General features: G+C 44.7%; 1 protein-coding gene and 2 long non-coding RNA genes across 4 annotated transcripts; 2 read left to right on the top strand and 1 right to left on the bottom strand.

Annotated features, from left to right (window-relative positions):
• Window positions 1–23,430: 23,430 nt before the first annotated feature.
• Window positions 23,431–77,045, bottom strand: Vtcn1 (V-set domain containing T cell activation inhibitor 1). The gene is made up of 6 exons (XM_059265960.1): window positions 76,862–77,045; window positions 40,817–40,881; window positions 35,939–36,286; window positions 30,826–31,104; window positions 27,284–27,453; window positions 23,431–25,057 (listed from the first exon to the last, which is right to left on the bottom strand). The coding sequence occupies exons 1-5, from the start codon at window positions 76,906–76,908 to the stop codon at window positions 27,329–27,331; spliced, it is 864 nt and encodes a 287-aa protein (XP_059121943.1). The 5' UTR covers window positions 76,909–77,045; the 3' UTR covers window positions 23,431–25,057; window positions 27,284–27,328.
• LOC131913362 (uncharacterized) lies at window positions 67,404–73,082 on the top strand. Its single transcript, XR_009379878.1, has 3 exons — window positions 67,404–67,597; window positions 71,568–71,673; window positions 72,837–73,082. It is a non-coding gene; the product is annotated as an uncharacterized LOC131913362 (long non-coding RNA).
• On the top strand, window positions 77,032–77,951 carry LOC131913361 (uncharacterized). 2 transcript variants are annotated; one of them, XR_009379876.1, is made up of 2 exons: window positions 77,032–77,179; window positions 77,870–77,951. It is a non-coding gene; the product is annotated as an uncharacterized LOC131913361 (long non-coding RNA). The 2 variants fall into 2 exon arrangements; XR_009379877.1 differs by having other exon boundaries at window positions 77,032–77,294.
• The last annotated feature ends 66,228 nt before the right edge of the window (window positions 77,952–144,179 follow it).

The raw sequence follows: 144,179 nt of genomic DNA, 5'->3' as shown, positions 1-144,179 counted from the left end.
CTTGATTTGCCCAGATGTGAGCAAGCAGACACATATCCCTACCAGTGCTTAAGAGCCACTAGGCTGCCATATTACCCCACCACGATGAACTGTATCTCAATCTGAGCCAAAGCAAATGCTTCCTTCCTGTGTGCTTGCCACCATGAGAAAAGTCACATAAAAATAGTCTACGCTTGCTTCTCAAATTCTTTTCCTTCATTTTACCCCCAATGCCCTGCAGTCCGGCATTTGCAAAAGGCCCCGGCAGCATGCCAATGTGTGCTACTTTTCAGTTCTTATTTAACTGACTTTGTTGTCGATTAAAACACAACTATCTGAGACTTTCCCTCCCCTTCCCTTGCTCCCTAGCCATCCTCTCTTAACCCACGGTGCAGTTTCTTCTGCTTATCTCTTAAATGTTACTTGAGTTCTTAGCCCTCATCTGCCCCCCCCCCAAACCTCCTCATTCTCCCTTGATTGTTATGGGGGTGGTACTTCAGGTGGTGTGTAGAAAAAGCATCAGTCTACTTGTTTCATGTGGGCTGGGGGTTCTTTTATTGGTACCCCTAACCCCTTCACGAGACTTCTGAATTCAGAGACTTGGTGGTGAAGGAGTGATGTGGACTCGTGGCTGGAAGGAGAATAATCAGACCAGGAGGCGTCTGCTTACCGAGAGGCTCATAGCTGGTGTGTTCAAGCACAGCAGAAGGCCAGGGTACTAGGGGAGGCACGAACAGCTCGTGGGTGGACAGAGTAGGGGTTTTCTTTTTTGAGGACCTTACCTTGGCAGCCAGCCTCAGCTCTGCACTGCCCCTGAGCTACACGATTGGACCAGTCTACTTGCTCTGGTTAATGTAGCTTGCCTGTGCCTCTGTTTAGACATCTACTTCTCCAGGAGTCTTCCATTCATGGAGTCTTTGCTGTGTATCTCTATGTGTGCTACCCATATGTGCTGGAGAGATTTTTGTCAACTTGACACAAGCTGGGACATTTGGGAAGAGAGAACCTCGGTTGAGAAATTGCCTCCATCAGACTGGTCTGTAGGTGAGTGTTGTGGAATATTAGTTGAAGATGTGTTACACTCATTTATGCTGTGGAATATTTGTTTAATGATGCAAAGATGTGTTGCGTTCTTTTATGTTGCATTTGTTTAACTCTGTAAAGCTGTGTTACTGTGCCTGTCTAAAACACTTGATTGGGCTAATAAAGAGCTGAACGGCCAATAGTTAGGCAGGAAAAAGAATAGGCAGGGCTGGCGGGCAGAGAGAATAAATAGGAGAAATCTAGAGAAGAGGGAGGAGTGAGAAAAGGAGAAGGAGAGGAGGATGCCAGGGGCCAGCCATAGAGTAAGAAGGAAAGAAAGACATAGAATAAAGAAAGGCAAAAAGCCCAGAGGCAAAACATAGTTAAAGAGAACCAGGATCATTTAAGTTAGAAAAGCTGGCTAGAAACAAGCCAAGCTAAGGCTGGACATTCATAAATTTGTATTTATTTGGGAGCTGGGTGGCGGGCCCCCAAAGAGAAAAACAAAACAAAACTACAGATGAGTCTGTGAAGCATTGATTAGTGATTGCTTTGGGAGGTCCCAGACCTCTGTAGGTGGTGCTACCCCTGGGCAGGTGGTCCTGGGAGGTATAAGAAAGGTGTATGAATGTGAGCCTGGAGAGAAAGCCAGTAAGGTCATTCTTCCGTGGCTCCTGCCTCTGCTCCTGCGCCCGTTCCTGCCCTGACCTCCCTCAGTGATGCACTGTATTCAGGACATGTAAGCCAAGTAAACGCCTTTCTGCCCCAGTTGTGTGTGTGTGTGTGTGTGTGTGTGTGTGTTATCACAGCAACAGAAAACCACACTAGAACACTACACACCTCAATTTTCTTTCTTTTTCTTTTCCTATCTATCCCTGGCTGGCCTGGAATTTGGTATGTAGGCCAGGCTGGCCTTGAACTCTCAGGAACCGCTTGCCTCGCTGCTGGGATTAGAGGTGTGCGCTTCCGCGACCCGCTGCATCACATTTCCTGTGCACTCACCTGATGCTGCCTTCTGCCGTCACTGTGCCTCTCGGCTTCTTTTTTTTCTTTAAGATTTTATTCTTGTTGTTTTAAAATGATGTGTGTATGTGGGTATGTGCACATGAGGCATCAGATCCCCTGGAGCTGGAGTTAGAGGTGATTGTAACTCAGATCCTCTAGACTGCTGAGCAAACTTCTAATGACATGGGCTCCTGCTGTCTGCTGCATTTCAAACACGGGCTACAGCGCCTGAAACACAACGTGTTCAATAAGTGGATACGTGGCCGAGACTCGTGGTTCATATCTAGAAGCTCATATCCAGACAAACCATCGGGGAGATGCATTGCTTATTTCAGGGAGATCATTTTTTAGCTTTCTGAAGTTCGAATGGCCTGATTCCTAACATACGACTCTTTAATGCCATCTAGTGGAAGTAGCTTCTGTCAAAATAAAAGTTCCAATAAGTTTGGATAGTGCTCACTTGGTTCTTTATTTTTTTTAAAAAAAATATTCTTTAACTGGGAGAAGGAAGGGATTGAATAGGCTCCAGGACACAGTGAGTTCCGGATGTTTTGGGTTTTACTTAAAAAGTCACTATGCTGAGTCAGGTATGGCATTTGACAATAGCCCCAGCACTTGGGAGGCGGAGGCAGGAATACCAGGAGTTCAAGGCCATTAAAGAAAGGAAGGAAAGAGGAAAGAAGTGAAGGAAGGAATAGAACATGAGGTGATGTAATTATGAGACACAGCAAGTGTGACAGCCCTGTTACGACACTGGTGACAAATGGGCCGCTGTTCCTCTTTAAGATGGTGAAGATGAGATACTTAGAATGATGTCAGTTTTCAAGCTCTCCACAGAGGAGAGGATTGGACTGAACTGCACAAGATATCAGCCCCACGTTACTTATTGGTAAGGCAGCCATTTTAACAATATTGATTCTGCCAACCTACAAGCATGGGAGGTCTCTCCATTAGTGCTTGCCCATATTGACCTGCCATCCTGGCAAGGAGCAAGCCATACAACTAGCCAGGGCATGGGCTTACAGAACAAGTCTCTACTGTCTTATTTATAATACTTCATCCTTTGTACCAGACTCCTGTTGACTGACAAGTGTATGTCATGGCCCCCAATAGCCTGTAGTCGACTAGTCAGAAAGTGTCAATCTTAAGCGATCCTTAAACTGTGTACACTTTATTGTACACATGTCTGTGTCTTTCTCTGAAACCCACTTTATCTGTTTATCACACACTGGAGCTCATTGTCCACCTTTTTTGGAAATAAGTGTTTTCAAAAGGTATCTGGTACATTATATATTTACTTTTAACAACATAAGTAAATGCTTTTTTATTATAGTAGTTGCACATACATTTATCTCCCATGAAAAATATATATAATTGCCTAAAATGGGTAATATAAAGGAAACAATGCATTAAGAAGTCAAATTTCATGCCGCATGTGGTGATAATGCTTGTCATTAAAATTGGAGGAGCAGTTGTAGGGTTCTCATGCTGTTATGCTAGAGAATTGGTCACAAAAGCGTGCTTTGTACTCCTAGTAAACACTGCATTCTAATTTAACACACTGTGTTCCCTGTCAGGAGTCCTCCAGCTCTTGACCTTAGTAAACGATGTGCCAACTTTCAAGGTTAGTTTTGAAAATGCTGGTTTAAACTGGACCTTTGGTGTGGTGTACATTTGCCCTGGTTAGTTTTTATTTTTATTTTTTAAGATTTATTTACTTATTTTATGTGTATGAGTGCTCTATCTGCATGTATGACTTTATGCCAAAGGAGGGTATCTCTTTTCATTATAGATAGTTGTGTGCCACCATGTGGGTGTTAGGAATTGAACTCAGGACCTCTGGAAGAGCAGCCAGTGTTCTTAAACACTGAGCCATCTTTCCAGCCATGTCCTGGCTAGTTTTATGACTTGCTCCTTGCCGGGATGGCAAGTCAGTATGGGCAAGGACTAATGGAGAGACCTCCCATGCTCATAGGTTGGCAGAGTCAATATTGTTAAAATGGCTGCCTTACCAAAAGTAATATAGTCAATGCATTTCTCTTGAAAATTCCAATGACATTCTTCACATAAAGAGAACATTTAATCCTAAAACTTAGGTGGAAGCACAAGAGATCTCAAACAGCTAAGGCAACCCTGGTGAAAATGCTGGAGGGGACCCAAGACCTGACATCAAGCTCAGCTATAGCCAACGTAACAAAAGCAGGGTGCTACTGCTGTAGACCCATGAGACCTAGATGGATGCCCACGCGCGTGCAACCATCTGATTCTCGACAAAGGTACCAAACCATGCACTGGAAAAAAGGCCACCTCCTGCAAAAGTGTTAGTAATAAAGTTTAGGTATCCAAACTAGAGCCTTATCTCTCATCCTGTACAAAAATAAACTCAAATAGACCAAGGGTAAGACCCGAAACTTTGGAAATTGTTCCAGATCTAGAAGCAAGCAATAGCTTTCTGAATAGGACTCCAGTAGTTCAAGAAATAAGAGCAAGAACTGACAAAGATATGTCAAATTAAAATGCTTCTCTACAGCAAAAGAACAATCAATGGAGAGAAGAGACAGCCCATAAAATAAAAGTCTTTGCCATTTATCTAATGGGAGTAATGGCCATAATATATAAAGAACTAAAAAGGGGACAACAGACCAATTAGCTCAATCAATGAATGAGCAATGGAAATGAATAGACACTTTTTAAATGAAGATACGCACATGTGCCCATGTTATATGCAAATACACGAACAATATTTAACACCCCTAGCTAAAATGCACACCAACTACTTTGAGATTCTATCTCACCCCAGTCAGAGTGGCTAATCATTAAGAAAATAAGGGGGCTGGAGAGATGGCTCAGCAGTTAAGAGCACTGGCTGCTCTTCCAGAGGACCTGGGTTCAATTCCCAGCTACCATATGTGTTGTGGGATATTTGTACACTGTATGAAGATATATTGCTGTGATTGGTGTGATAAAGAGCTGAATGGTTAATAGCTAGGCAGGAGAGTAGGTGGGATTTCTGGGGAGAGAGAGTAAGAGGAGGGATCTAGGTGCACAGATTTCTCCAGCAGAATCAGAGCAAGTCGGATGTGCCATACTGGGGAAAGGTCAAAGCCACATGGCAGAACATAGATTAATAGAAGCAGGTTAATTTGAGTTAGAAGAGCTGGTTAAGAAAAAGCCTAAGCTTTTGCATAATTTTTATAATTAATAAGAAATCTCCGTGTCATTACTTGGGGCTGGCGATTCAAAGAAAGTCCAACAAGAAAGCTTGCTATACACACGGAAGCTAAAAATCATCTATAATGCCTTCTTCTGTCATGCAGGCATACATGCAAGTAGAACAGTCATATACATAAAATACATAAATAAATCTTTGGCCAGGTGATGGTGTGCACCCCTTTAATCCCAGCACTTAGGAGGCAGAGGCAGGCCGGGCGGTGGTGGCGCACGCCTTTAATCCCAGCACTCGGGAGGCAGAGCCAGGCGGATCTCTGTGAGTTCGAGGCCAGCCTGGGCTACCAAGTGAGTTCCAGGAGAGGCGCAAAGCTACACAGAGAAACCCTGTCTCGAAAAACAAAACAAAACAAAACAAAACAAAAAAAAAAAAAAAAGGAGGCAGAGGCAGGTGAATCTTTGTGAGTTTATGGCCAGCCTGGTCTACAGAGTGAGTTCCAGGACAGTCAGGACTGTTAAACACAGAGAAACCCTGTCTCGAAAAAATCAAAAAAAAAAAAAAAAAAAAAAAAAGAAAAGAAAAAAAGCAAGCAAACAAACAAACAAAAGGCAATCTGTTCACTGCTAGTGGAAATGTAAATTAGTTCAGCCACTGTGGAAATCAGTATGGAGGCTCCTTGAAAAATTTAATATAAAAGTTTCATATAATCCAGCTGTACCACTTCTGGGAATATATCTCAAACAAAACAAAAAACCCAAGACCCAAATATTGTGTGCTTTCCCCTCATATGTGGGAGATAGAACAAAACAGGCATGAAAGTGCTGGAGATGTGGAGACAGAATGAGGGGAGGAGAAGGCAGGAGAAAGGGTTCATAGAAGAGGTGACTATTACCAAATGATAGCTATATATGGAGTTGTCATAATGAAAACCTTATACTCCACAATCGGTACAATAATCACTTGGGCTGGAGAGATGGTCCAGTGGTTAGGAGCCCTTGCTCTCTTCCAGAGAACCTGGATTTGGTTCCCTGCACCCACAAGGCAGCCCACAACCATCCGTAAACCCAGTTCCAAGGGATCTGACATCTTCTTCTGGCTTCCAAGGGCACCAGGCACACACATAGTGAGAATACATATATGTGTAGGCAAAAAACCCTGCAGAATGTTCCTTAAAGGTCCCACACGTGGTAATAAAGATGCAACCCTGCTCCCCAGCCCCTTCTCTGCCCCCATGTTATCCTCACAAGGCCTCTAGCAACTCAGGCCAAGCTCAAGTGACTAAACCACTGTCTGCCCTGGGGGCTTGCTGTGGGAGGGCTCTGGTCTGGACTAGAATTGTGAGGAGGTAGAGAGGGACACCCAACTTCAGTAAAAGAAAACAAGGAAAGGCCATAAGCAAAGACAGACTTGTAGTTTATTTTGTATTTTAAAAAACTGATAAAAATAAATTAAATCTAAAATAATTCAATCTGTACTAAACATATATAGCTGTTTCTTATCTTCTAAAAAATACAATATAACAACCACTTAGCATTTACATTGTTTGTGTAATGTTATAAATAGAGAAGCTGAAAACTACACAGGAGAATGCATACATGTGACATGCAAACACTATACCACTCCCTAGAAGAGACTTGAGCATCTGCAGTTCTTGGGATCCACAGGATGTCCTAGAAGCAATTTCCCACAATACCAAAGGTTAAGTGTGTGTGTATGTGTCTGTGTGTGCACATGTGTGTATGTATGACTGTGTATGTATGTATGTGTGCGTGCCTGTGTATGTGTGTAGTATATATTTTTATCGAGAAAATATGTATGTTTGCTAAACAAGCCAACAATTTAGAAGAATATATATGAGTAACATCTCTTATGCCAAGTCTGAAATCTGAGAAACTAGTTAATTTTTTTTGTTGTTAAAAATATCCTTATATTATGCAGGCAGTGATCTCGAAAGCTTTTAATCCCAGCACTCTGGAGGCAGAGGTAGGCTCATCTCTTGAGTTTGAGGCCAGCCTGGTCTACAGAATGAGTTCCAGAACAGCCAGGACTACACAGAGAAACTCTATCTTGAAAAAAACAAAACAAAACAAAATCCATATATTATAAAACTTATCATGAATGATTTCTAAACTTTCATAAAGAAAAGCATAGCGAACTCAGAAATAAAGCTCTCAGCGCTTGGCTTTGCTGGCTAACAAAATTCTGTCCCTCTTGCCTAGTATACATCCCAACTTTCACTTCTCTTCTTTGCTAAAAATCTTAAAGCAAATCCAAGACAAGTCATTTTTGTTATATCAATATTATATTTGTAAAGGCTAGATGGAAAATATTTTTGAAATTTCCATGAAGACTTCTTCACTTAAACATACTGTAACTTAACATTTTGTTTAATTTTTAAAATGTCCTTCATTTGAAAGAGGGCTCAGGTGAGAGTTAGGAAAAAAATAATGAATTTGTGACTGTAAGTAAAATGTGTATGCATGCCTACACACACACACACACACACACACACACACACACACACACACACACACGTAGATGTAACCAACCTTCTTATTAAATAAGAAACACAGAACCAATGCAAAGAAGAAAGCCAAGAGGTCAGAGCTAAGAGCTAAAACCTTACCCTTCCTCCTGCGGTGGTCCTACCTTTCCAAACCAGAGCTACCCCTGTGTTAAAGTCTTTATATAGAGTTCCTGTTCTGCCTTCTCATTGGTTGTAAACCCAACCACATGACCGCCTCATCAGGGCCTGTCTGTATAGGCCTCCAGGTTTTCTATGATTGGTATTGAAATTAAAGGCATGTGTATCCAATACTGGCTGTATCCCTGAACACACAGAGACTTACCTAGCTCTGCCTACCAAGTGCTGGGATTACAAGCGTACGCCACCACTGCCCTGCTTTCCTATAGCCATAGCTCCGACCCCCGGGCAACTTTATTCATTAACATACAAATAACATTTTAATACAAATAAAATATCACCACACACACACACACACACACACACACACACACACACACACACACACCACACCGCGCCATTCACACCACACTGCTTTCTCTGCAGGATTTGTGGGGCCGTGCTGCTTCTGATTTTACACTTGAACCCCCTTCAGATTTTCCCCCTTCTTTGGAAGAGTTATTAAAATGGTTAACAATTGCGTGCCTTTCCCCCTCATTTCTCTGAGTGATGAAACCCGGAATGACTAGAAAAGGGCAGGCTGTGATTGAATGCAGTGTCTCTTCTCATTCAAATGACAGCTAACTTTTCTGAGCACAAGTCGCCTACAGCTTAGTAACAGCATTTACAGCATGAGTAGATTATAATACATCATGGTATAGAGAGACGTTTATACATTAGTTCCAGAGATGTTGGTAGGAAATATAAATAATGTTCCCAGCTGCAAGAAAATATAAATCCCCTTCACCTACTGAGGCAGAGCCTAGTTATGTATTCTAGATTGACGGCAGCTATTTTTTCTTAAGTACCTATTTCCTAGGAAGCATTTAAATCAGCACTGCATTTTAATAAAATGTTCATTTATTTGCACAGTATGTAGACCTGGAAGGACTTTCTATCTTTTGTACGAAGGCAACGTCTCTCATTTTCTTCTCTTATTTAATGAGCAATACATGCCATTTCCCAGAAATTCGGATGTGACAAAGACCTTCTCTCCTTCAACATTAAGTGTTGCTCTGTTAAAATCTCCCAAGAAAATGTTTTGTGTAGACTGTAGTAGTGCTGAACTGGGATGAGGATAAAGGGCCCTACTGCTAGATATTTGTATTTGAGGGGCTGAGAGGCAGGAGTCTCGGGGGAAAGGCTTACAGGCTGATTTGGAAGCTGCCTTTGTTTCGTGCATGGCCTGGAGCAGTGCTGCTGGAGTGGGAGAGCTGGGATGAACAGAGAGCGGTCCTTGCAGCATCCCTGCACAGCCACACCCCAGCCCTATGCCTGCGGATGTGGGAACATGTGGGAAGAAGCAGTTGCCTCATGCAGCTGTTAATCACTTGAAATATGGTTAGTCCAAATTCAGACACGCTGTATAAAGTAAGTGCTGACTTTCAAAGATTTATACAGAAAAAGGATGTAAAGTATATATATATATATATATATATATATATATATATATATATATATATATATATCATTGATTGCATGTTGAAATGATACATGTTTATGTTTATTTTCATAATTTGTAAGTAGAAACTTGTCTGCGTGTGCGTGATTGCGTGTGTGTGTGCAAGCATTAGGGTGTGCCCATGCTGTTTTCACTCTCTTTCCATCTTATGTACAGAGGCAACATCTCTCACTTGAACCCAGAGCTCACCCACTCAGCTGGTCGAGCTAGCCAAGCAGGCTGCCATATCCACCCATCTGGGCTGGGGATCCAGACTCTGGGCTGGGGATCCAGAACCTGGGCTGGGGATCCAGACTCTGGGCGGGGGATCCAGACTCTGGGCTGGGGATCCAGACCCTGGGCTGGGGATCCAGACCCTGGGCTGGGGATCTACCCATCTGGGCTGGGGATCTACCCATCTGGGCTGGGGATCCAGACTCTGGGCCTCACCTTTACACCACAATCACCTTACCCACTGAGTCATAGTATAAGTAATCATTTTAAAAGAACAGTTTTAGATCCATAGCAAACCTGAGCAGATTATATTTTTCTCCCACATGATAACTCCCCCATCAACACCCTGCACCACGGTGGTGCTCTAGTTACTGTCTGTGAACTGAAGTCACTGTGTTGTTGCTTACACGTCACAGTCTGCATCAGGGTTCACATTAGTGATGTATGTTCTATAGGTTTTGACAGATGCTAGCGTGTATCAGCCATCACAGAGTGTCTGTCTCCGAAGTCCCCGGTGCTACATCTCTTCTTTAGTCCTCTCTTCAGACTCCTGGCAACCCTCTACGGACTCGCCTTTTTTTCAGTGTTATCCAGTTGGAATCAAACAGACAGCCTTTCACGTTGATTGCCTCATCCCCACTGTCCTTCGTATTCAAATTTCCTTCATGTCGTTTCACAGCTTGCTAAACTCATGACTTGATGGCCACCTCTGCTTTCTTTTCTTCCTTCTCCCTTCCTCTGCCCAACACCCCGTTTCTCTCTCCTTCCCTTTCTTTCTTCCCCATCTCTTCTTTCTTTCTTTTTATTTTTTTGAGACAGGATTTTACTTTGTAGACCATGCTGGCCTGGATGAGATCCACCTGCCTCTGACCCCCAAGTGCTGGGATTAAAGAGGCGCACCACCACACCTGGCCCTTTCTTTTTGTCTTATTCCAAAGAATACTTCTTTGTATGAGGGCATTGGCTTATTCATCCCAAAGTGGTAAGATTTGAATACAATTCTACTAAATAAAATCAATATTTAAATCGTTTCCACTTGTTCTGCTACACTTTTAAGATGGCTACTAAAACAGAACCACAATAAATTCCGTTGAATTCCTCTTTGGGCAGTTCTGCCTTGGGCCTTGGCAAAACCACATAATCAGTAGAGTTAGCCTCAGAACAGCCTTCCATTTTAACAGCCACCTGGATTCTGTTGTCTCCTACAAAGGAAGTTGTCCTAGGCTTGTGGCATGCTTGGTTTCCTCGACTGCCCCTATCTGATGGGTGTGTTTCCCCATCCCCCAGTTCCCACCTCCCAGTGACACTACAACAGGTAAGCTGTGGCCTTGGGAGTAGGTGGTCGTTGGCTGATCCCATCTCTTACCTTTGCACTGGGTCTTTGGGGACACATAGACATGTGCCCATGTGGCTTGTGTCCAACAGAACACTGTTAGAGGAAGAGATGAAACAGAATAGTAATAGACAGACATGTGTTAAAGCTCTTAGAATATATCTTATGTAGTTCATATTAATATTGTTTCTAAAAATTACCTGGAATAGTTCATTCTCTTACAATCTGATTCATTTTTCTTCTTACCATCAATCTGTTTCTCTCCTCTGCTCTCAGTGGGAGCAACGTTGTCTCCAAATGAGCAAAAGTTGTTTTTTTGCAGGTGGTGGGAAAAAAGTCTATCCTCTCAATGTATAAAGCACATATATATTTCTGTACATTTCTACACACACACAGTACAAATGCAGATACAGCATATCTTGGATAACATTTCCTGTGGTGAGGTAAGTGTTCCTCGGGGGCTGATCACGACATGCCGACAGGCACAGCTTCCTGTGCTCGACAGAGACACTCCAAGCGTGTGCACAGAACAGCTGCACTCTGTAATTTAAACCAGTTACCACCCCACATTTCCCAAGGAGAGGAAAGAGTATGAAATAGAGAAACTATATTGAAATATCTACGTTGGTATTGCACCCTGTCTTTTTGAATTCTGTACTGCAGTTCTGCTCTGGGTCCCTGTTGGAGCCACCATGGGAAGACAGCAACTGATGGGTGTTCAAACTCTCACCAAAGTTATCACTGCCAAGTCATTTATATTTTCTCTGTCTCTCTTTTCTCTCTCTCTCTCTCTCTCTCTCTCTCTCTCTCTCTCTCTCTCTCTCTCTCTCTCTCTCTCCTCCCTCCTATAGTAGCTTGGTAAAGAGTATGTAGGTTTTTATTGTACCCTTTTCCCAAATGTTTTCTTGTTTTATTTGTTTACTTTGAAACAGGGTTTCACTGTATAATACAGGCTGGCTTCAAACTTGCCATTCTCCGGCCTCAGCCTCCTGAGTTCTGGGTGTGCACCACCGTACCCATCTTCAGGTGGCTTCTAAAATAAAGTTGAGGTAAAATGCTATCATATACATACCTCTGCCCACCTCTGCACTGACCTAGTCTAGGGCCCTGTGGAACACAGCTTCTTTCATGTCTCACATGCATTTACTACCCTCCTATGTATATGAACCGCTCATCTGGCCTTCTTCTGGAGACTTCTCACACCCTTTGCCTGGATATTTCCCAAAAATCTTATTGTTCCCTTTCTTCCAGGAAGTCTTCCATAACCACCTATCACCACTCATGTCTAGATTAAGCTCCCAAATATATTTAAATTATTGTAATAATCCTCAAACATCATCACACTTACACATTATCTACCTTTACTTCACCATGAATGCTTTGAAGGCAAAGGTTATGGTTTATTCATCTCTGACCTTAGCAGCTCACCACAGGGTTTCAGAACAATATTTATTTTATTTAAAAAAACCCAATAATTTCTCCATAAAATGCATAGTTGTTTTATAGAATTCCATTCCAAAGGACAAAATAAGAAAAAACTGTTTTATTTGCTTTGTACAGCTTTACCGCTGATAACAGTATTTCACATTAGACTTTTATAAAATATTAAAAATAGCTCCCAGATCCCCATTATTATCCTTGTAAAAGTCTCTGTGAAATATCCCTGACAATGCCTTGAAGGCCGGGCTGCTTCAGCTCCAGCAAAGCCCTGCTTAGGTCTCTGGAGTCAGCACTCTGCAGAACCGCCAAGGGAAGTAGGGTGGAGGCTGCCGAGACAGAACGTTAGGGAATTCTTTTCAGGACTTGGGAGGTCAGTGAAAGAAACACATGAAACCAATAAGGATAGATAATGATCAAGACATGCATACATATTCACAGTTACTGTAAGGTAGGTGCTATTAGCCCCACACGTTAGATTTCCACCATTGTGACATAAGGTCTGAAATAGTCAAGGAGGAATGCCTCTTGATTCCTTGAGTGGCTTCTCTGTTCAGAGGTTTCAGTCTGTCATCCCTGGCCTCGGTGTCTTTGGCCTGTGGTGGCGCAGTGCATCATGTCAGGAGTGTGTGGCAGAGGAGGTCTTTTTTACCTGGTGGCAGCTGGGAAGCAGGATGAGGAAGAGGGAGGAGTTAAAGAGCCAGTATCCACCGAGCCTGCAGCTGCCTGAATTTCTTCACTATGCCTCAGCCTGCAGAGGGCTCATCGCCTTCCAGTATAGCACACAATGGGCAACCAGACCTGTGTGGGCATTTACAATCCAAACCACGATAGCCCACTATCAGAACAATGGAAAGAAAAACCTGAATGCAATGGTAAAGTAAGAGTTGCTCTTTTTTAGTTTTCTAGATTTTTAGACAGATCCACCCTATCTAGGGCCCACAAAACTTGACTCTACAATTTCCCAGATTCCATACCCTGTATAAAGAGATATAGGTAGGACTCGGGCTGTAGTTTCGATTCTCACCAGCAGAATTCCAGACTCACCATTCCTCAGATGAATGAGCGAGAGGAGGTGAAGTCAGTTGCTTTTCTAATATCCTTCAGGTCCATAATTCTATATACGTACTCAAGAAAGAGGCGCTAAGGACACTGTATAAACCATGAGTGTGAATGGATGAAGAATAGAGCACACAAGGTACTCATGGCTAGGGAGGTAAACTGAAGAACAATATTTTTCTCTGTGATATAAATTGCCAAAATATACACTCAAGTTTCTTTGCATACCAATTAAGAAAAGTTGAGGTTCATTTGTCTTGAGCCTTAATAGATTTCTTTGCTACCTATTAGAGTAGCAGTATTTCCTGTTTCCTGGTTGCAGTCAGGAACATCTTCTAGTTTGTTTTTCTGTTGCTGTGATAAAATATTCTGACCAAAGACAACTTAGGGGCAGAAGGGTTCATAAAGGTTTATACTTCCCAGTCACAATTCATCATGGAGGGAAGTCGGGGCAGGAATTCAGCAAAAACTGGGGAGGAAGGATGCATATTGGCTTGTGTTCAACTAGCTTTCTTATATAGCCCAGGCCTACTATATAGCCTAGGGATGGTGCCTCCCACAGTGGACTGGGCCCTATTAATAATCAGTGAAGGCAATCTCTCACAGACATGGCCATAGGCTGTTCTGATGGGGGCAATTCTTCCATTGAGGTTCCCTCTTCCCAGGTGACTCTAGGTTGTATCAAGTTGGCAATAAAAACTAAACAGGACAATCTGCTTCCTGTTTCCTCTCAGGATCATGCAGAGGACCTGATAGAATTACTGGATCAGACTAAGCACTGTGCCATGCTGAGAATTCCTCATTCATATATTTTGAGCTAAGTCTAGTGAATTAGTGAGCTAAGTCTCTTCTTGAAGCAAGTTACTTATGTTCCCACTATACCTCAAGTACATGGTCTTGGATCCCAAATCACACACATGCACAACTGTATGCACATGTGAACACACACACAAACTTGTGCAGCCACAAACCAAAAAAACATTTGTTAATAAAAAGTCAAGTAATATTGAAAACCGAAAGGTTTTAATGTGTTCGCATTGGGTGTAATAAAGAAGTCCAGTGATCCTTGCAAGTCCATCTTGGGGGTTCCGGTATAGGTCTTAGGTTTAAACAGAGGGCAGAAAGCAAGCATAGAAACAGTCTTGGTCAAGTCCCATCCACAGTGTCTCTACTCCAGTTTCTCTGACAAGTTGCCACAGCGGTGTGACCTTCCTGGGAGACCAGCTTCCCCTCTGGCTTCAGCCTTCCCCTTCCCCCAGCATAAGATTCCTGAAGGAAGTTCCACTTTCTTGGGGTTCACTGTTTCTATAGTCTGGTGGCCGAAGGGAAGGCGAGAGCATCTCTTTAGATCTTCCTTCCTGCCAGGGCGGTTACACAACACACCTAGCGCAGTTACCCTTTGCCAATGCACAGCACAAGTGCCCAGGGTTGCCCTGTACCTTCAAATCCATTTGGAAGTTTTTCTCCTGGTAACTTCTCCTTTATTTAAAACACACTGTGTGTGTGTGTGTGTGTGTGTGTGTGTGCAGGTGCCACAGCCTGTGTGTAGAGGTCAGAGGACAACTTTCAGGAGTAGGCTCTCACTTTCCACATTGCTCGTCTTGCTGTTTGACAGACTGAGGCTACCCTCAGATTTCCTGTCTTCCATATCGCCCTCTGTCTGCGGAGATTCCAGATGCACGCTACTGCATCTGGCTTTTTACATGGGTTCTGGGGATTGCACTCAGGACACTAGGCTTGTGTGGAAAGTGCCTTTGCCCCCGGGCCATCTTCTTTACCCCAGCTCTTCTGTGACTTCACTTTGTCTCACACTGTTGTTGCTGGGGAGACATTGTTTAGGTATTTATTGCTTGTATATATTGTATATAGTTATTATACTTATTGTACATAGTTTTTCTTATATTGGTTATAACTTTTTTTTCTTTTTTCTTTTTATTAGAACAATAGGGGAAATGTGGTATTATTTTAATGTGCTGAAATGTGATTTTATTTGTATGTTAATAAATAAAGTTTGCCTGGGGGTCAGAGGTCATTAGCAAGCCAGGAATAGAAGTCAGATGGTGGTAGCCCATGCTCTTAATCCAATCACATGGCAAGCAGAGTCTCTGTGTGGCCAAGGACACAGCCAAGCGTGGTGACCCTTGAGTTTTTAATCCCAGTACCAACCATAGAGACCAGGAGGTCTGTATAGACAGGCAGGGACGAGGAAGTCATATGGCTGGGCTTAGAGCCAATGAGAAGGCAGAACAGGAAAGCAATAAAATGCAAGACACAGGAAGAAGGTCTCTCTCTCAGGGGAAGGACGGCAGCGTGTGGTAAGCTAAAGGGAGTCGTGGCTCTTGCTTTGATCTCTTAGACTTTAACTCTGTGTTTGGCTCTGTGTTTCTTATTTAATAAGACCGTTTAGAATTTCATCTACACACTATGGTAAGTGTGTTTGTGCCTCATTTGTATGACTTTGCCCTTGTATGTTCCTCATCTTGAAGGACTTAGTGAGAAAAGAAAGGTTGAAAAGATGAAACAACAACAACAACAACATCTAACAGTTCCCCTTCGGAGAGGCCGAGGAAGAAACATTGTGACCCACAGATAGCCCTAGTACTGCAGTTTGGTTTGCTCACATGGAACGCAGCTGCTCCCCGGACACAGCTCTTTTTCTTTGAAATTGGAGGCACACGGGTTGTATTTTCATCTTTTCATGACAGTGGTCTTTTGTAGCATTGAACATAGTAACTGGTGGTTTGGGGGCCATTAATGGACTTAGTTCCCTCAGCAGCATCTGCCTGCCGAGTCACTTCTCTCTCTTCCTCGGATGTCCTCTCACCTGCTTTCAGTTGGTGCCTGATGGACCAGGCTCTCTGTTGTTTCCCGACTGTTCAAACACTAACCGTCTATTCTGGTCAAACAGAGGAAATATAGCAAGGTTGTTCACATGCTTGCTGGTATAATTCCTAATACTCATTTATCCTGCTTAGTATGTACAATTTATAATGGCTGAAGTTTATTAGTACACACACACACACACACACACACACACACACACACACACACACAAGCACACATGATTGTTACTGACTAAATTGTTTCCCCAAATGTATATGTTGAATTCTCAGCTCCTAGTATGCCTCAGTATACTAGTGATGTATTAAAGTCCTTAAACAGTTAATTGAGTTAGATGTGACATATGTGTAGTCCCTAGTCCAGGCTGTCTGACATAAGAAGAGTGAGAGCCAGGTGGGAAGCACATGCCTGTAATTCCCACACTGGGGAGGCTGAAGCAGAAGGGTCTTAAGTTCAAGACCAGCCTAGGCTGCATTACAAGACACAGTCTTTTTAAAAAAAGGTAGGAAGAGGGCTCAGGGGTACACCCACACAGAGAAAAGACCATATGAGGACACCGTGAGAAGGCAGATGACAAGAAGACAAAGAGAGACCTTCCCATACCCTGATTTTGAACATCTAGACTCTGAAACTGTAGAAAAACAAATTTCTGCTGTGAAGCCACCTAGTTTATCATACTCTGCTTGGCAGACTGAGCAAAACGATTCAACAAGGCTGTGGGATCTTTATGCAGAATATACCTAGCTGTGTATATCCTTACCCGTTACAGTGAGGTAATGTTGTAGAGGCCTCAGGGCAGTGGTTCTCAACCCGTGGGTCATTCCCCCTTTGGAGGGCAGATGACCTTTTCACAGGGGTGGCCTAAGGCCATCAGAAAACACAAATACTTACATTACAATTGATAACAGTAGCAAACTTACAGTTACCAAGTAGCAACGAAGTAACTGTATGGCTGGGGGTCACCACATGAACTGTATTAAAGGGTCACAGAATCCGGAAGACTGAGAACCACTGCCTTAGAGGGAGTCAGAAGAGTCTTGCAGGTCCACTGAGAACCCTTTGTGAAGCAGGAGAGCACTGAGCATGATTTGGGAACCAAGGTAGCCTCCTTCAGGGAGAGAAGGCCTCTTTTGTTTCTCTCAATTAAAAAAAAAATAACACACACAGTTTTAGATTTCATTATGGTATTTTCCAAATAGAATCTGGAGATGGCTCTGTAGTTAAGAGCACAGACACTCTTGCAGAGGACCAGGATGTGGTTTCTAGTACCCACATTAGGCTCACATCTGCCTGTAACTCCAGTTCCAGGGACTCCAATAGGATTCCTTCTGGTCTCCACAGGCATTCACATGTACTCAGGCATACACACATACATATAACATTTAAATAAAAACCAATAACTCAGAATCTGTTTTTGTTGGTTCTTCCCCCTTCCTCTTCTCCACATCCTGCACCTCCATACCCTTAGACCCACCCCACCCCCACAATGGCCTCTTTTCTACTTTAATGTTGCATGTGTCCTTTTACCCTTTCCACCCTTCCCAATAGTTCTTTCTCCTTCTCATGGCCTCTAATCCAGTCTCATAGTCTATATTCACTCTCACACCCCTTGTCTACGTATATACAATCATTAAAGTTTAGGATCTACATGTGAACAAGAACACACTATGTTTGTCTTTCTGAGTCTGGGTCACCTCACTTAATATATTTTCTAGATCTATTAATTTTCCAGCGCAGTGTTTTTCTTCACTGCTGAATAGCATTCCATTGTGCATACATGTTACTTTTTCATCATCCATTCATTGGCTGACGAACATCTAGGCCAGTTCTATTTCCTTACATCGCATTGTGAAAAATGCAGCTCTCACATGATGTTATAGTTATGGTATCCCTGTGGTAGGATGCAGAGTTCTTTTGACAAGACCTTCACAGACAGCTACAGATAAAGTTATTCTCTTTATCTTGGGAATAAAACAGAACTTCCAATGACTCCCCACACTTTACAACAAATAACAAGTGGAAGCCAGTATTTATATAACATTTTAAACTTCACCGAACCCTCTGTACGTAGTAGGACAGGCCCATAGGGTCGAGGAAATTGGCTCAGACCAGTTGCCAAGGCATGCACATAACATACTCCTTATGGGCCAACCTGGAGTCTGCCTGAGGGCCTAACATCAGGTACTGTCAGAGTTCCTGATCATGCCCAGCCAATGAGGGATGACCACACAATGCCACCAGATTGCAACACAGACTAGGTGCTGGGAGGAGGGTATATAAGGCCTTCCCTATTATTAAATTAATGAATTCATTATTTGCCTTCAACTGACTCCCAATGTCTGTGCCGTTGACACCAAGTCTTCTCACTCCCTCTCCTGGGGGAGCCGTTAGGATCCAGCAACATGTATGTTCTTAAACTCATTCAGAAATAGGTTGTGATGATAGGTAGGGGTTTGAATTCTGGCTAGCCTACTATGGAATCATGGTGTTACTTAAATTCTCGGGGACTTTTTTTTATTCCAGTAAAATGGTGATGGTGATGGTACTAGGACCAAATGATAAAGATGGAACAGGAGAGATATCTAGTATGATGCTGATGTGCAGCAGGTAGTCACTTTCCTTTCTTCCTATAAAGATGGTTATTGGTGTCTGGTTTCCATAACAACTCCATGTTTATGCAGGAGACACAGTCTCTTTGAGTGTACCTCATGTTACACAGTGATTCTTAACTCCACGATGCACAGAAGCACGGTTGAAAGCATCCCACATCTCTCAGCTCCTTGCTGAGAATCCCAGTACTATAGCTGTGACGCCCTCAAGCATCTCTGATTAGCTGAAAGCTTTGTGATGTCCTATCATTCGTTCTCATCAGTCGATTTCAGCGAAGAGAAACGATGTCTGAGGGAGTGCGGTACACTAAGCTATAATAAAAGGGTTCAAATGCTTTCTCATGTGTAGCTGGGACTCGGGAGTATCTTTTGGGGTCCTGGGTAAGGGGATAATGGAAAGAACAGTGGAAAGACAGAGTAGGCAGGACCTAGAGGACAGTTGATTGGGAAAGTGTTTTAAGAGGGAAGGTGGGAGAAGCTGGACACAGTTGTCATGTCTCATAGAGCCTTATTTAGCAGGATGTGACTGGATCCCCTGGGAACACATGCGTCTCTCACTAGAAACTGCTGTCCTGTCCTTTTGCTCCAACCCTGACACATGTTCAGTTTCACCTACCCAAGGGTCCTGGCTCCTCCCACTGGAGTCATATATGGCTACCTGAACTATCTCATTGGTCATATTAAATACTATAAAGTTCTAGAAAATTCTCTGCCAAAAATGAAATAATTCTCCCTACACTGTAGATGTGGATAGTTACAAAGGAAGCTGGATAATTCCCCATATAAAAGACCAGAGAGAAAAGACATGGTCTTGGTGTAACTTGGGTAGCTACAGACTAGATTCATTGAGTAGCACTTTTCTCTTGTTCAGAGGAAATTGTAGAGGACCAAAATGTCCATGAAATGATCATGTTTAGAGTTGTGAGTAAAGGACATTGTAATTGAAAAAACTAAGAATGTTTAGACTAGGCAATCAGATTTAAACTGAAATGATCAAGCTGATGGTCAAAGTCAAGATTTATACTTTTTATTATATCATATTAATTAATTTGTGTGTGTGTATGCCAATGTGAACATGCCTGTGAAGGCTCAAAGAGGATGTCAGATGCTCTGGAGCTGGAGTTACAGGCATCTGGAACCAAACTCTGGTGTTCTGTAAGAGCAACGAGTTCTCTGAACCTCAGGGTTATCTCTCCAGGCCCCCAGAATTATGATTTTGAAACAGTCAGACAGAGGGCTGGTGAGATGGCCCAGTGGGTAAAGGTACAAGCCTCCGAGCCTCGTGACTTAAGTGTGATCCCTGGAACCCACATGGTGGAGAAAATTCATGCCCATGAATTGTCCTCTGACCTCTGTGCATTAGTAGCATATATGCTTTTCCCAACCCCAGAAAATAGATAAGTATAAAAGAAAAAAAATTTTTTTAAAGGAACAACCAGGCATTCACATCATCTGGAGCAGTGATGGCTTCCAGTAGACAGGACTCCTAGAGTAACAGCTACAGACCCCGCCCCCTTTCCCAGGCTGTGACCTAACTGCTGTGTTCCAGTGTCTAAACATTAGCAAGTCTTCCCAGGGAATGTTGGCCTGACCCTGTCTATGCCACAACCTCTCCAAAGGCTGTCTGGGTCCCTGTGCTTATTTTATCAGCATGGTCAAGGGAACTCAAGTGCACAGGATGAAAAGAAGAGATCCTATTTTTATGCTAAATTATACAGACCAACTAAAGAAGAGGGTAAGATGACCATGTGTTGCACTGCTCTGAATCATGAAGAAAGAGTTTTTGCTGGTCCTTGAGCGTAGGTGAAATTTAAAGATGGAAGAAGAACAGTCTGTTTATCTCTAGTGATGACTTCCACATTGAAACTTACGGGAATGATTCAGCAAAAGCAGTTCAGGCACAAAATAAGACAGCCTGAATTAGCTCATCTCATGCTCTTGTGTGTGGTTAGGGGACTGTGGGAATTACAAGTATCATCGGTAGAACCCCAGCCAAGGCCTTATTATGCAAAGGCCTTATTACAGTCCGCACATATTTCTGGCCCCCATTAATGCACAGATTTCAGTCATTACACACTTAAAGTAAGTCTTCTTGCAACCTCAGAGTGGTTGCTAGTTCACATTATTGATCATCCCTTTGCCACTGTAACAAAATCATTTTTGACATAAACATTTTGAGAAGAAGAAAGATTTATTTTGACTCATCATTTCAGACAGTTCAGTCCATGGTCACTTAGTCTTGTTGTCTTAAAAGTTAATTAGTCAATTTGTTTGTATGTGTGTGGGAGTACCTGGGCATGTTCCAAGGTATGTGTATGGAGGTCAAAAGACAGCTTGCTACTTGTCCTTCTACCATGTGGGTCCCAGGGATTGAACTCAGATTCCTGGGTTTGCCAGAAGTCTCTTTACCACTGAGCCATCTGGGTGGCCCAAGATCAGTGATTTGTTTTTAAGTATTATTTTTTGTGGACATTTTGCCTGCATGTATGTCTATGCGCTGAATGTGGGCCCAGTGCACACAGAGACCAGAAGAAGTCATCAGACCCCCTGGGACTGAGTTACCACCCTGTGGGTGCTGGGAATTAAATCCAGGTTCTCTGGAAGAGCAGCCAGTGCTCATAACTGCTGAGCCATCTCTCTGGCTCCAGGCCCTATTGAGCCTGTGACTGGTCAAACATCACAGCTGACCTCACAGCAGAATGCAGAGATGGCAAGACAGGAAGGAACGAGGGGTAGAATATACCCTATAAGGGCAGGCACCCCAGGATCTACTTCCTCCAACTAGGCCCTAGCTCCTAATATTCCATTCTTTACTAGCACATCAATAGATGAGCTCATGATAGAGTTAGCCTCCTCAGGGTCTGATCACCACTCAGTAGTGCTACCCGCTGGGGACCACACCTTCTACATATGAGCCTTCGAGGCCATTTGATTTCCAAACTTAACCCTCATGATTCACTTTGAAGGTAGAATTGTTTACTCATTTAAATGTGTTTGGCTTTACAACACTTGGGTCTGAACAGTTATAGCTGTTTGTGGTCTGTACCATATTCTGGTTTGTGGTATACATATCTGTTGTCTACTGCATCTGCATGTGCATGTGGACAAGAGCAAAGGGGTGTTTATACTTCCAAAATTCGGTTCACCTTTGGCCTCTGTTTCTGAAATATAAGCAAAGGTCCATGTGCTTTGGAGCCAGTAGAGGCAGTGAAGCCTTAGGAGGGAGGACCAGGAGAGGAATTCAGGCCCTTGGAAGTGTGACCTTGAAGAGTCACTTGCCTGTGCCTTTCTCTGCTTCACAGTCATCATGAGATGAGTTGCTTTGCTTCACTGTGTGCTCCCTGCAACCAACTCATATCCCCACAGGCCCAGAGCAATGGTGCCAACTAGCCATGTACCAAGACCCCTCAAACTGAACACGATGTATTCTTCCTCCTCTGACTCCCCCTCTTTAGTCACAGTGACAGAAAGCCCTTTCCTACATAAGGTATGCTGGGACTCAGCTGGGAATTCAAAACAGGAGCAGGTCTAAGAGTCCCTTGGAAATTTGCCCTCCATAGATGACCCGTCCAGCAGGTCAGGTTATTCGAGGGTCTCGAGGAGGGAACCACCTGAAAGCCAATGGGGGCGAGAGAAGAAGGAGACCAGGCGCATAAAGAAAGACAGAGTCAGTCTGAGTCGCATCAAGGTCTCGTTTATTGGCAGGATGTTGCAGCTTATAAGCAGGATTTCAGGCAGGGAGGGGGAGCAGGGAGAGTGGAAAAATTTTCTTGAGAAGAAGTCAGGGTGGTCAGGGTAGGGTGTTTCTTTGGTCCCAGGCTTCTGCAGCTGGCCGATTACAGTTTATGCCAAGTGGTTTATCTAAACGTAAATTTGGTGGTTAGGCCAAGGACGCCCTGTTTTTGCAAGACTCCACGAAGCAGAAAACTCAAGACACAACAGTCCTGGGTCAAACAGTCCTGGGTCAGTCTCCAACACATAGATACTATTTTTCCACCAGTGACCAGTAGAAAGTATGTAACCTGAGGCTGGCTGGTGACCTGAACTTTACTATAGGCCCCTGGATCTTTATATGAATAATGAAGAGGCTAGAAAAGATGATTTTGAGGTTCTTCTAGACCTAAAACTTGGCAATTCCTCAATAGTAAGAGTTGTCTTGCTTGGAATAGTGGTGCACGCCTTTAATTCCAGCACTTAAGAGGCAGAGGCAAGCAGATCTCTGAATTTGAGGCCAGCCTGGTCTATACAGTAAGTTCCAGGAAAGCCGGAGCTATAGAGAGAGACCCCCATCTCAAGAAAAAGGAGTTGTCTTTTGTGACGCTAGTGCAGTTGGTGTGTGTGCGCGCGCGCCCCTGAATTTATCTCAAATCAAGAATCATGACTGTTTTCCCTGATAGAAACAGGTTAGGCTGGTACAAGCCTGTAGGAATTTCCTTAAGTAACTAACCCAGACACTCAGCCCGTACAGATTCCCATCCTTTCCACTGAGGATTTAACCAACTAACATTTGTGGATGGCCTGTTATCTGTGGGAGGTGTTAATCTTTAGAACATGTCCTATGGCTTTTTCATCCATCCCTCTGTTTTCACTTTCTGTGACAGACCAGGCAGACAGCAGTGTAGGGGATGTGCATTTAATAATTCTTCTGAATGGTCTCAAGATTTCCGTAACAAAATACAGACATCGTGATTCAAAGTCCAGGGAGACAGTGGTCAACACATGAGCGTGGGGAGGGGGTTGGCAGAACGTGTTCTGTCCATCCAAGCTTCATTCCTCGAGTCTTCATTTCAAAGGGCATTACCCCATTTTCTTTTAGAAGTATCTGTGTGGGCTGGGGTGTAGCTCAGTGGTTTGATCTCTAGCACCCTAAAAACAAACAGCACTCCCAAAGCCCTGAAGTCTCTGTGCATTTCAAGGAAGATCCACTTTTGTTGCCTTAACTTGTGTTTTGTCCGGACACGATCATGAGATCTAAAAAGCCAGAGCTAGGCAACTTGAAATGGAAATCAGGCAGCATTTAAACCAAACTTACTGTGTAGCACAGAATGAAGGGAGTGGACCGCAGCAGTACAATGAGCTGAAGATAATCCCGTGGAGAATTTCCCACATAGCTTGCCAACTGTTCACTGAAGGATGTCACACAATGCAGAGATCTGGCTCTCTGAACAGTAGCCAGAGACAGAAGTCGATGCCCACTGTCAGAAGCAAATGGGCTTGCTTGCACTCACCTTTTTCTGGATCTTTTCTATTCCAATTCAGAATTTCCTAACCTTGATGTGGTTGGCATTTGGAGCTGGATAAAGTCTTTCTCAGCGGGACATGTCCTGTCTATTGCAGGATGTTGAACATAATCTCTGAGCTCTTTCCTCTAGACACCAGTAACCCTGCTCTCTCTCTCTTCCTTTAGTTGTGGCAATTAGTCTCTCTACTTTGCCAAATGTCACATGAAATATAAGAAGAGGGAAAATCACCCCACTTCACTCCCGGTGCTCAGAGGATGGAAGCTGAGGTCACAGCTATCCATGCAGGATAGAAAGTAGAAACTTCAAACCTTATGATGACATAAGGCCACACAGCAGGATGAGGAGAGTGCCTATCCTGGGCCATTCACAAATCATCTGAGAAATAAGTTGCATTTGTTTGCTCGAGAGAGAAGTTATTCAGATTATTTGGAAAATCAGCCTCACTCAACTATTTTGTTTGCCCTGAAATTATGATCACCCTCCCTACATCTTTGGCATTTGTCAGGTAGGAGGAGAGGCCAAAGCACTTTTGAAAGCATCCTAATGAGAAGTGAATCACTGGGCCTGTCACTCAGATGCTGCCACCTCTGAGTTGTGAAGTGGTGGTTGATTAGCTGCTTCTCACAGTGTACACTATATTTAATGTGCTGAATATAAAACGAGTATATGGCGATCAAAACCATCCAGGAACTTTCAGAGCAACATTATAACCCATCCTCTCACTCCCCGGGAGCTGGTGGGTAAGGGGAGGTCCCTGAGACATGGGAAAACACCCACCCTACACATTGTAATAGCACTTTTACCACACTCTAGTTCAGTTGAATTATTGTCTAGGTCCATCTTGTTCCTATCGGAGGCATCTGTGGGTTGCTTTTGTTTTCTTTTTTTTCATCTTATTCCTGTCTGTTCACTCCAGACTTCTAGACATGAATTCATTTTCTCCCAGAAATACAAAACTAGGTCATATGTTGTGGAAAATATTTCTGTAGATTCCTGGGATTCTGAAAAGAACAGCAGTAAGACATCATGAGAGGCACTCAGCTAATGCTTCCTGAGAACCCAGAGCTCCCCTCCCCTTGCCTCTGTGTGAGTGTACTTCCTGTTTTGAAACAGGCTTATTCTTCTGGAGTCTATGGGCTGCTGCAGGAAGGTGATGGCTTAAATTTTATACTAAAGGAGGACCATCCAGCTATAGTCTCAGGAGAGAAGCAGGTCCTGAGAACGAATAGAAACCAAGAGATGAAGGATGGACAGGTTCCTGGGGTGAGGTTGGAAGACACTGTACTGTATGCCTCTACTCCTAGCCAGAGAGTGTGTGACCTAAAACACCATGGCCAATAATAGTGTGTGTCTCAAATAATGATCTGTCCCTGTACTTTAGAAATCTACTGTACTTTAGAAACCAACAAAACCAAAAACCAAAATCTCCTCAAGAAAAAAAATCTGTTTGGTTTAAAGTTATTCTTCCATAAGGAAAGTTACTTTCTGTAGAGAACCAAGTGGTAACTGAGTATGTATGTAACTCGATGTGTGCTATATGTGAACATCATCTTTTACATGTATGACATGACTTTTTTAAAAAAAAGCTGAAAATTATTGCTCTAAGGGAATATGAGGAAGGATGGATAAACTATATTCTATAGGTCATTTTATCCAGTTGCTGCTTATTGAAAGACTCATTTACAGTGGAAACAGGGATCAAGGGAGAAGATAGAGTTACCCTTTCCACATGTGAAGTCCCTAAGGGACAGTCCCTTGGGGGAGTCTCCTTCTGCAGAAAACCATGGGATCAGAAGTGACGGGAGCTGGCAGGTTTCCTTACAAAGAATCCACTTTTCACACTGCACAGTCTTAAGAGCTTAGAGAACAACAGAGGGAAGAGAAGAAAAACTGACCAGATCTCTGCCTGCCTCCAGATCGTAACTATCTAGGCAAGGCATACACGTGCCTTACCTAGATAGTAGATAGAGTAGATAGAATCCCACAGCAGGTGGATGTGGGATTCAAGGGCCCCCAGGAAAGGATAAAGGAAGTCATGGATATGAATTGCTGCCGAATAAAATTCCCAGAAGGGGCAGGGAGGAGAGAGCAAAACCAGAAGGGGTGTGTGTGTGTGTGTGTGTGTGTGTGTGTGTGTGTGTGTGTGTAAAAGTTAGAGGACTCTGATTGCTCAGCCAAAGACGATAGCTCTGATGCAGACTCATTATTCTGTGTGAGGAAAGAGACACCAAGGTGAAATAGTGTTGGAATAGTTTCATTCTGGTACCTAGTTTCCTATCACCTGGAACAGGGAGAGAATTAGTCTAGGGCTGGAGAGATGGCACAGTGGTTAAGAGCTCTGGCTGCTCTTCCAGAGGATCAAGGTTTGATTCCCAGCACCCACATGGCAGCTTACAACTGGACACCAAGAACACACAGGGTACATAGACATGGCCCAAACACCCATGTACAGAAGATAAAATAAATTAGAATTAACTTGGGTATAAGCTGGTTAAAAACTGGAATGGGATCAGTCTGAGAGACGACCTGGAGGAAATGCTGTAGGTAGGGTCCATGGCAACTCACTGACGGGAAGGACAGAGGACAGTTGGAAACCACCCCCCACCCCCCACACACCCCAGATGGAGAGTCAGGCCATGTGGGAAGACCTTAGAGTTCACGTGGGAGTGCCGACTGGAACTTCACAGCTCAGTTTTTTACTTGTAGTAGAATACTTAGATGGAAATGCTCTATTAGTAATTGGAGCCAGAGAACACATCTCAGCAGGAGGCCAGCTGGTGAGTCACCTGGACCCAAGGTGGACAGGCTAGGGTGGGGTGGGAAAAAGATCCCGTACCCAGCGATTACATGCCTTTCATTATGCTTTGTAAATATCAGTGAAATCTGGGGTAATTAGTTAGGGCTAAGAGCTCTTGCTTTGAAAAGGTATTTTTGCGTCCATTAGTGACTCAGCAGATGGATGTGCACACATAGTTGAACTGTGTGGAGTTGGTTTTCGTCCCTGTTACTCAGGATTCTGCTCTTGGTCAGTACTAGACACTATCAAACCTTTGCCTTTCGTGGCGCTGGGAGAAAGGCCCTCCCTAACCGGTGCATGTTTCTTCCTGTGGCTGATGATGAGCGGTTTGACCCCGTTTTCTACCAATTAGTCCACGGCTGGAGAAACGGCCCAGCAGTTAAGGGCACAGGCTACAACCATCCGCCACGCCCTCTGTGCTTTATCTCACCTGCTGTACCAGTAACTTGGCATGCTTTTGTGTGGCTAAGGCCCCTCATCTTAGCATCAGGTAAGTGGAGAGAGCTAGGAGTGGCCAGATGACCAAAAAGACGGAAGAAACACGTGGGGAAGGCCCCGAGTTCAGCAGCTGCAGCTGACTCCGCCTTTTGACCTCCGAATCTGTGAAAAGAGAGAAACAAAGTTCAGAGCCGCAGAGAAGATGCTGGGTGTCCCCTTCTCGTGACGAGGAAAGAACAGCTGAAAAATGGAGCAATCTGTTTCCAACAAGGGCAGTTTGGTTTTCCTCTCCCCTTTCTATGGAGCAAGGACATTCTGTGGTCCATTCGGTGAGGACACAGCCAAATGAGAAACTTCACCAGTGAAGGCTACTGTGTGAAAAAGCAGCGAACCAAAGGACCCAAGCCAGTGCCTCAATGCTCGACATGCTTTTCCCAACTTCATCTTCTACTGTTTTCTTCCCAGACAATCCAATCTCCTGTAGCTATTCCAGCTCTGTCACTCATTAGGCGTGTAACTTCACTAAGTAACTCAATGCACATTTGCTCCAATTTCTTCCTCTACAAAGGAAGCTAAAATAAGAATGGCCCACTTCCCAGGATTATTGTACGGATTTCTGCGTGACTTAAAACGGTGCCTGGCGCATGGTCACTCAAGTGTTAGCTGCAAATATAGTGGGACCACTCAGTCTAATGGCCTTTTCTTCCACGACCCTCACTTACACATGTAGTTCTTTAGCTTAATTCTGTCTAAGTTTCACATCTGGATTTATTGTTGTTACCAAATATGTCAGTTAAAACATAATTATTCAGTAAATTTTTGTTTTTGGTCTTTGTTTTTTTGAGACAGGGGTTTCTTTGTATAACAGCCCTGACTGTCCTGGAACTCACTCTGTAGACCAGACTGGCCTTCTGCTCACAGAGATCTGCCTGCCTCTGCCTCCCAAGTGCTGGGATTTAAAGTCATGTGCCACCACCACCACCTGTCAGTAAACATTTTTTAGTACCTATTACTGGGTGTTATCTTTTAGAGATTTATTTTATTTTTATGTGTATATATCTGCTGTGGGTATCTGCAGGTGTGAGTGCAGCTCCTGAAGGATCTAGAATTAGGTGTTGGATTCCCCCAGAGCTAGAGTTGCAGGTAGTTGTGAGCTACCCCATGTGGGTGCTGGGGCTGAATTTGGGTGCCCTGTGAGAGCAGTACGTGTTCCTAACCACTGAGCAATCTCTCCAGCCCCATATTGTCGGATTTCAGAGGAGTCCAATAAATAACATCCTCTCCTCAGTTTAGGGCTGAGCCAAGGAAAAGGAAGACAGAAGCAAGGCAAGCAGAAGGACCCGAATAACACCTTTACTGCTTAAAAACCTAGTGATAAAGGGTGACACTTTGTAGGAAGCAGGTAGGCTGCAGCCTGGACTCTTGCCCTGGGGCAGGCAGAACCAGAGTGTGGCAGGCTTCTGTCTTCTGGGACAGATCCTGCCCCTAAAACACTGTTGGCTTAGAGAACAGAGCAGAATGTGCACTTCAGGGTAGTGACAGAGGAGAAAGGGAAAGGAGCCAGACTGTGTATGTCCAGCCTCTGAGGTACTTCTCTAGGGGAGAGGAAGAGGAAGGAAGCTGGTTATACACACAGGGATCCTGCCCCATAGGATGAAATACATGGAACAGGAATGTAGCTTCCCCAGCCTACATGTGATGGGTAATATCTTCTTAATATCTCAAAGCCATTTACTTTCTGTGGTGATATTTTGAACAATTAAAATTTGCCTGAAGATCAGAGAACAGAACAAGCCACTAGATTAAACATAGAGGCCAGACAGTGGTGGCACACACCTTTAATCCTAGCACTCAGGAGGCAGAGGCAGAGATCCATCTGGATTTCTGTGAGTTCAAAGCCACACTGGGCTACATGAGATGAATCCAGTCTAAAAGAGAAACAGAGCCAGGCAGTGGTGGCACACGCCTTTAATTCCAGCACTTGGGATCTCATGCCTTTAATCCCAGCACTAGGAAGGTTGAGACAGGAAGTGATATGGCTAGACAGAGAAAGGAATATAAGGCGAGAGGAGACAGGAAACTCTGGCTCTTTCAGGCTGAGGAGTTGGTGAGGTAAGAGGTGGTGGCTGTGGCTTGCTCTGCTTCTCTGATCTTTCAGCTTTCACCGTGATGTCTGGCTCCAGGTTTTTATTAAGACCAATTAGGATTTGTGCAACAACTTTCTCCTTCTTTATAATCTGTCTTGAACTCTGCTTCCCTACTGCTCTGATCTGGATCTAAGAAACAACTCTTTCTTAGAGGTCCCATATTAATACCGGGATTAACTTGTTAATGATACTTGTACCATTTATCTAAGTATCTCATGGGGTTTAAAAGTGCTATAAACATACTTGGCACAAAATATATACTTGCTGAACAACTGTCCAGACTGATTAGTATTTCATTGTGTGCATTTAATGTATTGTATCCATTTTATACATTTCCTATCTATGTCATCAATGGACATTTCAGGCTTCAATTTTCTTGACTATTATGAATAGTATTACTATTGCTATGAGCATATAAATATTTATTTAAGACTTTTCTTTTATTTATTTATTTATTTATTTATTTATTTATTTATTTATTTATTTATTATGTATACAGCATGTATGACTGCAGGCCAGAAGAGGGCACCAGATCTCATTACAGATGGTTGTGAGCCACCATGTGGTTGTTGGGAATTGAACTCAGGACCTCTGGAAGAGCAGCCAGTGCTCTTAACCTCTGAGCCATCTCTCCAGCCCCTAAGACTCCCTCCCCCCCCCTCCCGGCTATACCTAAAAGTATGATTGTCAGATCACACGGCTAGGCTATTTTTAGAGCTTGCCATTTTCTGTTGATTGTACCAGCGTCAGCCCTACAAACAGTGCATGAGTAGTCCAGTTCCTCTACCTCCTCGCCAACTCCTGTTAATTCTGTGCATTGGTTTTTTGTTTTGTTTTGTTTTTTGGTGGTGTGCCGATGACCATCTCAATGGGCCTGGGGGCTGAGGAGATTAGCTTCCTGCTGTTTCACTTAGCTTCCTTCTCATGACTGATGCCCTGAAGCACATTTTGATGTGCTTTTCGGTCATTTGAATAACATAATTGGAAAAAATGCCCCTTTCAAATTTTCAAATTCAAAGCTCAGGGGGCTGGAGAAATGGATCAGTGGTTAAAGGTGCTTGCTATGAGAGCATGAGGAGTGGACTTGAGATCACCAGAAGCCTACATAAAGGTGGGTGCGCATTGCTGCACACCTGTAATTCCAGTCTCAAAGGGGTCACGACTCACAGGTTAACCACTGCTCTAGAGGATCTGGAAGACTAGAGATTTTTCGTGTCCTGGTACACATTAGGTAAATTCAGTTTTAATTGACATATTATTTTCTCTCTAGTAATACATGTGAAAAACATGGGGAGGCATGCTTTAGGAATAGAGTGCTTGACTAGTACCCCAGATCCTGGGTTTCATCTCCAGCAGCATGGGAGGCAAGAAGCCTCAGGAAACGCACCTGTCACTTTGATGTCCCCTGTGGCTTTGGCAATGCTGTTCTCGATCATACAGGAGTATGTGTTGTTGATTGTGACATTGTAGAGCACAGATACAACCTTCATGGTCACATTCTCAGAGTTCAACTCAAAGCTGGTGTTGGAGACTTCTGAGAAGTTGGCTCCTTGGTCAATTTGAGATGCCCAGGCCACTGTGGGCTGGGGGAACCACCGAGGGGCCTCACAGCGCAGACTCTCTGAACTGGCATTATAGTCCACATTTATCTCTGGCACACTGAAGGCTGCAGGGTCAAAAGTCAAAAAGGACAAATGTCAAGGAAAGACAAACAGCCTTATAGTGCTAGGACTTAAAAACAGTCAGCCGGGTGGTGGTGGCACATGCTTTTAATCCCAGCACTTGTGAGGCAGAGGCAGGCAGAGCTCTGTGAGTTTGAGGCCAGCCTGGTCTACCAAAGTGAGTTCTAGGACAGCCAGAGCTGTTACACAGAGAAACCCTGTCTTGAAAAACCAAAAAACCCAGCAAAACCAAAACCAAAACCAAAAACCAACCACAATCATTACTATCACTTAAGTGACTGAGGGATTCCCCATGGTGATGTTTGTGTATGGTTCCTTCGGACAGTACTACAAACTCCAGGGGCCCAAGTGTCATGTACATCAGTGTTATAATAGATAATGTTCTCCATGTACAAGGGTCATCAAAAAAAAAAGAGAGAGAGAGAGAGATAAGAAAGAAAAAGTCTTAGGATAATAGGGCCAAACCTCAGAAGGCTTCTGAATTTCATGTTTTAAGACAAAGAAGGAAGAGGAAGAAGAAAGAAAGAAACAACATAACAGATTCACCTGTCACCACAGAAGTCTACGCACAGGCCTTGTTGCCATGGGGATCTGGACTTTGCTTGGGTAGAAACTATAGCTCTGATATCTGTAACAGATATCTATATCCATGATAGAGTGGCAGCTGTTGGTTTTATTCTAAGAAGTGCTACTCATTAAAGTAACATCTGGAAATGAAGACATTCCTTCTCCTCCAACAAAACAGAGTGACACAATATGTTATGGTTGTGTTCCTTGGTGCTCTTGAGGGACTCCCCATAGTGGGAGCAGGGCTGTCTCTGACTCTGTTGCCTGCTTTTGGGACCTTTTCCTCCTGCTAGGTCATCTTGTCCAGCTATGATGTGAGGGGGGCTGTGCCTAGTCTATAGTAACTTGTTATGTTTGGTTGATAATCCTGAGAGGCCTTCTCTTTTCTGAAAGGAAATGGAGGAAGAGTTGATCTGGGGGAGAGAGGATGAGGTGGGGAGGGTCTGGGAGGAGAGGAGGGAGAGGAATAGATGTAATACATGAGAGAAGAACAAACAAACAAACAAACAAACAAATATATAAATAAATATGTTAAGGATCTGGGCTTATTATTATGACAAAATGGCAGTTCACAATACTTTTAAAAATTGTTGTAATAATGGTGATGATTTTGATTGTAAGGGTACATGGGCCACAGCACACCTGTGGAGCTTGGAGGATGGTTCTGTAGAGCTGGTTCTCCTCTCCAGTCTTTATATGATGTGGTCATTTGAATGAGGAGGGCCGCCATAAGCTCATAGTCCAGGTTGGTGGAACTGTTTTAGAAGGACTAGAAGGTGTGGCCTTGTCAGAGGAGGTGTGCCACTGGGGGTGGGCTTTGAGGTTTCACATGCTCACACCATTCCAACTTAGAGCTCTCTCTGCCTCGTGCTTGTGAATCAGATGTAAGCTCCCAGCTATGGGTCCAGTGCCATGTCTGCTGACCTGCTGCCATGCTTGCCACTGTGATGATCATGGACTCGTAAGTCCCAAATAAACTCTTTCTCCCGTAGTTGCCTTGGTCATGGTGTCTATTCAGAGAAATTGAACAGTAACCAAGACACAGGATCAAACACAGGCTTGAATATCAAGCACCTTTTCCTGCCGAGCCATCTGGCCCCCAGGTAGTCAGTCATTTATTAAGCCATTCAGCTGCTTCTTTGCTCAGGGCTAGGCTGGTGCTGAATGTGAAGGAAAGGAAACCTATCCCTCGCTGTTGTGTGTTTGTTTGTTTGTTTGTTTGTTTCTGAGACAGTCTCATGTAGCCCACTCTGGCCTTGAACTCACCATAGAGCTGCCATAGCAAGGGGGATATGATGTACATGCTTGGAGCATGTTGGGGACACATTCATAGGAGGCAGTATGGGAAACTAAGTCGTGAGAGTATACTTTGTGCTAGAAGTATATCCCAGGCATTACTTTATTTGATCATCAAAATAATCCTATGGTTATCTGTTATTATACCTATGCTAAAACTTTTAAATTTTGGAATTATTTTACTAATTTCTTTCCCTCTTTCTTTTTTTGTTTTTTGTTTTTCAAGACAGAGTTTCTCTGTGTAGCTCTGGCTGTCCTGGAGCTCCCTCTGTAGACCAGGCTAGCCTGAAACTCAAGATATTCACCCGCCTCTGCCTCCTGAGTGCTTGGATTAAAGGTGTGTGCCACCATTGCCTGTTTATAATTTCTTAAAAAGATGTATTTATTTTTATTTTATTGTATTTGAGTATTTGTCTGCTTGTGTGTATATGCAACATGTGCATACAGTGCCTGTAGAGGCCAGAAGAGGGCATCAGATCCCCTGAAGCTGGAATTACAGGTGGTTGTGAGCTGCCATGTGCATGTTGGGAACCAAGTCCAAATCCTCTGAAAGAGTAGCCAGTGCTCTTAACCACTGAGCCATCTTTCCAGGCTGTCCTAATTTACTAATTTTTTAAAGTTAGCTTTTAAATAGATTTCATTATGTGAACAATTTTAGATTTACATGAAAGTTTCAAAGACAGTATGTGGTAAGAGAGAATTCCTGTAAATTTCTCACTCAATTTCCTCTAATGTAGCCTCGTAAATAGTCATTGTCCTGTCAAAATGGATAAACCAGCATTACTGTTAAACTCCAGGCTTTATTTGTATTTTACCCATTTCCATGAACACTGTTTTTGCTGTTGTTGTTCTAGATTCTCATCTTGTACACCAGCGTGTTTTTAATCATTGCGTCACCTCAAGTTCTTATGGACTGTGGCATTTTCTCAGTCTTCCCATACTTTTTATGGCTCTAACAGTTCTAAGTGCTGGTCAGGTATTGTGTAGGGTGCCTTTCTGTTGGGATATATGGGATGTTCTTCTCATGATTTGAGTTAGGTTGTGGGTTTTGGAGAGGAAGACCATTCTCCCATCAACATGGCATGCTAGAAGGCAGGAGCTCACCACACCCAAGTTCGGATGATGTGAGGGAACATGTGTTAGGTGCCTTTGGAAGTTGACTTCACTTCTCCAGTGTACACTGCCTGAGCTGAGTGGGAAGACTGTCAAATGACACCTCCACCTCCTAGAAGGGGAGAGGGAAGCAAGTTATTTGGAATTTCTGTCTGCACGGAATTTGTTTCATCTCCTCATTGTAAGTGTCTAAGTGTGTGCTTTAAACCCCGACTCATAATTCAGTACTGTGCTTTCTTGTCTCACTGTTTTAGGGGTTTCACTGAAGTTCGTGCAGTTGGTCTTACTGTTGGTAGTGCCCACTAATCTCCCTCTTAAGATGAAGAAGCCGAGGCTCAGAGAGCTCGTGTTGTTAGGGTCTCTGTCCTCATCCAGGTCTGACTCGAGGGCTATGCTTTGTAGTGTTACATATACATAGCAGGTGTTCAAGAAAGGCCTACAGGAGCTGGAGAGATGGCTCAGTGGTTAAGAGCACTGGCTGTTCTTCCAGAGGACCTGGGTTCAATTCCCAGCACCCACATGGCAGCTCACAGCTGTCTGTAATTCCAGTTCCAGGGACCTGATACCCATAGCAAAACACCAATGTACATAAAATAAAAATAAATAAATTAATTAAAGAAAACCCCTGCAGTATTGGCTTTGCTCCCTCTTTAAAAAGAAAGAAAAGAAAGAAAGAAAGAAAAGAAAGAAAGAAAGAAAAGAAAGAAAAGAAAGAAAGAAAAGAAAGAAAGAAAAGAAAGAAAGAAAAGAAAGAAAGAAAGAAAAGAAAGAAAGGAAGGAAAGAAAGAAAGAAAGAAAGAAAGAAAGAAAGAAAGAAAGAAAGAAAGAAAGAAAGACAGGCCCACAAAGACTGGTTTAGACCAGGGAGCACAGGCCACTTTACGCCCCTCCTGCAAGGCCCCTTCCAGCTTCTCCCTGGGGGCTCCTTATCCCTTCCCTCATGTGCATCTGGGTGTGCTCTCTCCCTTCCTGTGGACCCCTCAGTCACTCTCTTTCTACTTCTCTTAAGATGTTGTTTGTTATTCTTTATTGTTACCCCTGGGCAGACCTTCACTTCTGTAAGGTCTGTACTGGAAGCACCGTGAAAGGAGGGGCAATCGCTTTTGTTTATTAACCATCTTCCTGTTCCTCATTGCATTTATCTGACTCCCTTGTATATAGCTTCGGAAAACATTCATTAGACAGTGTTGGCAAGGCAGTGTGAGTTTCACTGGGGTGGTGGTACTGAGTCTGTATGACAGCGTTGTTTTGGTTTGCTCCTTTTGGCCCTCTCCTAAAGTGGCTCACTGTCAGGAGTCTCTGGAGGGACTCATTTCAGGTGTGGGCTTGGCCTAGTTAGTACAGAAATATTCCAGGACAGGTGGTAGCTTCTCTTAGTAGCAACGTCAGGGCCTGCCTTAAAGAGTCTCCATTTATTAGCTAGGCGTGGTGTTCCATGTCCTTCATCCCAGCACTTGGGAGGCACAGGCAGGCAGATCTCTGTGAGTTCAAGGCTAACCTGGTCTACATAGTGAGTTGCAGGATCCCTAGGGATAAAGATGAGACCCTGGGGAGACAGAGAGAGTGGGGGCGGGATATATTTGGGAATACACTTAGAAATTCAAAGATGGTGCGAGACTAGAACACAATATTTTAAGTCCCAATATTATTATAGTAGGTCACTTTTGGAAGTTGATATGGTCTTGGGCATAACAACAAGATGACTGCTAACAGAACTGAGAGAGTTTTGGTCTGATATTGGTCGTTTATGAACACACCATGATATTTCATCAGAAACTCATGCCCTTTATTCTCGGCTGTCTTTGGGTCCTCCCTTTCCCCGACCCTGCAGAAGCAACTCACCTCCAGTCTTATACTCGAGGTCTGCATTCCCCTTGCCTTTTGAGGTGCGGATGTAACACGTGTAGGTGCCAGCGTCTGTGAGTTGCACGTTTTTGAGTCTCAGGGAAGCATTGCCAACCACCACTTGGTCAGCGAACACTGCTGTCCGGCCTCTGAACATTGCGTGCTGCTGTGAGAAATCGTCTTTGCCTTCTTTGAACTCATGGACCAAACCCACAGTCCCTTCTTTCAGCCACTGGATGACGATGCCGTTGAGCTTGATGTCAGGTTCGAAAGTGCAGCTCAGGATCCCATCCTCTCCAATGTTTCCAGCCGAGGTGAACGTCCTGACAGTGATGAAGTGTTTGCCTGCGGTTCAGGAAGGACCAATGCCAGTGAAGCTCTGGTACTTTGACAGCTAAGCTCTTCATTAATGCAAGCTGGACAGAGATGTCCAGATCAATTAGAAGTAGAGAAGGACACAAAAAGCATTTTAAAAAAGATAGCTAGAAAGAGCAGGAAGCCACGTTGCCATCTACAGCAGATCTGCCGCGCATCATAGCTTTTGTAAGAACAATCTACCCAAACCCAGAAAGGCAGCAAGAGGAAAACACATCGGAGTTGAGGGTTGGAACACGAGTATTGAAGTCCTGGCTTTGTTCTTTAACTGCCAGGTAACCTTAAATAAGTCATGTGACTCCTCTGACTCCCAGGAAAACAGAGGTAACAGCCTCTGAGGGGTTACTGAGAGGAACAAATCAAATGGTGTAAACTTGATTTGCAAACGGCAATGCCACAAGTAAGGTATTATTCTTAGCTAGCCATAAGTGACGCAAAGCTAAACTTCCTGTTAATTAATACTAGTAATTCTGAAGAAAGTTAAATTCTAATGCACTAGGCCTTTATCTTCCTTGGAATGATGGAGAAACTCAGGCATGGGGAAGGGCAGTGATGGGGCAGAGTGTTATCTACATCGTAATGAAGAATGGTACTTAGTGATGCTTTGGTCCAAGATAGAAGCTCCCTCCTCACCTCTTCCATCCGACCTCCTGGAGGATCATTGCCTATGGCAGCTTCTCTGTTCTATGGCCTCTCCTCCAGTTGTTATCCTACAGCCCACCCAGGCTGGGGGTTCTTTGTGTTTGAGGGCGCCCTAGGATGACTATTTTTAGAGGTTCCCGTGAAGGATGTGAAGCTAAGGTGATGGCCGTGGAGCCCAAGAGAATCACGGAGCAGATACAAGGAACTGTGGGGAAGAGACTGTGGAGAGTCTCATCCTAAGAGCTGAGTTGGCTGCTGAGGACAGTCAAGGCTGCAGGAGGTGCTACCCAACCTCTGCATATTCTTCACACAAAAGCCTGGTTTAAGTGTTTAAGATGGTCCTCACAAGCCTTTCGGAAACACTCACAGACGTCACCATGATGGGTCTTGGACACTTCTCACCAGTACTTTTCAACTTCCTTATTTGTTTTCCCACCATGCCTGTCTGCCTCCATCCCACACATTTTCAATGCATTGATCTTGCAATAGCTTTTGTAAAGTACAATTCGAATACACCTGCCACCTAGCCACTAATTTCCCATGGTTACTATGGGCTCTGGAATGAGCTGCAGATTTCCCAGCCCAGCCTTCGGTGCCAAGCACTGCCTGGCACACAGTGAATGCCTCTTGTTCCTGCCTGGCAGTTTCCTCTCCCACTGTCTCCCTTCATGGTCTGTTTTGTCTGTGTCCAATGGTTTGTTGATTTTCTTTCTTCAATTTAAAGATTCATGAACAAATAGTACATGTTCCTTTTCAAATACAGAGGCAAACATTCTAGCCATAAGGGTGTCCTTGGCACTTGGAGCTCATTAAGGCTTGGGATTGTCTAATTGACTCCAAGACCTTTGTAAAAGAGATGAGGGTAATGAATGGGAAATAGAGCCAAAGACACTAAGCTAGATGGATTTGCATAAAAAAGAACAGAGGGCTATGGATAGAAGAATAAGTATAGCTAGAAAAGAGAGGCCGAGGAAACAGGCATGCACACATAGGCTGGGCTGGAAGATGTTTTTGAGGCTTGACAGCATGGAAGAAAAGGGATTTGGTGAGCAGCTGCCCTGTGTGGCCTTTTGTGTGAGAGATTTGGAAAACTAGGAAAGATGGCCAAAGGAGCTTTGACTGTGTGATAACAAGCATCCCTGTTTCCCACCTTGTATTTTCTTGAACACTGCTTTAAAGGTTCAGGCTTATTTTCAATTATTTTTGTTTATTGAAGGTCCAGGTTTGCACGGGCTGCATAATCACACTCTGTGCCTTCCCAACCCTGCTCATCTTTCTCCTGTCCAGAGTCTCAGCTCCCCTGTACCCCGCTTACCTACATTCCCCTCATATTCAAGTCCGTGAGGATGGTAGTCCTTCTGGGAAACCCTTTTCAGCCTGTCAAAGTAGAACTGGTAGATACACCCCCGCCCATAACTCTTCATTCCCCTTTACCATGGTAACTGCCTTCTTCTTCCTTGACTCACATCTGGACTTTACACTCATCTGCAAGCTTTGTCCAAGGGGCGGGGGAATAGTTTCAGTCATAACTACAGGTCTCATAGTGTTTACTGCTGTGTCCTACGGAGAAATAATGTTCTACGAGTTCCTAAGTAAATGGGAATAAACACAAATCAAAGCACTGCTTATACAATCTACCTATTGCAAGAGTAAAGAGCCAAAGTCACCACATCTAAATTTGGGAGGAATGTTAGCCTTAAAAAGATGGCAATAAAAATACATAGATTCTCAATGAAACTGGGACTCAGTCAGAGCCAGAGTAAAGGTGACTGTACTTTATAAAGTGTCATTGAAGTTAATCTGGAAAATTACTTTTCAGAAAAAAAAAAACCACATAATTAGTACAATTATGGAGGAAATGAAATGATAATGACATATCTCAGTTTGGTAATTGTGTTGTGGAATTCATTTTAATGTGTTGGCCTTGAGCCCGCAGGTAGAGAATCCACTGACACATCTTCTAGAGAATTTGGTGATTAAAAATAGGCAGCTTTAGCATGCCTGGGGACCTGCTGCAGCTTCAGGTCATTTGAGTTCCTATTCATGATGTGGCCAATGGATGAACGTAACACTGATTGAATTCTCATCCATAGGAAATAAAGGCCAGTGAGAACTTTAAAAATCACAAAGAGGTAGGCTTACTTTGCATCCAGCCAGTAGTCAATAAATACTTGTTTGTTATATGCATAAGTGAAGATTCAAGGTGATTAAATGGAACTTAATTTGCAAAAAACAGCATCTGTATTCAAATGTGCAGACACATCCTGGCTCAAAGAACATTACGTCCTGATCCTGGCCTGATGCAACTCTGCAGGCATTCTGACCACCAGTGGCTCCCAACCGACTGGCGTGCAATGGACGAGAGTTCTATGGAGGTGGGTTAGAAGCCGCTGTCTATGTATAGACAATTCTTGTGGCTGACACAGATTTAAATCATCTCATCGGCCTCTAAGGTTGCCCCAAACTCCTCAGAAATTTGGAGGCGGGTATTTACTGAAAATAAATGATTAGCTCATGAGGATATCCTAATTTGGTGTCTGTTGTTATAATAAAACATGTCCAGAAGCAACTTGGAGGAGGGAGAGGCCATTGAGCTTTCCTTCCACATCATATTCCATGGTTGAGGGAGGTCAGAGCAAGAGCCCAAGGCAGGAACTGAACCTGGAGGCAAGAACAGAAGCAGAGACCATAGAGTAACACTCCTTCCTGGATCACTTGTTCTGCTTGCTCAGCTGCTTTTTTTTTTTATTTGATTAGATCAAGTTCCACATATGAAGGAAAAGATGGATGAATTTGTCTATGTTAAAATGAAGACCATCTGTTCATTGAAGTATATGAAGGAAGTGAAAAGGCAAGCCATAGATTAGGAGAGACCTGGTAACACACTTAGCCAGTTTGCAACCAGAATCTATAAAGAACTATAAGTCAAAAAGCAAAACAAGGGACTGGAGAGATGGCTCAGAGGCTAAGAGTGCATGCTGCTCTTTCAGAGAACCTGCGTTTGGCTCCCCAACTATGCTGGGCAGGTCACAACCGCCTGTAACCCAGCTCTATGTGGTCTAATTCCCTCTGCTGGCCTCCTTGGGCACTGCACTCATGTGCATAAACCTGCTCTCAGACACATATCCACATAACTAAAAGTAAAACTAAAATCTTACAAAAAACAAAACAGAGAAACTCAATTTTAGAATAAGTAGAATATATATTCAATGATAAGGAAAGTGGACAAGGGTGTTGATGCCCTGTGTAAACAAATACACATATAGCAAGTCTTTTTTAGTTCAGGCTTTGTGGCTGCTATTTAATAAGCAAAACCATACACTAGGGGAGAGTGGTGGAGGAAAGAGGCTGCTGCAGATATAAAGACTAAATCACCAAGTGACAGCTTGGCCACAGACCAGGTTAAAACAAGTATGTTGGCCCTAGCCAGGTGCTTTATGGGAAACAGCCAACAACCCACCTCAGAGAAGACAGCTGCTGTCTTCTTCATCCATCTTTCATCACAATTAATAGCATCCATAGTAGATGCTCTAGAGAAGTGTCCTATCAAAAGAGGGACCAGAGGGCTCCCTGTGACTGACATGAGCTAACTGCCTTTGAAGAGAGGCTAGTGTGGCATCTGCTTCCTACATGGTACAATAGTCGTGGCCAGTTATACCTTTCCCTAAGGGCTCTGTTTAGAAAGGGCTAGATCCTAAGGAGAGAAATGTCTCAGGCAAAGAGGACAAGGCACATAGAGCAAGTGCTCTATTTTGAAGTTTTCATAGGAGAAGTCCTGTTCTTCCCGCATGTCACAATGAGTGAGAAGATGTTTGACAGAGATGGGCACAGCACAGACTATGATTGGAGAGCACATACCTGAAATACCAAAGCCAATGATGAGTACAATTGCTCCAGCCAGGATAATGATGATGTTAATAACACTATGGACAGAGATGGAGAAACAGGAAGTTACTTCTTTGTTCCATCTGACACACTGCCTTACAACCATCCTGTGTAAGACATGCCATGTAAGGCATCTCAAGTTGTTCTCCCACATAAGCCCTTCCTAGAAATAGATATCTTAGAAGTCTCAGTGATCCCACCCCCATCCCACTAGAGTCCAGGGACAGGTGAAGAAACTTCCCTTTTATCTGATGGTGTCATCTCACGTTCCTCTTTCCAGATCAGAGAAGACCATAAACACTGTTGAAGTAAGAACAATGGTAATATCTCTCTGTATTGCCCAATGGCACTTGAGGAGAACTTGCGTCCTACTCAGCCTTACCCTTAGCAACACTGTCTACCTCCTTGTATAATTTGTTTTCCTTTCTTGATTCTTTCTGTAGACCCTCGCCTCCACCTGGTCATGCCTTCTCCACTTTGTATGCACTCATACCTGGTCTACCATGCCCTGTAGGTTCTCAGCGACTGTCTTCTGTCCCTTATTTTAAACAAATTGGTTGAGGATGTAGCAATAAAGCACATTTAGGTGCAAACCCAGGGTCCCTATAGCCCTTTAATTCCTGTTCCTACAGACTTATTCTTTATCCTACTGCAGCCTGGCTGCAGGATCCCCATTTTCCATCTACCTCTTGGTACAGACCCTGGGTCCCCTTAGCTCTTTCTTATTAACCCAGTCATTCTTCCCTTCTAGCCCACCTCCATTCCTTTGCATCCGCTGCGGACCTGCAGAAACACTTTCTACCAGAGAAACCACAAAGGTGGGGACTCCTATCCTTTCTGCCCCCCATTCCAACCTCTCTAGACTTGCTCTTAGCCTGCCGGAAGGAGCCCCTCTCCTCACCCCACCTCTACTCCCTAGGGACTCTGCCTCTTGGTGTGGACCCTCTGTCTCCCTAGCCATTTCCTTCTGCCCTCTTTTGTGTTTCCTCTTAGACCATCTCCATTTCTTTGTGTTATCTGCCAACTGAAGGAAGCAATCTCTACCCGAGACTTCTCATCTACCATACTTTCCTAGGATCTAGAGTGGGTGAGAGGAACCAAGGAACAGAACTACTCACCCCAAAAAAGATCAGATATCTATACCCAAAACCACCCCAGATATTATAACTACAGATGCCTAGATCCCAGTGCAAAAACACAAACATGAATAGCCAACACAATATGCCTCCTCTGAAAGCTAGTGAGACTATTTCAATAGGCCCTGAGAAATGCAGTTTAACTGAAGCACAAGACAAGGATTTCAAAATAGCAATTATGAATATGTTCAAAGAACTTCAAGAGGATATGAACTAATACCCTAATGAAGACTGTGAAAACACAAACAGTTAAATACTGAAAACATTTTAAGATTTCAAGACATGAAAGTAGAAACAGAATCACTAAATAAAACCCAAGCTAAAACAAAATGGGAATGAAAATGAAAAGCTTAGGAGGTCAAACAAAAACCACAGAGGTAAGACTCCCTAGCAGATTACAAGACATGGGAGAGAGAGTTTCAGGTCTTGACAACAAGGTAGAAGAAATGGACTACTCAGTCAAAGAAAATGTTAAATCTAAAAATGTCTAGGCACAAAACATCGAGGAAATTATGAAAACAGCAAACTGATGAATAGTAGGAACAGAAGAAGGAAAGAAGGAAAAGAAGCCCATATTAAAGGCACAGAAAATATTTTTTTAACAAAACCATACAAGAAAATTTCCCCAATTTAAAGAAGGAGATGCCTTTCAAGGTACAAGAAGCATACAGAATACCAAATAGACAAGACCAGAAAAGAAATTTCCCGTGAAACATAATAATCAAAACACTGAATGTACAGAACAAAGAAAGGATATTAAAAGCTGCCATATGAAAACAGACTGTTACATATAAAGGGAGGCCCATTATATTAACACTGGACTTCTCAATGAAGACTCTGAAAGTCAGAAAGGCCTGGCCAAATGTTCTACAAACTGAGAGACCACAGATGCCAGCCTAGATTACTATACCCAGCGAAACCATCAATTATAATAAGTGTTGAAAGAAAGACATTCCATGATAAAACCAAATTTAAGCAATATGTAACTATAAATCCAGCTCCATAGAAGACACTGGAAGGAAAACTTCAATCTGTAGAGGCTAAGTACATCCAAGAAAACACAAGGAATAAATACTCATAGAACAGTTCATCAAAAGAGGGGGGAGCCGGGCGGTGGTGGTGCACGCCTTTAATCCCAGCACTAGGGAGGCAGAGGCAGGCGGATCTCTGTGATTTGAGGCCAGCCTGGTCTACAAAGCAAGTTCCAGGAAAGGTACAAAGCTACACAGAGAAACCCTGTCTCAAAAAAACAACAACAAAAAAAGAGGGGGAGGACCCACACCACAACAACAAAGTAACAGAAATCAATAAACACTGCTCATTGGTAACTCTCAATATAAGTGGTCTCAATTCCCTAATAAACATATTGGATTAGAAAATAGGATCCACCTTTCTGCTGCATTCAAGAAATACACCTTGCCATCAAGGATAGACATCATCCCAGGGTAAAAGGATGGAAAAGGTATTCCAAGTAAATGGACCCAAGAAACAAGCAGACAAGGTTATTTAATAGTTGGTAAAATAGACTTCAAAACCGAAACAATCAGAAGAGACAGGAAGGACACTGCATAAAAATTAAAGAAAAAAATCAGGAGGATATTGCAATTCTAAACATTTATGCACCAAACACAAGGGCACTGTGGTGGTTTGAATGAGAATGGCACCCATGGGCTCATCTATTTGAATGCTTAGTCATCAGGAAGTAGCACTTGAATTTAAATTTCTTCTCAGCAGGACCTGGAATTTTCTCCAAAATTGGCCACATGCTAGGACACAAAGTGAGTATCAACATATATAAGAAAATTGAAATAACACACTGCATCCTATCTGATCACCATGGATAAAGCTAGCTATCAACAACAGAAACAACAGAAAATATATAAACTCATGAAAACTGAACAACTCACTAATAAATGAAAAATAGGTCAATGCAGAAATGAAGAAAATTAAAACCTTTTTAGGACTGAATGAAGAGGGAAAACACAACCTACCCAAACCTATGGGACACAATGAAAGTATCTCTAAAAGGCCAGTTCATGGCACAAAGTGCCTGCATCAGAAAACTGGAGCAATCTCATAGTAACAACACAGTGACAGACACAAAAGAAAGCTCTAGAACAACGGGAAGAACTGACGCCCAGAAAGAGTAGAGGGCAAGAAATGATCAAACTCCAAATTAATAAAAAATTAGAGATGAAAGGGGGGATTACAACCACCACAGAGACTGTTGCCTCACACACAAGGTGGGCACAGGTTCAAGGCAGGTGGGGTCCCAGCCCTGAGAGTGGGAAGTGGACATGGGCCCCCACCCTGACCCAGAAGCTATCTACGATTGGCATCTGATGGCAAAGGGAACATCAGTTTTGCCAGCGGAGTCTCACTGGGCATGTAAACCACACTTAAGGGCAGGCCCCAGACCCAGCAGTAGATGGCCAACACAAAACAAACTCTGGTGTCTTTGTGGACTTTTTGTTTCATTTTGCTTTATCTTGGCAGGTTTTGTTCTTCTTAGTCTTTTGCTTGTTCTGATTCTGGCGGGGGGTGGGGGGGGCGTTGGAAGAGGAGGCTGTGGGGTTTGTGTGTGTGTGTTTCTTGTTTTTGGTTTGTTTTTTAAGAGAGAACATAAAGTTGGGTGAGTGGAGAGGATCCGGGAGGAATTGGGGGAGGAGAAACGTGATCAAAATATATTGTATGAAAAAATGTTTTTCAATGAAAAAAAAATGTTTAGCCTGCTCAGGGCCCTAGGTTCTACCCCCAACACTAAAAATTTTTAAAGTGATATATATTTACTAAACAATTAAGTTTAGAAACAAATAATCAATCAAAAATAGGACAATAAAATCACCCACAATCCCATCATCCAGACTCGAACACTGTTTGATTTTGACATGTATCCTGACAGCTGCTAATTAACAGATTAACAAATGACACTTGAGAAAGAAAATAGCTAAACAGGAGAGTGTTGTTTACACTTACTGGTGCTTGAATTGTGTGATAGACATGTTGTCCCCCACACACTTATAGCTCACATCATCTACCCATTCAATAACCTGATGAGGCAAACAAGTGCATCACCTCCACTTTATGAGTGACATGGAGATTAAGCAGCTTCCCTAAAGTCACTTAGCAAGTGGCAGAGCCAAGGTTAGAGTGTCTCTCAGATCTATACTCAGTCACTCTGTCCTGTATTCCTCAGAGTGGAGGCTGGTGGGCTGGTGTGCGCAGTGGGTGGGGGTGATGGGGGGTGTCCTTTCCTTCTACTTAGGGGGATCCTGTGTTCCAGGAGGGCACTGGGTTTCCCTGGCAAGAGTGACCAGGCAAAGAAGAAGACACAGGTTCGAGGGTGCTTCGGCAAAGCCCTCTCCGAGAAGCTCCCCTTCTGTGGCCTGCCCTGCCACGTACATCATCAGGAGTGGGCTCCGCCACACTCAGCCGCTGGCGGCTCACACGCTCCCGACACCCACACTGTGGTTACTCAACAGGCAGGACAAAGGAGGGACACAGAGAAGCAAAGAGTGACGTTATGGAGAGAGAAAGGAGGCGCACAGCATTTTACGTTCCGTCCTGAATGAGCTCCTTGTACCCACCTCCCTTCAGAGAGAGCTAACTTGCAAGGAAAACCTGGAGCCGACAGTTGCCTTGGAGCAAGCCCTGCTGAGGTTCAGCCACGGGGCAACAAGTGGTGCTCTTAATAAGTGGGCATCTGCTAACCTACTTCCACAAGACCTCGGTGAGCACTCCCCTTCTCCCTACCCCTCAGTGTAGCCGCAGCTCTTACTGCCCTGGCCTGAGACTAGCTCAGCAAATTGAGAGCAAGAGGCACCTTGCAGCTTGCGCTGACTGCAGCCACTTGCGTTTGTGACAGGATTTCACTCCCTACGAATACACGACAACCTTCTGAGGTTCATTTCTTCATAAAATGGGACATGAACAATTCCCGCTTTGCTTACAAGACACATGTCACAGTGTGCATATACTCCCCTACCCCCAAATCTGTGGTTAGTACCACAGATGTGCCTTTACTTACACATGGGGGGCCATTGCAGATAGAGTGAGTTCAGATGAGTGGGTATCCTTACAAAAAGGAGAAGTTAAGCTGGCAGCGTTGTGTGCATCTATCATCCCAGCTTGTACAGAGGCGGAAACAGGAGGATCCCTTTTGCCCAGGGACTCAAGACCAGCGTAGGCAACATAATGAGACAATGTCAAAAAGTAACTAAGTTAAAAATTAAAAAGTTGCAAAAACATATACACAGACATACACACAGGGAGAGCACCGGGTGAAGATGAGAGCAGAGAGGTGTGAGCTGAGGAAATCAGGTTGGCCATCCTCAGGGTCCAGGGCACAGGGCTGGCATGCATTCTCTCTCCTAGCTCTCAGACGGAACTAACCTTGCAGTCTCGACTGTGAGACATTGTGTGTCACTTTGCTATGACTTCCCCCAACAAACTAACAAAAACATTATTTTGGATCCAAACAGTTGATAGTTCATGATCCCCAAAGGGCTATCCATACATTACTTTTTGCTATAAATAATTTTTACTTGTAGCTATTTGCTGTAAGTCCATTCTTTTAAATGTTATTTTATTATTTATCATTATTAAATTGTGTGTGTGCACATGTACATTTGTGTATGATTATGTAAGTACAGTCAGTACTCGAGGAGGTGAGGAGAGGGTGTTGAATCCCCTGGAACTGGAGTTACGGGCAGTTGTGAGCCACCTGATGTAGGTGCTTGGAACTCAAATTAGACCCTCTCATTGTAGAATATTGTTTTAAGATATGCTGCTTTTGTTTATGTTGTATTTGTTTAACTCTGTGAAGGTGTATTACTATGCCTGTCTAGAACACCTGATGTTCTAATAAAGAACTGAATGGCCAATAGCAAGGCAGGAGAAAGGATAGACGGGCTGGCAGGCAGAGAGAATATATAGAAGGAGAAATCTGGGAGGGAAGAAAGAAGTAGCCAGAGAAGGAGGAGGACTCTAGGGACCAGCCACCCAGCTTCACAGCCAGCCACAGAGTAGGAGTAACAGAACAAGCCTCTGTGTGTGATTTATTTGGGAGCTGAGTGGTGGGCTCCCCAAAAGAGTAAAAAACAAACACCACCACCCTCTATAAGAGCAGTACGCACATTATCTTCTGAGCCATCTCTCCAGTCCTGTAAGTTCATTCTTAAAATTTTATTTTGTTCATTCTTAAAAATTTAGAAGTGGCAGGACAGCAGTCAATGAATAGAGTCTGCATATTCACTGTCCTAGTTAGCTTTAACAGTTAGCTTCACACAGCCTGGAGTCATCTGAAAAGGGAGTCTCAGTTGAGGAATTTCCCAAATCAGACAGACCTGTAGACATGTCTGTGAGGGATTATATTGATTAATTGACTTAGGAGGGCCTAGCCCACTGTGGGCAGTACCATTCTCTGGGCTATATAAGTAAGCTGGCTAAGCATGAACCCGAGTGAGACTGTTAGCAAGCAGCACTCTACCGTGGTTCCTAATTCAAATTCCTGCTTGAGTTCCTACCCTGCCATCCCTCAATGATGGACTGTAACCAGTCAGGTGGAAGAAACACTTTTCTCCCCTGAGTTGGTGTTTACCAGAGGGCTTTACCACAGCAGCAGAATGAAACTAGCACATTCACCAAGAGCAGGAGGTCGGTGGAGGCTGTGTATTTCAGTTAAAGGAGTTGAGCCCATTCCCACCACCAGGCTACATGTGTGCCTGGACATCACCACAGGACATTGCCATCTGTCTGCAAGCAAGTGTTCTGTCTAAGGCGCCAGCTGGAGGTTTTTTCTAAACTTGTATTCTCTTGGGAAATCATTCAGCCTCCAGAGTCTTGGAAAGGGATGCAGGAACTGTCAGAGCAGCCAAGTTAAATAATTCCTGTCTGTGGCTTGTTAATTAAAAAAAAAAAATACATTTCTCCTTAGGCCACCCATTTTGTAATGAATGAAGTCCACTGTCTTATGGTCCATTAATCTATCAGTCACTCCCCAGGTAATTCTGTGTGTCCTACAGTACATACTGATGCACATAAGATTTATAAAAGAGCTGCACACATACTCAGCTTAACTAAACCTCTGGTGGAAGTAGAAGCCTTCAGTGTCCAGTCACACAGTGTGTTACTGGTGGAGGGAAGTGTTAGGTCCAAAGGGAGAGAGCCCCAGGCCCCTCAAAGAGCAGTGATGTCCCCACATGACAGTCTGGGCTCAGGTCGGGCTAGACACGGAAGGACTACTGGCGGATAGATAGAAGCTGACATGTGGCATTCCTCAGAAACCTGTGACACGGGCTTCTGTCTGACAAAAGGCCACTTCCCTCATCTCCTCTTGCCCCTGGTGAATGGGGCATCTAGTTCTCTATTGGTGTATGCCTGTGGCGCATATCATCAAAGCCCATGTTAGCCTCCAGTCTGCACTGTTTTTTCTAGTTCAATAGGATTTTATTCGTGGTTTTACCTAAACTGTCCTGGGGACCCTTTCTGGGGGCAGGGTGTTCTTAGGATGTGAAGTAAGACGCCAGTGGGCCTAAGAAAACAGGTATGAGCAAAAGGTTTATGAGAGATGCTCTTACCTTGTTCTCTGGTTTTTTACTTTCTCAGAATAGTTTTCAGAAGCAACACTACTGAAAAATGCAAATGTAAGAACGGAAGCAGATACAGAGATCCATAGCCAAGCACTGGGCCGAGCTCCAGGAGTCCTCCTGAAGAAAGGGAGGAGGGATTGTACGAGCTGGGGGATTCAAGGTCATGATGGAGGAATCCACAGAGACAGCTGACCTGAGCTCTTGGGAGCACATGGACTCTGGACCAACAGTTAGGGAGCCTGCATAGGACCAACCTAGGCCCTTTACATGTGTGTGACAGTTGTGTAGCTTGGTCTGTTTGTAAGGCTCCTAGCGGGTAAGATCAGGACCTGTCGCTGGTGCTTAGCTGGCCTTTGAGAACCTGTTCTCCATGCTGGATTGCCTTGCCTAGCCTTTATGCAGGGGGAGGAGCCTGGTTCTATCTCAACTTGATGTACCATGCTTTGTTCAAGCCCATGGGAGGCCTGCCCCTTTCTGAATGGAGACAGAGGAGGAGTGGATGGGGAGGGGATAGATGTGGGGAGGGAATGAGAGAAGAGGAGGGAGGGGAAACTGTGGTCAGTATATAAAATAAATGAAAAAAAGCTAATTAAAAATGCTAATGTAAAACTGTGTCCTTGGGACTGGAGAGATGGCTCGGTGGATAAGAGTACTGATTTTGCTTGCAGAGGATGCTTGTTCTGTTCCCAGCACACACATGCTTGCTCACAACCATTCATAAGTTCAGTTCTGGAGAATCCAACGCCCTCTTCTGGCTTCTGAGGGCAATGCATGCACATGGTGCACAGACATACATGCAGGCAAAACACCCGTACACATAAAATCTCTTAAAACAAACAAAACTGTCTTCTAACCTCTGCTCTAGAATTCACTGTGCACTTTTGTTAGATACTCTTTGAAAATGGGTCCAAATGAGAACCAATGTTTTGAGGAGACTTGCTAATTTATTAAATATTTATTATGTACATCTTTCATGTGAAAGCTATGATGTTAGGAAATACAGTTACAACATGGAGCTGGGGTAAATGAAGTCGCTGTCTTCAAGGGGCACTCAAGGTTAAACCAAATGTAAAGACAAAAGGCCAAAAGGAAGAACTAAAGCTCTGCTTTAACAACCAGGTCATTATCATTTCAAGCCTGACCATATTGGCTTTTGGTGTCTTATACAGACACCCAGAACCTGACTCCTAATGACCCATGCAGCCTGGGGTGGCCGGTCTCATGAAAACAATGCACACTATAAAACTCACCACTTAACAAGATAGTGAGAAGCCAGCCTGGCTAGCAACCCAGCAGGAATGCCACATAAGATTAAGACCAAATAGCTTCACCCCATTTCTGCAGCAATCTCCTCTCCCTGGGAGCTCGCCAGCTGCCTCTTTGCAGTGTATTTCAATATATTCTCCCTCTGTCTTTTCATGTGCTAGGTAAAATCTTTTACCTCCTTCCTGTGCCTTTTTGCATGACACTGATTTCGATCACACACACACACACACACACACACACACACACACACACACACACACGCATGCACGCGTGCACGTGCATGATTTAATAGCATGCAGAACGTGATCAAGGCTTTGATAAAGAACAATCAATTTCCACAGGAAATCTAGGGAGGTACGAACTGTTTAAGCCAGGGGGAAATAAGGACAATCAAAAGGCATTTACCAGTACATTTCCAGAAAGTGAAAAGAAAGACTTTACTCAGAAATATATTTACCTAAGCCATGTTACTACACAGAGTCTGTCTGAGCCGGAAACACAAAGAAAAGGTGCTATTTTGGCCACACGGGGTGGGGGCAGGATCCTGGCATCTAATTTCAGTCCCTGGCTGAGAAGCGTTTTTTGAGGTGCAGAACTGAAACCTGCCAGCTGCAGTGCCAGCTTTGCTGCTGAAACACATCCCTCCTACCCCAGGATGCCATGTTTAGCTGCTTCACGTGTCTTTGATTCTACTGTTGCTGCCTTCCACAGGACTTGAAAGAAATTGGGCATTTGTTAAAATATCTTGCATGAGTTCCTGAAAAATCTCACAGTCTGCAATAAAGGTAATGAGGCTTAGGGAGAGAAAAGTAGGGCAAAGGACAGAGCACTCAAAACCCATGCAACTTTGTAATTGGCCCATCATCAGAAACAGTAACCCATACCCGGGTCAGTAAGTTGGAAGCCAAGATAGGCAGCCCATTAGGACCAGACAGTGCTCCAGAAAATATTAAATATGCACAGAATAATAAAATGGGTACCCTGGCTTTTGGCACCGCGAGCCAGTGGACCTGCTGAGAAGAAAAATACACAGAAGAAGTCAGGCCCCAACAGGTGAGGCTGGGGTGCATTTCTCCAGGGAAGTGGTTTCAATTGCAGATATTCATTCAAAATTGAAGAGAAAATGAAATGGAAAAGCCATGCAGAGCCTTTCCCACGGAGGTGGTTGTTTTTTTTTTTTTCCTATTTCAGCTTTTCTGGCATTGGGAATAAATCTGTGCGAAGCTACACAGCTTCCACATAATACCATCACCAATCCCCTGCTTTCTAATTACAAAAGAGCTTACTCATGTTCTAGAAACACATTTTATGTCAGACGATATTGCTGCAAATATTAAGATGTAAACTAGGAGAGAGACCCCTATCTCGGAAAGATAAAATTTCATTACATCACAGCTCTCGTTCTTAAAATTGGTTTCTAAATTAGCTCACAAACAAATGGGTTTCATTACGGCATTGCCAAACTATCATAGTTCATCTCAACTGTCAACTTGATGAGCTCTAGAATCACCTAGGAGGTGGCCTCTGGGCATGCTGGTGGAGGATGATCTTGATTAGGATAATTGGAGTGGGAAGGCCCGCCCACGGTGGGTGGCACCATTCCCTGGGCTGGAATCCTGGACTGAATAAAAAGGAGAAAGTGAGCTGACTAGCAGTGTGCATTCATCACCCTCTGCTTCCCGATGGGGAAAGTGACATGCTCAGCTGTGTCCATCCCCAGCTGCCGCTTTTGCTTCCCACTGTGGTGCGTAGTCCTGAACTGTGAGCCAAAACAAACCTTTCTCTCTCAACTTGTTTTTTGCCAGGGTACTTGATCACAGCAACAGGAGAAGAGGCTGAGACACATACACTGTCATTTCTCACACCTCCCTTCCTACCCCCCACTTGCCCCCTTTTGGCTAGTGTTCTTTTTTCTTGCACACCCTTTCTGCTTTCCTTTCACACGTATTCTATTACCCTCCCCCACACCTTTACACCTCTTTACCGCCCCTCCCCATAGGCTTCTTTTTAGTTTCATGACCTAGACCTATATCCGTACCCATATATACACACATATTATGTGCATGCATATGAAATTTAAAGTCTAGGGAAACATGCAGAATCGTCTCTGATTCCAGATGCTGTGTTTAACACAATCATTTCCATCTGTTTTCCTTCAAATGTCATGGTTCCACTTTCCTTTATGGCTGAACAAACTCTCGTTGTGTATCTAAAGCACATTTGCCCCATACATTTGTTGATGTCTAAGCTGGTCTCAGGACTTAGCTAACATGAACAGTGTGAATACACAGGGATGTGCATGCATCTCTATGGTAGAACTTAGTGTCGTTTGGTGTATCCCAAACAGTGGTACAGCTGGGTCATAGGGCAATTAGTTCTATTTTGAGAAGCCTCCATGATGGTTTCCATAGTGACTGCACTAATTTACATCCCCACCAGCAGTGACTAGGGGCTCCCCTTTGCCCACATCCCTGCATTTGTTATCGAAAGGCCCTAGCTCTTTGGCATGTTCTGTGTTACAATGCTCTGTGCACAGATGTTGTTCTATCCTAACAGTAACCCTGTATAGGAAGCAACACCCCATGACCTCTTTTCACGTGAGGAAACTGAGTCTTAGGTAGCAGACCAGATGTTCACAGCTGTGACTGTGTTAGGTTTCAGGCCTATGGAGTCCGGCTTACAAGCCCGTGCCCTTGGATACTTGCTATCTAGCAAATGATCCATATGGAAGGTGGCCACAGGTTGGAAGGTCCCTGGTCACCACCCTTGCAAACCTCCGTTAGCTCCTTTTGTGGAAACAAGGGCCTTTTGAAGCTGCTGTATCCTGTGTAGAGTCCTTGGTCTAGAAAACATAAATGTCCATTGTTTTATTCCAGTATGAATGGGTCCTGTTTCCTTCCCAAGCACATGTAGACACTACTACATTCCTGACAGGCCATCAGCTTAGCTCTACTTGCATAATTGAGAGTGTCTAAAACTCTGAAAGCTAGGTTAGGTTAGCAAATGAAATCAATCTGAACAACTCTACTTTAAAACAATATGTGAAGGAGACTGAGTAAATAAAGTTGAGGACATTACTTTGATTTTTCCCATTAGCAGGGAGAAGGAATAGCAGTCATCCTTCCTTATGCATGAGTTCAGAAGCCCTGCATGGCACTCCCTAAGCATCTACAGACCGAGGAACGTGGGTCTGTACTGAAACAGAGTGTAGCAACTGCTTACACGGCAGTCACATTGTTTAGGCAGCACACATAATCTAGAGATGTGTTTAAAGTATCTGAAAGGATGCATACGCAGTACACAAGCCCTGTGCTGCTTTCTGTGAGGGATCTGACCTCAGCAGATTTCTGTGTCTGTGCAGGGAGCAGGTGGTCTAGGACCAGTCCTTCCTGGATTCCAGAGGACAATGTCTTTAAAACACCGTGCAGAACACAGCATTGAGCTTCAAGGGAAAAAAAAAAACATTCTAGGTATTGACACGTACCAGTTTCAAGCTTCTGAGCCCCAACCATGGTCTACCCAACTTTCCTTCCCGCAGGCCAAAGAATCCAGGGTTATAGTGTTTGCTGATCTCTGCTGCTCCCCATTATGACTCTTCCTAATGGTGAAGACAAGATGAAGCTTTGATTCAGGAAACTGAAAGCAGGAGGGTGGAGGGCAGTGAATGAACGCCATGCACTTGGGAGAGGAGGCACGTTCAGTGGGACCTGAGTGTGCACTTGGGAGAGGAGGCACTGTTCAGTGGGACCTGAGTGTGCACTTGGGAGAGGAGGCACGTTCAGTGGGACCTGAGTGTGCACTTGGGGGAGGAGGCACGTTCAGTGGGACCTGAGTGTGCACTTGGGGGAGGAGGCACGTTCAGTGGGACCTGAGTGTGCACTTGGGGGAGGAGGCACGTTCAGTGGGACCTGAGTGTGCACTTGGGGGAGGAGGCACGTTCAGTGGGACCTGAGTGTGCACTTGGGAGAGGAGGCACGTTCAGTGGGACCTGAGTGTGCACTTGGGAGAGGAGGCACGTTCAGTGGGACCTGAGTGTGCACTTGGGAGAGGAGGCACGTTCAGTGGGACCTGAGTGTGCACTTGGGAGAGGAGGCACGTTCAGTGGGACCTGAGTGTGCACTTGGGGGAGGAGGCACTGTTCAGTGGGACCTGAGTGTGCACTTGGGAGATGAGGCACGTTCAGTAGGACCTGAGTGTGCACTTGGGAGAGGAGGCACTGTTCAGTGGGACCTGAGTGTGCACTTGGGAGAGGAGGCACTGTTCAGTGGGACCTGAGTGTACACTTGGGGGAGGAGGCACTGTTCAGTAGGACCTGAGTGTCCACGGAAGGTGAGAGACGTCCTGCTCTGTCCACATGGCTTTAATAGTGGTGGCTGGCCAGGTTTTGTGTTTAGCAAGGTGATGTTAGTATGCATGACATTTGACTGATATTTATTTATGTGTTCTCTGTTCTCTCTAGCTCCCCCCAAGAATCACAGCACAGTATCGTGGGGCATTCCGGTGCACAGGCCCCACGATTGCATTGTGACTTGCCTTCCAACATCACAGATCTAGGGAGGGAGACATGACCAGGAAACAGATTTCCAACAACTATCTGAATGATGGATAGTGGTGGCCCAGAATATTGTGCTGAAAAGATTTCAAGGTAGCCTCAGGGCTCCCAGGGAAGGGTTCCAGCCATGATAAATGTGAGCATGTAGGCTCACGTGACACCTTATGGATGTCAGCTGTGGGTTAGCAAAAAGATAAACAGTGCCTTAACTGGCTTTAACTAAAAACTGCTAGAATCTTAGGCTAATTTAAAACAAAAGTAGCACTGGTGTGATGGCAATGCCCACCAACACTCTTTGTGAACATTTTGGGCACACACTGAGATTTCTGATTGGCACACATAGTTAGAATGGGGTTTCCCAACCTTGACACCAATATGGATTACTTGGGCTGGATGAGTTTCTGTTGCTGGGGGCAACAATTCTGTGCATGGTGGAGTATTTGTAGCCAGCTTCCCTGGCTTCTCTCTTTTAGTCCTTAACCTTTGTTGTGGGATATTTGTACACTGTGTGAAGATATATTGCTGTTATTGGTGTAATAAAGAGCTGAATGGCCAATAGCAGGGCAGGAGGTGTAGATGGGACTTCCGGGCAAAGAGAGGAAGTAGGAGATGAATCTTGGTGCATGAAAGACTCCATGGAGAGACAGAATGAGTCGGACACACAGAATGGGAGAAAGGTGAAAGCCACATGGTAGAACATAGGTTAGTAAAAATATGGTTTAATTTAAGTTATAAGAGCTAGTTAGGAACAAGCCTGAGCTATAGGCTGAGCTTTCATAATAAAAAGTCTCCATGTCATTATTTGGGAGCCGGCTGGCGGGACAGAAAAAAACTTGTAACAAATCTTTGCCCTCTTGGTAGCCAGAGGCCTGTCACATACATGGCCCCATTAGAACACACGTCTTCTGAAGAACCACTGAAGGACTCAAACTGATTAAATTTAAAGGAAAGTAAATACAAGCTGTGATCGTTTTAATACTTGAAAGATGCCATATGGGCTTGTTCTCCATGACCCTGGCAGAAACGCAGCCCCGGAGTGCAAGTTCTGGGGAGTTGGATTTAGACTCATTATTCAGAGCTCTCTGGCATTGGCCTGAGATGGCAGCTCCCTCAGCACTAGACGAACATGCAGAGGTCGGGGGAGGGTAAGCCCTGGGGCAGACATGGATGACAAACCGTTTGTAACATCAGATAAAAGACAGAAAATTTGGAATCCTTTTAGATTGTTATGTGGTTCTGTGATTTGATAGTCCTGGAACAATTTGTTCTGACCTTGTCTTTGCCAGTCATATATTCTTTACGTACCTCCCCTTCCTGTTATGACAGTGACAACTGATACTTCATTCAGCCCCCCCCCCCCCAACTGTGTGAGACAGGAAGCTAGCTGAGGCCGAATGTGGAGTAACCCCCTGAGGATTCTTGCTTGGGAAATCAGAGCAAGGTTAGACTCTGGTCGAAGACACCACCACCATTAGTCTTAATTATTGTATTGTGTTTGATGTAAATCTAGTCTTCTGCACACACTTGCCAGCCTCGTGCTCTGCGCAATTGTAACCGACGGAGGGATGCCCGGGTGTACACAGATTGAAAACAATGTTCATCCCCCTTGGCAGGTTATCTTTTGTCTGGGACTGTGAAAGAAAAGCCGAAAAGGGAATATCAAACGGAAAATTCCAGAATATTAATAAACCGATACCTTTTTCTAGACAATATTTGAATTGGCAGTGGAGCTGTTCTTCTTGGTAGCCCAGGTCCGTTTTCAACTGTCCCCTGATTGCTGTGAAGCACACATTAGCACACATGCCATTGTCCTGGTAGTTTCTACCACGGGACCAGAGCCAGACAAAAGGCAATGCAAGGCTGATTACTAGTCCTTCCTGTATTTCCTGTTCTCAACGCAGAGAAGAAAAAAAAAAAAAATTCCAGAAGATTCCTTCAGCAATACAACTGATTCCATTGTGTTTAAAAACAAACATTCCAAATATTTTATGACTCTCCCTTGAAGAAGGACCTGTACTGTTAGGAAGGCCAGGTAGCCCATCAGCAATCTATGCCGTGTAAACCCAAACAGCCTCCTAATTGTAAGTTCTTCAGACTGGGGGTTAGGAGAGAGGTGCTCACACCACACCCCCAGACAGTTTAGGGTTGCCTGTGAACAAGCACCCCCTTCTCCTGGCTGACTGGAGTCCTGGAGGGCCTTCTGTTTACTCATAGTCCCTGGCATGTTGCCTTGCTCTCTTCATCTCATCCCTCTGGCTCAGCCATGGATGGAGGTAGGAATGTGGCTCGACCATGGATGGAGGTAGGAACGTTGCTTGACCATGGATGGAGGTAGGAACGTTGCTTGACCATGGATGGAGGTAGGAGCGTGGCTCAGCCATGGATGGAGGTAGGAGCGTGGCTCAGCCATGGATGGAGGTAGGAGTCAGGGATATCATGGCTGGAACTGAAGAAACAGGGAGAGGGTGCTGCTGTCCTTCTCCTACATCAACTCTTCAAGAGAAGCTAGTTTTCTTCCTAACCAAGGCTCCCCAAGAGCAGGGGGCTTAGAGTTGAGCCACAACGATGTCATCCTATACCCACATCCACACGAAGCACTCCTTCTACAGGGTTGTTATGAGCGGCCAAATAAACAGCTTAAGCTTTCTAAAGTTTAAATGTTAGCTGTTATCACTAAGCTGTAAAATTAATATTTATTTTTGTCCCTTCTCGCTATCTCTGAGTTCAAACTGAGGTTAGAGTTTAAGACCATCTCAAAGTGCCCCAAGCTAGTTTTCTCGCCTTTCTCTCCCTGGAACCCTGTGTTCTCACCAAACTGGTTTGCTCATTGTCTGCCTTTGTTCTCTGCTTAGAGTAGCCATCAATCCAAAAGCCACCTAAAACCCCTGGAAGTCTCTCCCAGCCTCAGGCACCGGCCCTAGCTGCCCTCCCTTCTCATTCCTTCATGAATTTAGGTTGTGAAGGAGAAGGAGAGGTGGACCTCAGAAGCCTAGACCTGTGAGAGGTGGACGACGGGACAGGTACCAGGGTACCACTAGTGCACAGGGGTGGAGCTAGGAGAGAAGGGAAGGACAGGGCAGTCCGTCACTCATCAAGGCTGTAAGTCCCTGTGATCTGGGTCTCAGACCGACATACGGCCCCATAGAGGTTACCTTTGCCAACCCCCTAAAGCCACAGTGGATCTTTTGACTTCTCATTCCTCTTCTTGCCTCCTGGGAACCCAGGCCTGTCGCTGAAAAAGACACAGAAGCACTCGGACAGGTCACCTCTCAGAGAACCTCGCCCTGGGGTCAGATTGATGTTGGCTCATTAATAAAGCTCACAACAAAGCCCAGCTGTCTCCCTTGGAGCTTTTCTCTGCCAGGTTACACCCCTGTCTTAGGGGTCCGGCTCCTCCATGCTCTGAAATAGGGCATGATTTCAGGTTCTGTATGTTCTGAGGCTCCTGTCATTCATTCTGTCAGGCATACCAGACTGTCCTCCCTGAAAACAGACGCTTATATGCTGGGAGTCAACAGGGCATTTATTACTCAGTCTTCTCAAAGGAAGTCTTCCTAGTGCTCACCCTTACCTGCTGGGACCTACATTCTCATATTTGAGAACTGGGCACAGTCCTGCAGATACGGCCTTGTAAAGCTTATGAGAATCCGGGTGTAAAATCAGCTGCCAGACCCATCCCATGAAGGCCTGGCCTACTGGAGCTACCGTCACCACAGGCAGACCTGTGTCCTTGAGTATAGAGGAAGCCCTCTATACTCTGGGACTTCTGTAGCTAGAGTTTTCCTGCCTGGCCCACAGTCAGGACAAATCTCTGTCACCCACCAGTCCCACAGCCACTCAGACCCAACCAAGTAAACACAGAGAATTATATTGGTTACAAACTGTATGGCCGTGGCAGGCTTCTTGCTAACTGTTCTTACAGCTTAAATTAATCCATTTCTATTAATCTATACCTTGCCACATGGCTCGTGGCTTACTGGCATCTTCACATGCTGTTTCTCATCGTGGCGGCTGGCAGTGTCTCTCTGCCTCAGCCTTCTACTTCCCAGCTTTATTCTCCTCCTTGTCCCGCCTATACTTCCTGCCTAGCCACTGGCCAATCAGTGATTTATTTACTGACCAATCAGCAACACACTTGACAAACAGACCATCCCAAAGCAGACTTCCCTTGTTATTTTTGCTTGATCACTTCAAGAACTGTCCTGAGACCCAAGACAGGGAGACACTTCCTGCCCTAGGAGCAGCAGTCATCTTAAGTTGACCCGTTCCATGGGCCTGGGCATCTGTAACAAATACATAGAAGTTTCTCTGAGCCTCCAGGATGGGACCTTGTCTCTCCCTCTTCCCTGGGGCCAGGTTAACCCATAGCCTCCCTCATGATTTCAGGTTTTGCCACTGTCCTTTTCCTCTTATCCAGGCTAACTTCTGGGACTTAGCTTTCTCCTACAAAGTCCTCCTTGTAGGAACTCCATGTCTGACATCATATGCCAGAAGTCTCTGTATCTACTTATGATCCTCCCATATCTACCTCCAAATTCCACTTCTGATTTTTGGGGCCGCCCTGATCTACTGCAGCCAGAATCCTGGCATAGACCCAGGCATGGGTTACTGAGCTATCATGAAATTAAAATTTCTCTTTTTTCCTGTTTAAAATGTCTGTACTTTCAAATATTTTGCTTTTATCTTAAAAAAGAATATGATGTGAATATAAAAATATTTATTTGACTATAGAAAGAGGAGACTGTATATCGGCCCTAAATGTTTACAAAGTTCACCTATATATATAAATTCAAGAGTTTCCATAGATCGTGGATTCTTTATTCCATTTCCCTCCATTTTGGGCTCCCTACCTCTATTCCCCAAGCATTCCAAATTACTTTGGACCATTTAATATGCCTGGCTGTTTCTTGCCCCGTGCCCTTGTTCATGCTGATATACAGGTTCATGGAGCATGGCATTTAATAATTTACATGTGATTTTATAATGCTTGTTAAGTAAAGGTTCTGCCTTGCAGACAGTTTCCTTCAGAGTGTCTAACACACGGTTTCTTAAGCACACTGGATTAATAAATATTCATACTGTGCTACTATGGGAAGCAAAACCATTCTGAACTTTTGGAGCCATTTATGGTAGAAATTATCACTTGTCTTTCTCTATAAAGGAAAACTGTGGTTCTTAAGATGGTGATGTGAAATCTTGCTGGTGTTATGAACTATAACAAAATGTTCTGGAACTTTGGAATAAGAGATCCCAGGTTGGCTAAGATCAAGAATGGATCCTGGAGAAGGAGCTAATCATAGTGGTGGGTGATGACTTGTTAAACCTGAGTCCTCTTGGACATTTTCCTCTGGAAATGAGGCCCCAAATAAAGTTTTCCCTGTAAGAGAAAAGGAACATTGTAGGAGATGCAAGCCAAGTTTTCAGTAGTAAGGAGAACTAAATAGCCCTTAAAAAAAAAAAAATCAACCGTCACTAAAATGCACTCAGAATGCTGAATTGAAAAACCAACCTAGAATGCTGAATTGAAAAACCAACCTAAACCACACGTGCATAAATTTGAGTTCTTGGTTTTGCTGGAAAGAGGAGACAAAGGATAAAGCAAAAGCATGAGTTCAGACAAGTGAGAGGTGGTGGCCATCCATGGATTCCAGCATGTTTGAAACGTACAGAACGCCAGAGACAAAGTTCAGGGCCCTGACTGGAGACTTACATGATCGAGAATCCCTTCCCCAAATGCAACGACCCCGTTTGAGACAGGCCTTTCTGATGCCTCCAGTCCCAAAGAATCGTAAAGCAACAATTAGCTGTAAGGGCCTGGTTGGCAACACTCCAATGCTCAACAGGAGCAAAAGTAAATGTTCTCTGAAGAAATGCACTGTGTAGCCCAGACCTCGAAGAATTTCAGCTGACAAAATTCTCACAAGTAGAAGTTCATAATATTTTTTTAAGTCAGAAAATATACAAGGAAAACATTACTATTAGTAGTGTTGATAGAAACAATCAAATTTTAAATCAAAAGGCTTTGGATATAGAAATCATTAGTTAAAGAATATGAAATAACATGCCTATGCAGCATGTTAAAATAAGCAAACAAACAAACAAACACCAACTGCCAAATAGATTTAGGGGAAAATATTAACAGATATATAATAATAATAATAATAATAATAATAATAATAATAATAATAAACCAAGTAATTAGCTGGATCTCTGTGAGTTAGAGGCCAGCCTGGTCTACAAGTGGGTTCCAGGACAGCTAGGGCTACACAGAGAAACCCTGTCTTGAAAAACCAAAAATATCAACAAACCAACAATAGTAACACTAGCATGGGCTAGTTTCATGTCTACTTGAGACAGGCTAGAGTCATCTGAAAGGAGGGAACCTCAACTGAGAAAATGCCTCCATAAGATCTGGCAATTAATGATTGATGGGTAAGGACCATTGTGTGGGGGGCCACCCCTGGGCAGGTTGTCCTAGGTTCTATAAGAAAGCAGGCTGAGCAAGTTAGTAAGCAGCACCCTTCCATAGCCTCTGCATCAGCTCCTGCTTCAAGGTTCCTGCCCTGTTTGAGTTCCTGTCCTGACTTCCTTCAGTGATGAACAGTGATGTGGAAGTGTAAGCTGAGTTAAACTCTTTCCTCCCCAAGTTGCTTTGGCCATGGTGTTTCATCAGAGCAATGGTAACTCTGATTAAGACGTTTTACTTCTGACGCGAGGCTAAGGCCACAGCAAGAGCTAGGACAGTTGTGGATCTGAAATATGCGCACTTCAAGGCCTGAGTGGTGGAGGGGGGGATTAGAGGAGGAAACTCTTCCAGAGACACTTAGAGGCAGGTTCCACTAGGGTCTGAGAACTAGGCCTGGAAACACAGCCTCTCCAAATTTCCCTTAGTCTAGAAGCCAATTGGCTTTGCTTCTCACAACCCAGAGAGAGAATAGAAATGAGTTTGAGCTGGTAGTTTTGCATTTGTGACGCTTCTCAGTTTCTTTCCCTCTTTAGACAGGCATCTTACTTGAAACAAGGACAGAAAAAAGACACTTTCATCTTTCGGTCCAATACAACAGTTCGGGCAGACATTGATCGGAAACACTCAGGAAAGCTCCATGTCTGGAGCAGACAGACCGGGGCTTCAGAAGAGAGGTTGGAATGACATTGACCGGAGACACTCGGGAAAGCTCCATGTCTGGAGCAGACAGACCGGGGCTTCAGAAGAGAGGTTGGAATGACAGGGGCTGGTGGTCCTTTTCTATGTAGGCAACCCTCCAACTAGCTCATGAAAGTCAATCCCAGCCTTCTGGCAGAAGTTTCCACAGACTGCTATCAAAATCAAAGTCTAGTGGGGTTGGGAATACCCACACCAGGGCCAAAAGCGGCATCGCTGCTTGCATGGAATTGGGCTTCACTGCTCTGGACAGTGGTCCCCAGTTAAAGGCACCGCTTATGCCCCAAACTGAAAAGAGCAGGGCTTGTAGGTGTGAGTCATCAAGAGAGATATAGTCTAGACTCATTTCTGGGTCATGTCATTGAAGGGACACAAAGATGGGGTAGCTGACGTGAGAATAAGCTTGTTAAATGTGAGGCGCGTAGTCCCCCTGTCTGAGGGCTCAGTGTGTACTGTAGATTGTGCCTGTCTGGACGGATGACTGAGACAGCTCCAGGACTCAGCAGCAACTTCGACCAATGCCTTAACTGTAGGCCACTCTTTCCTTCTTCCCTGGCTCACTGTTATTTGGAGAACAAGCATGTTCTCAGGCCTTTTCACTGTTTCCTTTTCTGTTTCATAACGCTACATTTTATGTTGGAATTGGAGACTAAGAATATGAAATGGACTATTTATTATAAAGCACGTGTAGGGAGTGGAGACTGGGTCGAAAACGTCTGGGAAATGAAGATAGAGATAATGTGGCCAGGGCCTCTCCTCATCACAGATGCCCTTCACCAATGCTTAAGAAGTCGAGAACCGTGTAGTGGGGCATGTCTGAACCATGGAGACCCAGACCGGCCCTGTTTTAGGATCCCTTAGGGCAGACCAGACAGGTTTACTATTTTCACATTTGCCTGCTAGGATTTTTTGAGCCACTTCTCAGACTCTTTCAAAGGAGCTTTAGGAGGTGGAGAGATGGCTCAGTGGTTAAAGTATGTGGTACTGTTACACAGGACCCAAGTCTGGTACCCATCATCCATGCTGGGCAGCTCACAGCCTCCTGTAATCCCAGCTCCAGGGCATCTGATGCCCTCTTCTGGATTTCACATGGACCAGCAGTCACAAGTGCACATAACCTCATACAGACATACACATAAACTAATAATTAAACTAAAATAAGCCCTTTTTTTTCAGTTTTTTTTCCTAGTCACTTTAACCAGTTAAGGGGGATAGCTGCCACTCTGTAATTTGATTGTTTTTTTTCCCCCAGGTATTTAGTAATCGTCGTTCCCAGTAGCACCCCACAGCTAAGACCCAGCCTCCTTTCTCCTGTGCATGTTTCCTCCCTCTAGGCAGTTTGTGAGGGAAGCCAGTGGGAACGTGTCTGTGTCCTCACAGAAACACCCAGTATACTTCTCTAGATGGACATTTTCATGCTGTGTTAAAGTGATTTGTTCTTGCATTTGAGTCTCCTCTAATCTCAGGGGTTTTTCAGGAGCAAGAACTGTATCTTTTTACTTTTGTGCAATAAGGTGTTAAATTTAAATCTTGAACCAGAGTTCCAATATACAATAGATGCTGCATGCCAAAGAGGCACTGGTTCATTACACAGAGCTTAAAAGGGAATCTTTGACTCACTTCCATAATTCTCAGCCACATCCCTCAGACAAAGGATATAAAAAGGGCTCAGAGCAGGGAGAGATTAGTGAACATATTTCTTTGGAGAATCTTTTTGTTTTGTTTTTTCCTTCACTGTGAGAACATCCTTCTCTTTCCCAAACATACAGATATGTGCTTTAATGAGTGCGTAAATCAAATCATACTTTATAAAACGAATGTGACCTAGAACGAATGAGAGAGGAGAGACAGAGAGACAGAGAGCAAAGACAGACAGAGGGAACAGAGATCTCCACCTGCGAAGTCAATGCTGTCTTACGAAGCAAGGCACATGGGTTTTCCTGGCAGGATGCACAGCCCAGAACTGTGCGGCCTGCTCACCAACAAGGCACCTGGGAATGGGGGGCTAAAGAACTGAGTCATGCTGAGGTGGACGTTCAAGAAATTAGGGGCTGAGGTGACAGCGGGCAACTAAAGAAGTCAAATTTTTATAAGTAGTCTGACTCACGCAGACATCTGGAAATGTGGAACTGAGCTAGCCTTCCACTACAGGATCAAATTACGTCCATGAGATAGCTAAACTCAATGACACTCCATCCTTTTACTTCTGGTAACAACATCTCCTCAAAAAAAGGAAGAAAGGAAGAAAGGAAAAGAGAAAAAACCCACCTTGGAAAGGATTGATTTAAACAGTTAACTAAATATATGCTGGCATTTAAAGTCAGCTTTTGTGCCAGAACTATTGCTCAATGGTAGACGCTAGCCTAGCATATGTGTAGGCCATGAGCTTGCTCTCTAGTCCCGCCCCCTCATAAAGAGATGTTTTTCTAGATCCACATAACTTGTCTTATTGTAGCCACGTAAACTCCAGATGTCTTGTGACCCAGTTGTTGACATTCAGTCAATCAAATGAGCATTAATCACTGAGTGTGACAGCCTGTGCTTGTGACCCCAGCACTTGAAAAGCCAAGGTAGAGTTACAAGTTCAAGGCCAGCCGGGGAGACATAAAGAGTTTCAGGCCAAGCACTTACTTAACAAGACCCCATCTCAAAAACAAAGCAAAAAGAATAAATCTCAACATAGCAGAAAACTGTACGTGAAACCAGGGAACAGCTAGGAAAATACTCAAAGGAATTATATGGGCAATGCATAGCAAACCTCCCTTTAAAACATTCCTCTTTCTCAACTTCTATCTCTATAACATTTTTCCTCCCTGAAACTCCTCTCCTCACAACTCTCTGAAGACTCTTTCTGCTCTTTTCCCTCTTAGTATCCCCTGCTGTCTATTTTCTGTCCTGTCTCTCACAGTCTATTTAGACTTCTCTGTGTGGCTTTCTCTGAAGGGTTCGTCACTGTGAGTCGGAGCATGGGGAGTTGGTAGACAGAAGGGCTGGGAGTATCTTTTCTACTGTTACCCCAGACCTGGCTAAGGGCAGCATCAGATGTTAGGGAAGATATCAATGATCCCAGAGCCCTGCAAGTCTTTTGCCACTTTGTAGTAACTTTTATTCTTTGGTTGATAATAAAGAAATGAGAAAAAATAGCTGTCTTTGGTTTTGTTCCCAGTTGAAGTATTGACTATGATGTTTTATCTCATTAGCCATTGATACCCAGGTGAATGAGGAATACCTTGCTAAGAGCATGGTAGAGTGGTAAACTAGAGAAAGGAGACTGAGTAATTGATATCAGCAAAGTGGTAGAATGGGAAGGTCCTCATATTCTCCAACAGCAACACTAACTTGATAGTCATTGTGGACAACGATGCCTATTGTGGAATATTTACTTAACTATGCAAAGATGTGTTTATATTTGTTTAACTTGATAAAGATGTGTTGCATTTATTTATGTTGTGAAGTATTTGTTTAACTATGTAAAGATGTGTTGCATTTGTTTAATTATGTAAAGATGTGATGCTGTTTTACCTTGCCTGCCTAAGGCACCTGATTGGTCTAATAAAAGGCTGAACTAGTAGCAAGGGAGGAGGTATAAGCAGAACTTCTAGACAGGGAGAGTAATCAGGAGGAGTTTAGAAGAAAGAAAAGGAGATGCCAGGGAGACAGCAGGGACCAGCCAGCCAGACACAGAGGAAACAGGAACATAGGGCATACAGAATGAAAGAAAGGTAAAAAGCTCCGAGGCAAATGTAGATGAATAGAAACAGGTTAAATTAAAGAGCTAGTGGGACAAGCCTAAACTAAGGCCGAGCATTCATAATTAATAATATATCTCTGTGTCTTTATTTGGGAGCTGGTTGGTGGCCTAAAGAAAATTCCAACTACGGATGCCTCTATAGGAGTTTTGACCTAAGTAGGAGAACAAAAGGCTGTAACTATCAGGAAGAGGGCTGGTCCCACCACAACCCAGAAACACCTACCTCATACATGCAAAATGTATGTAATGTAAAACTTAATGTAAAACCCGAAAGCCTAAAATGACAGAAAACAATACAGAGAAAAAAATCCCAGATGTTTTAGTGATGATTATTAAACATATGATGCAAAAAGCAAAACTAAGCAAATGGGACTACCTCAAACTAAAGAAAATTTCTGTATCATGAAGGAAGCAACAAAATAAAGAGAAAACCCACAGGAAGGAAGAAGTATTTGCTAATTATATACCTGATAAGGGTTAATGTCCAAAACACATAAAGAACTTACACAAGTCAGTAGCAACCCCCCCCAATAACCTACTTCTGATAGGCAAAGAAGCCGAATGATCAACAGGTGTATGAAAGGTGTCCAGTCATAATCCTCATGGAAGTACCCTACCTCATCCCCTGCCTTTTGAGACAAGATCTGTCTTGTAGCATATGCTGGCCTTGATGTCAGTATCTCTTGCCTCAGCCTCCTGAATACTGGACTTATAGGTGTGAGCCTCCATGCCTGGCTGAAATACAAATCTAGACCTCAGTGAGCTAGTTCCTCCACTTCTTAGGAAAGCCTTTATCAGACAGACAAAGAGTCAAAAGCACTAACAAGGGTATGGAGAAAGTGGGACCCCTGTCCATTGTTGATGGCGATGTGCATTGACTGCTCCAGCCATTGTGGGAAGCTGCATGGAAAGTCCTCCCAAATCACCAATGCAACTACCCTATAATCCGTCAACCACACATCTGAGCATGAACCCAAAGGAAGCCATAGCATCTTGAGAAGGCGCCTGTATAGCCACACCCATTGTGATGCTATTCGGAAGAGCTCCCACACAGAAACACTGAGTGTTCATCAACAGTTTAATGCATGAAGACGTTGGCGCACAAAACCACCATGGAGTATTACTCAATCTTAAGAAGAAGGAAAACCTACCGTTTGTGACAAGAATGAACCTGGAAGACATTATCCTAGGTGAAATAATATAGACAAAGAAAGACAAGTAATAGAAGCTCAGCTACATGTGAAATCTTAGAAGCAGAGAGGTGGTGGGGACCACCAGGGGCTAGTGGTAGGTGAATGGGGAGATATTGATCATAGGTTGTCAGCTTTTACATACGAAGTGGATGTGTTCTAGGGACCTGATACACAGTTATAGCTAATGTTATCAGACATTCAAAACCTGATGAGAGAGTAGATAATGTTTTCATCTCACACACACACAGAGCATGCGCATAGGCACATGCACACATAAAGATACTCTCACACACCTATAAACATACACACACACACATATATACACATATTCACCTGTCTACACAGGCATACACACAAACAAAACTGCTAGCTGGAGTGAAAGATGGACTAGTTAACTCTACACAATGTCATTTCACAGTGAATATCAAATAACCCTATGCATCTTAAATACAGGCTCTGTCCTCGTCCCTATGCCTCAACAGAGCTCTGCTGCAGAGGAGAGGAGGGGAAGAAGGCTAAGAATCAAGCAGGAAAGTCTCTAATGCTGTAAAATGTGGGGCCATCAGATGCTGCCCTCCCCATCCTACACACCTCCCCTTAAGTTAGTCCAGGTTTGACATCTCAGACTGGATCGGAGGCATCACCTCTCAAACTCAGGCTCCCCGGGGGCCGTTAGGACAGTGTGCCAGGTCAGCGGTTTGCACTCAATAGAATTTTCACAGCAAGAGCCCATTCCCAAGCAAACCGTGTGCTATAAATTACATAGAAGTTACTTTCCCCCCCCTCAAGTGAGCACACGTGTTCTCCCTAATTCAGTGTGCTGCTGCCAGCAGCCCCAGGCAGTGATTAGTCATCAGCCTTGTCCCTCAGCCCAGGGGTGCAGCACCAGGCACTCTGGGATCCCTGATAAGCTGAGCACTCCACAGTGTGACGCCTTTAGGGAGCCATGAAAGCTACCATCTTGCAATTCTGTTCGTCACGAGTGTTTTTGCCTTGAGGGTAGAAAACCGTGAAGCTGGCGGATAGGCCACGTGTGTTAAATGTAGGTCTCACGCTTTCTGCCTTGGGAAACAGTGCTTTTCTTCAGACAAAGGGTTTATTAAGGTAAGTGGAGCCTGGGGGTGCCGCTCAGGGGAGGGACGTTTGGCTTGCTTAGCTAGGTGTGGTGGCATAGGGGAAAAGAGTAGTGGCATTTATTGGTATTGGATAATAAAGTGTTTGTTACATCTGTGAAACTGTTTCACTGATCTATTCATTGGCAAATACACGAAAGCATAGGCAGCTTTTACTTTTGGTCAAAGTTTTAAGTCTTATCTTGCATTTTAGGGGAACTCTCAGAGGCAAGTTCTTTTGGTCCTTCAAAAGCTGCCAGGTCTTGCCACTTTGACCAACAGAGTGCCTTTCTCATGCTGATGACGCTCCACCAATGCTATAGCGTTTCCCTCCTCAAGCACTTTACAGAAAGGCTGCAGAACTGCTCTGGGGTTTGGACTCCCAGGGACTGCTGGGAAGTAGCTTTTGCTACCCAGGAACCTGCCCGAGGAGATTGCCTCCTGGCTAAGCCCAAGCACCTGGCTTCCCCAGCGCCCTGAACAATTTCACTGACAATAAAACCACACTGTGTTTTCTAAATTAAAGAAAGAACAGGTTCTGGAGGCCGATAGACCCAAACTATGCTGTATTTCCTTTGTGTATGCTGTATTAAGCAGTGATCATGGAAACATGAAATTGCTGACCGCTGGGAGAGAGTGGTCAGGAAGGAAACTGTGGGCTGAACAGAGTCCTGACAGGCTCTAGACAGCACCTTCCCTTTGCTCCTTAGCAAATCTTTCTGAGAACGATTTGATTTCATGTTGTCTAATTACCCTTCCAAGTGTCCTCTTTTGCTTTCTCCTGCCACTTTAAGCCTTAGCTCACTCAGGTGAAAAATGAGGATGGGAGAACCCACTTTGCCTTGTTGAGAAGATCACACCTGGCTTGAGGTGACCTCCCTGACTGATCACACCTGGTTTGGGGTGACCTCCCTGACTGATCACACCTGGCTTGGGGTGACCTGTCTGACTGATCACACCTGGTTTGTGGTGACCTGTCTGACTGATCACACCTGGCTTGGGGTGACCTCCCTGACTGCTGCTCCTGGTGGGTGCGTGCGTGCACGCACGCACACGTGCGCACGCACACACACACACACACACACACACGCACATGCACACACGCACACGCACACGCACACTTCTCTCTTCTTCCACCCTTACTCTACCTCACAGGCTTTTCCTTTTGCCTATATTCTTCCCACTTCTCCTTGCTTGGCAATCCACACTCAGATCAGAGGCCACCTCCTCTAAACAGTCTCTCTAACCACATCGTACCGCCGTCATAACCAAGAGTCCTCTAAGGTTCTGAGATCAGCCTGTGGTGGCAGTTAGCATAGTGTACAGTAGTTGTGTATTTGTTTATCTGTCTCCTTTCTCTAGTCTGTTCCTAAATATTGAGGCCTCATTCTTCAGTCATGATTGCCTCCCTAGGCTCTGTGGTGCCAGGTACAATAATAAATGTTCAATGAATGTTTGCTAAATAAATAAATAATATATGTAAAACTCCTAGAAGCTGCTCCACAAACATTGGTTAAATCAATAATGTATGCAGTGCTCTGAGAACGCTAACACACAGGAGGAGCTTAACATTAAAGGTTGTGATTGTGGGACAGCAGGACACCAAAAGGCCACCTCCAGAGGTGACATGAGCAATGATTGACCACAAGAAGCAAAATGTCATGCTGCTTCTCTGATATGACTGAAAACTGAATCTATGGTAAATAAACGGTGGGCGTTCGGGAAAGCGTTGTCCAAACTCCTGCTTATTTTGAAGTTCAAGGTGCAGGAGTCTTGGTGCCTTTGCTCGGTTCTCTTTTCTCCAAAGGACAACATATAGATGTGCCTTGTCATGCAAGAGGGCTATGTGTAGCCGTCAGCATTATTGCTATGGTGGTCTCTTGCACTTCCCCGTGCTACCCCACATCCCTCATTCACCATCTTACAGGCCTCTGCCTTGTTCCTTGAAGTTTGATGTCTCTCTTACATAGGATGTAAACCATCAGCTCTCAATCTCATGCTCCCATGAAGCTGTGAACAGATGCCTGGGTCAGTGGTTTGCACTCTGTAGAGCTCTCACAGGGAAAGCCTGCACACAGCGAGGGCCACTTACTGTCTTTCTGACAGATGAAAATATGAGACCTGGAGAAACTGACCAACACGGGATTACGCAATACTCTTGGAAAAAGATGTCCAAAGAGAAATAGCAGTGTCCATGTCTCCCTCTCCTGTTGCTCTCAGAGCACATAATGCATACTGTTAAGATGATTTGACTTCTACATCTCGAGAAATGAAATGTGAGGACATGAAATACGACATGGCATGGTCAAGATTCACTGGTATTTGGGTTTTTTTCTGGGGGGAATGGGGACCTTGACCATGTCATGGTCAAGATTCATCAGTGTTTTTTTTTTTGGGGGGGGGAGGGATTTCTACTTTATGAGAAATCAAAAAGGCTTATTTCTTTACTAATTTTAGAATCATATTTGTGTGTGTGTGTGTGTGTGTGTGTGTGTGTGTGTGTGTGTATGTATGTGCACATGCAGAGGTGGTGGTCAGAGGACAACTTATGGAAATTAGTTCTCTCTTTCCACCATGTGGGTCCTGGGCATTGAACCTGGGTCATCAGGCTTGGTAGCATGTGCCTTTATCCACTTGAGCCATCCCATTGATCCCAGAAAGGTTTTTCCTGGTGTCTGAATGTTTGTAGCAGTGCCCCTGAAAGTCAGAGAATGTCTGTCATAGGCACGCCCTCTCTGGGCAGTGCTGCTTTCTGTAAGGGCACAAAATTGCCAGGACCCTATTTCATCTCATTTAACCTCACCAAGCTATAGTCAACTACTATCATTTAATTAATTCTGCATCCTCTCAGTGGTAACATCTACCTTTCATCCTCTTCTCCAGAGTCCCACTGTTATTCCTAAGTGTATCTGACAAACACTCAAATGCTCAGCTGCCGTAGAGTGTGGGTCACACTGATGACCGTCAGGGAGCCTGAGAACCAATCATTGATGTTAAAGGCTATCTCAGAAGAAAGAGTTCCAGACGGTGGGGTAGTGGAATCAGCACAGGAGGGAGGGAGAGTGGGAAGGGAGGGAAATCTCTAGAGGTCCTGAGTTAGTCCTGGCCAACTGCTGTCACAGTACTCTGAAGCTACCCCCGCCCAGTACTTCCATTCCATGTCTTGGACATTTTGATCCAGGGGCTGTCAAATACCAGACTCCTGCTCTAGCTGTGTGTGTCTTCAGTGTGCACACAAGTGGCAGTAGCCAGCTCTGAGTGCCCTCTCTGCGTCCATGAGTAAGTCAACCATGAGGTTTCAGGCACATCAGATGAACACCCATAAACTAGGGTGATAGCCACTTCCTGTAAAGAGGAACTAATTAGCAATTATAATAATGAGAGAGCAGTCAAACGAACAGCCATGTTTATCTAGTAAATCATCCGAGGTGAGCCACCAGTGCCACCAGAGGAATCTCCACTGGCTTACTAGGGAAAGAAAGCCACATGCAACAAATGGGGCTCAGCGACAAGGACTTGCTAGAGAAGGGGAGGTCTGAAAAGAGTAACGGCTTTGGATACAAAATGTGCTGGGATTCCTGGGAAGGAAAGACCAATCTCTGTGGCCTCCCGGGCACCTGCTCAGCCGGTGCCCATGTCGTTTGGACGTTAGACCAGGCCCTCGATTCTGCCCTGGGATTTCTACAGTAATATATGCTTTTTATTTTTCTAATGATTATTAGGTTGAAGACTCTCTGGCTGCTCCTTTCTCTCTCCCAGAAATCAAGCCACCACACACCTCTACAGCTGTCTTCAGAGAGTTGATAAGCAATGGGTGCTGTGACCCTGCAGCTCTCACATAACTGGGTTCCCTCCTCGTCCCCTTTGGCTGCTGTGAGCGAGGCCTGCCTACCTCCATACTGCTCCGATCCAAGATGGCTTGGAGTTACAGCTAGATTTTTTCCTTGTTGTCTTTGAGACAGGGTCTCTCTGTAGTCCTGGCTGTCAGGGAGCTCACTATAGAAACCAGGATGGCCTGAAACTCATGGAGATGGTTTTGCTTCTGCCTCCCAAGTGCTGAGATTTAAGGTTTGTATCACTATGCCCAGCTATAGCTAGATTTTACCAGTCTCTTCCTAACTTCTAGGATGTAGGTGGGGTCACATGGTACGGAACTTGCTCCCTTGAAAGCCGATCAGGGCAAACAACCCTTTTGATTTCCTAGAAATGAAAGGTCCAACTCTCCCTTCCAGGAAGTGGTTCAAAGCTCTAAGTCTTCTAATTTGAGGGAAACTGAGGGCATGGAAAGCGCTTTCTCTTCAGAACCCTGGCATGCTACTTATGGTGGCTATCTGGGCTAATGAAGCTCTTCCTGAGACCTGAAGACCTGCTCTCCTACTCCAGGCCAGAATGCTGTGACTCTGCCAATAAAACTCATACGCAGGGTAAACATATCTCAGCTTCCCTTCTTCACCTACAAGACCTGCATGTGGAACAATGGTTGCTATTCTTTCCTATGCCTACAGTGTCCTGATGGGTACTAATTAGTATAACTTTAAAGGATTGCGTTTTTATAACATTAGGCTCGTCACAGTGGTTTCTTTACCCCTGTAGAACTCTTCAAGCCTTGAGCACTAATGTTCATAATGAGTGCCACAGAGGCATTTGTGCTCGATTAAACCAATGGGATTTATTGCTGTTCTGGTAAAAAACAATTGAGCAGCAAGGAATGGAGGGAGGATCATAAGTTCAAGGGTGGGCTGAGCTACACAGCAGGCTCTGTCTCAAACAAACAAAACAACAACAGAAACTCAAACAAAAACTCCTAGCCCTTGGCAGTTTCACATGACCAATCCTAATGTCGCTCAGCATTTCCAAACTTACTTGACTACAGAACTCTTCTGGTGAAAGCCTAGACGTCAAGTTGGGAAGTACTGTCTTAGGTACTATGTACAAACACTACCGAGAACCCACGTCATGCATGTTACTTGAACCCACATGGAGCTCATATTCAACTAGACACTGGGTTGAGTAGAACTGCTTTCTAAAAAGCAGACGGGTGAATCCCATCAGGTCTTGAGAACAAGTTTTCAGGAAGAGCAGTGTCGTTATGGTTTGGATCTAAGTGTCTTCTGCAAGGTCGTGTGTTTGAACATGTGGACCACAGTTGGTTTTCTATTTGGGGAGGCTGTGAAGCCTGGCTGGTGGCTCACTGGGGATGGCTTTTAAAAGTTCTCTTCTTTCCCTTCAAGGTGTGAACATGCTACATTCTAAGTTCCCACTACCATGGACCAAGCCGTACCAGCCATCATGCCTTCCATGCCATGATGGAAACCATGAGCCAAGAAGAAATATCGTCTTCTTTATGTTGCTTCCATCAAGAGTTTTATCAGAGTGATGTCAAAAGTAGCTAATACGAGTGGCCTAATATGGCATTTTCTAACTGGGTAGGAGTACAAAGACATATTCCCATATAGGGTTATGACTGCTGCAGCATTAAGCAACAATTCCTTAATTGTACAACTACTTTCAAATTTAGTTTTATTAACACAAACATTCAATAGGAAAAGCAGACTATAAAAGGGTTTCCCTAGTATTAACAACTATTTAAATTATTTGTAGTTGGCTTTAAAAGGGAAGAGACAAAAAGAAAATACTTCCAATGAGTAATCCATGGATGACTTTGGGTTTTTTTCGTTTCAACATTTCCTTAAATGTTACAATTGTATTTCACAGTGAAACAGGTGCTAAGAAGCAGGAAATGGGAAAAATGGGGAGCACTTTAAAGGGGGAAGAGGAGGAGGAGGGAGGGCAATACAAAGGGAGAGGGAGGAAGGAAAGATAAATATCACTAAGAATATTTTTAAAGCCATAGAGAACATTAGTTTATAAGCTTACTTAAACACACACACACACACACACACACATCCCGCAGGATATACACATGGGATGATAATATTCCAACAGCCATAGATTCACCAAAACCCTTGTGCTAGGCATGAGAAACCTCCCTTTGATTCTTGGTCGTGGGAGTCCAAGGGACTACAAAAAAGTATAGTTAGTTTTCATTGCCCCTAAAGCCAGAAAAGAATGTGAGATCCTATTGCTAAAGACACCACACACTTTGGACACAGGGCTTGGAAGGATCAAGCTGGAACTAACCTGGAAGCCTCCTTCCTGAGAGCTAGCCCTCAGAGCATTGGAAAATGCTATGCAAGCTACCAAGGGAGAAAAGCCATCAGTATTCCTTCCTTCCCAGTTGCAAAGCCTATGACCCACCCAGCAAGATGTCTCCAGTGGTGCAATCATGACACCTTTATCTTGGGGGTAGCCAACAGCTGTCTAGATGGACTGAAGGCCCACTCAGTAGGAAGGAATTCATGTGTGACAGTGTAAAGCTAACCAACCACCAAGAGCTAAAAGTCCTAGATCCTAGAGTAGAGCAGAGCCTGTTACTTCCTTTTCCCTAAACCATTAGATACAATTTCTAGCTGTATTCTAAATAATTATCTTTATGCCCACAGATAAAGGTAACTCTCATTCATCAAAGAAACTTTTTTTTCCCAACAAGTGGAGACTACTTCAGAGATCCCCAACTGGTCAAAATGCAGACGACACATTATTCCTTCAGTGTTTGAGTCCATACCAGACTATCCTCTGAGGCAATCCCAAAGATCCTGTTCCCATCTTTCCAGGTGGGAGAGAAAGATCAAAGAGAAGACCACCAGGCACGACCATGTTGAGACCTCCCAGCCTCCTTACTGATCTGGGCAGAATTGAAGACCTGCGATGGTTCATTTGCCAATTTGATTGGGTTAAGAACACCAATGGCATTAAGAAAGTACACTTTTGGAAGTATTTATGAGTGTGTTTCCAGAGAGGATTAACTGAAGGGGGTTAGACCAGCTTTTAATGTGGATGACATCATCCCATGGATTGGGGTCCTTGAATTAAAAAGGAGAAAGCCGGCTAAGTACCAGTATTCTTCCGTCTCCACTGGTATACTGAGATGTGAGCAAGCCCCGGCATGTGTTCCTGCAGTCATCCTACCTGCCATTGTGCCTTCCTGGCCATGTTGACTAACCTAACCAACCACCCATAGCTAAGGAAGTCATCGATTCTAGAGGAGAGCCTAGTACTTCCGTTTTCCTAATTTATTCAATATAATTTCTAACTGCATTCTAAATACCCATCCTTATACCCACAGATAAGTGCAGCTCTCACTACAGTGGACTCTGTTCCCTCGAACTGTGAGCCAGAATAAATCCTTCCTCCCTTAAGTTGTCTCTTGTCAAATATCAGGTCACAAAGAAGAGAAAAGTCACTAGCAAAAGACCTAAAGGTAAAGTGTTATTCTTTGGGCAGCCCCTCCCACCCAGAAGAAGCCCACCCACATAGATTCCAAAACCTATAGGCATTCCCAGCACACAACAGCTCATGTGTGCGCATTTAAGGTATGTGTGTATATGTTCATGTGTGTGCACATTTGTGTAGGAGTGCGCACACACGTTCATGCTACTATGCAAGGCTGAAGTCAGTGTTGGATGTCTTCCTCTATTGTCGTTTACCTGGTTCTTTGAGGCAGGGTCTCTCACAGAACCTGGAGCTCACAGATTGGGCAATAGGGATCCTCCGACCTCCACCTCCTCAGTGCTAGGATTACAGCTATGCACAGCCTTGCTTGGCTTTTTATGTGGGTGTTGAATATCTGAGCTCAGGTCCTTGTGTGTGCCCAGCAAGCACTCTTCTGTCTGAGTTATCTCCTCGGCTGCCAATAGCTCCTTCCCAAAGCCTCTAAGTCTTTTCTTTGAAATAGCCACACTCTTTACATAGGATGATTAGCTGTCTCAGCAAGGCCTCAAACACTGAATCTTAATGCTTCAAAATACTGTACACTTATCAGGGGAAGTGACAGCGGAGAGCAGCAGTAACCTGAGTGCACTGTTACAGCTAGCACTCAGAAGAGCCTTGTGAGTTCATCTGGCACCTGGCTGGCACTCAGAAAGCGGTTGCCGCCGGGCTGTGGTGGCGCACGCCTTTAATCCCAGCACTTGGGAGGCAGAGCCAGGTGGATCTCTGTGAGTTCGAGGCCAGCCTGGGCTACCAAGTGAGTTCCAGGAAAGGCGCAAAGCTACACAGAGAAACCCTGTCTCGAAAACAAACAAAAAACCAAAAAAACAAACAAACAAAACAAACAAACAAAAAAAAAAAAAAGCAGAAAGCGGTTGCCATGGAAAGTGGCTTCTCATTCTTACTTAGGGCACTGCTGCCGCAGTGGTGGGATGCTGGTGGAGGATGTCCTTATCACTGCACACAGGAGTTCCTCTGCCCATGCCTTCAGGCAAAGCCTGACCTGCGGAACAGCCTCAATACTATAGCTCCACAAGGGCTGCTCAGAAAGGCCCAGCTAACTGAAGAAGGCCCTTTCTCCTCAGACCTCACTGGGGAATTTCTCTGCATAAAGGATGTTCTAGGGGGGTCTGATTTCCTTCTCTCCCTTCCGTTCTGCTCCCAGATGCAGCCTAGGTCACAAGCTCTGGTCTGGCAGTGATTGGCAAGCCCACCTCCCATATTCCTTGTGCACCGTCCTTGTGAGGGGGCTGACTTAATAAGCACCAGATGGAGCTCCTCTGCAGGGGAGCCCCACAGAGCTCGCCCCCAAATGAAGGTGTCTGTGGCAGCAAGGAGAGGGCCTTGGCTGACTTTTGCTAAATTTCCACAAGCTTGCATTAAAGATATTAGATGAAGGTCACCTGGCCTCAAGCCAATAGGAGGACAGCAAGACTTTCCTATTGACTGTGGCATCTTTTTAACTGAAAAGACAGTCACCAAGACATATCCTGTCTTCGAAGAAAAGGAGAAAGGGATGGGAAATGGATTTTCTGGACAGGTAGAAGCTAAAATCAAAGACCAGCTTCTTGCTTGAAGTGATTCCTCACCTGACTCTCCCTCCACAGCGCTTTCCATCAGGACCTGTCTGGAAATGTCCCAAACTTTAAGGGCATTTGACTGAGGCTATTCTGGGGTCTCCAGGATGCTCCTTCCTACACTACATAGTGCTTGATTTAAAAGAATGAATTTCATTCTTTTTTTTTTTTTTTTTTTTGAGACAGGGTTCAGGCTGGCCTTAAACTCATGGTAGACCCCTGTGATCACAGGCATGAGGCACCATGCCCAGCCCTGTCTGTTATTTACTTGACTCACCCTCCCACACCTTATGGTGCTTTATGAAGGGTATGCCAGTCACTGCAAAGAGTGATGGTCCCAGCGCTGTTACCTTCTGCTCCTGGAGCCTGAAGCCTTTTGGCAAAGGAAAGAATCCATCGTCAAACATAGGACAGGAATGATGTGCTGGGTCCTTGTGCCAGAGGCGAGTTCCCTGGCTACAGGATGTTAACTGCTACCACAGGTGTAGAGAAGGGAGGCTTAATCCAAGAGCTGGGGCCCATGTCGTGGTGAGGAGGGAACAGGAAAGAAGACCATGCTGTCATGGAAACCAAAGAGGAAGTGTTTCCAGGTCGTAGGGCATCTGTATTGAGAGCTGTTGTAAAGGCAAGTAAAGGAAGAAGAGAGAAGCATGAACGGACTCGACAATGTAAGGCAATGTGATAAGAGGCATTGACAGATGTAATACCTTGGTCCAGTGGGGATGAAAAATCCAAGTGGGGGCATCACAACTGCACAGGTAGTTGGCAGTGAGGGTTTGTTTGGTAAGTGCTTTGTCAAGCTCAGTTTGCATATTTCCCACACGATCCTGTAGTATTGGCTCAGAGATGGTTCCCAGATCAGGAGCCCAGGCACAAAGAAGATAAGAAGCTCACCCAAGGCCACACAGTAAGAAAGTAGTTTACCCAGGAATGGACAGATGTGCTAGGTCCACTCTGTGTTCAGGACCCCCAGGACACCCATCAGATCAATCCCTGTAGACCAGCCTTGCAGTAAGTTTGCTGAGGAGAGAAAGAGCAAGATGGGGGGGACAGCCAGAGCAGGCATGAGGCTGAGAGACAGTTTTTCTCTTTAAGATGGAAAATCCTGATGCCTGGTCTGTGTGCTGATTGGTGGAATAGAGGTACATGGAAGATTGATGGGGACAGGTAGAGGAAGTAAGTGTGCATGAGCTGGGAGATGAGACAGATGGGGAGTATGTGGAAATGACCTTGATAGTGCTGGGCAAATCTGCACCCAGATGTCTAGTCTGAGGTCAGAGAAAGGCACCCATGAATGTGGCAGCTGGGAAATGAGATAAAGGAGTACCTGTCTGATCATTTCCATTTTCTCCATGAAGGATGAAGTCAGACAATCATCTGAGACCGAGGTGATGAGAAGGCATGGGTTTGTCAGAGGACTGAAGAGAGACAAGAGATGAGGTGTGTGGAACAGCCATTCTGGGAGCAGGGGTGCGAAGAAAACACAACAAGGAATCAGGACAGCTAGATAAAAGGCACCATTCGATGCCCCCAGATATTACTGACGCTGTTTCTCAAGTCGTCTTTGGCTTTTATTCCATGAAATTTTTCATTTTATATCTACAGAAAAAGAAAGGAAACTTCTCTCCTGTTACTGTCTTGCTGGGACTAGCAGAAACGAGCTGGAAAGCATGCTATCATAAATCTTGACATATGCTAGGCTTGGGATTTTGAAAGGTAAATATAAAGGCAAACAGAATGAGGACTTCTTCCTATAGAAATCCATGCCTTTGCCTTCATTTTTTATCAAGACCCATCCATTGCTCTTTTAAACATTTTTTTAAAGAGGAATATGGCATAACTGATCTCAGGTGAAGTTTATGTCCATCTGGATTAAACTTTTGCCCTTTTGCTGGGGCATCACAGACTTGAGTGAAACTGCTTTGTGTGGCTCTGTGAGCCTGAGTGGGTATCAGAGGCACCCTAGAGGGACTGTTGAGTGCGGATCACCAGGCCCCACTCCAGTTCGGTAGACCTGGGAGGGGCTAAGAATGTGCTCTTGCAACAGCTCCCAGGTTGGCTGCTGATGTGGGCCACGCTTGGAATATTGGGGTGACTATGGAAAGGTATGTGGTTTTAAGTCCACCCAGTTCAACATCTCTGGGGACAGAGAGTTCTCCTACGTCTCACAGAGCAGGACTAGAAGAAGACACCTCTGATCTGATGAAACCTAGAACGTTCTAGACACAAAGGTTCTTCTTGGAATAGTCTGATCCTATCTCCCTCCAAATCACTGTTTTTCTCCAGAAAACATAGGGAAGGAACCATTCAGCAAGAGCAGGGACCCATTGAGTGCCAATTCTACACGATGCAGAAGTCTGTCCTTTACCAGTTCAGTTAGGTCTCACATCAACCCTAAAGGCTAGGGAGCTACTGACACCCAATTTACTGATGAGGAATAAGAACAAAGAGATTGAATAGCTTACTTAGGTCACACAGCAAGTAAATGGAGAAAGGGACTGATCGAACTTAACTCAGTATTTCTCCATACTTCAGGGGTAAATATGAATGAAGCTTTGGTTGCTCAGATCTGAAGACCCCTGATGCTTGAGGTAAAACAATCTTCTTAGGGCAGCACAGCTTTTATCTAAGGCAACTAGTGTCATAAGTACCCTGAAAATGTCCTTTTTCTGTGATTCTTTAACTGCATGACTTCAGAGAAGCCACATACTTCATTTTAGTTGTCTGAGGGGTATACAGACGCAAAGTTCAAGTGCTGTGAGAGTATGCTTCTTTGTTGCTATGTTACCATCTGTGGTAATTTGAATGTAATTGCCCCCCATAATCTCGTAGGAGTGACACTATTAGGAGATGTGGCTGTGTTGGAGTGGGCATGGCCTTGTTGGAGGAAGTGTGTCACTGTGGGGGCAGGATTTCAGGTTTCCTATGCTCAGGATACCGCCCGGTGTCTCAGTCCACTTCCTGTTCCCTGCAAGATGTAGGACTCTCACCTGCTTCTCCAGCACCATGTCTGCCTGCATGCTGCCCATGTCCCACCATGATGATAATGGACTGAACCTCTGAACTGTGAGTGAGCCACCCCAATTAAATGTTTTTCTTTATAAGAGTTGCCATGGCCATTGTGTTTCTTCACAGCAGTAGAAACCCTCACTAAGACACCATCTATAGAGCAACTACTGAAATATTGGAGACCCCAATCTGGGGCTTCAGCCTAACTCCCCATCAGCCAGCCAGGGAGTCTTCTGCAGTGGCAGTCACTGGTCACTGAGGAAGTGAGTTTTTGACAGTATTGAGTTGGGTTCTGCTTTAGTGGCAGGAGATGAAGCAAGTTGGTTAGAAGGAGGGCTATCTTTATAACTCAGTAGACAGCACAAGCTAGGAACGTATGGGTTCCCAGCATGGGTTGGCAGAGAGGCAATCATGCCTCAGTATCTGCAGCTATGAAATGGAGATAATTAGAAGTGTGATGCAGTTGAGCTACGTGACCATTATGGGTCATTGGCCCATAGCTCTAACTGTGTTCTGGTGGGTGTTGCTTTTGTTGTGGAAACTTGTATAAGAAAGCTATGAACTTACTGTAAACCTTGGATGGGCCAGAGTGTAAGAAGTTCTTCCCCCAAGTCAGCCTTCTTTTTTTAAAAAAAAAAAAAAAAAAGTTACATATATGTAAATACACTTAAAAACAAGGACTTTAAAAAAAAAGTGCCCCAACATGTCTACATTATCTCTGTGGAAAAGACAGTCCTGGGAAAAATATTCTTGGTTCTTTTCACATGACCAAAGATAATAAGATATATAAAACCATGTATATTCCCTCACTGTACTTGGCGTTGCTTAAGCTAACTGTAAACATCATCTCATGTTTTGATTGCTTTAATAATAAAAATAATTTGCACTATTTGAGCTCAGGCACCTAGAGTCCCCGACTTGTCCCCATACATCACATCTTTGAAATATCCTTCGAGCCTGGGAAACAGCCTCCCTGGCTGCAGGGTGGGTTGACACTTGTCACCAACATTGTATCATCAGAAGATGTAGATGCTGAGCTGTGCACACAGTAGGGCCTCCCAAGCTCACCTGGAAGCCCCTGGCCACAGTGTCTGGATGCTCAACGCTGCAGTTAGACACAGGTTTTCTCAGGTGAGGATTTGAGAAATGACAATCTCATATCCACAGACAGGTATGATCCACTTGACTTTTGTTTTTTTCCTCAAAAAAACTCTGTGGATAGAGTGTTGTTAAGATGGACTACCTTGGGGAGTGGGGGATGCCTCAGTGGGTAAGAGCACTTGCTATAAAAACTAGAGGACCTGAGTTCAAACCTCCAGTTCCCATGTAAAAATAAGGCACTGCCAGGTGCGCCCATAATTCCAGAATTGGGGGACAGAGACTGGCAGAACTCCCAGGGGCTCGCTGACCAGCCAGTCTAGCAGGAAAAAATGAGCCTTGGGCTCAGTAAGAGACTGACCTGGCTTGCTGTCTTTTGCTGTGATAAACACTTGACCAAAACCAACTTGGCAGAGGGTAGTGGGATTATATACTACAGGTTACAGTCTGTCTCAAAAGGAAGGCAGGGCAGCACCTGGAGGCAGGAACTGAAAAGCAGAACCACAGAGGAACATTGCTCACTGGCGTGCTCTTCATGGCTTGCTCAGTTTGCTTTCTTATACAACCCAGGACCATTTGTTCAGGAGTGGCACTGCCCGTAGTGGGCTGGGACCTCCCACATAATCATTAATCAAGAAAATGTCCCATAGACTCACTGAGAGGCCATCTGATAAAGACAATCCCACAACTGAGATTCCCTCTTTCTGGACGACTCTAGTATGTGTCAAGTTGACAAACAGGTACCCCACTTCTAATCATTGATAACCAGTGATATCATCTCTCAGCCTTTTGGCTCAGATCAAGCATAAAAAACAAAGATCAAAAATAATAGAGGAAAATAGCCAATGTCCTTCGGTCTCTGCATGCTCCTGTGTGTGCATATGCGTGTATACACACACACACACACACACACACACACACACACACACACATGCTTAGCTATTTAAAAATCCTCAATGCCATCACTACAGCATCTGTTTGTAAGGACAGAAACACCAATGGCCAGAGTTGAAGATAGGATCTCATGGCCAGCCAGCCACGTAATGGACATTATAGAGGAACTTGCACAAAATAAGTATAGTAATGGCTGATATCTGTAGAACATTAGGATGTGTCAGGTACACAATTATTACATGTCATTCACACAACCCAAGCAGTTATTTACTGTCATCAGCCCTGTTTTACAGGTAGGGAAACTGAGGTGTATGGAGGGTAAGCATTCACAATGATATCAGCCCAGGCAGTCTAAAGCCAGAGAGAGCTCAGATATGTATCTAGAGTGATAACTATTCCCTTCTTCCTGGCAAAAATGATCATGTCAGATCCTTAGTGAGGGAAGTAAAAGCCCCAGGAACATATATTCATAAGCACGTCTGGCTGGGAACATAAAAGAGGTAATTAAGATACCTAGAAAAAGTCGAAGGGGACTTCAAAGCTAAAGTGGCACAGGATCTGGCTGGTGAAAAAATGAGAGTCACCACAGTGGGCAGAGGTGTGGACAAGCACGTGTTCAGATGATACACAAGTACTCATGGGAGCCGATGACCCTGGAACCTTCAGTTTAATAGGCTCCGAGAGATAAAAGTTGGACTCATCTTATATTGTCTCTGTGGGGTTTGAAGTGTTAACCTCATCAAGGCTGAGCTCTCTAGCCAGACAAGCATGGACAGTGCTGGCAGGCATTTTGTCTGATTGTCTAGCTTGAATTCGTGGGGGGACATGGAAGACCAGGACTCAGAGCAAAGCTCCCATGAGTCTCCTTTGCTCAAGTTTCCATCATCTATTTTAGCCACCTTCTTGCGATAGAGAGACACCCACCCTTTTTCTGTCCGGTACTTTTCTTCTTTGGAGGTCTTTATCAGTCCTATGATCTTCTTGAATTTCAGAGAGAGGGGTTTCATGGAGCCCCAGGCTTTGGTGGTCCGTGGAAATCTACTCTGCTGATAGTTGTGATTTCTCAGCTCTGATCTCTCTACCTCTCTGGACAGTCAATCTTTCCCCACTTCCCTTCCCTGCCTACCCCTAAATGGCAGTGTTCTTCACCTCTCTGTCCCTGGCCCTTTGTCCTCTTAGGGCTTTCCTTAGGAGACACCCCCATGTAACCCTGCCTGAGAGCTGCTGACCATTTAATCCCTATCCATGACCCATCCTAGTCTCCTCCCCACACTCTCTGCTTTCCTTAGCATCTTCACCTGATGGGCCCAGAGGAATCTCAAACTCATTATGCACCAAACTTAGAGGAACTCCTCTGTAACACCCCTTTCCTTCCCCTCACTCTGCCCCATCCAGGGCCAGGAACCTCATTCCGGGATCTGCCCTTCACCTCTTCCCCATGCTTCTCGAATCTATTTCCCTTCCCCCGGGTTCTAGTATCTTTCTCTCTTCCTTGCCCCTATCGTTCTGACAGCAACTGCCTCCCGTTTGCGCTCATTGCCTCCAGACTTCTGCCTGCCTAGGGTGAAAATTCAGATTCCTCTGCTTGAGAATCTTGGAGGGCCAGTCATCACCAATAACCAATCCCTAGCTCTCAGTCTGCTAAATCAGGCCTCATGTGACCTGGTGCCACCTCCCTGCCCCATTTCTCAGCGCTTCTCAGAATTCACGTTGTCATGGTATGACACAGTGGTGAGCAGCTTCCTGTGTTGGATCATAGGTTTTAGTTTGTCCTTCTCCTTCCCCGGAGAGTGACTTTCTCACTCCTTTTTAACTTGGTCCCTACGAACTCATTTTGAAAGGAGCCCAGACATCTGGCTTAGGCAACCCTCCCCAAGGCATTGAGCAAGAAAGGACTCCCATTGGCATCCTGAGCCCTATCATCCCGTAACAGAGGCATGACATCGTTGGGAGCCTTGGACTATTGTTAGACTAGACACTTGTCAACATCTTGGTGTCTTTGTCCCGGTGTCTAATGCAACACCCCACAGAGAATAGATACCCTGATATATTGTTCACTAGAACACCACACCTTCAGAGAAGGGAGTCTAACTTCTCCACCCTTGGACTCCAAGCAGCGTTTGATAAAAGTTTCATGAGTGAATGCTGGTGTCATGGACAGCCATGATGGTAGGGGAGTCTGGATCACACAGCTCCCTCATTTTACCCCTGGGGAGCATACATTCTGAGAGAGGGGTTTGAAGGGATTAAACTCTCTATTAAGGGAGCAATCTGCTCGGTCTGCAGGAGATGGCAGACCCTCCCATGAGCTATGCCGTCGAACTATTGTTAATGAGAGGAACTATAAAGGGGATTATGGAAAAAGGGAGGGGATTGGTTGGCACTGAGGGAAATACTGGGTTTCCCCAAGTGGGCTCTTTTTGTGTCTAGAGGAAAGATTCTGGCCCCTCTTTCCACTGAGATGTTCAGTGCTCCCTTCCTAGGCTGTCACCCTCAAGGTTTGTCTCTGTTTTTGCAATGCAGCATTTAAATAGTGAACAAGGCGACCAGAGCCAACAAGAGGAGCCTCTGTTGACCCTAATGGGCCTCTAACCCTTAAAGGGTGGAGGACCCACATTTTCAACACCCACCTCTGGCTGGCCCACCAGCAAAACCAGCCGGGCTGGTTGTAATGTATTATTAGAAAGCCCACACGCCGGTCCTTGGAACAACAGAGACACTTGTTTCTTGTTTCCCATTCTGGGGACCTAAGCTTGGGTGATGGGGGAAGAGGGTGATGGTGGCAGCAGGAGCGAGCATCTCATAGGCTTTGCAGGGTGAGTGGGTTCAAAGCTGCCCTGCCCCTTATACACATAGCTCCAGGGCTGCGAACAAATGACTGATTTCTCTGAGGTGACTGAACCTTCACAAGGGGTAGTGAGATTTCAGATGCCACGAGAAGGCAGTGGGTAGAAGGCAGGAGGAGAGGGGCTGGCAGGAGGCTAGCCCCTGACACAGGCACTTTCTGATGACATTCACAGGCTGGGATGCTAGATGGAGGTGACGGCCACCTGTTACTTCTCCAGGGCACTGGCCCAGCACTGTGCGGAAGGGGTGCTGCCCAGACCCCCTCTGCTGATCCTGTGGAGCCCTGTCCCCTCTCTTGCTGAACCTGAGTGAGGGGGAATTCTGCTTCAGGGAAAATAATTTTCTAGGCTGTCTGTGGGAAGTGATGTTCACTTGGTCTTTTTATAGACATCTCATTGTTAATCGTTTCCCTTTCTACCTCGCCTTCTTTCCTTTCCTTTTTTTTTTTTTTTTAAATCTGGAAGAGACATATAAAAATGGGAGGATTGGTCCTTCAAACAACCCCTAGAACCAGCGTACACATCATCTTAAAAACTGTAATGAGTTGGGACTGACATGGAATCACCACCTATTTCAGGGAAAACAAAGCATTCATTTTCCATCTCTTTCCAGTCAGAAAGGTAAATGATGCCCTGAGGAGAAAGGCAACTGGAACAGAGCTGAGGAGAAAAAAGCGGCAGAGGAGCTTGCTTCTTTTTTACTGTATTTTGTTTCCATTTCTGGGGGGTTAGGCAGCAACGGACACCAGGGTCTCTTCTCCAGGCTCTCCTGGGAAAGCAAGGGACCCCATTTCCAGCCAGGTCTGGGGTAGGGGCATTGGTGTGCATTGCTCGGTAGTACAGAGAAATTATACCACAGGAGAGTCGAAGAACATTTGCCTGCTTCCTCCTGAGGGCTGCAGAGAGGGTGTCCTGTGTTAAATCCACCACCAGTCCCTGCTCTCCATCCATTCTATGCAGCCCCATGCCACTGGGTTTCAGTGTGCCCGAACATCTCCGTGAGGTCCCCAAGTGTGGTACACATAGTTTTCAGCCCACAACTGCCCTAGTAGGGATGATAAAACCAATAAACCACCAACCAAAACCTTCCCTGAGTCTGAGCAGTTGCACAAGAGGCTGTGTGTGCACCTGTTGAATTTGACTAACCTCTTCCTGACCCAATGCTGCATCAGATAAGGGTGCAAGTGTGGTCTGTAGCACAGCCCAGAAGTTCTCAGTATCTCCCAAAGACCCCATCCCTGTTCTTAATCTGGAGGGAAGAGGGAGAGGGAGGGAGAGGGAGAGGGAGAGGGAGAGGGAGAGGGAGAGGGAGAGGGAGAGGGAGAGGGAGAGGGAGAGGGAGAGGGAGAGGGAGAGGGAGAGGGAGAGGGAGAGAGAGAGAGAGAGAGAGAGAGAGAGAGAGAGAGAGAGAGAGAGAGCACAAGCAGGCACATTACCTCCAGAAGATGATCTGCCCCAAGGAAGCCATGGTGAGGGAAGAGTGGGACGGGGAGTGGAGCTACCTGCCACTGCCCTCCTGCCTGTTGTGACTCACAAGGAGCACCTGTGGGCCGGCTTTAAATAATGCAGGCCGGGAGGGGTGTATGCAGCTGTGGACAGCTCAGGTATGAGGAAACAGCTCCGTGGAGCCAAGGCCCAGGGAAGCCTTCCAGGCCCCAACCTGTGAGAGAATGAGGAGAAGTGTCCCAGCCCCGACCTCAGAGGGCAGGGGGAGGGGGCCTGAATTCAGACAGGTCTTTAGCTTCCAACTGCATAAGGGAGAGCTAGCTAAGGGGGATCCAAGCTCACAGTCTGTCAGAGGAGTCCAGGAGACTGCAGGGGTATAGAAGTGCCCATTCCTGCCGGTGCTGACCTCAGACATAGGCTGGGTCACCCCATAGAGTCTCTCTCTGCTGCATCTGATCCTGGCTGGTGCTGACCTCTGACAGTAGACTGGGTCATCATCCCCCCCTCAACCCCTCCCCCCCAACGCCATAGAGTCATTCTCACACATCTGATTCATGCTGGGGCACCACAGAGAGGCTAGCTGAAGAGACAAGAACTCTATTATGTTACTGAAGATCTCTGACAAAGTCCAGCATATGAGCAAATCTCTTCTGGTTTTCTTTCAGTGAAAGTGAAAAGGACCTCCTTGCCGCCCTCCCACCCCAAATCCCCATTTCTTGTTGCTGTTTTGAGGCTCCAGAGATGTTGAGGATACATTGTATGGAAAATTGTTCAAAGTGAATGGATTAGCATTCTGATTTTTAACTGCAAGGCAGATCAGTCTCTCTGTCTCTGTCTCTGGGTCTCTCCTGTCTCTGAGATGAATCTCACACTAGTCCTGGCTGACTGGCTTCAAACTCACTAAGCTCTCTATGTAGCCCAGGCTGGCTCATACTTCTGTTAATCCTCCTGCCTTAGCTCCTGAGCACTGGGATTACAGCCTAGGATGCTTCCAAAGGAAGAAAACTTGCTTCCTACGTATTGTCTCCTCTACTCTTGGAAGGGGAATGTCCTTGATGGCAAAGTGACTTTATAGGAGAGGAGCAGAGGTGCCTCAGGCCTTCTGTGGTCATTCCAGATTGGACCAGGGGCTTTCGGAATCACCAAGGAGTAGAGCTGAGGAGGAAGGACTGAGTGGCAAGAGGAAACGACTTCAGACAAGAGACTGTTTCCCTGGGAACTGATCGTTGCAGTCAAGGACAGGCAGGTCGATTTCCTGGATAGTTTCAAGATGAACATTCCGCCTTTCTCTAACGCATCTCTTCCAGGGTTAGTGGGTTCAGGAGAGGGCTCGGTGCTTTCTCTCTCCCTAAAAAAAGCTAAGAGCAATGCCCTGGAATCTACAAAGTGCCCCGTGAAGATGGGACTTGTAGGGACTGGGAAGTTGAAGTCACTGGAGGCCATAGCTTCCCTGGATCTATACATTCTGACTCAGGGCACAGAGCCCTAAGAAGAGTGGCCCCGCCTCCAACACTCCTTCAGCAGCCACAGGCTGTCACCAAGGGAAGGTCTAAGGAAGACCCTGGAAGAAAGCAGGACAACCCAGTAGACAGCCCTCTGAGAGAGCAAGTCACCAGGGGGCAGATTCTGCCATTTCTGGAGAAGTAAACTGATATCATTCCAGCTCTGGCTGTGAAACTGAAACAGTAAACTCAATGAAGAAATGGGAAAGGGCATTGGTGTGTGTGTGTGTGTGTGTGTGTGTGTGTGTGTGTGTGTGTGTAGACACAGAGAGACAGACAGAATGCCAGAAGCTTTGATCCCTCTTCAGCACTTGAGGGACATGACACTGTTCTCCATGACTCTCTGCTAATGCCCCGTCATTTTCCTTCACTCTCTCGTAAACAATGGGCTTCTCTGGGATTAAGTTCTCTGCCCACTCTTCACACAGCACGATGTCCCTAGAGTGGCCTCACCCACTGCTCTGCTTCAGCTGCCCTGCATCTGGAATCCCCTACACCACATCCTGGGCTCATGCCCCTTGAGCTCTGACCCCACACAGCCAGCTGCTCATCTCCACTGTGCTCTCCCTCCCTCAGAGACACCACAAGTAGACAGCATCATCTATGTCTGCAGCCTCTCCAATCTGCCTTGTTACACCTCTCAGAACACAGCAGCCCTGTGTGCTATTGTCAAGGCCAAGGGAATAAGCTGACGACCACTAAAAAGAAAAGGCACACAATTGATTCACAACCAGAAGAAGAAAGGCATGCATGCACAGGGAGAGTCGCAGGAGTGATACAGTCCCCCACTTGACAGTATTAAAAACCATGATGCCCTGTTTGCTCTAAGGACAGTTTCAGAGGCTCACAGGCGCTTATTAGGAGGTTTCCAAGAGGCCTCTGTGGAATTTGAAGGTGCACAAGGAGAGACATTATCCTTTCAATCTCACTGACTTGCCAGGGCTTCTCCGTAGGGTGGAAGGCTGCACTCTCTTAACAGAGATGGGGAATTCCAGAGCCTCCACTCAGCCATGGGTGGACAGCAGCAAGCTTTTCCTCTAGGCCAAATGCTTCCTGTGTCTCCAAACACCGCATTTGGGTGGTATCATCCTTTGAGGCTCAGCATGAGGCCGCACGAGTCAGGAACTTGAGCGTCACGGTTTCCTCCCTCTTCCCTTGCTCCGTACATCCCTGCGTCCACCCATCTCCTGACTCTTCCGCTTTGATGGCTTTGGTACGGTGGTCAAAACAAAGTGCAGCAGGCTGGGTGTTCAGTCTGTGGATGATGTGCTGATAGGCTCCATGTCTCCTGAAGGCCACCCCCTGGCCTCGGCTTGGGGTCTTAAATCTTCACAGTCTTCCTCTGCAGAGCTTTTGACGTGGCTTACAACCATCTGTGACTTCCGTTCCAATGACCTCCTTTGTTATCTGTGGGTTCATGCACACACATGTGCATATACATACACTCAGGTACACATACACATACGAAAGAAAATAAATATGAATTAAACAAAAATTTAGTTTACAAGTGCCATTGTTCCCCGAGGCAGCCCCTAGGGGGCATTTGACCCACTTCTGCAATGATCTTCTAAAACGCAGATCCAATGAAACTATCGGTCTCCCTCCTGGGCTCTGGCCTCTGCCCAGCTCTCCAGATTTCCCTCTCCGGGCCCTCTTCTCACTCTGTGGACCAGGCATGCAGCACTGCTTTCTCTCAAGTGTCCTACTTTCTCAGGCCACTCAGCCTGGCTATATCTCTCCCCCTGGAATCTCCCCCTGCCTTTTTCTTGGTTTATACGAAACTGTGGGAAATCTTCCCCAACCACTTCTACCTGGCAGGTTCTGTTCTCTCTGCTCCCACGCGACACTGGGGCTGACTCCCGAGGTTCTGTCTGAATTGTGACTGTTGACTTGTCTCTCTCTCCTCGACCAGTCACACCATAAAAACAGAAGAGGTCTCTTAACCCTCTTTGTACTTCACACTAACTTGAGGCATGCACAGAACAAGCGATCGTTAAATATTTGCTGAATAAACACATCTGCTCCTTTCAAAGTGCACAAGCATGGCACTGTTTCCTGTTTCTCCATCTGTCTTGTCGCTGGTCTGTGAGCCCCTGGAGGATAAGAACCATCTTTGTCTTTGTCACCAGGTCCTAGCACCCACCCAGACATAACAAGGACTTAGTAACACTTGATGGACGGGGGACAGGGAGCAGCTTGGGCTGTGATCCATCAAGCACTTCCCAGAGCTGTCTGGTGAGTTGGATCGACACCATTAGAGGCAGATGAAAACATGCTGTGTTGGAAAAGAAGGAGCCGTTTAGGCTTGAGCACAAAAGCGAAAGCAGAAATAATTGGTTTTTTGAAATAAAATCAGTTTCCTTTTTATTGATCTTAGGGAGAGAAAGTGACAGAGACAAATTTAACGCATATGGAATGAAAAAAAAAAGTCCTCTCATGAATTTTTAAGGTGATTTACACAGCTGGGCCTCAGACTTCTCACTGAGTATCATACGTCTTTCTGTGCACCAAGCTTAATGTCTCCTGAAACAGTGGATCCTGGCCGTGACAGGAAGAGCATCCACACCTGTGTGAGGCTTCCACTGTTCTCACGGAAGACCCTCAGCTCACACGACCCTTACCACAAATAACCTTGGCGAGGAGTTTTACAATCGGGAGAGACTAAGCCCTAGGGACCGAGAGAGCTGTTCAAAGCCAACCAGTTGGAGTTTCCCTAGGTCTTACTTGCTTATGTGTATACATGGGATCATACTAACAAAAGTAACACAGATTTCAAAGTTCCTGAACCTGAATCCTAAAACCAAACTTCCAGCTTATCTATAAACTTTACCTTTCGTAGTCTTAGGACATTGCCTAAAGTGTCTCAGAAAAACTGTTGAGGATTCACCCACCAAGGGCCCCTAGGAACATGCTTTCCTATACTGGTGCCTTTGAGCAATCCAGGCTCGCACTGATGCTCAGCTTCCGTAACATGAGCAGACAGACACAGGTGGGGTGGGGTATCCTATCTGGCCATGGAGCACTCTTCTGTTGCCACATGAAAAGGGGGAAATGTGATCAGCCATTCCAGCTGAGACCCCTGAAACAACAGCCTCATCCGACCTGGCAGCTGATTTCAGCCACATAGATAACCTTGGGTGAGAAGAACCTATCAGCTCAGCCGGGATTTCATAATGGTAAACAAATAAAGGGCTGTGGTCTCGAGGTACTACATTTGGGGGTGGTTTGTTACGTAAGCAGTAGGTAACAGATACATGTTCTTTACCTTACCCTGCTCCATATTTCTCTCTGAAGTTCTCTGGAGCTACTTGCTGTGTCATTTCACTGTTGCCGGGACACACTAAGTCAACCATAACATCTGCAGCAAAAAACGGAAACACTTCTTCTAACTGGAAGCATGCTGATACAATGTTACACCTGCGTGCCCATATACAACCATGCCTATGCATGCCGCAGAGTTTTAAAAAAGAAAAAATTGTTATTGAATCTGGATGCAGGGAAGCAATACAGAGGTGCCCATGTTAGTTAGGTTTTGTCTTTCTGACAAACAGCCAAGAAAAACCGGGTCAAATAGGAAGGCTCTACCTTGGCTCATGTCTTTACGGTTCTAAGATCAGCTGTCTCCTCCGCTTTCACCTCCTCCTGAGGCAAGGTGCAATATTATGGCATTCAGATGTGCTGGCACAGAGAGGCTAACCTCATGGCAGCCAGGAAAGAGAAAAGAGTGTAAGACAGGGATGCCGAGGCATGATAGACCCTTCCTAGACAAGCCTAGTGACCTACTTCCTCCAGCCAAGCCTTCGCCACTAACGGCCCACTCTCTGAACTCACCTCTGGTGTAAGCCCTCGGTGAAGTTAGACATGAGCAAGCTTTCAACACACAAACCTTCAGGAGGACTCTCAATACACGAACCATACCAGGACCCTCAGCTGTCCGAAGCAAGAGCCAGACAGACCTTCTCAGAAAGATTTCAGGCACTCTTCTGTATACTGGTATAATTCAAGACCAGCTCTAAAAATAATCCCCTGTGGTTAGCTAGGTGTGGTGGTTTGAATGAGAAATGTTCCCCACAGGCTGGGGTGTTTGCACAGGAGGTTCTCTGCTTGTTTGGGGAGGCTTAGGGAGCGCAGCCCTGCTGGATGAAGATTACATAGGCACACCCCACTTCCGGTTTGCTCTCTCTGCCGAGCTGCCGAATTTAAAGATGGAAGCTCTCAGCTTCCTGCTCCTGCTGCGGTCCCTCCTCACAACCAGGGACTCTTAGCCCTCTGGAACCAAAGCCCCAGTGAACTCTTTCTTCTATAGATTGCCTTGGTCAGGATGTTTTATCACGGCAACAGAAAAGTGACTAGTATATCACGAAGCTTTGTTTTTTTTAAGATAGTTTACTAGAGGAGATTTTTTTAAATGTACTTTTTATTAACTTTCTTTTTATTTATTCTTCGTGCCTTTCACTTCATGCCTCCCACTCCCACCCATCTCCCTCCCCTCCCCCAATATAAAACAAAATAAAATTTGAGAGAAAAAAGGGGTAAGAAGGGTGAAGGGGACATCTCGTCATGGGAGCTGCAGTGTGACACAGTGAGTCACTCAGTAGACCCCTTTATTCATACATTTTTACATGCAGGTTTTCATCACAAAGAATCATTGGTCTCTCTCTCTTATGACCTCAGGGCCAGTTCTTCCATCCGCCTCAGGCTTCATGGGCAGGGGGTGGGGTTGGGGTTGGGGTGGGGGTTGGAGTAGGGGTGGGGGGTTCTCCCTCGCCCATGCTGCCCCATGGCAGATGAGTAATGGGGACAGCTCTCCCATGCTCACAACGTCAGGGCTGGCTCCCCCACACCTCCGCCACCAGGGTCAGCTCTACTGTGCTGCCCTGTCAAGGTACAGGGTCCACTTTCCTGAGTGCTGCAGGTAAGGGGGAGGGCCAGCTCCATCACCCAGCACAGGTGGCAGGGTCAAGGTAGGGGGAGGACACCTTTCCCTTGCCATCACCACCACGTGGCAGGCAGGGGTGTGTGACCAGCTATCCCACTCTCATACGCTCAGGGCTACCTCACCTGCACCTCTGCCAACAGAGTCAGCTTTTTAAATGTATTTTTATTTGTAGTTGATACATAGTAATTAATTGTACCTATTTTTATAGAGGATAGAGTGACATTTCATACATGTGTAGTTTAACTGGTCAGATCAGAGTCACTGGCATTATATCACCTCAGTCATACGTCCTTGCCTTGTGTTGAGGAAGATTCAAGATTATCTCTACTAGCTATTTGACACATACCACCGATTATTGTCAAGCATATTTAGAGGGAAGATCATAATGCTCAGCAGAACTAGCAAGAACAGACCTTGTAATTTTATCACTGCAGGCCTCAAAGGGTTCAGCAAGGGTTGCTGCTGTTTAGTCAATATTCAGGAGCTGGACTGAAATACAGTCCAGCGATAAAGCACTCGCGTAGCACGCGCAAGGCCTTGGCTTCAAGCCACAGTCCTGAAAAAAATTAAGGAGCTACCACTTCATCTGAGGAGAACAGTGTCTGAGGCAGATGCCATGCCTTCTCTCTGTCTTCCCTTTCAGCCTAAGCCCCCAGACATAGACTCCTGGAAGCCCACCTACATGGGCTTAGCAGTTCACAGTTTCATGGCATCCTTGCAATACTCACTAAGGCGGAGTGCATTGGAGGCTGACTCCAAGTTCAGTGCCACCCCGCCAAGTCTTAGGAGACATTGCTAACTGGCCACAGTTCCCTTTTCCTACCAGAGTGGGGATGGTGCCGGTGAGAACAGCAAGCAGGCATCTCTTACCCAGTAGTTGGAGGTGGCTGTTGTGGTCCGTGTGGAGGTAGTCAGTAACAAAGAGGCTGGCTGAGAGAGTAACATCTATGGGTGCAGGGTCTGAAGTGGGAAGGTAATGGCAGGTTTGTTCCTTCTGAGGGCTGTGGGACGGACGAGAGTCTGTCCTTGTCCCATAGGTGGTGACCCCATTCCTCCTTTCACATTGTCTTCTGGGCACATATGTCTGGATGTCTCCCTTGTCACCTGTGTGAATAACCCATCCAGATGACCTCATTGTAACACAGTTACTTCTGTAAGGAGACTCTTTCCAACAAAGGTCACATTTTGGGCTCCTGAGGAGGGAGGGTTTGTCAAGGCTCCAATATATCCTTTTGGTGGGTGCCGAAGTCTTTTTGTTCCTCGTAACTCACATGTTGAAATGATATCTTTTTGTGTCAGCCCTTTGCAGAGCTGAGAGTTGAACCCAGAACCTTGTATGCTCTGGAAGTGTTCAGCACTGAGCTACACCCCCAGTACCCTCCCTATACGCTGAAATCTGAACCTGCAGGGCATTGGGGGGTGTTTGGGGAGCTGAGTTAGGATCAGATCAATGCCTTGCTAGAAGGAACCCCAGGGACAACTCTTGCTCCCTCCTCTCTGCCACATGAAGAAACCACAAAAGGTTAGCAGTCTCTATCCCAGAATAGTCCCCCATCGGACCTCGACCATGATGAAACCTCAGTCTTGGACTTCCAGCCCTCGAACTCTGAGAAACGAATGTTGTTTATTGCCTGGAATGTGGTATTTTGTTATGGCAGCCCAAGGTGACAACTCAAAACGCTGGAAGAAAACTTTACAGCCCCTTGGCCAGAGGGTGGTGGTGCAGGCCTTTAATCCCAGCACTCGGGAGCCAGAGGCAGGCGGATCTCTGTGAGTTGGAGGCCAGTCTGGTCTACAGAGTCAGTTCCAAGGCAGCCAGTAAACTCTACAGCCCCTGGCTGAGGCCCTCTTTTCTTCCTTTCCTGAATGCCCTTGCCTCGGTCTATTTGGCCATTCTCTTTTCTCAGCAGCGTCTAAGACGTGGGAGCCAGAGGCTGGATAAGAGGCTGAGATAGCTCTGACATTCATAACCACAGGACTTCGTGGGGGAGACCAGGTCCTCAGCGGCCTCAGGTCAGCATGTCATTCCCAAAGCTACCCATCCACAGAAAGACAGCCAGGAGCCGTGAACTGTTGCTGTCACTCAATGGAGGAGAAGTCTTCCTCAACCTATGGACAGGATTGGTCCTGTGCCTTCCTAGCCAATGGAATGTGTGTAGGCAGGACATGTGCTCCCGGTAGGAAGCTGTCAGAGACTGTTGGGGTTTGACTGCTCTCACTGGGTGCAAGACTCACTGTTCTCTTAGGTAGGGGTGGCTCCTCAGCCTGGCCTTACAGCTGATGCCTGGAATTTGTGCTCACCCATGGTAGGTGTGGAGCATGAGCATGGAAAACACCTTTTGTGCCAAAGCCACTGAGATTTAACAGTTGTTTGTTTTGGGCCTTGGCTTTGCCAATCCTGGCTAATGTCACAACCTTTTCAAATAGATAAAAACTAATCTTTAATTAGTAAGTGCAGTTCTGTGGCTGTACCTCAGTAGTAAAGCCTTGCTGAGGAAACCCTGGGCTTGCTTCCCAGCACTGCAAGAAAAAGAATATAAATCTGCAACTGTATAGCAAACACAAGGGCGAATTCCACGTGAGTCAAAGTTTAAGTGTAGTTTATGAGTCTACAACAGGACTAAACAAAAATGATAATTACCTTTGTAATCTTAGAACGGGGAAGGGCTTCCCAAATACAGCTCAAAATCCAGAACCCAAGACCATAGAGAGTGATAAATAGCACAAAACCAGAAAGTATCCCAGGAGAATCAATAAGGAAAAGAACTTAGGCTGGGTTCTAGCTGGTGGGCTGATGACCTCACATTCTCTTCTCTTTACTCTCCTGTGTCGTCTTCTCGTCCAGTCTCCAGCCGCAGAACTCTCACTTCCTGTGGCCATTGGGTCAGCAGCAGACACGACCCAGAGACTTCAAACACACGGGCACTGGTACTGACTCACTTGCTGGTATTTTGCTTGTTTTTAAAGTTTTTTCTGTCTTGTGAGCACCCTGAGAAGGCTTCTGGACTACCAGGTGGCTGGCTGCGTCCGGCTTCTCCCCTGACCGCAAAGGACAAGGGCTCCTGGTGGAACACGGAGGTATGGCTGAGTCCATCGTGAGCAAACAAGTGGCCATTGTTTCAAGTGAATGCTTTCTGCGGTGGTTTGTGACACAGGGAAAAAAATATCATTGATGCAATAAACCAAATGAGAATCAAAAGACAAACGGTAAATGGGGGAAGGTCTCACAGCTCTTTCCCTGAAGGGCTGTTTCTCACATAAAAGTTCCCGATAATCCCAGAGAAAAATGGCTGCAGGATATGAGTTTACTCTTCGTTAGAAAGTAATCACAAATAGCATTCAAAATGTGTGAAAATGTAATTTCAGCCATAAGATTAATGCCAAGTAAAGCTATAGGCATTTTAATGTTCCAGACTGGCCAGCAGGCTATGCTGGCCATGGGATAGGGAGACAGGCACTCTTCTATGATACAGATGGGAGTGTAACCAACAGGACAATTTGGTACTACCAGTGACAATTACAAATACACAAGTAGTTTAGTCCAGTAATTGTCATTCTAGAGGTTTCTCCTACAAATGGACCAACAAACCAAAGGCCCAATGTGATTCCCCTCAGCCGTTCCCAATAGCAAGAATCCGGCAGCAACTTAAGCAGTCCCCAAGGGGAGATAGATGAGTGAGCGAGAGTCATCCAAGCCATAGAATGCTGTGCATACATGTAGAAGGATAAGGATGCCGATGTGTGCTGATATGAAAAGCTAGCCAGGATGTCAGTGCGTGACGCCAGCTGTAGAGGCACGCACTCGCGCACACACATGCACGCATGCACGCACGCACGCACTCATGGACGCTTTTGCCTTTGCTTGTATCTGTTTTTCACTGTCTTCTAGGCATACGTGAGGTTCTTTCCTGTCTTTAGGTTTCTTCACAATCCTGGCACATGGTCTACTTTTCTTCTCTCTCATAGCCCAGACATTTCCCATCCTTTGGAGTCTAAAATCAGCCCACCTTCACCTTTGAAAACATCCATGACCACGCCCCTTAGCATTAGCCTTTTCTAAATTCTTGTTGCTCTTATTGCCCTGACTTCCACTTGTCATGTGCTTGGAATAATTTTCCATCTTTTGGAAAATGTGTCTGTATATTTTATTTCCTTGTGTTCTTTATGGGCAGGAATTGCTTTATTCATCTTTGTAAGTGAGGTAAATAGGCAAGCTCAGAATTGCTGCATAGAAAACTCTCAGCTCACAGTAAATCTTCGGGTCTTCCTTACAGCTCCATCACTCAGAGTCCTGAGTAGCAATGCTCGGTTCTTGAAAATGTAGGTGCCCTGAAGGACCATGGGACACAGACTAGGGAGGAAAACTGACTGGCATCCATAGATGCAATTAGATGAATTCGGAAGTATCAGCCCAATGTAATCAATCTCAGAGCTTACGTCCTAATAGAAAAACGGGGTTCTGCACTCTATGGCAGCCTCCGACAACTAGGAATACATCCACTTTCCAGTATACAGTCTTACATATGGGTGACTAAGGACACATCTACCTAGCCCAAATAGACAATGACAGGTGTAACTCAACAGTAGCGGAAAGACCCTTATGAGCTCAGATTCACAAACTTCCGTGACTGAGCCAGTCCGCCAACTGTGTGTCATAGATTCCCATATACTTGTCTCATTTAACCTTCCCAACAAGCCTTGGGTTTGGCAAGATCCTTAAAGGCAGGAAATCTCAGCATAGACTAGTCAGCCGTCAGTAGATCGTTGGGTTGCTACGTGCCACGCACCTCGGGCTGTTGCTGTATTCCCCAACTGCTGCTGCCAGAGGCTTCAGTGAAATGCAGAAATTGCTTAAACACCAAGAAAGCCAAAGTCTGCTAGACGGGAGAATAGAAGCCGTCCAACTAGGAGACGGAGGGAAGGAAAGAGTGATGAGGGGAGGATGGAGGGGAGGAAAAGAGGCTACAATGGTTGCTTGGAAGCTTTCTGTAGGATCAAAAATGTATGGCAGAGCCACAGATTCATTCTTTCCAGGATGGTGCTGTCATAAGAATCTTGGGTATACTTGGACACTCTGACATTCTCTCTTCTGCGCTCTTTCCTGGTGCCTGTCACAGTTAATTTTTAACCCCTATTTTTTCCTCTCCTGTCTCTTACCGGCATACTATTCATGCAAATATTATCTCATGCCCCGAGCCAGGTGAACATGGATGCTTGCAGGATGAAGTGAGTCAATCTGTGTCTCATGTAGACTCACATATCATGTGGCCCCCATCAGGGCACACCTTGGTTCTTTCTTTTACAGTATTGGGATTGAATCCAGGGCCTTATACATGCACCATAAGCCCTCTATCATTGAGCTACCCTTCAGCCCAGCATATCTTGGTTACATCTAAATTTTGAGCGACAGGGAACAGACGAGGAGTCACGAAGCCCATTATGTTCTTAAACTCACGATGTTTTGAGGCTGGCCTTGAACTCTCGTTACCATTTCCTGGATGCTGAGAGTACAAGTAAGTCCCACCACACCCATCTTGGTTAAATCTGAATTTTAAGAAGTGATTAAGTTGAGCATGTTTCTAGCCATGTGGAGAATAAAAGGAGCAGATAACTAGCACATGAAAAATGGATAAGTTCCCAGCCTGGTTAACCTTTGAACCCTACAATTTGGCAAACGTTGGGCATAAAGAAGTGAATGACAGGGAGAGTGGAACATGAGAGACTGGGCTTCTTTCTAGATTAGCCCTCACTCTTCCTGGCACATTCATCTACCTGTTGCTGCCACTGCTGACCCTCAGTTGTTATTGGAACCAGTGTCTCTGGGCTTCTAACGTGAACTGAAGTCTAGAAGTTCTCCAGGAACTCTCCAGGCTTTCAGCATCAGCGTGCGACTGGGGAGGCATCTGGTTTCATGGTCAGCGTAGCTACCAGGTTCTCAATCTCTTTAAAATATTTCCATTCTATCTGTTCTGCTCCTCTGGAAAGCCCCGACTAATACAAACTGTCATCACTTCTTATCAAAACAATTTTTTTTTTTTTTTTTTTTTTGGTTTTTCGAGACAGGGTTTCTCTGTGTAGCTTTGCGCCTTTCCTGGAACTCGCTTTGGAGACCAGGCTAGCCTCGAACTCACTGAGATCCGCCTGGCTCTGCCTCCCGAGTGCAAAACAACTTTTTTTAAAAACTAATTATCTAATGTTACAGTTTGGAATTGTTTTAGATTTATCATCACCATCATTGTTATGTGTGTATGTGCACATGTGTGTGTGTGTGCACATGTGTGTGTGGGTGCCCATGAAGGATGAAGAAAGTGAGATACAGGTGGTTATGAGCTGCCAGATGTGGGGCTGGGAACTAAACTTGGGTCCCCTAAAAGAGCAGCAAATGCTCTTAACCACTGAACCATCTCTCCAGCCCCACAGTTGTTTTTTGTTTTTTTTTTTTTGTTGTTTTTTTTTTGGTTTTTTGAGACAGGGTTTCTCTGTGTAGCTTTGCGCCTTTCCTGGAACTCACTTGGTAGCCCAGGCTGGCCTCGAACTCACAGAGATCCGCCTGGCTCTGCCTCCCGAGTGCTGGGATTAAAGGCGTGCGCCACCACTGCCAGGCCAAAGTTGGGTTTTAATTTTACACTCAAACTCTTGTGTTAAAGACTTGCTTCCCAAAGTATTCAGAAGTGGAACTTTAGGGAGGTGATTGAATCATTCAGGTCTGACTTCCTGAGTAGGTTAATCCACTTACAGATTTATAAATTCATGGGTTATCGAGAGGTAGTGTAAACTTCAGATGATGGGACCTAGTTGAAGGCAGGAGGTCCTGGACTCCCTGTCTTTCCTCTCCCATCCCCACATATCCTCTGCCCCCATTCCCAGCCTCTACAAGGTCAGGAGTTTGGTTCTGCCATGTGCTCCCTGCCGTAATGATTTGCCTCCCCCTCAGCCAAGGGACAAAAGAACCAATGAGCACATACTGAAACCACGAGTCTAGCTACACCATTCCTCCTTTGAGCTGTTTACCTCGGTGTTTTGTCACGGCGATGGAAAACTGACTAATCCATCCAATCACCTTGCAGCAAACTGCAGCTTCCTATCGCACAACGCGACAGTTGTGTGACTGTTTCTGCCTGGTCCAACACTTGTTGGAGACATCTGTAAGTAACGATAGTAAAGCTGAATGTAATTCTTTAAAGTTTCATTCTACCCAAGTCTTCATTTCAAAACCGGCACTATGGAGGGCCTTTACAGACAGATAACAGGGACCCACAAAGCCTCCTCTACATGTGCTTGGTTCCTGCTAGAACTAGTAAATCAGGCTTAACACATTTGAATCCCCACAGTTAGGAATAAAAGATTCATGTGGTAGCACATGTTTATAGTCCCAGCACTCAGAAGGCTGGGGCAGGAGGATTAAGACTTGGAGGCTAGCCTTGACTGCACAGCAAAACACTGTCTCAAAACAAAACAAGCAAGAAGACTCAAGCAGCTCATACCCAGGGATCTGTGACCACCTGGACTGCTCTTGAGGAAAAAGCGTTTATTTTCTTCACTGGTCATCCCGTTTGGGACAAGTGATAAACATTAACCTGTTTTCAAGTTTCAGGAGTCCCAAGAACACACTTTCTATTGTTTCATTTCCGGTTGGTCACACACTCACCGTGGTTGGCACCCAGTCCTCATCTTGCTCCTTTCTGGTCACAAGGTATCCCGCACACCCTGAGTTAAAATGAGGTCACCACAGAACAATCAAAGGGATCTAGGTCCCTAAGCAATGCCAGAGTCCTTTGTAGGAGGGGATTGGGGAGACTGTTTTAGAAGCATATCAGGAAGCAGGTCCCCACGTTGATTAAGTTAAGCAAACACATTAATGAACTGGTGGGCAGACACAAAGCCGAGTTGGAACCTCAAGCTGAAACCATGGTTTCAGGTGACTACCGTGTTTATCACTCTCTGGAATTACAGGCTTTGAGCAATTTCTTATTTCCCATCAGAGCCAGGCCTGATGACCTCTGCCGGGGCCTTGTAAATCATTCTCTTACCCCAACAATAAAGCCCATAGATTATTTCTGGCTTTGCCATTCATGAGCTCCAGGAAAACACACTGTAAAACTAATTCAGCCACTGTCATTCCTCTGGGCAGTGGCTCCACTTAGAGGAGAGCTGCCATGTGACCCCGCAAGATCCTTGGCCGGTGGCTCTGTGGCTAGTAATCAAAGAAAGAGGCCACAGGCTTGACAAGGGAGCCCTGGCCATAGATTTAGGAGGACACTGGAGGGACACAGAGGCTGTGTGTTTATTGTTAGGTTTCCCCTCTAATACCAGTGTGTTGTGTGACCTTGAAGATGCCTTTTCACTATCCTCTGCCTCAGTTTCTTCATCTGCAAGGTTGCATTAGTGAAGAGCTTTTTTTTTTTTTTTGGTTTTTCGAGACAGGGTAGCTTTGCGCCTTTCCTGGAACTCGCTTTGGAGACCAGGCTGGCCTCGAACTCACAGAGATCTGCCTGGCTCTGCCTCCCGAGTGCTGGGATTAAAGGCGTGAGCCACCACCGCCTGACTGTGAAGAGCTTTTTGCTTACTTATTTTTTTTAAAGATTTATTTATTTATTATACATATAGCACGTATGACTGCAGGTCAGAAGAGGGCACCAGATCTGGTTGTGAGCCACCATGTGGGTGCTGAGAATTGAACTTAGGACTTCTGGAAGAGCAGTCAGTGCTCTTAACCTCTGAGCCATCTCTCCAGCCCCATGTACTTACTTATTTGATTCCAAAGGTTGAAAAAAAATTTTTTTGGTGTGTGTGCACATGTGTATGTGTGTGCGCAGGTGCACTCACGTGTGTGTGTGTGTGTGTGTGTGTGTGTGTGTGTGTACACACACGCGCGTGCGCATAGAAGCCAGAATTTGACATCCAGTGTCTGCCCCTATCATTGCCTTTTTTTTCTCTTTGAGGCAGAGTCTCTCACTGAACCTGGAGCTCCCATTTGCAACTAGACTGACTTGCCAGCAAGCCCCAGGGACCTCTGTCTCTGCCCCGACCCCAGCAGTAGGGTTATAGGTTTGCACCACCATGCCCATCTGGGTGGTGCTGGGGATCTGAACTCAGGTCCTCACGCTTGCCCAGCAGCTACCTTTGCCACTGAGCCGTCCCCCCCAGCTCCGATTCTAAACTTCTCGAAGCAAACGAAGCCAGCGCCTCTGTTCTGTATAACCCTCCCTCTGCTTCCTTATGCAATGGCCTGATTTATAGTTTGGATGGCTGGAGGGACTGGCTGGTTAGTGCTTCAATAGCAGACGTCATATAGGATTGCGTGACTCACCCCATGGGGCTGAAGGATCAGCAGGCTGAAAGGCAACGCTTTGATTTTCCAGGGTTTGGCTAGCGCACCCTGGGTCCGATGGCATCTGAGGGATGTGAAGTTGAGCCTCCAACCTTAGAGCTCGTAGAAGGTTTGAGCCCAGGGCTCAGGAGTTCCTACATCTGAGCCACTGTCTGCTGCCTCTGTGCTTAGCTGTCTTTCCCACGTCTTTGCTCAGCATTAGCCCTTGTTCAGGCCACAGAAACCACGACGATTTTTTCTTCCTTTATTTTTAAATTTTATTTTTATTTTATATGCATTGGTGTTTTGCCTGCATATATGTCTGTGTGAGGGTATCAGGTCCCCTAGAACTGGAGTTACAGACAGTTGTGAGGCACCAGGTGGGTGCTGGGAATTGAACCTGGGTCCTTCGGGAGAGCAGCCAGTGCTCTTAACTGCTGAGCCATCTCTCCAGCCCCCCATGACGATTTTTTCAATCCTGCCCCCACATTGCCCTAGCTGGGGTATGTTATTGTTTGTTTTTGCTCTTTTTTGAGAAAATTGTTGTTGCTAGGGGTTTTTGGTCTTTTGCTCTATTGGGGGGGGGGGACCGCCACCCAGCTCCCAAATAAATTCACACACGGAGGCTTATTACTTATGAATGCCTGACCTTAGCTTGGCTTAGTTTCTTGCCAGCTTTTCTTAACTTTAAACTATCCCATCTATCTTTTGCCTCTGGGCTTTTCCTTTTCTATTCCTGTATACCTTTCTTTGTTTCTTACTCCGTGGCTGGCTGTGTAGCTGGGTGACTGGCCCCTGGAATCATCCTCCTTCTCTGTCTCCTCGATCTCTTTCCTCCCAGCTTTCTCCTTCTATTTATCCTCTCTGCCTGACAGCCCCACCTATTTCTCTCTCCTGCCTCACTATTGGCTGTTCAGCTCTTTATTAGACCAATCAGGTGTTTTAGACAGGCACAGTAACACAGCTTCACAGAGTTAAACAAACGCAACGTAAACAAAAGTAACACACCTTAGAATAATATTCCACAACAGGGGTGGGGTTTTCACCCTCTTTTCCCTCCATAAGCATCCACTTAGGATGTACATTAAGTTGTAAGACATTGCTTTGGAGCATGGTGGGTGTCTGTGCCAATGTTCTCTCTTTCTTGAGGCCTGACCACATTGTGTGTGACATCCCAGCCTTTAGCACACCCAGCACAGGGCTTTGCTTGCAGACACTGGGTGGATATGCAGATGGAGAACTTTGCACATGAGGGTTTGTGTAACTGATTCTGCTTTGCTTTGTCTCTTGGGTATCATGAACACTCACCCTACCTGTTCTTCCTGGGGGGTTCAATAAGTTCGTTTTGGCACTGTGACAAGCTGCTCAGATCCCTCCTCAGAAACGATGGAATCCACTTAACAGCTTCCACTACACGATTTCCTTAAAGAGCATCCATTGACCAAGGCCATGTTCCCTTCCTTTGGAAACCTAGGATCTTCGTTGGCTAAAGAAGCGACCAAGTCCCTTCAACTTGACTCCCTTCTGCACACCACCTTGGCTTCAGGGGTTCCTGGGAAATTGGCTGTAACATCTCCCTTTGTAGCTATTGATGCCAAGATCACCCCCATTCTCTGCACATGCGGTGTGCCATGTACCATTACCACTCACCATAGACCAGTGAGTAGAACCAAGGTCATTTTCACACCAATTTCCCCTAAAGTGAATTCACTGAGAAATGTGCAGAGGCGGCCAATAGGATTCAGGACTAATGGAGACTGGTGAATAAGGTCATGATGAGGGTGATCACATATACAACTGGATGTACATGTCAGCTGCTTGAGATCTTTGTTAAATGGTCACTAGTGAGGTTCTGATATGCAACAGAGCAGTGTTTGGAGAACACAATGATTAGAAATTGGAATGAGGAGACAGTTTTGCAGGTAAAGTGTTTGCTGCAGAAGCATGGGGACCTAAACTAACACCCCCAAGCACCCACACAAAAGTTAGACATATGGCACGTGCCCATAATCCCGGCACTGGGGTGGTGGAAACGTGAAAATTGATGGTTTGCCAGTCCAACTGAAACAGTGAGCACCAGGTTCTGTGAGAGACCTTGTCTCAAAACAATAGGGAGCGATAGAAGAAGACACCAGAAGTTGACCTCTGCTCTCTACATGCACTTACATTGGTAAGCATCCCCCCAACACACACATGCACACATTGGCATACCACACTCAAATACATAAACAAAATAAATAAAAATCTGAAATATCGGTGTCAAACTAAAGAAAACCCGGATGTGTTTATTTATTTTATGGTACTACGGATGGAATCCAGGGGCCCACATTCACTAGATAAATGCTCTACTACTGAGCTACATACCCAGCCTCCAGATTTATTTATTGAACCCACATCTCACTTACACTTTTCTTAATATCTTTACTGCCACGGTGCCAGCTTGAGCTTTCTGGTCTCAGCCGAACGATTTCAGGAGTCTTGGCTTATTTCTCTTATTATTATTTTCTCCCTGTAAGGCAGTCTAGAGAACCTTGGCTTTTCTGTAAGTATAACCACGAAAGTATTACCCTCCCTTCCTACGGGATGAAGTACAATTTCTGTTTATTCTTAGCCCCCTTCTCCGTCTAATCCTCAATTCACCCATGCCGTTCTTTTAAAATAAGATGTATTGTATTTTTAGTTATGCGCACGCACATGTCTGTGTGCAGGTGACTGCAGGTGTCCAGTGCCGGGCACTGAGCTTAGGTGCCCTGCGAGAGCAGCAGGTGTTCTCAGTGGCTGAGCCATCTCCAGCTCCACCCGCCCATTCCTGAAGGCATGCAGTTTCCTGGTGGATCGCCCTGCTCCACTGAGGCTGGAGTACCTCTCTGTCTTTCATCTCTGTGTCAGCTGGACAAGAACCCAGTCTCTTCACCTGAAACCCATCCCAACATAATTACCCTTCCTGGACAGGCTCAGGAAGCACCCTTGGTCCCCACCAAACCCTGCAGTGAACAATCCGCTGACCCTCCACCCTACTTAAGCCACTGAGTGTTTATATTTAGGTCTCTTACATTCAACTGAAATTTATAGCCATCTTATACCTGTCCACTTCTCACCTCCACATCTAGATTATGAGTTCTCAGCGAGCGAGGAAAGCCCGATCCATCTCTGTCTGACCCTGAACGATTTTGCACTTGAGAAGTCCACTCTTTTTTTTTTCTTTCAGCATTTGATTTTTGTATGCTGACTCAGAGACAAAGGATTTCTTCAGGGAGCCTTCAGCTGACACTTCTGATTGGTGATTCCAATTATAGAAAGCTCAGAGAAGCCACCTCCTATTTGTTTTCACTCCATTAGGAAATTCTTTGTGTTAATTCAACATTTTGTCCTACGACTCATTAAGTCAAGCTATGTTGAAAGCAATTTAATTAAAACTCTTGTGATTTTGCAAGACTGCCAAAAATTCGGGTCTCTCTAGGCAGATCCAGGGGTTATAAAATGCGGCGTTTCCAGACACAAGCGCAGCGGCCAGGAAGCTGGCAGTTCAGGCTTGCTCAGCAATGAACTTCTGAGATGTTCGATGTGTCTGTCCATTTCCCCCATAGTAGTTGCAGTCTCTTGGTTGATAGATTTGACAAATATAGCTCATAGCCTACAAACTACAGTCTCTATCCCTTAAAATAAAATAAAAGGTGAAACAGAGATTAAAAGTTAAGTGGAAACACATAAGCTGGCTTAATTATTTTTTCTTCTTTCTTTTCTTTCTTTTTTTTTCTTTTTTGTTTGTTTTGCTTTGTTTGTTTTGTTTTGAGGCAGAGTTTCTCTGTGTAGCTTTGGAGCCTTTCCTCGAACTTGTTCTGTAGACCAGGCTGGCCTCACAGAGATCCACCTGCCTCTACCCCCCAAGTACTGGGATTAAAGGTGTGCGCCATCACCTCCCGGCCTATTTTATTTATTTATTTATTTATTTATTTATTTATTTATTTATTTATTTATTTATTTATTTATTTTGAGACAGGGTTTCTCTGTGTAGCCTTGGCTGTCCTGGAACTGGCTCTATAAAACTCTCTGTCTCCCGAGTGCTGGGATCAAAGGTGTGTGCCACCACCATCCGGATGGATATATATATATATATATATATATATATATATATATATATATATACACATATATATATTTATCTTAAAGAATTTTCTTTTGTTACAGAATCATTAAAGGGTGTGTGAGATGTACTGTTTAGGTTTAGGGATGAGAGAAGAGGGCTGATGTGGTCTAACTCAAGGATATAAACGTATGGCCCTAAGCAAGTGTTAGAGTAGCAATAAAGGCCCATTATGGCCCGGGGGAGACCTGACATTCTAGCTGGGTGAGCTAATCACCTGGCCAAGGGACCTCCCCTCAGGAGGAAGGGCTGCCCTTAGGAAACTAGGGTGACCTTAAGCCCTGTTTAAAAAAAAAAAAACAGGTGGAATCAATCTTCCTTTCATGAGAATCTGTGCTTTTCCATGCAGGCACCCCCACTTCCTAGCACAGTGTCTTCAAGTCGCCAGGAGGGTGCTCATTGGGTCTGCCCATCTGAATGGGAATCCAGCAACTCTCTTTTTGTTTTTCTGTCTCTTTCTCTTGGATGCTGGCCAAAGCTAAGTATGCTTTTCCTGAGACTTTGGACTTCCTTTTTTTTTGCCCCCTCTCAAGCCCCACTTCCCTGCCCTGTGACTACCTGCCTGCTAGGTGACAGAGCCCATGGCCTGGGAACTCCAACAACATGACCCTTTCCTGCTTCCCTCCATGCTCCTCCAAATGGCAGCTCCTGGGACTCACAGCTGGCCTGCCCTGGAGATTGTCTTTTAAATTCTAATAAAATTGTTGCTGTGCTTCTGTTGGAGTCCATTCTTAACTTCTTTATTAATGGGGCTAAGGACCCCAAGAGGGGACCCCAATTTCCCCATCAGCAGAATGTTCTTGTTGTTTTTAACAGTCTTGATTGAGAGGTATTTAGGAAAACATACATTATCTCTGTAGGCAATTTTGGCTTTATTAATTGTCTTGAAGATTTTTTTTTAATTATCAGTAAATAGGAAAGGCAAATTAGGTCCCAGAGTGAGGGGCCTCCTTCTCTTTTCCTGTCAACTTAATGCTCCATCTTCCTCTACTTCCTCAAGCCCTGACACCGGGAGGAAAGCCTGTATGCTCTATTATTTAAATTTCCAGTGGCGCAAACCCAACAGGCGGCCTCATTTTACAAGACACTCTAAACCAGTTCAGTGGTCCACTTAGGCAAAGATTAAGTGTAATGTTCCAGACACTCAATCTGGTCTACCCCCAGCTCCCTGATCCCTGTGATCCCCGTGGAAATAGTCTAGACAGTCACCAAGCACAGTGTAGAAGCTAGGTAGAACGTATGACAAGGTAAAGCAGGGATTGCGCTGGCCTGCATGTCAAGCAGGCTTTGCCCTACTTCCAAAGTTTCTCAATCAGATAGCTTGGGGGGCGGGCTTTTTCCTGTCCTAATGATTGACAGACTCAGTCTTTTGATTAGAAATCATGTAACGGAGCAGCTGGGAAAGAATTAAAGAGACAAGAATTTATAAAAATGGGCATGCTTTGTCAGGAGACAACAGCCTTCCCTTGCTGGGACTCCACAAAGCCCCGTCGCCTCCACCTTCCCTTTTGTCTAAACTACAGCTCTCGTTTCATCTGCTATTTTAAATTGTTTGAGAATATCATACGTAAGTACAATGGTTCTTTTGTCATGTCCACTCCTCCCTGCCTTCTGCATCACCCCACAACTCATCTCAGATTTGTGTTCTGTGCTTCTGTGATCACACACACACACACACACACACTATTGAGTCCAGTTAGTGTTGCTGATATGTACATGGATGCAGGGCTGACCACTTGGGCATGGGCTCATCCCTGAAGAAAATTGTGTTTCTCTCTTAGCAGTCACTGACTGCCTATAGCTCTTCACCTAGGGGCGGGGCCTTGTGAGCCCTTCCCCCACCCCTGCTTTGATGGCAGCCAAGATGAAGGTCTTGGGTATGGCTTGGGTGGGCAGCCATGTTGTTGAGAGCTCATGAGCACAACAACCCTGTTATGTCCAGGGGACACTAGTTCCCAGCGGCTCTCCCAGTCCATTGGTTCTTACCTAGTCATCCTGGCCCACCCCACCCCCTTCCATGACGTTCTCTGAGGGTTGAGAGGCTGTATTAGAAATGTCCCACTTCACAGCCACTTATTCTCTGCACTCAGACCAGTTGTGATTGCCTGGAATAACCTCCATCTGCAGCAGAGAGATGAGGAGTGAGAGATCGCAGTATTTCAGATTCTCAAGGGAGGCGACCGTAAGGCTTTCCTCCCTCCATTGGCTGCTATTTCAAACTCTAAGGGGAGAGGACTGCTACACTTTCCCCTTCATTTGCCTATCGCTGTTTTCACTTGCAAAATGAGCGTGGTAACAGGGGTCATGAAGGAGCTCTGTCGGGAGCACGGACAAACATGACATGTTCTCTCTCTCCATATCAGAACTTACTGGCTAGCAATAAGTTCACAAGCCATCTTGATTCATTGGCTACAATTTGCCAAATAGTCCCAATTCCCTTGCTATCTGGCCAAGGCAGAGATAGGTTCTCTGATTCCAATAGTAGCTACTAAATTTAACTCTAAGATCACACATTGCCTATCACCTAGTAAATCGTCCATGTATTTGTATATCTATCTGCAGGTTAAGACCTGCTACAAAGGGTTGAAGTTGGAAGGGAGCCTAAGAGGCCTGATTGACAGACAGAAGCGGGAAACGGATAAGAATGCAAAGGCCATCGGTGCTGGAGTGCTGCCCCAGAGCCAAGAAACGAGGTCCGAGTTGAACTGAGCCTTTCGTTAAACGGGGCAACAGAAGCAAAGTGTAAGATGTGGATGCCAGACAGGTGGAGCCAGCTCCAGAGGACGAATGGATAAACACATAGACAACAGCTGATTAGGCCGCATCAGTGGTGGAGACAGCTGAGCTGGAGCCCCTGGAAGTTCTCTGACGGCTGCTCCCTTGAAGCACACACCAGATGCACAGATAATGGGTCAGTGGGGTCACTGGTGAAGGGGATGCACCCTTTCCTTGATCTGGTATGTGATACGTTCTCAGGCCTGGTTTTCCTCATATGATTTGAATACATCCATGAGCCTATATGAGTCCTTTTTTTTTTTTTGATAAATTTATGGGATAGCATACATTTTACTTTTAGGGGTAAACTGTCAGTCTGTGTCTTCTAGGCTGTGTTGGATAGCTGGAGCTGTCTATATGCCCACCAAGGCACAGAGTCATCCTGCTTCTGAGTTTACACTCAAAATGGAGTCAAAGGTTGCTTATAAAGTGGAGTCTCAGGGCAAGCCTGAAGAACACTGATTTACACAATGTCGGGTAACTTAGAGCAGAACCTGTTTTGTTTTTTGAGACAGGGTTTCTCTGTATAGCCCTGCTGTCCTGGATCTCGCTCTGTAGACCAGGCTGGCCTTGAACTCACAGAGATCCACCTGCTTCTGCCTGCCGAGTGCTGGGATCAAAGGCGTGTGCCACCACTGCCTGACTTAATGGGTTTGGTTTGGGTTTTTTTTTTTGTAATCTAATTTCAATACAAGGACAGAGAGCTGATTTTCAAGAAAAACACAGAGCAAGTGTAGCCAAAAGTTTCTCTGGTCTCACCCTGGCCCCGTGGTCCTGCAGCCGCCTATAAAATAATCATTCAGAGGCTTATATTAATTATGAACCTATGGTTCAAGCTTCTTGCTAGCTACCTCTTATAGTTAACCCATTTCTATTCATCCATAAGTTGCCACGTAGCCGTGGTGTTCCCGGTCTGGTGGCATCTTGCTGCTCCTTGGGCGGTGGCTGGCATCTCCTCCCACTCTCCTTTCTCCTCTCACTATCTCTCTTGGATTTTCCCACCTGGCTCCATCCTGCCCTGCCATAGGCCAATGCAGCTTTATTTACTAACCAATGGGAACGGCATATGTTCACAGCACACTGAAAGACATCCCACAGCAAGCCAGCCTCAGGCCTCCAGATCTGCAGGCCAAAGAACACATGTGGGACAAAGAACTCTGCTGAGTCTGGGGACCTTAACCCGACACCTCCGCAGTTCCAAACCTTTCCTTTGGCGAAACTTTCTTTGAGCTGAACAGTCCTACCCCACTTCCCCAAGCCCCAACTGGAATGAAGCTCCTCTTCCTCCGATGTCAGTGGACTGGTTTGGTGTAGAAGAGGCTCCAGGGAGCTGGGACTCCAAGGCCTACAGCAAGTAGCTGGTACAGGATCAGGCTACCTCACAAGCTGCTGACTGTTAGGACAGGGTCTACCCTCCACCATCTTGAGGTCTGGTACCCTGCTAGCTACCCAGCAGTTATGCAAATGAACTGTTTCTTCAGAAGCCTGGCCTCTCGGCAGTGGTGGATGCTGGTGGTTGACATACACGAGCTTAAGCATTTCTTCTGATAGAAATGGCTTGAAGGAGTTCATTTATGTTTAATACACTTCCAGTGACCTGTTAGTCACACCATAGCCGCAGGCTCTTTGGAAGCACTTCATACTGCCAATTCAACCTGAGACAACATCCCATAGGACCCTCAGCCATGTGAAAAATCAGACATTGGCCAAAATTCCTATATACCCTTTGATTAAGAGGATATTTAAATTAGATCATCCTTCCGTAGGATTATTTTCACTCATTTATTGAACATCTTTAAAGGTAGGCAGGCTCATTACTACAGAGGGAGTATGAGGCTCTACATATAAATAAGTGAAGAGAAACGCTTGTTGGACACACTGGCAAATGCTGCTCAAACAGCTGCCGGGGAGAATGAGGAAGGAGCTGGAGCAGCAGAGCAAGACTTTGCCTCAACAACAACAAAGGTAAAAAGAAACAAGTGATGTGCTTTTAGTCAAATACATTCAAAGTAGTATCTTTTCAGCATACAATCAGTATAAAAATTACTAATGAAGGAATATGCATGGAAGAGGGAAGGAAGGAAGGACGGAGAGAAGAGGCAAATGGATGGGACAAAATTGCTCAAAAAACCTGCAATTTGCTGACAGAAATGTATCTCCATAAATATAACACTCTCTGCTCCTAACAAAGACTGTTCTCATGGATAACAAACACACACACACACACACACACACACACACACACACACACACACACACATGCACCACAAAAGTAAAAAGATTTAAGCTTCCCCTAGGGCAGTGGTTCTTGACCTCCCTAATGCTATGACCCTTTAATACAGTTCCTCATGTTGTGGTGATCCCCAACCATAAAATTATTTTCATTGCCACTTCATAACTGTAATTTTGCTACTGTTATAATCATAATGAAAATATCTGATATGCAGGATATCTGATATGGGGCCCCCTAAGGAGTTGAGACCTACCCCAGGTTGAGAACTACTGCTATAGGGTGTCAGATGTTTTTCCCTGGCCGTGGTTATGCTACTGCACTAGGCCCAGAGCCCTGCTTCCTTCCTTCACCTGTATTAACTAACCCCAACGATGGCCTGTTCTCTACTGCTGACTTTTCCAACACCCTTATATACTATCTGTGCTCTTCTGGTCCCCAAACCATAGTTTCCTCTAGTGCCATCTAGTTAACCCTCCACCCATCTCCTAACAAACCTTCTCACATCCTCTAGAGACTCTTTCCAATCCACACCTCCTTGCCTTTGCTGAAGTAATGAGTCATCTGATAATTCACTGGAGAAGTATTTTTTTTTTTTTGCCAAGTGCAGTGGTGTGCGCCCGTGTAATTGAACACAAGAACCTTGCATTTCAACAATCACAAATTCTAAAACAAACACGGCTAAGACATATGTTTCCTGCAGTAGGAAAGGAGTACACCAGAGCTGTTTTCAAATCAAGGCCTTCTGCAAACAAAACAGTCATGGAGATTTCCCTTAGGGAGTCTGTTCGCAGCTACATAGCAATGTCTGAGCATGCTCAATTAAACAATCCATGCTATACTTGCACCATCAAGTTTTAGCTGAAAATAAATGCAAGGATGCTTTGGAGGTGCATTAATCTAAGAACTCGCCCTAAGGTGCCTGCCTCATTCAGTAGTTCACACCAGTTCTTCCAGCTCTTCGGGAGGTTGAGGTGGTCGTGTCATTTGAGCCCAGGAGTTGAAGACCAGCAAGGTAAGGTAGCAAGACCTTGTTATAAAAACAAATAAGTAGAAGGAAAGATAAATTGAATACTCAGGGGTTCCCATGCATCATAGTGAAAGATATTAGGAACGTCAAGTCGTTAAAGTCTGCTGCTTTTTCCTCCAGCTCCAATCCCATCACACAGCTCACCTCTTACGTGTCCAACTGTTCCTTCTTCCAGACAACAACCTAGGAACCCCCCTCACCCTCCACAGGTACCATCATCAGCCACTGGTGTCATTTCTTCTTTCCAGATGTGTCCCCATGCTGCTCACTGAACTGGCCTCCTCTTCTACTTACGTTCTCTACAGCCCACAGCAGGCCCAGGGATCCTTCCATGTCACTCTCCTACTCAAAGTCACCAGTGAGTTTCCTAACTCTAGCTCTTAGCATGAGTTTCCTAATGCCCCGAGACCCTTACTGTGGCCTTCAACAGCTCTGTGAAGATGCCTTTCTTCACCACCGGGTCCTGCTTGCTTTTCTGACCTCTTCTCCATCGCTCTCACCAGGCCTGGAACTGTCCTTTCCCCAAACACAGCTGTTTCTCCTCTCAGAATCTATCCACATCCTTCCTCTGCCTGCTGTACTCTCACTCCAGAGATTTCTAGAAAAACCTCCTTCCCATTTCTACTCAAATGTCCTGTCCTGAATGATTTTCTTTTCTTCTTTTTCAATTTAGAGGCTTTTTAATTTAATCAATTTTTTTCATCCCTAACATCCCACACCCCAACTGCTCTCTAGATTCATCCTGTTTTATTTTCACTATGGCTTATAAAAACCCATAACAATAATTCATATATTTATTTGTCTATTGTGTGTATAATTTTGCACTAGAATGTAGGCTCCAAGAAGACAAGGTCTCTGCTGGAAGAGCAGAGACATAGCTCACAGTAGGAGCTTTACAGTGGAATTTTCTTCCCCATCCCTGGCTGCAGAAGATTCACAAAGGGTCATCCTCATTTACCTTATGTTTTTTATCCATTGTCTCAGTAACTTCTGTTTCCACTGCAGGGTTCCCAAGGCACAGTAAATGTCTATGACCACAGGACAAGACCTGGGCCCAGACCCTCTAGTGATCCTTAAAAGTACAGATTCCTATGCTCAGAGCTGAGTCTGACTGACACTCTCCACACAGTAAGCCCGAGTTCCTGGGCTCTTCTTTGGTTTCAAGAATTTCTTTTGCTGATTTCCAAATCTGTGCCTCCACCCCCTGTTTCCACCGAGCCCCCAAGGTTGGCTGATCCTGCCTCCTAAACAACTTCTGAATCTGGGTCTCTGCATGCATTTTCGATCTCATACCTGGGTCAGCTGTGAGACTTCAATGAAGCCACTGCCTCAGTTGCTGAGCTAAAATCTGTGCTTTCTCCACCACGTGGGCAACCCATGTCACAGCCAACCCATGTCACAGCCAACCCACACCACGTCTCCTTTCTAAAATCATCCATGGTTTCTTTTCCTTCCCCTCCAGAGCACCCTTTCATCACTTCCTAGATCTTGACTCTCTACCTCTAGACAAAGATCATGTGCCAACATCTCTGGAATCTTCTTCCTTCTCAGCTGAACTTGTCTCCATCCCCCTTGAGCTCAGAGCACCCCGTCATCTCTTAAGGCATTTGTTCATTTTACTTTTATTCATCTGTCTTATTTCCGCAAATCTATAACTTCCACAAATGCAGGCAATGTGATTTATTCCCCATCACACCCTTCAAAGCACTTAGCCCAATGGCTGATACTCAACAAAAGTTTATTGAATAAATGATTGAGTTCACATTTAGTTCAAAATATACTTTATCATTCTCTGTTTTTTCCCTCTTGCTGTAGTTAAAACAGAAACCCAAACGATATTAATTTTAAAATTTTAGTTTATTCATTTCTGCCCAAAGAAAAATACTGACAGCCAAGCACTGACACCCATTTGTGATAATGATCAATTTAGATATTATAATGAGTTTCAAAAACAAATCTATCATAATCAAGGAACATAAAACCATCTACTAATCACAACAAAGGACAAAACAAATCCTTTGAGTCCTCAATCAGGGTCTCAAAACATTCTAAATAAATGCAGAGACATGCAGCTTCTTATGAGTAATCAATTTATAGCACAGTTGAAACAGGGGTGGGGAGTACTGGCTTATAGAACGCCATCTTCCCGAGTGATTCTTCCTCATTCTCCAGTTTGATTAAACTTTGCCTTTTTATGGAGATGCAAACTTTGGTGAACAGTGTGTGGCTGCAGCCATCTGATTAAATCTCTAACCGCAAACTCCACCACAAGCATGTCAGCATCTACTGCTGGGTTGCGGGAGACAGAGCCACAGCCACAAAGGGAATGAGAAATTGATTTCTATCAAGGCATTATAAATTAATCTTTGTATGTACAGACTGAAAATTTGAATGATCCTTTTATAATTACAGTATAACAGGCTTTTGGAATCTAGCCTGATAACCTAACCTCCTATCCCTTGATGGTTTAAGCAAACACATCTTTTAATTCCAGCCCACAGATAGAGCTGAAATTATTTACCAAGAAACTAGTTACCTTCTTGTTGCTACGATAAACACTGTGACCAAAAGCAACCTGGGGAGGAAAGTGTTTATTTCAGCTTACAACTCTTAGGTCACACTCCATCACTGAGGGAAGTCAAGGCAAGAACTCAGGGCAGGAACCAGAGGCAGGAATTGAAGTAGAAGCCATGGAGGAACTCTGCTTACTGGTTTGCTTTCCATGGCTTCTCATCTGACTTTCTTATGCAACCCAGGACCACTTGCCCCCAGTGGGCTGGGCCATCCCACATTGATCATTAGTCAAGAAAAGGCCCTACAGGCTACTATGACGGAGGCATTTTTCCCAGTTGCATTTCTTCTTCCCAGATAGCTCTAGCTTGTGTCAAGATGACCAAACAAACAAACAAACAAACAAAACAACAACAATAAAAACTAGCCAGTACAACTTTCATGCTGGACACACTTAGCATCTAGGGAAGGGGTCTCCTGTCCTCATTTGGTCCTAATGACAGTACAGAACAGCTGTAAGTACTGTGGCCTCTGTCCTGAAGGGATGGAAGAGACCATTTGCTTTGCCGTTTCAAGAAAAATGAGACGACAAACATTCTAAAGCTTCAGGAATAAGCTTTGAGATTTCTTTTTAAGCTTTGTTACTATGGTACTCTATTTATTTTATTTTATTTGTGTGTGTGTGTGTGTGTGTGTGTGTGTGTGTGTGTGTGTGTATGTGTGTGTGAAACAAGGAACCTCAACTTATTTTTTCCACAATTCACTTGAAATTGTTCTCATCTGCCCAGAAACCATAAACTTTCAGAGTTAGAAAAATCCTTGGAGATCTTCTGGTCCAATGCCCTGTTTTGCCTACAAACAATGAAATTGCTTCAGTTTCATCTTTGTTATATATTCTATATGCTACCAGCATCTTGAAAGTTCCCTGTGGGGTCTAAATGCTGCCTGTTGAGTTCCATATTGAACCAGCACTGCTTATAAACTGTAGGAGGAATTAACATAGGCACCTCTATGGACAATTCAAGGAAGAAAACAGTGTCTATAATGTGATCTGGAAATCATAGACCAAGCCCTGTTGTGGGATATTTTGATTGCACTCTAACACTTCTGAGACTGCCAATAAAGTTAAACCTTGAATCAGGGGACAGAGCCAGCGACTAGCTGATTGGAATTGGCCATAGAGAAGCCAGCAATTTGGATAGAGAAGATGCACAGGAAGGAAAGGGTGGGGACTAGAGTTTGGTGCTTCCTTTTGGCTTTGAGACAAGGTAAGAGATGTGCCTCTTGTGGTGTCTCTGGCCAAAAAGCAAGGTTGGCTAGTTGCTATTCAGCCTCTCTGAGCTAGTAGGTTTTCACCCCAGCCTTTGACTCCCAATTCTTATTGATAAATAGAACAACAGAGACATAATTTAAACCTGCATATCATGGCCCTGGCTCTGCTGTGTCGGCAGAACTGAAAGCCCTACCAGGCCATGGCCTGAATGGCCAGCAGGGCACCAAGTGTGGAGCCAAGTGCCTGAAGACGATAATTAAAATATCAGTAAGTTCATGTGCAGCTGCTAAGCCAACAGAAAAGCAACAAAGTCCCAACTCTTAAATGACTGTCCATGTCGGGACAACACAATGAAGCGCTGAGACAGCCACCTAAACTTTTTGTAGAATAGCTTAGTAAATTCTACATAGAATCCTCTTTTTGATGACTGTCCATCTCTGTGGTTAGAGATCTTTGTCCATAAACTTCTTTTTGCATGAACAGGAATTTTTCATGACACAGGAAACCTGAGAGCAGAGGCATGTGGTCACACAGGAATGTTGTTTAGGGGGCTAGCTTGTCAAAATAGAGAAGGGAGTAGGTAGTTTGAACTAGGAGAGAGGTGGAGAGTCCTCATTGGAGGTCAGAGAAGATAATAGAGGAGGTGGCAGAAAAGCCAATCCCTCATGAACATGCAGCAAATGGAAGAAAACGGTATGGATCAGACACAACAGCGAGCATCCAATTCGCTTGGTTGTTTTATAACTAGGTTGTTTATAACTAGGTTGTTTTATAACTAGGTTGTTTTATAACTAGGTTGTTTTATAACTAGGTTGTTTTATAACTAGGTTGTTTTATAACTAGGTGGTTTTATAACTAGGTGGTTTTATAACTAGGTGGTTTTATAACTAGGTTGTTTTATAACTAGGTTGTTTTATAACTAGGTTGTTTTATAACTAGGTTGTTTTATAACTAGGTTGTTTTATAACTAGGTTGTTTTATAACTAGGTTAGTTTATAACTAGGTTGTTTTATAACTAGGTTGTTTTATAACTAGGTTGTTTTATAACTAGGTTGTTTTATAACTAGGTTGTTTTATAACTAGGTTGTTTATAACTAGGTTGTTTATAACTAGGTTGTTTTATAACTTGGTTGTTTTATAACTAGGTTGTTTTATAACTAGGTGGTTTTATAACTAGGTGGTTTTATAACTAGGTTGTTTTATAACTAGGTTGTTTTATAACTAGGTTGTTTTATAACTAGGTTGTTTTATAACTAGGTTGTTTTATAACTAACTAGGTTGTTTTATAACTAGGTTGTTTATAACTAGGTTGTTTTATAACTAGGTTGTTTTATAACTAGGTTGTTTTATAACTAGGTTGTTTTATAACTAGGTTGTTTTATAACTAGGTGGTTTTATAACTAGGTGGTTTTATAACTAGGTTGTTTTATAACTAGGTTGTTTTATAACTAGGTTGTTTTATAACTAGGTTGTTTTATAACTAGGTTGTTTTATAACTAGGTTGTTTTATAACTAGGTTGTTTTATAACTAGGTTGTTTTATAACTAGGTTGTTTTATAACTAGGTTGTTTTATAACTAGGTTAGTTTATAACTAGGTTGTTTTATAACTAGGTTGTTTTATAACTAGGTTGTTTTATAACTAGGTTGTTTTATAACTAGGTTGTTTTATAACTAGGTTGTTTTATAACTAGGTTAGTTTATAACTAGGTTGTTTTATAACTAGGTTGTTTTATAACTAGGTTGTTTTATAACTAGGTTGTTTTATAACTAGGTTGTTTTATAACTAGGTTGTTTTATAACTAGGTTGTTTTATAACTAGGTGGTTTTATAACTAGGTGGTTTTATAACTAGGTGGTTTTATAACTAGGTTGTTTTATAACTAGGTTGTTTTATAACTAACTAGGTTGTTTTATAACTAGGTTGTTTTATAACTAGGTTGTTTTATAACTAGGTTGTTTTATAACTAGGTTGTTTTATAACTAGGTTGTTTTATAACTAGGTTGGTTCCATCATCAACTGAGCATGTCCTTAGACTCCTGCCATTTTTGAACCACGCTGGTCCCTAGACATAGAAAGAAGAATGGGTCACACTTTCTGTTCCTTGTTTCATCTCCAGTCATATAGCAGAGACAACTGGAGCTACAGGACCCAGACCAAGGGACAACTGTTTAGCTGAAAGAGCCACATAGATAACAAGAGGCAATATTTGGACCTTTAACAGGTATGGAATTTACCAGGTAGACACAGAGTAGGAGGGATGAGGGACAAATATGACTGACATGGCATCATGTGTTGATGCTCGCTGAAGTGATGGTGTTAGGAACTTGGAGGGAGGGTCACAACTTGGGCCTCAAGTCAGGTCTGCCCACCCATTGTTAATAAGCCAATTTAAAGAGACAAATAAAAAGTAGAAAGCAGAAAAAGGAGATTTATCCCATTGAGAAGAGGGACATAGATCTCCAGCAGACTTCCTAAGTCTGTCTTTGAGGTTAAAGGTTAAATGAAAGGTTTAGGACATGCACATATAAGCAGTCCCATCAAGGTGTGGTCCTGCCCACCACAGACTCATCATTGACCCCGCCCACCACAGACGACTCATCATTGTCTGTCCTTCAGACTCATCCTGTAAGGTGTCTGTCAAGTTGTGAGAACTGTGTGAAATCACTTTTCAGGAGATAAATCCCCCCTCTTGCTGAAGCCTTTTCCTTCTCCAAACACAAAATTCCCTGGGAGGTGGGAGGAGATTCCTATTTCTTCGGGGTCCATTGTTTCAACAGTTTGGTAGTCAGATGGAGAGGCACAAGGTGTCTCTTTAGAGCATTCATTTCCAGGCAGGGGACAGTGGGTCTGCTAACAGTGTCCTAGAGAGGGATGATGGAGCCAGGCCAGGGATGCGTCAGAGAGCACCAGGTTAGGTCATCACTGTGGATGAGAGAATTCTTGTAAAAGAAAAAAGATGAGTTCTAAGGTTCACATATCCCCCTGTGGGGATGATGTGGAGAGAAGAGGAGAGCCCAGCTGCAAGGTCTGGAAGGAGTCTGAGGAGAGGGTGACAACAGTCTAGGCTCCACAGGTCTGAGTGGAAGAAGACAAGTGTCATGGAAGAAATACTGGAAGTAACCGTTGTGTCTGGTTGTCTGTGAGGGCACACAGTAAAGTCATGCCGACATGACTCTCCATATGGTTAAGGTTTTTAATGTAAATGTGGGAGAAAACAGAGAGAAAAGGATATTGACTTGGCCAGCAAACTGGACATGGCCAGAGCTAAGAAAGAAGGAGAGTGGATATCTTTGTTAGGGTTTCTGTTGCTGTGGAGAGATTGCATGACCATGGCAATTCTTATAAAGGAAAACATTTCTTTGGGACTGGCTTACAGTTCAGAGGTTTAGTCTATTATCATCATGGTGGAACATGGCAGCATGTAGGCAGACATGGTATTGGAGAGGGAGCTGAGAATTTTACATCTTGATCTGCAGGTAACAGGAAATGAACTGTCCCACATTGGGCATAGCTTGAGCATATATGAGACCTCAAAGCCCTCCCCCACAGAGACACACTTCCTCAACAAGGCCACATCTACTCCAACAAGGCCACACTTCCTAATAGTGCCACTCCCAATAGGCATTCAAACACATGAGTAGTCTATGGGAGCCATTTAAACCACCCCAGCAGGAGACAATAGTGGAAATACTAGATAGCATTGTATGGAGACTAGATTGTAGTGAGGGCAAGAAGATAGCAAGAGGTAGAGAATAAGAGAGAGTAGGAGAGTAGTGTGAATAGCGAGGGCAGTGGGGAAATCTTTGCCTTTGTAAAGAGAACAAAAGGAGGGAAGCCTGGGGAGGAGAGAAAGGCTGGGAGGCTAGCATGAGCTTTGAAATGTCTAACAGGTACTTGGGATAATGAGGGGGCTGGAGGCCAGCATAGGCTTTCATATGCAACCACAGGTGGCCATTTGTCCCTTCTGCAGGATGGAAGGGAAATGACTTCTTTTGGCAGATGGGAACCAGTTTCACAAGTTCCAGAGGAATGCTGACTTTTATCTAACCACCGGAAGTCCTATAGTGCAGCTTGAGCTAATTTCTGGATATTTAGATTGCCTTTTGGGGTTTGAGTTTCCTTTGGACCTGACACTGGATGTACGATGTAAGAAAGAAGGGATCTTTCTTGGAAAGGATTATCTGGTTCATTTTTAATTATTATTATTATTATTGTTTGTTTTAGTATTTATTATTTTTGGACACAGGGTTTTTACCACGCAATCCAGGTTGGCCTAGGACTTACTGTGTCTCTCAGGATGGCTTCAAATTGACTATCCCCTTGCCTCCCCCTCCTAAACACCAGGATTTAAAGGCATGTGTCATCACACCTGTTGGATAATGTTTTTCTTTCTTTTTAAGATGTGTATGGGTGCCCACAGAAGCCAAGAGAGGTGGATGGGAGCCCTGGAGCTGGAGTTACAGGAGGTTTTGAGAAGCCCAGTGTGGATTCTGTGAACCTCTGCATGAGTAGCAAATGCTCTTGATGGCTGAGTAATTTCTCCAGCCCCTCTCCCTCCCTCCTCCCTCCCTCCCCCCTTCCTCCCTCCTCTTTCTTCCCCCCTTCCTTCCTTTCTCTCTTCCTTCTTTGCTTCCTTCCTTTTTTCATTCTTTCCTTCCTTTTTTCTTTTTCTTTCTCTTCTTCCTCTTCCCTCCCTTCCTCACTCTTCTCTTCCTCCTTTTCCTCCTCTTCCTCTTCCTTCTTTTCTTCCTCCTCCCTCTCCTTTTTTCTCCTCCTCTTCCTCCTTCCACTCCCTTTCCTCCTCCTCTTCCTCCTTTCCCTCCTCCTCCTCTTCCTCCTCTCCCAGTGCTAATATGGAACCCAATGCCCTGAGCGTGATAAGCCAGCACTCAGCCACTATTATTTCTGCAGCCACTGATCTGATTTCTGTTACAAACATCTCCACCCTCAAGGCTTTTGTTCAAATGGTACTCTTCCATCTTTTGCTCAGATTGACAGGTTCACAATCATCCTTTCACTGCTGCGCAGGGCTTCACATGCCACTTTTTCTGGAGTTCCTTTTACTCCACCTCTGCTACTAGGCAGTTTTACAGAAGCCTGCCCCATGCGAGTCCTGAGCTTCACAATTTATGGTCACCTTTACTAAGAACTACCTAATTCTCTTTTTGTGTCAAGTTCTGGCATTCCTAAGAAGCGCTCAAACTGTTTCCGCGTTCATCAGGTACTCCTGTGCTCGCTGGACAGGCAGGGCCACATTGGTAATGAGGCAAAGCTCAAGTGTATTGGACTCCTCTGATGTGAGGCAGCATCTTTTGACCTCCCATGCCATGCTTTTCAGGCTCACACTGAAATGTTGAAAAATATTCCGCAGAAAATGTCTGGTGCGATATTATTTTCATCTTCCAAATTTCTCTGTCTTTACTGTGTTGGGTGCTCTCTCAGTGACTTATACAGTTCCAACTTTCCTGTTTTTTGACAAATCAATAAAACAGAATAAAAAGTTTAGACGTGGACTCAAAAATCTAGTGAGCTTTGGCATGGGCTAGACATGCCTTCTCATCTCAGTGGGGAAAATGATCAAGTATTCAATAAAAAGCGTAGGAGCAACCCTGTGTAGCTAAAGTTTTCCTGCCTGGCCCACAGTCAGGACAAACCTCTCTCACCTGCCAGTCCCACAGCCGCTCAGACCCAACCAAGTAAACACAGAGATTTATATTGGTTTCAAACTGTATGGCCGTGGCAGGCTTCTTGCTAACTTTTCTTACAGCTTAAATTAATCCATTTCCATTAATCTATACCTTGCCACGTGGCTCGTGGCTTACCGGCATCTTCACATGCTGTTTGTCATCGTGGCGGCTGGCAGTGTCTCTCTGACTCAGCCTTCCACTTCCCAGCTTTATTCTCCTCCTTGTCCCGCCTACACTTCTTGCCTAGCCAATGGCCAATCAGTGTTTTATTTATTGACTAATCAGCAACACATTTGCCATACAGAACATCCCACAGCAACCCTGGGCCTACATAGGAAGAAAAGAAAAGAAAAGAAAAGAAAATTGAATCAGTCCTCACACATACAGGATCCTTTCCCAACGGATCAGTTATCAAGTAGATCCTGCATGAATCGAGAGTAGGAAGGACTTCTCTAAGAGATACCACAAAGGAAGAGACTGTAAGATTAAATTCTTGCAACCCCTGCTTGGCAAAACCCTAGTCCAGCAAAGGCAAGTAAAAAAGTGGGCAGAGACTGTGACTCATTTCACAGTCCACAGCAAATGTCTTTAACATCTTATAAAACTCCACAGATCAATAAGGAAGATGCCATTTTCAAGGAGCAAACTGGTAAGGAGCATTAAGAGTTCACAGGAGAAGGATATCGGAGCAGCTCCTGATGAGGAACAATCAGTCTCACTCTGGTTACGATAAACACAAATTCAAACTATAACACGATTCCATCCTTGCTATTAAATTAGCAAATATGTAAGTGTAATGCGTACATGTGGCCAGGGAGGGGAATGGATGCTGGCGTGTGTGATTTTGTGCCGTCTGTAGGTGGGCAGTTTAACTGTGGCAGGAAATAGGCAGCCACCGAAAGGCCGGTCAGTGGGGAAGGATTAGCCTGTGGCACATTTGTACAATGAAATACTATGTGGTTGTAAAAAGTGAATAGAGTGCTTCTTCTGGAATTGGTATTGAAAGATTGCCAAAACAGGTAATGAAGTGAAAAAGAGTAAGACGTGGACAATATCCACAGTGTGCTGTACTTTTCTGTGTAGGAAGGAAGAATTCAAGATGTAACACTTTCGTAGTTTAAATGTATGGGAAATGCTTCACAGCTACTGGCTTGAAAAGGCAAGAACTAAATACAAGGACAACAAAGGAGAAAGCATAGAATATGTAAAGTGCATAAATATTCAATTATTTTTGAATCATAAAATACATTAGTTACCTTAAATATTAAGTTCTCTACCTGCCTTATGTCATGACTAGAAAATGCTCTCGCCCTAAGCGCTCCACAAGAACCAGACTTTGACCTCTGCCCTGCTCTAGAATGCTTCCAGAGCCTCGGGCTCTTCAGAAGAGAGCTCTGAAGAGCAAAGTTGGCACATGAGAGGATGGACAGGACAGTTACTACAGTTGTTAGGTCCATAACATATGCTTAGCAGCTTTTGTATTACTTAATTTGATCTCCATCACTTCCTTGGGCAACTTATGACTGTGACTTCACTTTGCAGATGAAGAAATGGGACCCTGAAGTTGATCAGCCCATGTCACAAACCTGGTGAGAAGGAGACAGCATCTTAACTCAGCCCCGTTTGATCCCAGAGACTTGAATCTTGAGCACAGTACTCCCCCAAACACACACGTGAAAAGACTGTGTGCATGAGCAGATGTCACCAGCAGAAGGAGCAGGGGACTCATGGCCACAGCTTGAGTTCTTTGCATTGTCCTCTGCTCAAGCCAGGATCTTGACTTACAGAACTTAAAAGTCAGTATGAAGCAAAATTAACGTTTATTAAGAACACATACATACTAACAGTTAAGTATAGGCATTGGGCATGCGTGTGTGTGTGTGTGTGTGTGTGTGTGTGTGTGTGTGTGTGTGTGTTACAGATGGGGAGGCTTAAGAAAAGGAAAGGAGAGCCGGGTGGTGGTGGCGCACGCCTTTAATCCCAGCACTCGGGAGGCAGAGCCAGGCAGATCTCTGTGAGTTCGAGGCCAGCCTGGTCTCCAAAGTGAGTTCCAGGAAAGGTGCAAAGCTACACAGAGAAAACCTGTCTCGAAAAACCAAAAAAAAAAAAAAAAAAAAAAAGAAAAGGAAAGGAAAGGAAGTACAGGCTCCTTGCATGGGAAACTTCAATGGAGGGAGGGCATATTTCTGAGTTAAGGGAGGGGAAGGTTGGGGATTTCAGAAATGGTTAAGGATTTCCCCAGAATATGGTTTATTGTCCTTTTCTATCCTTATATTGGGTTTATCAGGTATTTCATATGTCAGATACAGGATGGCGATGCCATTTTAATGAAGAAAAGTAGACTTAGTAGCCATCTTAGTTAACCATCTTGGTACCCGACTATTTTGGGTAGCCTGTGTCTTTAGTGTTTGAGTAGTCACATGATATCCTGTTTAAATACAGCTGTGAGGGTTACATTAACCTCCAGCCACTATGAACTTAGTCTCTTTTCTCTCTAAGCCTATCTAGTTATCTCCATACTATTTCCTGGTTTTATAGTCATTGCTGATAAAAGCTAGACATTATTAATACTTGTGCTATGTTACAAAGTACATATATATATTATATGTATACAAACACACACACACACACACACACACACACACACACACACACACACATACATGCACTCTCATTTAGCCCTAATTAACTCTGAATATATTACTGTCCACAGAATATTTTCTTTTCCAGGGTAACACCAAAACCTGCCCTACATTATGACTACATTACATGTTGATTTTATGGTCTGAGTCTGAATGTCCCCCATAGACTCACATTTGAACATTTGTTCCTTGTGATTATATTCAGGGGGAAGGAGAGGAGAGAAACTTAAGGAACCTACTTAGTTGAAGCATGACATTAGGGATGGGCCTGTGAAGGTGATACATAGCCCTTGATTCCTGACTTTTACTCTCTTCTTCCTGTTCTACCATGATGGGAGCAGCCTCTAGTACACCTTCCTACCACTGTGAGCCAATTTGTTCCACATCATCCCCCCCCACCTCCCTACCCCACCTGACTGACTGAAACAAGCAAAAGCAACAAGCAAAAGCAGGTACTACAGTTATAGCAATTGGAAAGCAACTAATTCAGGGACTTGATACCAGGAGTGGGGTGTTTTAATGTTACTGCAACCATAGCAACCTACTTCTACCACTTCCTACAGGCTTTACCATCTCCCAGAATAGCACAGCCAGTTGGACAACAAGTATTCAGAACATGAGTTTGCTCAGAAATTTCAGATTCAAACTGTTAATAGCTGTTTTTTCCAAAGACTCATGAAAAATATTGAAGGATGTGTTAATACTTATGACTGGACACAAATTGAGAGTGGTACTGTTTCCATTCTGTGAGAGGTCAGAGAACTATTGTGTGTGTATAAAGCCACTCCAGAATTTAATGAGGTGTGTTTCTTATTCCACCACAGTGATGTGTCTCCGTTGCTTGGTGATCTGCTCTTTCTGTTAACACCACACCATCAAGGATTGGGCAGCCAGAGCTGTCATTAATTTAAACATCCTTCTCCTTTCCTGGGCCTCCAAATGTGCTGTCTGTTCCATCAGACAGGCTGGTGTGTCTTTGTCCTGCAGGGATTTTCTTCTTACCTCCCATGGAGTGATGTTTACGTGTGGATACACGCTGAACTCAACTGTGCATGGAGATACCAGCCCTGTTGCCAGGAAGCTGAATTCAGTTTACACTAGAGCAGTGATTATATTCATTTCCCCCACAAACCACAAAAATGTAATGTAAGCGCATGTACAAATTCCACATGTCCATAAAACTAATCCTGAGTTGTCCTTTAAGATTCGAGAGGGGAGGAAAGAGAGCCACTAAGTTCCCTTCTCTTCAGATTTACAAAATCCTCCTTACTCTAAAGTCATGGTGCTGACATGGGTGGGTTTAGGTCTTGGATTCTGCATTGTTTTAATCCTCGAAGAGTATTAAGTTTTGAAGAACTTGCTTTAAACCATCTAGAGGGTGTGACTCGGCAGGTAGATAGAAGGTGTGCTTAGCATGTGGGAGCCCCTGAGCTCAATTCCCAGTACAAAAAAGAAAAGACAGGAGATGGAGAGGGTGGGCAGAAGAGATGAAGGAAGGGAAAAATCTATTAAGCTGACAAGAGAGATCCGTTTCATATAAAGCCCCTACTATGTGACAAACACTCTGCCCTGTGCCAAGGATACAGAATGGCATCGAGTTCTTTCATTTCAGGACTCTTTCCTCTAAGCAAGGAGTTCCTTCAGTCCTGGGGGCAGAGCTGAGTGTGACCTGTAGACTTCTTTCCCATATCTCTAATCCACAGAAATCATTTCATAAGCTGCCAAACCAGGCAGCTTGGAGAGGGACAAGTCGATGGTCGTAGCTGAGCTCGCCACACCCTTGTTATTGTTCGGGTTAAAGGCAGTGAGGGAGGAGGCAGAGAAGTGGCAGATGACTCTTTTTAATTTGCTGGCGATTAATTCTTTCACTTTCTTTAAATTAAAAAGTTCAGCTTTTCCAAGTCACCATCAACAGCCGCTCAAATCAGCGTAACACTCAGCATTTGGAAGGCACTGAGGGTAAACAGCCCATTACCTTGCAATGAAAGATAACATGTAAAACCCTGATTAAACAGAGTGCTCTGGGATGAGTTTCACTGATCCATTGACTCTTCCACTTTTTAGAGCCTTAGTCGGAAAACTCTGTTTTCCCTCTTTAACACACACACACACAGACACACAGACACAGACACAGACACACACACACACACACACACACACACACACACACACACACACACCCATTTATCTGTTCATTCTATCAATGAATCCACATGACAGAGCAGAGTGGCTGCGAGTCTTTACTGGAGCCAGCCAAGCTGCCTGGACCAACGCTGTCACTTGTTGCTCTGGCCAGATGCTCGCCCACTCTATGCTTCTGTTTCCTCTGCTATGAAATGGAGATGACCATCCTTACAGATTCACCTACAGAGTCCACAGGATATGCCTAGCACACAATAGGTTGATACATTGCTATTGTTACTACTATTCACTTCCTCTAGTCCACGCTCAGCAGAGCAAGGAGCACGATGAGTAGGTTCTCCATGATTATAAAAAAAAAAAAAAAAAGAATCAAATATATAGAATTACACAGGAGAAACATGAAAACCTACCCCACTTTTACTTCAGCTAACCACAGGTGATCATGGTAATAATTTTATGAATCTCTTTTCACACTTTTTTCTAGGCATATAAAATATTCATAGTTACGTTTTGTTTCTTAGAATGCTTTTTCTGCGTTTTGAAATGGTAAACCTAGAGGAATGGTGACACAGTTTCAAATGGCTTTCTTTCACTTTCTGTTAGTGCTGGAAACACAGATGCCTGTGGTATAGTAGGAAGAGTGAAGAGACATACGTATCTGCAACATTCTCAACCGAGCTATAGAGCTTATTTAGATTCTCATGTTTCTCCACTGACAGACTTTTGTTTTGATTTGTTGAGAGAGGGTCTGACTCTGGTCAGATCTAGAATGGAAGCTGTATAGCAATCTGGGGCTGAGAGAGAAAGGTCTCAGAAAAGTTGGCACAGAAAGAGACAAAACTCTTGGTGTACTTAGTAGTACCAAGTATTACTACCAAGCACACCATACCCATCAGCCACAATAGTTTAAAGTGTTTTCACGAAGCTGTTTTACCAGATCTTGCCAAACATCTTACCAGATAAGCAGAGATGCGTGAGCCCACAAAGATTTCAACTTGTGGTTTGATTCAAGGTCAGAGAGTCAGAGTTTATGTTGCTCTCCAAGGCTGCATAATGGGGTGCAAAGGCATGGTTATCAGGTGTCTTATACTTCAAGGCCTAATCACAGGATGCTTTGCCATGGGGTGTAGGTACCAATGTTTTGAAGGGTCTACACTTGGTTGTACATTGTGCTTTGATCTTGAAAGGGGGAGGTTTTTTGCCTCTCGCCTTGCTAGTGTATAAAAAGCTCATTAAAAATAAACTTGAGGCTGCTGGGTATTGACCCAGGGCCCTCCCAAAGCTATCCTGTATTGTTATCTTTTTTCTTTTTCTACTTCTATATTTCCTATCTAGCGTTTCTTAGTTCCTCACTCCCTCTTCAAGGGACCCTTTGATAGGTTGAGGCTGGACCCCAACACTGAACCCCGACACAGAGAGAAGGGGCAGACACTAAAAGAGGCATTCAGCAAGGCTGAGGAAAAGATCTCCATGGAAACAACGCTGAAGGACAAAAGCTACAGAGAGAACTCAACCCTCACTCAATCCTCAGGAAATTCCAGCAGCTTACAGGCAGGGAAGGTTTGCTCAGAAGAACTCAAGTGCTGGGGGGCTCCCTGGGTGGGTACTGGAGACTAGGAATCAAAAGGTCCTAGTACATGATCCCTTAAGATTTCTACCCCAGAATTCCTGGATTTAGGAGTCAACTAAAGAACCAGCTCTTGGCTTCCTCAAGTCCCAGGTGACAGCAGAAGGTGGTTGTGGCAGGCAGGATGAGCAAGTGACACTCTCTAATCTTATAGCTCCCCATACCAACCTTGGGCATGGCGACCCTTAGCATTCAGGTGCCACAGTGATCGTGCAGGCCTTGAATACCTGCACCATTGGCTCTTGGCAGCAGCCAGCACTACAGCGCTCAGCCTACAGTCTCAGACCTTTGCCCTAAAGACTTGACAGCTCTCAGAAACTCTTCTGGAGACCAGGGCCTGCTTGCAGCCTTTCTTCTCCAGCTCCTTGCAGCCATTCTGAGAGTGGGTCAGGAATTGGGTGCCTGGCACCTGATGAATCACTCCAGAGCAGGTATACTCTCAGGCCAGGCAGTGTCCACCTGTGGTCAGTGGCTGCCCACTCCTGGCATAGCTGGGCAGATTCCAGCAGTGGGCCCTTGGTGGTGGTGGTGGGGACTGAAGCCTTAGAGATAGCTGCTCCTTCATGCCCACCTTAGGGATGGGGAACTTGGCCTGGGGCTTTGGAATTGGATGCTGAGCAGTCACAGCAGGGTTCCAGCAGTGAGGACCTCTCCAGCTGTCATTGCTGGAAGTCAGGTGCTCGGGACACTGCTGTGGGATGTATGGCAAATGTGTTGCTAATTAATCAATAAAACACTGATTGGCCGTTGGCTAGGCAGGAAGTATAGGCAGGGCAAGGAGGAGAATAAAGCTGGGAAGTGGAAGGCTGAGTCAGAGAGACACTGCCAGCCACCACGATGACAAACAGCATGGGAAGATACCGGTAAGCCACGAGCCACGTGGCAAGGTATAGATTAATGGAAATGGATTAATTTAAGCTGTAAGAACAGTTAGCAAGAAGCCTGCCACGGCCATACAGTTTGTAACCAATGTAAGTCTCTGTGTTTACTTGGTCGGGTCTGAGAGGCTGTGGGACTGGCAGGTGAAAGAGATTTGCCCTGACTGTGGGCCAGGCAGGAAAACTTAAGCTACAAATGGCGTCCAACATGGGGCAAGAGTTTCCACCTAAAAACTGAGAAAAAAGATTCTAAAACGGAGCTAAAAACAGTTCCTAATTTTCTCTCTCAAATGAGCTGCAGCTGCTGATTTGAGCTCCTTGTGGGTTTCTGGTGTGCACGCTCGACCTGCAGTTTGGCGGGAATGAGGTCTCTGCAAGTGGCACATTAAGCTGCATGGTGGATTTAGACTTTGCTAGTACAAAACAAAAAGAGGTTTCTGAGCTACACGCTGCTTGGATAAAAGCATAGACCCATGACAGCTCCCAGAGCTGGTGGTAAACGTAGCCATGTTGGGAAGCTGAGGTGGGCGGAGCCAGCAGCCACAGCTGCTGCAGTTTAAGGCAAGAGATTCACAATAAGACAGATTCAGATGTAATAGTTTAAAATGTGTGTAAAAGATAAGTAGGCTTGGAAGAGAGAGAAAAAGGAATATATACAGTTATATAAAGAAATAAATAGTTTTTAAAAATAAAGTCTTCAAAGAGACAGTAAAGGTAGTATAAAAAATAAGCCACATAGAGATGAATATTACACAGATTGTGTTGTCTTTGAGATTTTTAACTGCAGAAAAACATTTGATTGTAAAAGCTGTTGAGTTATGCCAATATGTATATTTTAAAGGTACCTTGACTTCAAAATTTGGATATAAGGATATGTTGCTTTGGAAAGGAGTCTCTGCTTTTGTTCCCACAGAAAGCCAAAGGCTATGGAATTGTTCCAGATTAAGATACATCAGGTTTGACCAGCCAAGACCCCCTGAAAGATCTCCGATGACACCATGGCCCAGATGATCCAACATCCAGAATGGTTTGAAGGCATCTGGCTCAGACGATACAGCCTCATGGACTATTCCATAATTCTAAAATTTTCTTTGTTTCCCCATAAGATACAGCGCCCCCTTCCAGCAGGAAGTAGTAAGAGAAGCTACGCCCAAATTCCCAAATTATATGTAATTTTACTTTGTTAAGGTTAAAACCTTCCTTTTTGAAAAAAAAAAGGGGGAAGTGCTGTGGGATGTATGGCAAATGTGTTGCTAATTAATCAATAAAACACTGATTGGCCGTTGGCTAGGCAGGAAGTATAGGCAGGGCAAGGAGGAGAATAAAGCTGGGAAGTGGAAGGCTGAGTCAGAGAGACACTGCCAGCCGCCACGATGACAAACAGCATGGGAAGATACCGGTAAGCCACGAGCCACGTGGCAAGGTATAGATTAATGGAAATGGATTAATTTAAGCTGTAAGAACAGTTAGCAAGAAGCCTGCCACGGCCATACAGTTTGTAACCAATGTAAGTCTCTGTGTTTACTTGGTCGGGTCTGAGAGGCTGTGGGACTGGCAGGTGAAAGAGATTTGCCCTGACTGTGGGCCAGGCAGGAAAACTCTAGCTACAGGACACCAGCAGTTCACTGGCATCAAAGGTGGTATTGGGCACAGAAACTGCATCCACAGGCCCAGGAGGTGGCAGTTCCTCCAGGGTTCGGACAGGGGACAGTCATCTGTCAAAGTGAGATCAAGGTGTTGTGCAGACCCATGCCACTGTTCAGACCTTGCTTCTTTGGCTGCCAGGCGGCCCTTCATCCCCATACCAAAACACACACATGCACACACATGTATGCAAGTGCACACACACACACACACACACACACACACACCACTATCATCTCTGACATTGTGGCTTCTTTCTTCATGTTTCCATCTCAGCCTTCACTAAACATATTAGACAGAGAAAGTCCATTCAGAGAAATCTTTATTGGACCAAATGTAACACCAGGGGACGTGGCACAGGCCTGGGGAGCCAAGTCAACGAGGCTCAACAGATTGCTTATAGTCCATGAAAGTTTGTTTGAACCAACAATCGCCATTTGTTTGGCCAATCATACTATTCATTTGGACCAATCACTGTCATCCAAGCTTGGGTTTTGAACCAATCAGAGCCTTACCACCACAGTCGCTACTCCACCAGGGGAAGTGTTGCCCCTCTGGCCAATGTGGAAACGGTTTATCCAGGTGTGTGACTGCAGAAGTTTGGGGATAAGCCATTCAAACAGAGCGTGTTTGGCCATGCCCTTCGGGGGCTAGGGCAATCCGCTGCAGCCTTCCCTGAGTTCCCTCAAAACTTCCAAGGATGTTCCAGGTGGCCGGTGCAGGTATGAGGATGGTCTAGACGCTGACTGACAATCATTTTGCTTTGCACAGTAAGAGAAAATCCAACAATTGTTACTTAGGAAATCAAATGTCCCCTTCCCAATGCCACTGCCCATTTACAGAAAAAACTTGGGCATGGGATCTGAGTACTTTCAGTACAAACTTACAGAACTTAACAGTCACTTTACCAGATTTTAATAATACCATTTTTCCAGCATCCAGAGACAGGTGAGTTCATCTAGGTCTGCCTCAGACGTACTGTCTCAGTATGGCATATACTATTTTCTTTTTCTAAATGCCTGCCTTCCTAATTCTTACAAAACCACTCAGCTTTCCTTACCTGAGTAACTGCCACTCACCTTGTAAAGCTCAGTTTAGACACTACTATGGTGATATTTTATTTGTACTGAATTGTGATTTTATTTGTATGTTAATAAATAAAGTTGCCTGGGGGTCAGAGCTAATAGTAAGCCATAGTGGAGCTGGGCGTTTGTGGTGCATGCCTTTAATCCCAGAACTTGGTAGGAAGAGCTAGGTAGATTTCTGTGTGGTCAAGGATACAGCCAGCATTGGAGACACACGCCTTTAATCTCAATACCAACCATAGAAGACCTGAAGGTCTGTACAGACAGGCAGTGACGAGGAGGTCATGTGGTTGGGTTTACAACCAATGAGAAGGCAGAACAGAAAGTCTATATAAAGACAAACACACAGGAAGTAGGTCTCTCTTGGCTGAAGAGGCTAGCTGCAGCAGGCGGGTAAGGCTCTTAGCTCTGATCTCTTGGCTTTCTTCTTTGCATTGATTCTGTGTTTCTTATTTAATAAGACAGTTGGTTACATCTACACACTACTGCCCTGGGGTAGTCATCATTTGTTGACCCTAAATGATGAATGAAATGTCCTTCTTGAATCTTCCACCAGAGCAGCCATGGTCACTGAGCAGTTCTGTACCATTTGAACTTAGGGGACCATTCACAACAGAGACTGTATGTAGCAGTGCTTTACAGTTCCTGGTGCTCTCCTCATATAGCATCTCACATCATCTAGGGTAGAGTCCCATCTGTATTGAATGGTGTCTTAGCCTCTTTCCTATTGCTGTGATAAGACACCATGGCCAAAGCAACTTATGGAAGAGTGTATTGGGGGCTTACCGTTTCAGAGGGTTAGAGACCAATGCTATCATGGTGGGGAGCATGGCAGTATGCATCCAGGCAGGATGCAGCTGGAGCAATAGCTGAGAGCATACATCTTGATCCTAAAGTAGAAGACAGAGGGTAAATTGAGAATGGCAGACTCTACTCTTTTGAAACTTCAAGCCTGTGACATGGCCTCTAACTAGGACACACCTCCTAATCCTTCCCAAACAGTTCCACCAACTGGGAACCATGTATTGAAATATTATTAGTGTATGGGAGCCATTCTCATTCACACCACCACAAACAGTAAGCTTCTATTTACTCATCCTCCTCCTCTACCAACTGCAAGCATCTTCAGGGATGGGATTTTGATATTATGGTTGCTATTTCCTTGATGCCTAAAACTGACCTCAGCCCTTAGTAAGCATTCAATAAATGATGGGTGATGTTGCCTTGTATGCTGTGAATGTGTTGCTCTAATTGGTTGATAAATAAAATGCTGATTGGCCAGTAGCCAGGCAGGAAGTATAGGCAGGATAAGCAGACAAGGAGAATTCTGGAAAGAGGAAGGCTGAGTCAGGGATCACCAGCCAGACACAGAGGAAGGAAGATGTGAAGGCAGAACTGAGAAAAGGTACCAAGCCACATGGCTAAACATAGATAAGAATTATAGGTTAATTTAAGTGTAAGAGCTAGTTAGTAATAAGCCTGAGCTAATGGCCAAGCAGTTATAATTAATAAAAGCCTTTGTGTGTTTACTTGGGAGACACAAGTAGGAGAGAGTTGTCCAGACTACCAGCCAGCTGGGACATAGGAAAACTTCCATCTACAAATAAATACTTGCTAAGTGACTTACAAGTATTGATTTATCTGTTTATTTACTTACACTGACAGTTTCAGACATGTCTATAATGAATTCTAGTTCTTGTTCTTACCAAGTCTGCCTCTTTCATGTGTGTGTGGTCCACTGAGTTTAATTAAAGTTGCTTACACAAGCGTGAGTGAGAGGTTATTTATTGCAACGTGGGAAACTATCAGTGCCTACACCATTGAAAAAGTAACATGCTTTCCCCCAACAACCATTAATTGTCAACAGTCCCTAGGGAGAGATGGACCTCATGAATGCTTCCCCTTTCCATGATGAACTATTGGCAGACCCAGTCTTGTGCTGGTAACCACGACTGTTGTGGGTTCCCTGATTGCTAAGGGTGTATAACAGTTTTCAAAAATATCTCTTGGCCACTTGCATTCCTTCTTTTGAGGGCTCTGTTCAATTCCTGAGCCTGTTTTAAAATTGGGTAGTTTGTTTCTTGCTGTTAGTTTTTTCAATTCTTTGTGTATTCCAGACACTAGGCTGCCAACTGTAACGCTGGTAAAGAGTTTCTCCTATTTTGTGGGCTGTTGCTCTGCCAGTTAAGTTTCCTTTGCAGCAGGGAAATCTTTTAATTTCATGAGGTCCTACCTGTCCACTGTTGTCCTGTTCAGAAAGTCCTTCCCATGCCTGTACCTTGAACTGTACTCTCCCCTTCTTCCTCTAGACATCTCAGGTTCTCAGGTCTAACATTGAGATCTTTGATCTACTGGAAATGGATTTTTGTCCAGGGTGAGAGATACGGATCTAGTTTCATTCTTCTACATGTAGATGTCCAGTTTTTCCTGGTTCATTTGTTGAAGATGCTATCTTTTCTCCAATAATTTTGGTGTCTTTGTCAGGTGACTGTAAATGTGTGGACTTGTATCTGGGTAGTTGAGTATCCCATTGATCTACATGTCTGTTTTTGGGGCACCATCATGCTGTTTTTATGACTATGGCTGGGTAGTGTAACATAAAATCAGGTGTGGTGACCCCTCTAATGGTGTTTTTATTGTTCAGGATTGCTTTGGTTATCTGGGTCTTTTGAGCTTCTGTGTGAATTTTACTATTTTTTTCTATTTCTGTGAATAATTGCACTGGGGTTTTGATGTGGATTGCATTGACTCTGTAGATTGCTTGTGGTTGGATAGACATTTTCATAACATTAACCCTGCGTTAACCCTACTGATCCATAGCAGGAGAGGGCTTTTATTCCCTGGTGTCTTCTTTGATGTCTTTCTTCAGTGTTTAAAGATTTTACACTGTAAGTCTTTCAGTTCCTAGAGTTGGCTCATTACAAGGTTTTTTATTGTTGTTTTGTGTCTTGAGGCTGTTGTGCATGGGGTTGTTTCACATAGTTCTTTCTCAGTATGTTTTTCTTTGGTACAAAACATTTCTTTTTAATCACTAAGTACACAAACACCCCAAACCAAGGGTCATTATGGCTTCTTGTTTTCTATTTCATCCTCTTCTCCTTCATTCTCTATTTTCCCTTTCTACTCTCAGACTCCCACATTGGGCCCTGTGGACACTGATGTTTATCCTAGTGTGGGGAAAAGCTTTTCAGGGTTGGATTAATTTCTGAAGGCTGACATAATGTACCATACATGGCATAGTTGTGAGAACAGATATATATATATATATATATATATATATATATATATATATATATATTGCCTTATAATTCCAGAATCTACATGTTATTGTTCTTTTGTTTGAGAGAAAGTCTCACCCTGTACCCATGGGTGGCCTAGAACTCTCTATGAGAAGCAGGTTGGCCTCAAATTATGAAAGATCCACTTTCCTTGGTCTCTTTACTGCTAAGATTAGAAACATCATTCATCACCACTTACAACTTTAGAAGTTTAAAAGCATGTGTTGACAGAGCCACATTCCCTCTTAAACATGTGGGTGAGAATCTTTCATCTCTTTCAGTTCTGCTTTTATTTATTTATTTATTTATTTATTTATTTATTTATTTATTTATTTATTTTTGCCTCTATTACCACATGACCATCTTGTCTCTGGGTCCTCACACGGCCATCTTCTAATTAGGACATTAGTCGTACTGGATTAGACTCACACTGAATGGCACCATCTTAACTTGATTAAACCTTTGAAGACTCTATTGTCACCTAATATGTGCATGGGTCCTGAAGGCTCAGGTTTCACAGTGTCATTTGTGAAGGGAAACAATTCAAACCATATTGATGATATAGACACTGGTCCTCAACCTTTGGTATGTATGTCGGCACCACCTGGAAGTTTTGTGCCACTATAGCTTGCTGGGTTGTGTGGCCAGAGTTACTAGTTCAGAGGATGGGGTTTGGCTAAAAGTGTTACATCTCTAATGAGCTCCAAAGTGAGGCTGTGGGTGCAGAGCACTTGGAAAGCCACAGCTGTGCTCTTGCAAATTCAAATACAGTCCATGGATCGGCAGCATCACTGTCATCAGGAACATGGTAGAAAGGCAGACTCTCCTGGCCTGACCTCAAACTAAGAACCAGAATATGCATTGTGTGAATGCTGTGGGTGTCTGTGTGCATGCACATGTATGGGTGCATGTGAACATGTATGTGCATGCAGGTGGAAGACAGAGGTCAGTTTCAGGTGTCATTCCTCAAGAGCCATACACCTTGTGGTTTTCCTGGGACCAGAGCCTCATCAACGTGGCTGAATTGGCTGATGAGCAAGCCCCAGGGATCCTCCTGTCTCCATTTCTCCAGTTTTGGGACTATAGGCATACACCACACATCCAGCATTTATTTGGGCCCTAGAGTATCCCTGGTTAGTTTTTTTGTCAGCTTGATACAAGCTAGTGCTATCTGGGAAGATGATCCTTAACTGAGAAATGCTTCCATCAGATTGCCTGTAGGCATGTCTGTAGGACATCTTGATTAACAAAGATGTGGGAGATGCAGTGCCACCCCTGGGCAGGTGGTCTAGGGGTGTATAAGAGAGCAGGTTCAGTAAGCTACAGGAAGCACCTAGCAAGCAGCTTCCTGTTGTGGAATATTATTTTAACTGTGTGAAAGTGTATTACATTTGTTTCTGCTGCCTTTGTTTAATGATCCAAAGATGTGTTGCATTTGTTTGACTAAATAAAATGAACCTGGGGTCAGGAGGCTGAGTGAGCAACTAGCTGACAGGAAGTGGTAGGGAGGAACTAAGTGTAGCGAGGGTTCTTTAGTGGGTGCTGAGCACGAGGACACTCCTTTTTCCGGGAGACAAGAGCAAGGAGAGAAGGTTAGCTACTTGCTATTCAGCCTCTCTGAGCAAGCAGGATTTCATCTCAACCTTTGAATCTTGAGTTCTATAGAAGGATAGAGATTTAGATGAAGTTTCCTTTAGCAGCTGTGAGAACCAGTGCCTGAGGGCACAGAATTCCTACCTGGCTGTGGCCTGTGGGTCAAACCCTTGCTGGTAGCTGAGGGGTGGCAGTTGCCTATTGGGACAGCAGTTGCTGAAGGTATCCACTCTTTTGACTGCCAAACAACATTTGTCACCCCACGTTGGGCACCAAAATGTGCTAGGCTTTTTTCTTTTAGGCTGCCAACCAGCTCCCAAATCATGATACGGAGACTTACTAGTTTTGAATGCTTGGCCTAGCTTAAGCTAGCTCTTTTAGCATAAATTCACCTGTTTCTCTTTATCTACCTTTTGCCTTAGGACTTATTATCTTTCTTACTTCTGTATATCTTACTTTAACTGTTTCTCTAAGTCTCCCTTCTTCTCTCCTTCTCTCCTTCTCTTCTCCTGAACCCAGCTTCCTTCTCCTATTTGTTCTCTCTGCCTGCCAGCTCTGCCTAGCCGTTCTCTGCTCAGCTATTGGCCATTAAGCTCTTTATTAGACCGATTAGGTGCCTTAGGCAGGCAAGGTGAAACAGATGCAACATATCTTTATATAATTAAACACACATCCTTACATCGTTTAAAAAAATGCAGCATAAACAAAAGTAACACACCTTTACACAGTTAAAGTAATATTCTGCAGCATAAACAAATGAAACACATCTTTGCTTATTTTGGGGGGGGGTTGTTTGTTTGTTTGTTTGTTTTTGAGACAGGGTTTCTCTGTGTAGCTTTGGAGCCTGTCCTGGAACTCACTTTGTAGACCAGGCTGGCCTCGAACTCACAGAGATCCACCTACCTCTGCCTCCTGAGTGCTGGGATTAAAGGCGTGTGCCACCACCACCCAGCCATCCCCAACTTTTTTTTTTTGGGGGGGGGGTTTCGAGACACCACCGCCTTAAGTCCTGTCTCCAGGTTCCTACCTTAATTTCCCTTCATGATGGACTGTAACCTGTCAGCCAGATAAACCCTCTACTCCTTAAGTTGCTCTTGGTAATGGTGTTTTATCATAACAATGGAAATGCAAATTAAGACATGGGGATCAAACTGAGGTCTTCGTGTTGGCATAGCAAGCACCCTACTGACCGAGCCACCTCCTGAGGCCCTAGAATCGGCATTCGGCATTTTAAGAGGTGATATGTGTGCACATTAAGGTTTGAGAGACCTTGCTCCAGGAGACACATGCTGCCCCAGCACAATCTGGAATGTCAGGTGGCCCCAGAAGAAGGCCAGGTTCTATAAAATCAAGCCAGTAGACTCAGTCAGGTCCAGTAAGACTGTCCTTCAACCCTCAATCACATCCCCAAAGTGCCCATGCTGGGGAGGTACCAAAAAGCTGTGAAAGAGTTCAAGTCTTCATAGAAGCAACGGAACCAAAGATCAATTTCCCATACTATTTTGCTAAAGTGAAAAATCAAGAGTATTCTAAGAAACCAGGCTATGAAACCAGAAATGATGACAGATTCCGGAAAAATCATGAGGCTCACAGTAGTGCAAAAGGACATACTGGAAAAATCCATCATGAAGACTTTTTCTTGGATCTGGGCCTGATGTCTTGTTTTGATTTGTTTTAGATCAGTTCTTTGGACATCTATTTATTTTCATGAATGCTCTAATTGGATAAACGGGTTCATTTTTCTGTAGTAAGATCTCTGCTTTAAGAGATGAATGGAAGGCACATACAGCAATGTCATGCCTGTGGGGTTTCTGAAAGCACTGAATGATAGGGCAATTTTCCCGAATACAGTTCCCAGCGATACGTCCAGGCTGTGGGCTTTACTCTGACAGCGAATGTGTTCAGCACTTCCCACTATGGCTTCCAAATAAAGGGTCAGGCCCCGGCCTGCCCCCTGAACTGATAAAAAGGAAAGTCTGGCATTCAAAGCAGCTTCAGGAATCCGAGCCAGCTGCTGCATACTGGGCTGGGTCCGTGACTTCCAGCTGCTGAGAACCCGAGTCTGACAGGCTTGCTTGCTTACCTGTTCATTTTCTTCCACTGTTAACCTCTAGAAGATCCACTCCTGTGAAAACTGCCTTGCAAGCAATAACATCACAGACTTGGAACCAACAACAGCCTCAGCTCTTTTCTCTCCCTCCTAGAGATACAGAAAAGGAGGGTGACTCTGTGTGGCTCATACAGGTAGCTGGTGGCAGACCCTGAAGCAAAATTCCAGGTCTGTGGCCACTCCCCAGCACGATCCATGCCATCCCTTTGTCCTGCCAGTCTCCTTGTAGAGGAACTGACTTTGGAAATAACCGAGAATTTTCTGCAACGGTCCCCAGCTTAGCCTTGTGTTTTCTGCTCCTAACCCTATCCCAGAATCCTGCTTCTCAGTCTGTCCAAGGGAGAGAACACATTCAGCACCCCAATATCATGGCTAAAGAGTCAAAACAGCCAGGTTGGGCATTTGGGAGAGCGAGGGAGTCAGGCAGGTGTGTGAACAGAGGCAGACTGCTATCCTGGGTTCCATTGCACATGGGAGTTCGTACTCTTCCATCAGGGAAGCTGATGCCTCCGGAAGACAGGGGAATTTGAGGGCTCAAGGTTGTTGGACATATCTGTTTGTAAAAGATGGTAGAATTTTGTATATGTGTTGATATACGAAATCCTTTACATTTTAAACATTGGTTCATATTTTTAAATATTTTTTTTTTTTAAAACACTGTAGGCTAAACAAGATCCAAGTGCAGCCAATCAGCACCTTCAGTGTTGTGACAGCAGAAGGCGGACACGAAAAGCAAGCAGACCAGCTCAAGCTCGCTTAGCCCTTCTGTACGGACTTTTGCAAGGCAGATGTGCTATATAGTTTTTATTGTCAATTTGACACAACCAAAAATTACCTTGGAAGAGAGTCTCAATGAGGAATTATCTAGTCCAGGTAAGGTTGGCCCATAGGCATGTCTCTGGAAGATTGCCTTGATTGTTAATTGAGGAAGACCCAGCCCACTGGCATTAGAGCCTACTTCAGGATTCTAGTGTATACCAAAGCATCCAGCCTCATGCACTGAACAACTCGTGGATTCTTGGACCTTTAGTTCATAGGCAGCCATTGTTGGACCAGCTGGACCACAGCCTGTAAGCCATCCTAATAAGCCCCCTTTCTATATATAGAAAGAGATTGATTCTGTAAACTCTGTTCCTCTGGGGAACCCCGACTAATACAGGTAGTAAGGCATTTAGCTTGTCACCAAGCACATACAAATACTCAATAAAAACAGTGCCATCAATATAACACTGAACCACAAAGACAACCAGTCAGAAAAGCTCTCTAGGGCAAAGCCAGGAGCCATAGCTAGAAGCCCACCACCCTTCTCAGTTAGGTGATGAACTGATGTCCTCCCTGGCTGGTCAGTCAGTGTTAAAGGAACATAGCACAGCACACTGGTATGCAGTTATCTCCCTGGGGCCTACCTCCATGGGGATGTGTAACTGGGTGGAGTGGACATAGCACTAGATGCTCAGTTTTCTCTAGGGAGCCTTAGACAATGCAAAGACTGTACAGAGGCAAGCAAAGCCTCAGACAGAAGACTCTTGGGTCACTTAGTCTAAAAGACTTGCACCCTTCCAGGAGTGGCTCAGACCACCTGATATACAAATGCAGCTCCTGATATGAGATGCTCTTTCTTGAAATTGAAGAAGATATCAGAAAATGGAAAGCTCTCCCATACTCATGGATAGGTAGGATTAATATAGTAAAAATTGCAATCTTAACAAAAGCAATCTACAGACTCAATGCAATCCCCATCAAAATCCCAACACAATTCTTCACAGACCTGGAAAAAATTCTTAACTTCATATGGAAAAACAAAAAACCCAGGATAACCAAAAGAATCCTGTACAATAAAACAACCTCTGGAGGCATCACAATCCCTGACTTCAAGCTCTACTATAGTGCTACAGTAATAAAAACAGCTTGGTACTGGCATTAAAAACTGACATGTGGACCAATGGAATCAAATTGAAGACCCTAACATTAACCCACACACCTATGAACACCTGATTTTTGACAAAGAAGCCAAAACTGTACAATGGAAAAAAGAAAGTATTTTCAACAGATGGTGCTGGCATAACTGGATGTCAGCATGTAGAAGACTGCAAATAGATCCATATCTGTCACCATGCACAAAACTCAAGTCTAAGTGAATCAAAGGCCTCAATATAAAACCAGTTACACTGAATCTGATAGAAGAGAAAGTAGGAAGTAGTCTTGAACACATTGGCACAGGAGACTACTTCCTAAATATAACACCAGTAGCACAGACACTGAAAGTAACAATTAATAAATGGGACTTCTTGAAACTGAGAAGCTTTTGTAGGGCAAAGGACATGGTCAATAAGACAAAACAACAGCCTACAGAATGGGAGAAGATCTTCACCAACCCCACATCTGACAGAGCGCTGATCTCCAGAATATGTAAAAAAAAAAAAAAAACCTCAAGAAACTAGACATCAAAATACCTAACAGTCCAATTAAAAAAAAATAGACTATAGAGCTAAACAGAGAATTCTCAACAAAAGAATCTCAAATGGCTGAAAGACATTTAAGGAATTGCTCAACATCCTTAATCATCAGGGAAATACAAATCAAAATGACTTTGAGATACCATCTTACACCTGTCAGAATGGCTAAGATAAAAAACACTGAAGACAGCTTATGTCGGAGAGGATGTGGAGCAAGGGGAACACTCCTCCATGGTTGGTGGGAGTACAAACTTTTACAGCCACTTTGGAAATCAGTATTGTAGTTTCTCAGAAAACTGGGAATCAATCTTCCTCAAGACCCAGCTATACCACTCTTGGGTATATACCCATGGAATGCTCAATTATACCACAAGGACACATGCTCAACTATGTTCATAACAACATTATTTGCAATAGCCAGAACCTGGAAACAACCTAGATGCCCCTCAACCAAAAAATGGATAAATATGGTACATATACACAATGGAGTACTACTCAGCAGTAAAAAACAATGACATCATGAAATTTGCAGGCAGATGGATGAAACTAGAAAATATCATCCTGAGTGAGGTAACTCATACTCAGAAGGATAAACATGATATGTACTCACTCATAAGTGGATACTAGATGTAAAGCAAAAGATAACCAGACTACAACCCACAGCTCCAGAGAAACTAGCTAACAAGGAGAACCTAAAGAGGGATGCATGGGTCACCCTGGGAAGGGGAAATAAATGAATAAACTGGGGATAGGGGGACAATGGAGGGTAGGGGGTGGGAGATGAGAACATAAGGGAACACGATGGTCAAGCTGGAACAGGGACAGAGTGGGAGAGCAATGAAAGAGATACCATGACAGAGGGAGACATCATGGGGATAGGGAGAAACTGGGTGCTAGGGACGTTTCCAGGAATCCACGAGGATGACCCCAGCTTAGACTACTAGCAACAGTGGAGAGGGGGCCTGAACTGGCTTACCCCAGTAATAAGATCTGTGAATACCCTGTCATCATAGAGTCTTTCTCCAGTAACTGATAGAAGCAGATGCAGAGATCTAAAGCCAAACACCGGAAGTCATGTCAAAGAGAGAGAAGAGGGATTCTATGAACAAGAGGCATCAGGATTATGATGGGGAAACCTACAGAGACAACCAAACCAAGCTAGTGAGAACTCATGAAAATTAGATCAACACTTGTAGAGCCTCCATGGGACTGAACTAGACCCTCTGCATAAGCGAGACAGTTGTGTAGCTTGATCTGCTCAAGGGGCCCCCTGACAGTGGGATCAGGATCCATCCCTGGTGCATGAATGCGCTTTTTGGAGCCCATTACCTATGGTGGGACACCTTGCACAACCTTGAGGCAGGGGGAGGGGCTTTGACCTGCTTCTACCAAATGGATCAGGCTCTACTGACTACCCATGGGAAGCCTTAGCTTCTTGTAAAAGGAAATGGGGGGTGGGTGGGTAAGGGAAGGCTGGAGGGGTGGGAGGAGGGAAGAGGGGGATCTGTGATTGGTATGCAAAATGAATAAAAATTTCTTTTTTAAAAAAAGATGCTCTTTCTCAGTCAGGCAGGCATAAGTGACATGAGACTCAGACTGGGATAGGGCCTAGAGTGACTGATGGGGACTTGGGGGGTGGAGTAGTTGAATACTCTAGAATGCTGTGTCCTGAGTGCTTGAGTTTACAACCAGGATGGAAAGAAGTTGAGAATCAAGAATGCTACACTGATCATGGTGCTTTTGGATGGGGGGCTTGGGCAATGTGATGCAGGCAAATGTGATCCCTCTTACCACACAGTCACCTGTAGATTTCTTCAGTGGGTCCAACAGCTGCTGGGGCAAGGTAAGCTTCACAAGGCAGAGCTCACAGTGGGTGTGCCAGGACACAGGAGCCTGTGCAGGGCACGATGTACTCAAACACTGATACCCTGATTCTCTCTCTCTCTCTCTCCCTCCTTTTCCCTCCCTCCTTCCCTCCCTACATCTTTTTTTACTGTTTTAGGATCTTGTGTAACCCAGCCTTGAATTTCCTGTATAGCTGAGGATGACCTTGAACTTCCAATTACCTTCACTCTACCTTCTGAGCATAGGATCAAAGGTGTGCTCCCACCATGTCCAATTTGAGCATTACTGAAGATTGACCCCAGGGCTAGACAAGCATTCTACCTACTAAACTGCACCCCCAGCTCCTGGGATAACCATTATTTTGACAGACTTATAAAAAGAAATGCATCATGTTATCTCACTTAACTACACCTTAAGCTACTGAGAGTGGCTTAATCAGATTCCCATCGCCGTGACAAAACACACCAGGAAAACAGCAGAAAAGAGAAAACAGTTCTGTGGCTCACAACTTCAGACGTTCCGGTCAACGGCTGCTGGCTCTGCTGCTTCTAGCTCTGTGGATAGTGGGGATTCATGTTGGAGAGTGCGCGTGGGATACAGCTGGTCACTTCCTGAGGACCGAGAAGCAAACATCGAAAGGAAGTCACCGCACACGTGATCACTTTCCCCCAGGCAGGCCCCACTCCTGATGCCTCAAGATTTTCCGATGAACTTACGGATCCATAATGAGTGGACAGAGCCCTCAAGATCCAATGGTCACCAAACTGCCCACCTTGGAACACTGCTGCCTTGGGGACATGAGCTCTGAGGGTGGGGTGGGGTGGGGACACTTGAGTTCAAACCATAGCAGACAGTGTTGACATTTATGAATAGCTCCTTGCCCCAGACAACATCCAAGGCTTATTTTCAAAATGTACTCTCCTGGTCAGGTGTGAAGACACAAACCTGTAATACCAGCCCTGAGGGGCTGGGGCACTGGGTCATGAATTTGAGGTCAGCCTGAGCTGCATAACAAGTTCAAGTCCATCCTCGGTTACATAGAAAGAAACCTTAAAAATAAAAGAAATAGAGCTGGCTCAGCTGATAAGGGTTCCTGCCACCAAGCCTCAGGACCTGAATTCTATCCCCTGAACCCACACAGTTGAACTGACTCCTCCAAGTAGTCCCCTGACCTCTGCTTGTGCTCCATGGTGTGCGCGCGCGCATGCATACACACACACACACACACACACACACACACACACACATACACACACACACACGATAAATAAAAGTATAAAACATAAAAGAGATGGATTATTCTGTAGGTTTTAATGTCATAATCATTTGTAAATATTTGATACATCTGAATATTGAGAAATGAGTTTTATTCTACTTCTACTTCCTTTCATAGACACAAGAAAAAAGGCCAAGAGGAAGGACAATTTATACTGATACCTCTGTCCCCTCCTTTTTCCCAGGAAACATATTGTATCACACACACACACACACACACACACACACACACATCTATACTCACACATACATACACTCACACATACACATTTGCATACACACATACACATACATATAGACATATACACATAAACTTATACACACACAAGCACGCACGCACACTCACACTTACACACTTGCACACATGTATACACATCCGATTCTACACCCGAAAATAC

The sequence above is a fragment of the Peromyscus eremicus genome, chromosome 6, assembly GCF_949786415.1.
Source record: "Peromyscus eremicus chromosome 6, PerEre_H2_v1, whole genome shotgun sequence".
NCBI classification, from domain to species: domain Eukaryota; kingdom Metazoa; phylum Chordata; class Mammalia; order Rodentia; family Cricetidae; genus Peromyscus; species Peromyscus eremicus.
The sequence above is the reverse complement of the archived record's forward strand: the minus strand, read 5'-3'. Positions and strand labels throughout refer to the sequence as shown.

Coding starts and splice junctions, on each gene's coding strand:
- Vtcn1 (XM_059265960.1), bottom strand. CDS start 76,908: ATGGATTCTTTCCTTTGCCAAAAGGCTTCAGGCTCCAGGAGCAGAAG. Junction 36,287..40,816: donor CATTGGCTTTGGTATTTCAG/GTATGTGCTCTC, acceptor CCTGAACCGCAG/GCAAACACTTCATCACTGTC. Junction 31,105..35,938: donor CCTCGAGTATAAGACTGGAG/GTGAGTTGCTTC, acceptor TTGACCCTGCAG/CCTTCAGTGTGCCAGAGATA.